Source organism: Centropristis striata, chromosome 18 (assembly GCF_030273125.1).
Source record: "Centropristis striata isolate RG_2023a ecotype Rhode Island chromosome 18, C.striata_1.0, whole genome shotgun sequence".
Classification (NCBI taxonomy): Eukaryota; Metazoa; Chordata; class Actinopteri; order Perciformes; family Serranidae; genus Centropristis; species Centropristis striata.
Window position 1 is genome coordinate 14,557,376 of NC_081534.1, and position 144,179 is coordinate 14,701,554.

Here is a 144,179-nt window from a genome sequence, read left to right on the forward strand (position 1 = left end):
GGTCACAATCAGCATGGAGGGGGGAGATGAGACGCTGTATCTACACTGTAACAAATTGCTGTAAAAATACGGGCTATTTTGCACAGTAGTGTACCGTTTTCCATTAATACAGTTGAATAATGTAAATTCTGATGTTTTTGAGGAACAAAATATTAACGGCAAGCTCCTGTAAAATCTTACGGTAAAGAGCAGTATTATTTTATTTTTTTTTACAGCAAGCTACCTTTAATCTTACGGTATAATACAGTATTTTCTTTCTTTTTCAGTTAACTTTAAATCAGACTTGATCTTCGGTCTGTTTAATAGTTCATCTGAGCAAAATAAAAAAATTAATGAAATTAAAAATAGGCCTACACATCAGTGTTTTTATTTGAGATTGAGGGCACAATAACAAGAAGATGAAGAATTAGTTTTCATCCCGACTCTTAAACTGAAAGCACCGAACTGGATCGAGCACTTGAGGCATCACCTGCTGCTATCCTCACCATTCTCCCCTCAACTGCGCAGTGGACCCTCATCCATCCTGTCCCCGTGGCTTTCTTAAGAAGGTAAATATAATCTTGCAAAAGTCAGCATAATGCTAATGTGATTTTGTGTTTGATTAACATTTTATTGACTGTTTTTTGCCGTAAAGATTGAGTCAAAAGTACGTGCCGCACGCTAGCATACGTTACTCTCATTTAGCAACTATGTGGACAAAAGTTTAGCTTTCTGTTGAAGCACATTACTTAAGTTAGCATAAGTTGGCTTGGGCATTTGAGTTGTTGTCAGATCTAATTAAGGTGGGCTACAAGATTCTATTTTACCATTTATTGTTTTACTTTTTCAAGTAAAACGGTTTATGGGAGTTTATAGGGAGAAGCTTGTTATGCAGGTTGATGCAAAAAGCTAAAAAGTAGCTTCAAATATGCACTAATGTAATATACAGTAGCTAAAAGTTAGTTGACTAGTTGTTGATGAAATTATTTTTTTTCTTGAGAGAGTATTTCAAAGATTGTTTTGCTGTGAAGGCCTGCAGTGAAAACATGATAACTTGCAACATATGTGGTAAAACCTGCAGGAATACGTTTGGACATGTCAGGCACATGCAAACTCATAGTTGTCTGCCTAATGCATCTTTCAAGTGTGGTTTCCATGAATGCTGATGTAAGTTTTGTTTAGCCATATTTCTTGTGTCTACAATGATTGTACATGCAATTCCATTCTTAATTTGGATACTGTTGTCCATGTTCTACAGAATGTAACCCTAACCCTGACCTTCCCAACCAGTCCACGACTGATTCTACTGGGTAAGTGTCATAAAAGCATGACATGGAGTATAGAACAAAGTCAGTCTGTCTTTCTGTGTCTCCATCTGTCTAATTTCTCTTTCTGTATCTGTCTCCTAAACTTCATCACAGGGCTTGCTGCAGTTTTTGCCACGTTCTATGTGTTCAACCTGCAATACCAAGAAGAAGCTGCAAGGACAATGGAGTTTGTTCAAAGGTAAATTTCTGACAGAAATGTTGTTTGAGTATGTTACCTCTCTTCCCAGCTCTGTTCAGAAATATTGAATTGTCATTTATTATAAGCCATGCTGGTATATTAACTTTTACAGTTGTTGCACGTATCTCCTGCACATCAAAGCATAGCCTGCTTCCTTTTGGCACCCATCTTAATTAAGGAATGGGGCTGTTCAGACTGGCCATGTCACTCTCTGTGGTGCTCTCATTGAGCAATGTGTCCTTCGCTAACTGCTCTTCTTAAGTTGACAATAGACACCATGGTAGAGGAACCTGAAATACAGTCTTCAAAAAGTATCTAACTGTTAAACTTTGCCAAAGATAAAATTTCCCAAAGATAGCAATGTTTCCTAATGCCACCCTCAAATCAAGTGATCTTTACTTACCATACCTAATATCTTATATACTTATTCTATTATTACATTTTAGGCGCCTCATTGGGATTAATCCCGAGAAGGGAAGAAAGACCAGCCAGGGGAAGGTGGTGTCAAAGAAGACGGGGAAGCTGGTCCACAAAAAGGCAACAACGGTGAATCCTCATGTGGCCACGCTGCTTTATGGATTTTGTACTGATACTGAAAATGTTCAGCTTTAATAAATGCCTAATGTTGTAAGGCCATCTCTTGTCTGAGCCATTTCTGTCATAGCTATTTTCATGTGTTATTATTATTATTATTATTATTATTATTATTATTATTATTATTATTTCAGGGGTTTTCATTTTTAAATGTAAAACTTTTAAATCAGTTTATATCACTGTGAAGATCACATTCTACAGTTTTACAGTAATAAGCTGTTAATTGAGAATACAGTAGGAACTGTAAAATAACAGTATAATTGACAGTATAATACTGTAATGTTTATTTTCCATACAGCACAGTACTGTAATATTTTTACAGTACTAAACTGTTGTTGTAGATCACAGTAGGTACACTGTAGAATAACAGTTTCAAGCTGGCAACTTTAGCTGCCAGTATTTTACTGTAATTTAACAGGAAATTTTGTTACAGTGTAGGTCTGCCCTGATGTCCAGTCATAACAGGTGGAGGCAACAGAGCATAACTGTTGTCAGCCCTGGTTCTTTGTCTGGTTTCATGAGCAGTAAGCAAACACTGAAGACATCCATACAAGGACTCTAATGTATTGACTGCAACTCTATTTCTTGAATCTTCAACAAATCTTGAGATTGACAGAAATCCAGATAAGGTTTGAATGTGATCACGAAGTTGTCCATACAGCCTTTCATGACCAAAATAATCTGTAGTTTCTCCTTGCAGTCGTTCAATACATTGTAAGACATTGTTAAAAAAAATGTCTAATGTCATCTTCATTGCTACTTACTCCAAAAATTAAAAACTGCAACAAATAAGAAAACAGGAAAACTTTGAATAGCTTCATTGTAAAGTTCTGCTATTTAATATCAAGTTAGGATAAGCTGAGTAAGTCTTGCATATGCATTTCCTGGTTTGAGAGTGACTTCCTGCTCCAGGAGGAGGAGCTATATATGTGAGAAGTATATATGTGTATGTGAAAGGAGAATGTATCTGTGTGAGAGTGAAAATATATGTATGTGAAAGGAGAATGTATGTATGTGTGTGAGAGTGAAAATATATGTATGTGAAAGGAGAATGTATGTATGTGAGAGTGAAATATATACGTATGTGTAAGGAGAATGTATGTATGTGTGTGAGAGTGAAAATATATGTATGTGTGAGGAGAATGTATGTATGTGAGAGTGAAATATATACGTATGTGTGTGAGAGTGAAAATATATGTATGTGAAAGGAGAATGTTTGTATATGAGAGTGAAATATATACGTATGTGTAAGGAGAATGTATGTATGTGTGTGAGGGTGAAAATATATGTATGTGTAAGGAGAATGTATGTGTGTGAGAGGAGAATGTATGTGTGTGAGAGTGAAAATATATGTATGTGAAAGGAGAATGTATGTGTGTGAGAGTGAAAATATATGTATGTGAAAGGAGAATGTATGTGTGTGAGAGTGAAAATATATGTATGTGTAAGGAGAATGTATGTGTGTGAGAGGACCAGAATGAATTATGGCTTGTACGGCCCCTCATACACTACTGCTTATTAACGTTCACCATATCAACGTGCATCACATAACCAAAGAAAAAAAAACCTGAAGCTCGATGTTGACACATTGACTTGTCCCTTATCCTATTATCTGTGAAATGTGAGCCCATTAGTCTCACAACATCCATGTTTCTGGTAGAAGCATGCACACACAAAAAAAATCTATCAAATGACGATCACTATCAGTTTTGCCATTTTGGACCAGTTCCTTGTACTGTACAAGTATTTTCCACCAGCACTGAGCCATAATGAGAGCTAAATCATAGTTCTCTGCATCAACATGGAATCTGATATATAGAGATGGACGACAGTGTTTGACCCTGACTAAAGCCATGCCATCAGCTTGTTTTGTAACTAAGCACAGTAATGTGAGAGGAGCAAGACAGCATTGTCCTGAACTGAGCCCTTGACCCTGAACAGTACACACAGGCAGAGGGGCTGTTGACCATACTGTTTAGGAAATGTGTTGTATAACTGCCATCAATGGACAAGGGTGCTAAGGAGAAATGCAGTTCAAAAGGATAACACAGGGGAGGGAAGTCCTTGATTATGGGAAACACATTGTAAGACAGCTTCTTTTGACCCACAGGGCTTTGTGCAGAATGACAACCACAAAGAAAAATATCCAAGCAGTGAGTGAAGTCAAGAGTTAACAGTTTTCACCCTTTGAATTAAAAACGTCTTTGTGCATATTGATTAGATATTAATGGATGTATAACACTTTATTTCGCCAACGTGATGTTCAAGAATTCACAAGACTTCCAGGGAATAAATCAACCATGACAAGACCGGCCTGTAAAGTTTGTCATTGTTGTTTACTTCTCGTAGCACACGGCGTGGCTTTCCAGTGTGACCGTATATCATGTGTTCAATTAGGCGTATGGCTGAGGTGCCTCAACTTAATAATCACACATACCATAAAATGTGTCCAGTCTTTGGAGATGGTTTTACAGCAGGCCGAAGGGAGGCCGTTAACCTTGGGAGGAAGACCGACGATGATTCAACAAGGCGGTTTCAAAGCAAACACTGCTTCTGTGTGGTTGGGAGCCTCAGCTTACAGTTCATATAACAGCAAAACATGAATACATGAAAAGAAGAAACATTTGTATTTATACTTTAGTAGTTCTTAGTAGTAGATGTAATGAATAATATTGGATTCACATTTTGCATATGACAATAGGTCTGCAAGTAAATTTGGGGGAAATCTTGATTAATTGTTGAGGAAAATTATGAAAATGGGGAAAAATGTTGATCAGTGTTTCCCAAAGCTGGAGATGACGTCATCAAATGTCTTGTTTTGTCAACAATTCAAAGATGATCAATTTACTGTCATATAGGAGTAAAGAAACCAGAAAAGAATCAAATTTAATAAGATGTTAAGATAAGAATTTACCTTTTTTTTAATTCAACTATCAAAATAGTTGCTAATTGATTAATCAATACATTTTTACAGTGAACTTTGCAATGGGTTCTCACTGATGGCTTTAATAGTTGATTTACTGCAGCATTGACAAATAAATAAACACTTAGCATGTTTGACAGCTATACAAGCCAATACAACAGTCAAGGACAAACAACACAGCCATGCTGAGCTGGAATGTTCACTCTTGACCTTGGTAACAACAGTTTGACAAAATAAAAATAACGAAAATAATTTTCTTCTTTGTATAAATTATAATTGTGTCAGTGTTGCGACTAAAATAAAATTTGTCCTGAAAGTTGGCTACAGAACTTTATTGGCTTCATTGAACCATGACTTTAGCACTTACTGGAGCAGTTTGCAGCAGAGTGTGAAACAGTTGGGATAAGAGTCAGCACCTCTACGACTGAAGCCATAGTTCTCTGGCTGAAAACGGTGGATTGCTCCCTCTGGGTTTGAAGTGAGTTACTGCCCCAAGTGAAGGAGCTCAAGTATCTCTGGGTCTTGTTCAAGAGTGAGGGGAAAATGAAGCGTGAGATGGACAGGCAGTTTGGTGCAGCGTCAGCAGCCATGCAGTTGCTGTACAGGATAGTTGTAGTGAAGAGGGAGCTGAGCTGGAAGCTTCTCAATCTGACAGTCCGTCTACATTTTGGCCCTCATGGATGTTCATGAACTTTGGAAACTAGCTGATGAATGACATCATGAATACAATTGGCTGAAATGGGTTTCCTCTGTAGGTTGACTGAGCTCAATCTTATAGGTTTGGTGAGGAGCTTGGACATCCAAAGGAGGCCATAGTAGAGCCCCATGTCGAAAGTGGCCAGTTGAGTGGCGTTGGGCATCTGATCAGAGAGCCTCCTTGGCACTCTCCATTAAAGGATCCATCCAAATGGTAAGAGGCCCCAAGGTAATGGTAAATGGAATGCACTTGTATAGCACTTCTAATTGTAGCAACAACTTGAAGCGATTTAACACCACAGACACTCATCATTCACTCGTTCACAGACAGGTGGCTGAGGCTACCCTACATGGTGCCACCAACCACCATCACTTTGTTCAGTACCTTGCCCAAAGATACTTCGACATGTAGACTGCCATAGCCAGGGATCCAACTTCTGGCCTTTCCGATCAGTGGGTGACCACTCTACCATATGATACACCAAGGTAGACCCACAACACACCGGAGAGATTATATATCTCGCCTGGCTTGGGAATGACTCCGACATCTGCAGTACCCTCATTAGCCTGCTGCCCAGATTACCTGGCCCCAGATAAGCATGGATGAATGAATGAATGGCAAATGTATTGCAATCCTTCTTATGACATCTTGTGTGCAAATGGAAGTTTTTACTGGACAATGGCACTAAAGTGAAGGTCAGGTGGTAGCAGAATCATCCTTCTGGGACCATGACTATCCCACATAATGTCCTGCCAAATTTTATGACCAGTGCTGTTTCATGGTTTACATTGTTGTTTATACCACAAAAACACATTCACAATGTTTAATACTTATTAAAGCATCAAAGCTATAACATTGCCATTCAAGGCAATTTCCCAAGATGAAAATTACACTATTTGTTACAAAAAGTCTAACTGATACTACATCTGTGTCAAATATTTTGCAGTGAGTTGTGATTGACTCTCCTGCTACAAACTTTACTTCAGCACGGTCTCGATAGATGCTTATGAAATGTCATTTCATTGTTGTGCTAATGTTAAAGTGCCTATTTACAATAAAATGTACTGATGTGGAAAAAAACATGTACAGTTACTTTTAGCGGAGTCAAAACTATTACCGGCAGTGACGGTGTCTCATCATCCAGTAATGGGTTGCAGAGTGATCACTCAGCAGTTCAGGATACACACACAGAAAAGTACTTACATCATCAATATTAAGTGTCTCTCTGTGTAGCCTATAAAACGTTTTTTAGTTGACAAACTAGGTGTCTGTTTGTCTCCTGTTTCCTCCTCTTCTCTTCTCTCCTTTGCCTTTTGAATTTGGAAGGCAAGTGCCTAATAAACAGCTAAATCACCTCAGTGGGGTTTTCTCCCCAAACAAAGAGCAGGTGGAGGTGTCTGGACACAGCACCACCGGCCCATCTGCTCATGCATACAACAGCATTTAGGATTCTAGGTGGAAAGCTGCACCAGAATCCACAAGTAAGGCATGAAACATGCATGAGTGACACTGTCCATAATCATAAAACAAAACAATACACATAAAAATCCGCATCGAGAAATTGCTCACGGATATTTGTTTAGACAATGCTTTATCTGCAATTTGAATCAAGCAATATCTATGCTGATTCATTTCACAATCGACAATCCTGGGAATAGTTCCTTCCACCTTGAGAGATCTAACATTTCATTAAAATGCAACAGATGAATGTGGTGCAATACATTTGTGTGATGCTTCAGACAGAGCTTTGTAGACAGGTAATGTCCATGTGTTAATGCGATCACTGAGCAAATTCAGCTGTTGTCAAATTTCATGAAATATTGTGTCACTAATGATTGTACTGGTGTGTGTGTGTGTGTGTGTGTGTGTGTGTGTGTGTGTGTGTGTGTGTGTGTGTCTGCGCATTTGTGCAAAGGTGAAGGAGCAGGAAACACAAAGGAAATGAGGAGCAAGAAGCCAAAACACAAGAAATACCAGACCCAGTGTGTTCTTGGAAAACAGCTCTACAAGTGTTTAACTACAACATATTTACAGTAAGCTAAAATCAGTGTTAATGTTTGAACTGTCCCAGTGTGTGGCAAATCCAGAGCAGCTCCACCATTTAATCCTCTGCCTGGCGCTTGCCTGCTCAGTGGAGCAGACTATTATTTCCCGGGAATTACACGTGCCACAGCCCCTTTTTAAAGTCAATGTAACGTTGTAAATTCAATTTGGGCCTCGAGTGCACCTTCTCCTGAAAATATTATTCTCCTACATTAGCACCCAGCAAGTTTGTATGTAATGTTTGGAAATCCCATTATTAAGGCAGACTGACGAGAGCCTGAAGGACAGCCTGAATCCCTCAGAGCTATCTAGAGTGCATTTGGCACCGCTGTGATCTGAATGCCAATAGCAGGTAGCAGGGCAGCGTGTCTGTTTGAAAAACCAACATCAAAAAAGAATAAATGAAGAGTTGAATTGAGTGTGATTATTATGTCTGCTCTTTCCAATCAAATTTCACTCTTGAAGAGACAAACCAAATGCGGCGGCAGAGAGAAAAAGTTCTTTGATAACTTCTTTCTGCTGAAATTTGAAGCCAAATCCTATTGAGCTATAGGGGAGAAATAGAATAGATTCTTTCTATTCTTTGTCTTCATTCAGATGGATCAGCACCCAAAGACCCTCTGCGCCCCTGGAATCCCAGTGTTCAATTTAGCACACAACACTGGCTTGATATTTGTGACCCTGACCCTCACTATTTCTCGACGTGCCTCTTTTGGCTGCCTGGTATTGATTAAGAGTCCCTGCTTGGATGAGAACACAGCTGGGGTCTTGATTCTCACTTTCCTCCTGCTGACCTCCCTCCATTACCAACCAGAGAGGCAGAGAGAGAGAAAGAGAGAGAGAGAGGATGCAGTGGATACAAGTGGAAGTCACCTCAGCTGACTTGTGTACACAGTTTCCTGTCATCCGTCTTGTTGTGGTTTTAGAAATATCCACCTCACATAGATTACAAACTACTTTTTTCTTCTCATGTAAACCAATTATATTAATATATTTATTAGTACTTGAGTAATTAATACAATTGATCTAGGAGGTTTCATTGAAACAAATGTCTATAAAAGCGTAACAAATTACCATTTACTATGGTCGAACAAACAAATATAAAATGATGAATACAGAAACACACCTGAAACTACCACTTATTGCCATAGGTGCCCCAAAGAGAACGAACTGGAGATCCTCAAAATTTAAAAAAAAGAAACATTTCACTTTTCATCTAGCAGCAAACAGCAGTCTTATTCTCTTGTTAAGTAACAAATTAAAAAAAAAAAAAATCTACAAACCAGTCTGCCGAAAACAGCTTGAAAGTTTCACTGTAGCTGTACAATTTTCCCTTTGTTATAAGGCAATTAGGTTTTTATGAATGAATTATAGACAGATTTTTTTTTAGGTTTTTAGCAATGATGATCAAAGGAATATGAAAGAAAACATGAAATTATGTTAATTTCTCTTTTTCTTGTCAAATACTGTATATTGATGTTTTCAAATAAGCTAATAATGTCTGTTATATTTTATGACATCATCACCCTAAATCTATCTCTTTGTTTAATACATTTAGACTTCTGGACTTCCCAACACTCTGCAGTTATAGGAAATATTTGGATACAGGAGTTGGAAACAGTCCTACGCAGCCACCACTGGGATCTTATTCTACAAATAGTATAATACTTATAATATTAGTGAAGCCTAAACTTTATCTGCAGCTGTTCAGAACTGCAGGATTTAAACAGAATGAGTAGACATGAAAAAAAGAAAAAAAAACTCAGCAGCATTTAAATGTTGATTTAGAATTCAAAAGTCAGTGTTATCAATGATGCTTCAAACATTCAGTACAGCTCTAAATACTAGATGTTCTCACCTTTTCAGGCCTCTAAAATACTTCACATAAATCAATCTGAGAGGGAAAACTGCTCATAATGCACATCATGGTGCACTGAGCTGCCTTTTTTTTTTAACAATTACTCTTTCAAGCACAGTTGAGAAACATTCTCCTTCACTTCAACAGACTTTTATTCCTGGAAGGAATCAAACATGTCCGTGCCCTCGTCTCTGATACAGTACAGCTCCTCAAATTCTATTCATGTACAGTAGATGTATGGAAAAGATCAAACGTAACATAATCGTAAAAATCAATGTGTCCAATCTTAATCAAACAACCTCAGCAAGTGAATCTCCAACTGTGACTTACATGGTATAACAGACTTAGTTCTTTGCTTGCTATATTGAGCAAATTGTTGCCTAAAGGTCCCTTATCGCTTTTCTAACAATATTCTTAACTTCATGGATATTTGCAAGGAAAGAGGGGGACAGGGGGGAAAAAAAGAACCAAAAATAGGGATTAGCATGTAGGAGACTGCAGAAGTCTTAAAAAAGCAAGAAAGAAGAAAAAACACTGGAGGAGGAAAAGAAAAAACTGAAGAGTCTTACTTTGCTATTTGAAACTTGATAGGCTTGACCGTGGCGAATGAACACCAAGAGTTCTTAAATGTTGTTTTCTTTAGAGTTATTTCCTGTCGGGCTTTGATTTCTCTTATTTACTTCAAGGACTACAGCAAGCTAAGTGGCCAGAGGCCTGTATTACTGACACGATCACATCAAACAAACAAGGTGAAGAGGTCAGACAGGGAATCTGTGCACTAAACCTCTGGCAGTGGGTGCACATTAAAAGACAGTTAAAAAGCTCATCTTTCACTGTTTAACTAGTGGAAGCTACTTGTAATAAAAATCAGGCCCAGAGCATGCATACAACATATGTTAACTCTTTGTTGTCTGATTGGCATTTTGCCGACATGGTGTTCATAATGTGGCTACTAAAAGTATTGCTTGCAATTTTGCTTGATAATGGTTTACAGGGCTCTCTGTTCTGAATAGTGGATTTTATGTATCATCAATGTTTTGTTTCTTGAGGGTGCTTTGCATGATTTCTGCATGTCTGTCTTCATTTAATTGCTTTTGCTGTCATTTTGGCATATTATTTACCTCCGCCAAGGTGGTTATTTTTTTTGGCTTGGTTTGCTTGTTACTCTGATTGTTGTCAGGATTACAGATAAACTATTGGCTCGATTGTCATAAAACTTGGTGGAAAGGTGTAACAGGGGCCAAGGAAGAACCCATTAAAAACTGATCAAAACCTGAGGCAGATACTTTGAATCAGATTTGAATCACAGGGCAGATAGACACATTTATTTTCACTTCTAATAACATTGCAAGATTGGGCATTTGTGCTGCATTCATATGGTGTCGTAATAAAAGAAAAAATTCCCAACAGGAAACTTGCCCTTTCAAGTCTAACTGTTAACATCTCAGAGTGCCCTTCTAATTTGATCATGCATTCTTCAATGGATTCTACATTGTGCACTGTTAAGGAGACTTACAAATATATTTTTTAAAACTTTTGTTAGCATTGCTAGATAGTTCTGCATTAATGGGGTGTCGGAAAAATTAGAAAAAAAGTGTTCCAGACTGGTAAAATTCAAATGAACGTCCCCTCAACTTTCAAAAAAAAAAAAATGTTGTTACATGTCATGGTTGACCTGATCTGTTTCCTTTGCTCTGCGTTGTGATGCAAATACTGGAAACTGCTATTAATGTGCTAAACGCTCTGAGTGATAAAATATAACACATCTTCTTTGTAGTGTCAAGTGTTTTTTCTTCATTACGGTCTAAAACTCATGAACACACCGAAGTTAGAAGAACAACTTTCAAACCTGGGAAATGTGACCATCCATGAAGCATGTGACTGCACCACTGGCTTTGGCAGAGATCTGTGCTCTCTGAGTGCCACTATAGTTGTCCTGTGTTTTGTCATATCATTTGTTTTTGAACATTTTCGCAAATCACTGTAGTTTAAAATAATCGTACTGGTTTACAGGCAGTTACAGACATGTTGATTATTGTGCATTGTCCTTATAAATAAATTAATTAAATGTAGGAGGCATAGCTTCACAGCAAGAAGTTGATATGAATGACTGCTCAAACAAAGTTATAGGTATGTGAATGAGTCACATCCATAGCAACACCATCGGATGCCAGCTTTCAATACTTTCATTTCCAGACAAATAAATATTCCATCGGAAAAATCCCTTTCATCACCCTCCTATAATCATTGCTGTCACAGCTACTTTAAACTGGCAAAAACATGCAAGGTATGCATTTATATGCACAGCTACTGGCTCATAACAAAACAGGAAGTGCAACTGAAACCACCAGAAACGAGCACATAGTCATCACGTGGAATGAACAACTGTATATATACGAGCAATTCAACATATTGCTGCCTTTCTTTTGATTAATATTAGTTGAAATTGTGTGAGAGTGCTCTTCATACAACTATATACTATATTCCATGCCATATTTCCATACTGCATTCATGGATATTGTAACTCTGTCAATCTCCTGTGATAACATTTGTTATTGTCCTTGGTTTATTCATTGCGCTTCAGGCTACAGCGGAGGGAATGCCGTTACTGAACATCAAAACATTAATATTAGCTAACTGGACCTCCCTCCCCTGCATTTCTCCTCAGCAGCAGTACAGTTTGATGGTGAATATAATCAAAATGCAAGCTGAATCAAAAATCCCCCTAGCATTCTCCACTTTCTCTGAGGAGTTATTTTTTCAATCCTGAAAGGTTAATGAATACTCATTTATATTTGTGTTTCCAAATCACTCCTATACAGTACATGCATGTTTTACTTATGGGGAAATATATTTGTTTAGAATGTAAATGCATTATCTTTCTGGGTTTAGCAAATTATGTAACGTTACTTTTTCAAGCAAATTAGTCATGAAGGAATCCAACATCATATAAACTGTGCAGCAGGTCTGTTTCCATTTAAACTACTTTAATACTGCCAAAATCTGATTCTCTAATCTCTAATTCTTTTTAGAGATTCTAAGCATCTCTATATATAAACACCAAATCATTCTGGTCCAAAACTGTCTCACCTAATTTGAAAAACAGGTGAGTGAAACCACAGGCGAGACCATGACGGAGACCACAATAATGTGGACTAGACACTAAACACTAAACCAATCCATATACTCAGTAATAGACCCACTTAAGGTTTACTGACATGAAAAACTAGTCCTTTTGAAATTAGTAATCTGTAACATCCGACACCCCATTTACTTTACACCCCTCAGTCTTGTGAAGGTGATCAAAGCTCCTTCTGCTACAACATCTCTCCTAAGCCACATGAATCAATAAAAGAACCACAGGAAAACTGTGAGCAAGCAGTCAACAGTCCGTTATCTCTCTTGAATTTAATGATCAGTGAGCGACACCGTGGAAGACGTCCAAGCTTTTAATTATATTGCAGTTAAATAGTCAACAGCACTTCAAATGTGTTCAAAGTTGTCTGAATTAAAGGGACAGCTCAGCTTTTTTGAAGAGGGGTTATATGCTGTACTTACCCATAGTCATTGTATTATCTTTAGAAAATAATCAAATCAGTTTAAGTGTACGTTATATTTCTCATATTTTTACAGCTTTACCTTGCTGTGAGACAGTTCTGTTTCAGTTTAAGTCGGGGAAACTAAAGCCAATCTCTATGCACTCATCAAAGCCACCAGACTCCATTGACAAAAAACGGTAAATTTACCACTAAGAAAACAGGAGTTGTTGGTCTACCACTGCTTCCATCTGTTAGATGGAATTTGCGTTATTGTGTCAATTTAGTGAATCCAAAACACCAAAGTCACACAACAAGACTAACAAACTAAACAATCAAGGTAGCAGTAAATCAGCAACTACCATGTGCTGTGAGGTAAAAGTACTGTTTTGTCAATGGAGTCTGGTGGTTTTAACAGGATCATAGATACTGGCTTAACTTCCCACGGTGTGAGCTTTAACAGATCTGACGGCAGGTTAAAGCATTGAAAATATTCTAAATTTAGCGTACACTTAAACCGCTTGCAACATCTACTGTGGGTATTACACTGACTATGGGTGAGTATCTCATGCAGTCCGAATTCAATAAATCCAAACTGTCCCTTTAAGAGCAAAATTTCACAGTCTGAAGTTACATTAGTTGCAAATATATGCATACGTTCCATATAGTACGCAGGACGTCAACAGATTTAAAAAGAAATAAATTCCTTCTATATACTAACATCTTACAAGCTTAATATGTTCCAGTAGCACTGTGATGTAGTACTTTATAATACAATATTCATATCCATCATTGAATTTATTTGCAATATTGCTTTGTAGCCTTACGGGTAAGTGGTGACATAACTGTAAGATGACGGAGTCGAGTACTTACTTCCATTATGTAGTCATCTATTCTGTCCTCATGGTCTCCAGGAAGCATACAAACTGGCTAATTATGTTTGCTTGATTAAATTTTGACTTGCCTTCCAACCATTTATCTTATATTTATCAAGGGATATTTAATCACATTTAACCTAAGCTAAGAGAACTGGGATGTACAAGAACAATGCCTTTGAAATGTGCACACACTTGTATTTCCATTGGTCCAAATCAGTGTCATTCTGATTGATCAGTGTTCACAATATCCTCAGGCTGTCTCATTTCCTGCTGCTTGACTTATATAATGAGGTCTGGATGGAGGTCTGTGTTTTCTTTTTCTAGGGTGGCATCTGTTGTGAAACATTTAGAGTCCAGACAGCGTGTGCAGAACCAAGTGCCCTTTGGCTGCACCAGGGATGCAACTTATAGCCTTTCAGTTTCCACTTAAACGCCACTGAGGGTTTAGGGTCCTGTTTTTGAACAAGATGTGCAGCATTTAGTGCGGTCAAGTGTGCAGTTTGCAGAGGGCGTGATGGCACTTTTGGTATCTTCGTGACCTGTGGCCCTCTTGGTAATGGGGTGGGATTAGAAGGGACCAGTATCACACAGCAGCAGTGGCTGTGCTTGAGGCTTACATCAATCATAGCCAATCACAGCTCATCTAGCTCATTTTAAAGCACTGCTCTTGCTACCATAACATACTGACAATTTGGTAATGCAGCATCAGCAGAGTCCTGGCCAACTTTTCTAAAGAGCAAACTCATATTTTTATTCAGGATGTGCAATGTAATCATATTGCAGTTAATATATATATATATATATATATATATATATATATATATATATAGATAGATAGATAGATAGATAGATAGATAGATAGATAGATAGAAAAGAGAAAAAAAACACACCACGTGTCAAATTCTCTATCTGAAGACGTAGTCACAAATGTGCGTAATATGAATGCATGATTTTATTTGTGATCACAACAATGCACAATCTGTAGCCAATTTAGGTACATCTCGAAGGGATCACCAGTGAAGCTGTGAAAAATATAAAAGCACAAAAGTATGATTGGTTGACTAACAACATCCTGAAGCTGCCTGCAGATTCGCGGGCTCCAGATTTAATCACTGCAAGGTGGTGAAACTGTGAGCGACTTCAGGGAGTTAATCTACTGACGGCCTTCATAAAGCCTACAAGCTGTTATAGACAAATGCCTGTAAGAATTACAAAGCAATCCACAGTGCAGTCTGATTGACTTGCGTTATTGAAATTGTTGGAGTAAAATTGTATTTTGCTGGCTGTATATCTAGATAAAATGATGTGAACAACTATTGTTTACTTATGGTACAGTGCGCCTGGCTTGTGCTTCTCTCTTACAACATGTTTTTCTAGCATTCCTAGACATGGCAGGCATGACCCAGTCAGCCAATCAAATCAAGTGAAAGGTGGGCTGAAATGCTGATAGCACAATGACACTAAATAGTTCACCCCAATATTCAAATACAAATCAGCAAACACATGCATGGAGTTGCATGAGCAGCCAGGTGCATCTCTCTAGTGAGTATGATACAATTTACAATGCCAATAAATAAGATAGCTAGCTTGTTAGCTGTTGGACTGCGAAAGAGTTACAGGATTTGGATGCATGCTCCAAAAGCACCACGTTGTTCTGCACACAAGATATTTTTTAAGAGGCCACACCTGCCGGAACGTGTCCCAGATCTGGGCTATATAATTACATTTTTTAACCACACACACTGACATTGTGATGACAATAGAAAAACGATTTTGTGCAGCCCTAGTTGTACAGTACAGTGTTTTATTTTTATTTTTAGGGTTCAAATTGGGCTTAGTTATATTGTATATCCTCTCATTTGGAGTGTTCATGACTTCAGAATGAAGTGTCATGTACATTCATGTCAGAATGTACATGAATGTCAGCTGGCCGTCGGCTGCTTTGTGGTGCGTCCGAGTGCAACGCCATTAGTGAGCCTTTGTTGGTGCTTGGTATTTGAGGTCAGTGTTGTGTGTCAAGGCCTGAAGAAAGATAATATGTCACTGTTACAGAACATCCACTGGCTACAGCCCTACATTTCACACAACATTTCTAGTGACAGACTTTATTAATTGTTGCACTCCATTTGACATGTTATAGATTTAAAAAGCGAACGTTATCACAAATCCCTGCCTGTAACTCCCAAAGCTCCCCAATCTGAGCTCTAAAAGGGAACATGGACAAAGTGGCAGAGCACTAAGAGAAGTCTGAACCGTGGTGGGCTCTCAGAGTGGATTAGCAGAGTTTATCAGCACCAGCACACTGTGGCACTCATTGCTTGCACACAGCTGTGGATAAGTGGCTGCAGAGAGCACGGAGTCCTTGGCTTTGGTCAATAACAGCCCTCGGGGTACACAAGGTGCTGGTCAATTAGAAAACGCTGAAACAGTTTCTTGGTCAATATATTCATGGTCACAATCTAATCTACTATGTATTTTGTAAACACTCCAGTGTAATGCTATGTGAATCCTCATTTTTTGTTTTAAATTAAAGAAAGTATTTTCTATGTATTCTATTGAAATATATAACCTTATAATTAAATCATAACAATGTGTCACATAAATGATCCTCTATTTCTCCAAAAAGCAAATCACTTTGAGGTTTTAAAGGACATTTAAGTCAATAATCAATTTCCCCTCAAAACATCCTTGAGAATGACTGGACTTTCTACCTGTGGCAGGATTCAAAGAGCTATCTCTAAAATATTTCTTCCTACCCACGTAATTGAATTCCATGTAACATTCAAGGCAGAAGTCAAGGATTGTGAATTCATCGTGGAAGTCAAGGATTTTGCGGTCAGTAATGTGGCATGGTTTATATTGAGAATGAAAAACAGCTCCCATATGGTGCCTTCCTTCCTTCCTGAGTAAAATGGAGCATCGTGGACATGCTACATGAATGTCTAAACATGGCTGAGGGCTTTCAACACTGTGATGTTTGACAAGACCATCTGGCCTGCTGCAATATGAGGGCAACATGTGTGACTCCACAGTGTTGTTGTCAAGTCATTTTTTCAAGATTCTTTAAAATGTAAGGGTGAGAAATATGCCAATAATACAATAAAAAGTCAAAAAGTGGATGGAATACCAACACCAGCTGTGGTTTAGTCAACCAAACTTGAACCCTTACAATAGTATTTAAATCGTTATATTGATTTAGATAATTAAGCAAGTTTTCATACCCAATGTGTTTGTTTTGTTTTAACCAAAATCTGGCAGTTTATTCAGACTCGAGTGAAAACTCTGGTGCAAAGAAAAAAAAGGCAGGGACACATTTTTCCGTGTGGTCTTGGTCTTTTTTTTATTCTTGCTTTGAGTTGGACACCGGTGCAGTTTGTTTGTTTGTCAGATGGGTGTATGGACGGACAGATGGATGGATTTGCTGTCATCGGAGTTTGCCACACATGTGATACCCATGATAGTATCGCGATAATCATAAAATGACATTATACTGGAATCAATTTAGCTATTTAATTAACTTTTTTTTTTTAATTGAAAGGTGGTCATGGAGGTAGGGATTCAAATGTATATTACAGTACTGATCAGCAGGTCTAATGGCTTTCTCTCCAGCAGATTTTGCAGGTGGAAACCTCATCTGTCATTCTTTAGTTAGAACTATTTTATGGTCGGGGATACAATGGCCAATGGCTGTGGGGACAGGCTCGGGATTTTAGAATGATTGAAAAGATACATTTCAAATTAAATCACAAAATCAAACAAGGTATGTTACTGAGCTAGACAGCTTTTTCAAGTCACGATATTCAACATTATCCCAATAATGGAAATTCCCCGCAATCAACTTATGATGCTTTTTATTTCGATCCGACATGAAATACAATATTGTCCAATCCTTAGTCTTAACAGTATTAATTAGGGCTGGGTGATGTGGCTAAAATTGCAATCTGAGATCATATCATCCAGCCCTAATGCTGATAATGAAAAACGGCTAAAAGGCAACAACGCAACATTTGATCTGAAACAAATGAACTAAAGATGTGAAAAACGAAGGTGAAGTGATTATAAAATGATCAAAACCATGGTTAATATCATATACTAATTTAAAGTTGCATTACATTCTGTTAATATATCATCCTCCAACTCCAAAAAGTAAATGTCCTTTCAACACAACTGCCTGACTCTGTGATGACACATGCCTCTATCAGGTTATCTATGAATTAAAATGTGCTTAATCCTCTTCTTAGATCAGTTAAATATGCCAAATACGTGTCAGTGCTGTTATGTCTTGGTTGCAGATAAGAGGTGGATAAAAATCATAGATTTCTTCCATGCTCTTTTAAAATCCAGCCTCTGGTGAAACATTGTTCTGCAGTAGGTTTTTATAAATCATTGAAATCATCACAGATCTGGATTACTGGTTGCCATCAGCAGCTGTCATGGATTTGTACCTCCAAGATTTAGAATTTTATTTTGTTTTCTTGTCAGCAAACCCACCTGCCTTTGGCGCTATCTCAGAAACATGTGCATTATCTTTTCTAGCATTTTTTGCTCTCTATTATTCTGCATTGAAGAGACAAGAACATCTGTGCAGGGAGGGGGAGAGGAAATGAAAAAGATCCCATTTATACCTGGTGTTAAAAAGCACTCCATGGATGCAGCATTGTCAACAAAACAAACACGGCTTGGTCATTAGATGAGAAACCATCCCATCTCTATTTTATTCTAGGTGGTAAGCACTGTCTTTTATGGCTTTCCTGAAATCACGCTCCTTTTATCCAGCTGTGTTGCACAGCTGCTGTGAACTGTGTGTCTCTCACTGTGGATGTAGGGAACAATGACTGGCGGAGGCAGACTTGATCAATTTTTACAAACACAAGATTAGTAACCATATTTTGCAGGACCTTTTGGTATGGTTACAGACAGGGACTCTGGTCTCCTGTGTGAAGGTCACATGTTAAAGCCGTACTTTTCATCTCACTACATAAAGGGCACGCTAGTTCCTACTTTGGATGTAAATCATGCGCTACAAAATCATCTTAAGCAGGCATAGTTCATAGGAATTGGAATAGTTAGCTAGGCTATATCCGTGTTGCTTTTTAAGGAAATACCTGATTCCCCATATCACATTACCCATTTCCTACAATCCATGGCCTGAAGCTTTAGTGGTTTCAGAATCAGAATCAGAAACACTTTGGAAGAATAAAAGTAAATAGCTGTACAGTAAATTGCAGAAATCCACACAATATTACCCTTTAATACCAGGTGTAAATGCATGAAAGCTCCTTGGCTTTGCTTCATCCCTCAAACTCTGATAACATGTGGTGTAACTTATAATTAGCCACCTGGATACCTTGGCATATGGTCGTTTATAGTGGACAGATTGGTTTAGGAATTCAAATGCAAAACTAGGAAGTTTAAAGAATCAGTTTAGAACCACTCAAAAAAAAGAGTTGGAGCTAGATATGAGGGCAGAACTCAAACCCCCTTTAAAGTATTTTGTTTTTTTAATAAATTATTTCATAAAAGCAAATACAGTTTATCAACCCTGCCAACTCAGCTAAATAGGGTATTATTAACCCATCACTACACTTTCATAAGAGAAAGAGCTTGGTGTTGTTTTTCACATTTTAAAGTGCATACTTAAGACTTTTTAATGGGACCATTCCTAGAGTAAATACTAAATGTATATCCAGCGTAGCCATAAAGACATTTCCCCCTGTACTAAAGAGCCCTCATGCTTCCTCTGTCCCCCACCAGAGCCCACATATGTGAAGTAGATTACTCCCCCTCTCTACCCCTCCTTTTACCAGCCCCTCTTTCCACTGCAAAGAAAGAAATCATTGACTTTCAGGCTTTTCTACAAACATCCCCCTCCCCTACCTCCCCTCTCCCGGCAGCCGACAGGGGCACACAGACGACCACACTCTCCAGCCAAACCCTAATTGTGTGTGCGTGTGTCTGCATTTTTTTTCCCCTGACATGAAGAAGGAAACCAAGTGAGTATTCGCTCTCTGCGCTTGTGAATGGTAGCGCCGAGCCTTTTGAATTGTCTTGCCTTACTGAGAAAGTGGAGGTGGCAGAATTTGGCTGTGAAAAATTACTTGGAGTTTGGTAAGTTTGTTTTTTTGTTTATAAAAACTTTAGTTATGGAGTATAATTGGACGCTGGGGATTTCTCACCTGGCACTCCAAGGGTAAAAAGAGAGAAATATAAACTTACAAAGAGACTGCTGTTAGATTTTTATAGCATTTATGCATATTATATACAGACCAATAAACTGTTTGGTCGTAGAATACTGTTATTGATGTGGACAGTTACTTTAGTGTTGAATATAAATGTAGGTAAGAAAAATAGAGAGGCGACCTTTTCTGTGTTGGATGGTGTTTATGCACAGTACGTGTTAATATATACATGCATGGTTGTGTGTGTGTGTGTGTGTGTGTGTGTGTGTGTGTGTGGGTTCAAACATATCTCTTTGATTATTATTCTGTCAACTATGTGTCCACTTTACATCGTAACATGTCATTGAACTGTCTATAAACACTGAAGCTGCTTAGCCTCACTATGCTGTACTGGCTCAGTGCCAAAGACCTTGTTCTCATGACAACACTGACGCGTTTGAGTATTGTAGCACCTGTGAAACACACCTGTTCAGGCTTTGACAAGAGGGGCCACAGGGCTGAGCTGCAGCTAGATTAGCTCTGACCTGCAGCTAAGCATGTTTCCAGTGAGTATCACATTCAAGGTGCACTTTGACAACTGAAAGAGGAGATTTAACTGGTAAATAAATGTATAAACTGAATAAATAATAAAATGGTATTCTGCGAAAGACATAATTCATCATCTCATCCTGTTCATTTTAAGCTAAAACAATAGTCAGTTTATTGATTAATATTGAAGAACATTGAAATGGCGATGAAATTTAATTTTCAGGCGAATATGCCAAACATCTCCTTGTGCCCGACAAAAACTGAATTGCTGCTTTTCTGATCATAAATTGAATAGCTTTTTGTTTTGAAGATGTCAACTTGAACTCAAATTATTTCTGATAAGCATTTTTTGTAGTTTGGGTCAAAACACTTGAGAAAGGAATCATTAGCTGTAGCAGGGTTCAACAATAGTTTTTTTTCACTTGCCTGGTCGGACAGTGGGTCAGAAATCTACTTGCCCAAAGTACATTTTTACTTTACTTTACCCCTATATATTTATTTATTTATTTATTTATTATTATTAACCAACACGTGTCTTACTGGTACCCAGGTCAGTCTCATCTTTTGAACAATCACAATGTTGTACGTACTGAACAGCAAGACAGTTGCTAGATTTAAAAGCCCAAAGTGGCATTTTACTTGCATTGTTGTACTATGTGTAGTTCTAATGAATTTCTTCAGTCAAGGTGGAAAACTAATCCTGATTTCTTCACCTTTGCATATTTTAATGTCATTGTGCAGCCTATGCTACAGCATCACTAGTGTGCAAACTGGCAGTCAAAGTATTAATAAAAAAGTTGTTTTTCGATGTCCATTAACAGCAAGAATGGAGGAATTCAAACTATAATTTAGTTGGATAGTAAATCAGTCAATCAATAATCACACTGCTTTTCTTCAAATATTACAAACAAGAGCTGAAATATCTTAATGGTGTTCTAAGCTTTTGGCTGTGAACTTCTTTCCCTCTGCAGGCGAGCTCCTGCTATTTTAAGCCAAAAGAAAAGTCAGCCTATAAAAGCCACTTCACAATGACAGATCCTTCACAGCGAAGCCAAAAAAGGCCACTACAGGCCACAGAGAGTTGAACACAAACAGTGTTTCAACTAAACCATAAGACGCCAGTGTGGAAATTGTGCAGACATTTTCCAAAGACAAAGGCAACTGCTCCTGCCAATCAGTGATACAGAGGAGCATGTGTGCTTCTAGTTAGCAGGCTTGAATTAATGTCACTAAATGTCCTTTTGACTTGAGCCTTTTACTGCTGCAATGGTAATTGAACACAGAGACAATAAAGTTATATTTAAAGATGAATTATAATTCCATTTGGCTACATTGTGTCATTAGGCTGTAAGTGCTGCCACTCTATGCCATAAGGTTTTGATTTATATCCATCCAAACAAGTGCAGTAAAAGTTCAGAGGGATAAAAAAGTTTTGGACAAGCTGTCCTGCAGCTCTCCAATTAGGAGATGGAACTGCCACTCAGCATTCAAGTGTTTTCTGCTCTCACTTCATGATAAGTTTAATAGACTTTTAAAAATGTTTTTCTAAAGATTAGCACACTGGAGGGTTCACACCGTGTGAGGGTAGTGTTTCAGGACAAAGAATGACGAGTCACAGTGAAGCAGCAGATCTGTTATGGTACGAAGATTATTTTAAACATCCAAATGTCCAAATGACAAACCTCATTTATTCATCATGATGTGTCACCTCTGGAAATCTCATTAAACTCATTAAATCTAATTTATTCCAGTTGGTGATATCAGCCTGTCATTTATAATGCACATTTCAATAAACAGAAATGAACAAATTTATTACACTAACGTCATACAAAGCTCCTGGATTGTGTCTCTGCCTGCAGTCTGGAAGGTTTCTGTTTACTACTTTTCTTACAGCTGCTGTAACATATGTGAGGTCACCTTTTAAAGTACGAGGGAGGGAGGGAGGGAGGGAGGGAGGGAGGGAGGGAGAGGGAGAGAGAGAGAGCAGCCAACAGTTGGTTGTTTTATAGGTTTGGGCCACACCACAGCTCATCTTAAAATAAATAGACAATTTTACGGTGTCCGTTCTAACAAGCATGACTGGGCTTTCATTCTGTGTTTCTTGACGTAACATGGCAATACAGTAGGTGCAGGTCAACCGACTCGAATGTCCACTCCAGCAATAAGGAGGTGAAATAGTTTCATGGCTGCTGTAAAAGTAAACTGCAGCTGAAACCAAATGTGCTCTGACAGCAGAAAGAGCTCTGAAATGCCTCTAGCTCACTGGTTTTGGGTTTTTGAATACATTTCCAGATGTACAGCAGAGAAATATGAATGGCAATCTGCAACATTATAAAAGTGACACTGTTGCTGTTTGACTGTAACACTTTGAGGATTCAACTCCCATTTGTTATAAAGTCACATCTGATGTTAGACATTTAAAAAAGCAGCTCCCTCACTGTACTCTTGTGAGTTGTTAAGATTTACGAGGTGAATAGATGTCATGAAAGATCCCCAGACTGCCGCTTGTTACCAAAAACAACACAAACACTGCTACAAAGGGGCTCTGCCAGATTTTACAACCGGAGCGTAACACAACTCACGCATATGGCCCAGCCCAGAGTGTGAAGTCATCTCCAGTTTATAAACACAAAACAAGCAGTAAAAACCTAAAACACTTTTAAAGCACTCATCTTAGAAATGGGAAAAGCATGAATAGGTCAAACTTTATTTTCAAATGAAAAGACATATTTTCTCTTGAAAAGCACATTTAGAAATCTTGTCGTGGATTTCCATGGAAAGTTAATTGCTATAATAACTTGAATCTTATGAGATGCTGAATATTTGATTGTAAATTTAACGATTACTCAATACTTCATGTTAAAATACATAATTTAAACCAGTTTCAAAAACTTTACTTTAAGTGTCTATTATATAAAAAATAATACTCAAGTACTCAGATTTTGTCAAACTCAGATCTAAACATTCAGGACAAAAACTCAAGTTGCTCAGATTGGATTTGTGGAACTCGCTGCAGGAGATTCTTCTTCATAAACATGATTTAACCTGATCAATATTTGGTGGTCTGAATTTTTCAACTGGTTTCTAAATTAGACCCACTGGATCTGAGATACTTGTTTTTAGATCTGTTAACTGGCTTACAAAGAATATATATATATATATATATATATATATATATATATATATATATATATATATATATATATATATAGACACACACACACATACATTATAGTGTACATTTCAACATTAATTATTCAATTAAAACTCCAAAATACCATATAATACTTTTTATATCATTAGTTCAGTTACATTTTACAAAAGTTTAATTAAAAAGAGATAAAAAAAGATATATAAAAGATATATATTGCTATAACAATATCCCTGCTGAAATGAGCAATGTGATATTCAGTGTCACACTCTTGAGCCAATACAATATTAAAGATTAGGTAGAAGCCGTTTCTGTATATTACTGAGAGTACAGTGTGACAGAACAAGGAAATGCAAACAGTAAATGTCTTAAGGTCATGAGACAAATCTCCTTAATGCAGTTCAACCTTTGAGGCCACCAGTGTGATTTAAATAAAGCCGTTTGAAATAGGTAGAAGCACAGAGTAAAAAACGGGACTGTAACCAGTGCTAATGTTTTCCTAGCTGAACAGCCTGTGGTTGTTTGGATTCACGGATCCATCACATAAAAATGTAAGTGTGTATCCTTGATTCCTGAGAGCAGAGTGCAGGAGCTTTGATTTGATAAAGGTGATAGTGAACAAATGAGGGTGCACACTTAATATTCCCTCAATGCTCCAAAGTTCTGCAGAGATATTGACCTTTTTTAAGATGTCTTTAAACATTAATTTACATTTATTTACCTCAGCGTCGTGACTTATTTTGGAATTACCACTGGAGACATGGACTGAATGAGTTCACATGTATAAAAAACAAACGGGTTACAGACTAGCATACTAAAAGTCTAACTTGTACACTGTTTGGGCTAAACCAGGACCCTAAAATGTGCATTTCACTTAGAGCAATAATTTAACCTTTTAGAATCTACGCTCAGTCACTTTTTGCTGAGATTTAGATTGATAACCCCTTCATGTACACCTGCTCAGCTGCTTGATAACGCAAATATCTAATTCAATCACATGGCAGTAACTCAATGAATTAAGGCATCAGAATGAGGAAGGTGATTTAAGTGACTTTGAACGTGGCATGGTCGTTGGACTGAGTATTTCACAAACTGCTCATCTACTGGGATTTTCACACAACCATCTCTAGGGTTTACAGAGAATGGTGCGAAAAAGGGAAAATATCCAGTAAACCAAAATGCCTTGTTGATGCCAGAGGTCAGAGGAGAATGGCCAGACTGGTTGGAGATGATAGAAAGGCTACAGTAACTCAAATAACCACTCATTACAACCAAGGTCTGCAGAAGACCATCTCTCACCACACAACATGTCCAACCTTGAAGCAGATAGGCTACAGCAGCAGAACACCACACCACCACATTAGCCAGCAAGGTGTACTTAAGTGAGTGTATAGCAGCCTGTTAAGCTTAGCCTAGCATAAAGACAAGTAATAGCCAGTCTGGTTCTGCTCAGAGATTAGAGAATCTGCCTACCTGCACCTATAAAGCAGACTTACTAACACTTTACATGTTGTTCATTTAATCTTTACAAAAAACAATGTATAAAAATGACGAATTTGCTTTGCCACCAGCAGTAAATATACAGCAGAAGTGAACAGGAGGCAAATATTTGTCAGTGTTAAATTTGCAGATGTGTGACCATAGCGTAAATGTGTATTCTGGATGTTTTCTTTCCACTTGTCTGAAAGAAGACGTGTTATTAAAGAAAAAGACCTCAAAATCTCCCCCGAAAAAAGTGTTTGCCTGTAGTGTCTTGCCTAAAGGTGCCTTTTTTTTAACCTGTTGATCAAGTTCACAAAAGTTATTCAGTCATCCACCTCCTCCTTTCAGGTTACCATGTGGCGTTGTTGGATGGCCTTCATCTTGGCCTCGGTATCTATGGCAACCCCAATATTGTGCCAAAGTGGAGACTGGGGTTCAGGCTTCGACATCGACTCTGCGATAATGGCCACCAATGACACATCTCAGGCAGTTGGTGATGAGCCTGTGAAGATCAGAACCAATCAGGACTGGATCGTATCAGCAGCTTTCTCACCATCAGCCTCACCGATGCTGCAGTTTGAGCCGCAACCCGACAAGTGCTCCGTTTTCTTCAACACTAACACTGCTGCGGCTCGAAGGCTCAAGGCCCAGAAAGAGGAGCTGGCCTTTCTGCAGGCCATCCAGCATGGGAACAAGGCAGTGGTGGAGAACCTGGAGCAGTTTGTGGGGGCAGAGCTGGGAGATCTAAGCTATGAGGATGTGATTAAGGAAAATGTCATTGGAATCCAAGCGGACCACAAGAGCTGCCATGAGGTGGTGGAGAAAGCTGAAGAAGATATGGAGAAGCAGCTGGAGGGGGAGGTGTTGAGCACTGGGATGCAGAAGTGAGTGAGATTACCTCTTTGTGTTGAGCTTCATTAGTTCTCTTTTGTTGGTGTACTGAAGACATAAACACGAAATGTGTTTAGATGACAGCAGAGACATGCATTGGTTTCCCTTTTTACAACAGAGCATCTGTCTTTCATAATGCACATGTCAATCACAGGAAATAAGCAAGTATTAATATCAATGTAAGGCTCTTGCATTGTGTCTCTACTTGTCTAGATGGGTATCCAGGCTTCTGTTTCTTCTAACAACTGCTGTAACATACAGTATGTGTGGTCACAGTTCAAAGTGTTCAAACACAAAAAAACTGATTGTATTTTAAGAACGTTTATTATGCAAAAATGCCACACATTCGCAATTTCCCTGCTCTCAAATGTCAAGATTTGCTGCTTGTCTCTGTTTTATTCAATCATTATCCTTAACCGCTGGTCCAAACTCAGGTCATGGGTGGCTGGAGACTATCCCCGCTGTCTTTGCAAATTGAATATATTTGGATTTTAAAGTGTTTGTTGGACAAAACAAGCTAATTGAAGAATTCACCTTGGGCTCTGGGATTTTGTGATGGGCATGTTCTACTATTCTCTGACATTTTAAAAACAAACAATTAACTGAGAAGCAATTAACAAATAAATGAAAATAATCTCTGGAGATGAATAAATCTAAATCCAATAATTCACCTGATATGCAGCAGCAGGTTCTTTAAAAGGGGCAGTTCACCCCAAAATATAAAATACATGTCTTTTCTGTATCAACGGTAGAGATGTCGGCCTTCTCTTGAATATAATGGAACTAGGTGGCACTTTGTGACGAGTGCCACAAAACTATACTAACTATCTCTTTCCAGAAGTCATGACCCCGTTACTCAAGATAATCCACAGACCTTGTCGTCAGCAGTTTTATGTCGGAACTACACTCGAAAGAAAAAAGTTGCTCCATGAAACTGCTCACAACAAGCGTTGTGCTTTAAATCACATACTTTCCCTGTTTACTTTCACTTCATGCTGCAGCTGTCTTTGCAGTAGTACAGTTACACTTGCTCATAGAAATGCTGTGCAAAAGATTGTGGGTCAGTAATGGGTAAGTCGCAATAGCCAAAACCATGCTGGCTTGCAAACTGCAAAATGCGTTGTCTAAATTGATAACAAGCAAATTTCTCTAAAAACCTGTTGTGAAATATTTTCTTAGTCAGGTTTTTCAACCGCAATGTGCAAGATTTTCTTATTTTTCAATTAATTTATAGTTTATTATTACTTTATTGACTTCTGCATGCCAGCACTCAAGAAATCTGCTTATGGGAATACCCCGGTGTAGTTAAATCAAACTATTGTCTCCCTCTAATTACTCTCTATTTATATGCAGTGTATAGATGAAAATATTTTGTTCCGAATATTTTGACTTGAAAGTGTTTATTTGGCCCTAAAGTGCTCAATCAAATGAGAAATAGTGAGTATATAATCCACAAGTTTGATATAAATATATATAATCCACACAGAGGAATACAAAGGGTTTACCATGTGGTTAAATCATTTAGACTATTTATTTTAGAATTACCAAAAAACATGCTTTATTGTGATTATATGTATGTATTTTATTGTTAACGACGTTTCACATGACCTACATTGGGATGGAAGATTTTGGCCGTATCGCCCAGTGTTTGCAAAATGACCCTCTCGTTGTCTCTGTCATACTTTGTATCATATATATGTTATATATTTTCCTCTTTAGACAATCTTTCCTATTACGTAACCAGCTGTAACAGCAACCACATGCATCACCCTCCCTATAATGTATTTAATATCCTCAGCTCCTCTTTCACTTACTCTGTCTCTCTCTCCACATCTGCCCGTTTCTTCCCTCCCGTCCCTCCACTTGGTGACCTGGATTGTACGTCTTTCCGGAGCAGAATCAGAGAAGAGTCCTTGGCCTTTGAAGACATGCTCCGTGCTGCAGCGGACATAGCCAACAGGCTGGAGATCTCATCGCAGGCCCTGCATGCTTCATTCACCAGGCAGCTGAAAGACATTGCCAAAATTCATCGTTAAGGAAAGGATGAAGAGACTCTCATGTCATCCTCCAACTTGGTGAGGATGTTTGGTATCCTGTGTGAGACCGAAAATAAGGGAAATAAACCTTCCTGCAAGTCTATATTTGAATTAATTTATCTATTTGTGCTTTGGAGCTCTGAGATACAACAATGTGACAGAGTCAGTAATTATCTTCTGTAGGAATCAACATGGTTAAAGCAACAGGACAACAAGATTTTAACTGGTTATGAAATAGTCTCAATTTAATACCTCTGTAATACCTCTTTAATGCCTCTATATGACCTACCCCACAAAGTCAGATTAAACAGTTTATAGCACGCCTGGAATAGGATATGTTTACAATTTTCCCAGGTAAAGTTTGTAGAAAGAAGTAAGAAAGCGAGTTTTCTTCAGAGATTTTATTTTTTAAATTATATTTTGTGGTTATGGATGATATTGGGGCAGGATCAGCAAAGAGAAAAGAAAAGAACTGACTAAAAGGGACAATGATAAAGGCAGACTGTGTGCTGCCCAGTTTGGGAACCACTGCTTAAAAAAAAGAAAAACTGACAGGAAATTTGAGAGAAAGATGAGAACACAGCAAAAAATAATTGTTGGGTATATAAAAAAAAGGTTTCCCTTTCAACAAAGTCAAAGTCTCGAATATTGTCTCCAGCCAGACATTATTTGTGGAATTGGCTAAGGTCAAATGTGGTAACAGTATGTGGGGCAGGTTTAAAGCCAGTTGAGTGATATGGATCAAACGAGATTGGCCTTCAGAGACCAAACATAATGGCTCTGTTAGTTTTCTTCAGAGGGAGCTATGGATCGGCCATCTGGTTCCAGGGTGAGAATGGAAGCCGAGATGCGCTTAAGATGAGTAGTGTGTTCCTGTGGACATTTTGTTTTTGCAACAAAATAAGGAGGAAGACTGTGATGCATTGTTATAAAGTATTGTTCTCTGCTGTTTGGAGAAAACTATGCAGCAATATGTGGAAGACAATCTATTGTAAACAATTAGACAATTCAAGACACCATACATAAGAAAACTTGATAAAGCTTTTAACCCATTGAAGCCTGGAAAGCGGATACATCGTTTTGTAGTATTTGTATAAGCTCTCAAATACTTTTTGAATTTCATTACTATCTGCTACAGAGGCTGAAAAATCTATTATTTAGTAGAAGCGTTGACACTTCTGTTGAATTTCCAGAAAAACTGCAGGTTTTAGGGGGTTATTTTAAAATCGCCCAGAGTTTTTACAGGCGTTTCAGACGTCAATGGGTTAAGGGCTTTATCAAGTTTTCTTGTGTATGGTTGCTTATGTACACAGCACTTTTGAACCTGCACATTGTTTAAAGGAATGTGAGATTTTACACAAAATATAAACTTTTAGATCAGAAAAGAAAAAATAGCTGGATATACTTGTTCAAATGTGAGAAACACACTTTTGTTGTGTATCCAGCTCTATTCTGCTATTCTCTCTTAAACCCTAGCTGGAATCGTGTGAGGAAATGCTCTTCTATTAACTAAAATGTGTAATATTATGAATTTGTTCAATGACGTATGCTTTATCTTGTACACAGCAACAAACAATAAATATTTTGTTTTCTGAATTGAATGCCATGCTTTCAAATTTTCTTCATACATCAAAATTTTAGGGGGACTAGAACTTCACAAGGAATATTTATTCACCTAGTCTGCCCTCTAGCTGTCTCCCACAGAAATATCCTATGGGTGATTCAGCTGCATGTGTCACTTATTTACACTACTTATTTACCCTTTAATGTCTCACAGAACAAATACACAATTAGTATTTACTCTTCTGGAGCAAACTAGGTGAAATTGGAGATTGCTTGATTATTTCCCATGCATGCAAGTTCCTACTTTTACTGTGAACTCTGTGTGTGCATGTGCGCGTGTGTGAAAGAGTGAGCGAGAGAGAGAAAGGAGGAGGAGGAGGGACCGTTATAGGCACCGGATGAAAGACGTGAAGTACTCAGATGTGTCCTGTCTTCTCACAGTGGATGATGCGGTTGTGCGGACCTGATAGACCAGAGTGATTACTCACAAAGCTTCATGCTTCAATCATGGAAAATGAGATTATTTAAGCATTTTTAAATGGATATTGAAGTCTTAAATTAGGTCACCAAGGACGCGTAAATTCTTGGCACCGTGCGTAAAAACGTGGAATTGTTTGGATAATGAATACAAAGCAACAAACAGGACTATTTTCCGGAAAATCATTTCTTGATTTCTATAGGCAGTATTAAGAAGTGATAGTTAAATCTGCAAGCACATTTAGGTAAGCTACAGTGTGCCGCTCCCTGATTCAGCACCGGATGGCTCACCGACTTAATGCGCGGACAGGCTGTGGGAGCGCGGAAACAAGAGGTTCATTGCAGGGTGAGAGCGAGTAAGCAGAGCTAAAGTGTAAAGAGTGATACATGCAGAGCTTTAGGAGAAAATCAGTAAAGTTATTCAGCCAGAGTACCGTCATACTCACACCCCGCCCACAGATGTAAACGCAACTATACGGACAGTAGTGGTGAAGTTGTCCTGATATGCCTCCCAGCTGCGAAGATGACAGATTTTGCTCACAAATCACGGTTTCAAGGTAACGTTTTGACAGCGGACGGAAACACCTCGGTGCTCTCCAGTGAAGTTGGACTGTTTACCAGCAGAGTGCAAAATGGGACACAACCACCTGTTCTCTGTGAGGACCGCTTTCCTCTGCTCACTACTCTTGTGTCAGTCAGGTAAGTACTTTTTAAAATATTTTATCGTGCTTCCGTAAACGGAGGACTACATAAACACGTCGCCGTTGTCGTTACGGCAGGTAACTTGAAAATGTCACGTTTAAACCGACATTTTCCCACATTAAAAGACTAACTCTACGACAGGCAGGGTGCTACTTAACATTTAGGCAACATTGAGTGATAACGTCGAATTAATAAAAAGTTACTCGACTTAAAAGGAGTAAAATGTTAACTTACCTTTCAGTCTCAATACCCGCGCACTTTCACGCAAAACTCCCATAATGCCTTTCTCAAATTTTAGTTAAATCCTCCCTCGCGCCTATCCAAAGTTACCTTATCTCTTGTGTAAAGTCCTTATACATTTATTTTTATACTGTGACAAGTAGAAATTATTTTTTTAATGAAACCAGTTTTACCACTGTATACAGCAAGACCTCCATCCTCCACTTTAGTTTTAATTAAACATATTACAAGGCTAGTGTGGTAAATATACATAAAATAAATGGACTAGCTAGCTTCTCTCTGTTACCACCAGAGAGTTTGGTACCCATAATAGAACCCAACCCACCGAAATTACTCTGCAAAGGGTTAGGATCTTCTTGATTTAAATCGCTTTATTAAAAAATATTTTACATTATTATACATCATTATAATTTAAACACACAATATATATAATTACCAACTAATTGCATTTCTACAAATGAAAATTTAGAAAATAGAAAGCAAAATAAACAGTGCAGGATGTTAGGTATCAGGCATTTGCTGACCATTAAAAAAAAAAGCTTTTAAAATGAACACCATTTTAACTAACCAAGGCATTGTTTTCTATGTCAAATGTTCTGTTGAAAAAAGTTTTCATATCGGCGCATATCGGACAACATACATGCTGATACTGATGGATATCAATATATCTGTGAAAGGCCAATATAAGCCAATAAACTCTGGCTGTAATCCTTAACCATGCAAATTTATAAATTCTAAGAGAGATGCAGCTGCTCTTCACTAAAAATCACAAATCCTCAAAACAGTGTGAGAAAATATTCCACACATTATGCTATAATAGCTTAGTCACCATAGTTATAATTTCAGTGGGTGTTAACGGTCACAGATTTCTAAAAAACAGAAATGGACAAGACAAAGATGCACATTTGCAGTCAGAGTTTGGAGCAGGTTTTAGACTTCAACCAAAGAGTAAAAGGTCAAGCCAAATTGTTTAATTTTCCTTATTATACTGCATCCCTTGTGCACATCAAGAGGACAGGGTTAAACCCTAAATAATATTTTGTGGACATCACAGTGTCATTAGATGGACAAGTTAATTTTAGTTTGACTTTAAGTCCATCAAGCTTGACAGGGGAACTCAGGACGACTCTATTTATCAATTCAGGAGCTTCTACATGGATATTTATGAGTTCTTCCCCCAAATGCAAGTAAGAGTGGTAGGCATAAACTAGTGCTCACTAAGAGGTCTGAGATAACATGTCTTCTTGTGGTGTACGTGAGAGAGAGTTTAAACATGAATGCACTCTAGATTGTATGTCCCCCTCCCTCCATGTTGACATGCAACAGTAATCAGGTGTGCAGGTGCTTGATCTCGTGCCAATATCAACTCATTATGTCACTGATAGAGATCACCTTTCTGGCTCAAATCCCGCAATTTTAGTCACGGAAAATTGTTGCATGATGTTTTTAAGTGAACTTTTTTTATTTTACTCTTAAATATTTGACAGCCCAATTTCACGAGAGCGCCTCTGGCTTGAGAAGCTGCTGACTCGATCATCTAAACTGGTCAGTGTTCCATACACCTCGCCAAGGGGCTTGGCCACAATCCAACATGAGCAGCAGCAGTGTGCTGGATGTTGGAGGTGTCATCTCATTTCAAGTCTCCGCTGGCAGGAGTCTTTGATCTATGGCACCCAGGAGCCATTTTTTTTGTAAGCCCCGCATCTGGTCTTTCCCAGGTGCACGGACAGATGAAGGTGCGCCGCCCTGACAGCAGATAAGAAGTCTCTGGTGCCTGCTTGTTTGCAGAATGAAATTAGTTCACGATGGCAGGAGATGGGCCCATGTGCACCATTTGCAAATTAACCCTGATTTCAGAGTATTTACTATTTTTTTCCCCCAAACTATTGCTAAAACGACTGCCTAAATTGTGACTTGACATGGAATCCACACACATTACACCACATTAGAAAGGCAGCTGTGTTCTATAGAGGATTCATCTGTATATTTGTCCAGGCTTTCCCTGTTAAAGACCCTCAAGCCAAAGAATTAGCATAGGCAATAAATCATTTAAACAGATTTGCATGCATCCCTCAGGTTAACTCCATGAAACATTTAAGCCCCTCGGCTGGTTATCCTCCACTGGACTGTCAGTTAGGGGTTGTCATCACAGCTTCAGCTCAGCCGTGGTCAGATAATGACGTGGCCCCAGCTAAGCAGCCATGACGGCTGTCAGATGGAGGTGGTCCAGGGTCTTGTTTTAGGATTTTGATGGAAGCTCATGTCATTGGTTAGCATTATACCTTTACACAACAGAGATCCTGAGGCAGTGGGTGTTAATGGCATGTAAACCCACTATTGATTTTTTAATTGATTCTTGAGGTTTGGCCTCGGTGTGATACTGTACTTTAACATTTCCTCGTATAAATCTCTAGAGAGAAGCTGCAATAAGATGTTTGCTTATAAGATAAATTATCTTTATGTACTTTAAAGGGATAGTTTGGATTTATTGAAGTGGGGTTGTGTGAGGTACCTATCCACAGTCAGTGTATTATCCACAGCAGATGGTGGTCGTTAGGCCCCGAGTTTGGAGAAGCAGACAGGAGTATCAACACAGAAGCTACGTGATGCCTTGGACAGGGGCAGAAGCTAAATGTATTTAAGCCACTTGGAAAAAAGGCCCACTTCAGTTTAAGTGAACAATGTATTCAGAATATTTTCACAGCTTTACCTTACCACCAGACCACCTTGTTTAAGTTTTCGTGGGAAAACTGAAGCTGTTATATGCTCTAGTCAAAGCCACCAGACCAGCCTCCATTGGGGGGGGGGGGGGGGGGGGGGGGGGGGGGGGGGAGGGGGAGATATCTTGCAGAACACATCTAAAACACCATAAGTCACAAAATTACACAAACTAAATGATTGAGGAAGCATTTTACATTTTATTGCTACCAGTCACCCCTTCCTTTTCAAGCATGTCAGAGAACTTTGGTGGCCTTCAGGCAACATGAAAACGTGAAAGAGAAAGTGTTTGAATTGTCCATTCTAGGCTGCTGTAGAAACATGGTGGTGCAACATGGCCGACTCTGTAAAGGAGGACCCGCTTCCTACGTAGATATGAAGACTCATTCTCAGCTAACAAAAACCTAATGATTCAACGTTTCAGGTGAATATTCACTAATGGAAACATAATTATGGATATTAGACTCCATTTCTGCCAATTGATCGCCCTAAAATGTCAAATACTGGTTTCAGAAGTCCAGAATCACTCAGGTTATAGTATACACAAATGTAAACACGCTGCCATCAGTCTCTGCTTTAAGTGAAAACTGAGTTAATTGTTTCATGCATCGGCTGTAACACAGAGTGACAGACAGCTCGACAATAAACACCCTTCACTGGTGAGAAATTAGCTCACCTCCACTTAACACAAGCAAGCAATGATGTGTGTAATTGACTCTGACTACATTGATGAAGGTGGGATCTGTAATCCCAGAGGGGCGGGATTTACTGTCTATGTCAATGCTATTCATTCTGCAGAAAAATAATACAGTGACTCAGTCTGAGCTTGTACGCAAATGTGTCTAGACTGCGTATTCAGAATCAATTTGATTAAGCCACCTCTCGTTGCGAAGCCACACATCCATAATAATAACGTTTGAGAGATAAAGAGAGGTTGCAGCTGAAATGTTGCTGCAGAGGGAGATATTTCTCCACCTGCTCACCTCCAGAGGGTTTAGCAGACAACCCACAGGGGGAGTTCAAATCAAGAGATCAAAAGATTTGCTATGATGCGGAAAAGTTGATAAGGATTAGGACGTATATGTTTAGAGTAGAGGTCTGTGCTGAAACACGAGCTGTGCAAAACACCCAAAAGCCACAATATAATGCCAGTGTGATTTACTCGTGGTTAAGTCATAGACTGTAGATTTAGGTGAGGATTAGAGCCGACACAAGTGACACAACATTAATATGATGCCTATAAACTGAGCAACTTACACCTGTCCTCTTCCACAGTGCTTATTTTACATATATTTGTGATTAACTGCTAAATGCCAAAAGGACAAGCCACAAGTTAAAACCGAAATGTCAAAAGGGCATTTGTACTGACACTGACACTGAAATGTTCAATGGCAAACTCCAATAAAAAGTTACAAGAACTTTTAATGGATCTATTAAATACATATTTAAATTGTGAAAAAAAGACAATGGTAGTGAAATTTAATAGAATCTGGAGTTTTCATTTGTACAGTGTTAAATAAATGTGACCAATTTATCTATTCCATTACTCTCTCTATTGCATCTGTCCTCTATAAATGTTTAAAAAAGAGAATATACCTTTAATGAAAAGTCTGTTTCCGCAGTTCTTTGTCACGAGAAGACCCACTCTCACGCTGAGGATGAGCTCTTCAAGACGCTGTTCGCAGGTTACAACAAGTGGTCGAGGCCCGTGCCGAACATCTCCGATGTGGTCATCGTCAAGTTCGGACTGTCCATAGCACAGCTCATTGATGTGGTGAGTCATCATCGCCCGGTTCATACAGAACATAAAGACATTATTAAACACACAAGCTGTCACTGGAGATGTGACAGCTGCTGATTTAGATGTGAACCAAGGACCTCACAATGGATGATATAATCTCTGTTCCCTCATCTTTCAAAAGAAGCCATTTGTTTTACTGAAGATGTGGATTTTATACTTTGATGGACTTTCAAAGTTTCAGGGTCAGACTGAAGACATTTTAGTTTACTTTAAAGTAGAGCCAGAAAGATACTGATTTTAGAGGGGGAAATTAATTGTTAACCGATATAGTGGTCGATATAGTAATTCTTTGAGCTGTAATGCAAATAGGCCTTTTTTTTCTTGAATTTCCCTCGGGATAAATAAAGTATCTATCTATCTATCTATCTATCTATCTATCTATCTATCTATCTATCTATCTATCTATCTATCTATCTATCCATCCATCCATCCATCCATCCATCCATCCATCCATCCATCCATCCATCCATCCATCCATCCATCCATCCATCCATCCATCCATCCATCCATCCATCCATCCATCCATCCATCCATCCATCCATGTGGATTGTGCACCAATTTTTCACCACTCTGTAAATGTACCCAGAGAGCTACTTTCTCAAACATAAAACTTTATTAAATAGTATTTAATATACATTGTTTTAATTAATATATACATTATACAAACAATGCATTCCATTGTCAGTCAATTATATGAATGGTAACTGAGAAAATGGGAATAAAATAAATCGCTAAATAAACATCATTACTGTTCAGTTTAAGTCAATTGTTGATGATTAAAAAAAATGAATAGCTAACACCGTTTTTATATCACGTTATGCAACATTTTCTGCATTATATATTGTGAAAAAAGTTTTCATAACGGCACATATCAGACAGCATGTACACTGATACCGATATGCCTTTAATAGGCCAATATCGGCCGATAATATCTGTCAACTGATATATCTGTCTGGTTCTACTTTAATGTGCAATAACCACAGATGCCAGATTTTTTTTTTTCTATATTTGTCAAGCTAATATTTTCCAACTAGTTTTGGTCAATTGCAGATGCCGATACTGCTATATATGCAGTTATTTTCTCAACATCAAGCTTCTCTTGCAGTGGAATTAACATAGTTTTCTGCTTAATGTTATCATAATGGCCCAGACATAAAAAAAAATACAATAATTTTCTAAATTATACATATTCATATGGCAAAATAAGAAAACTACTTAACCCATACAAAACATACGAAAACAATATTTTGAGAAAAAGTTTACGAGATTAAAGTGTCAAATCTACGAGAAAAAAATGTGCAGATTTATGAGATTTAAAGTGGCGAATCTTTTCTCGTAAATCTGCAATTTTTTCACGCAGATTTGCCACTTTAATCTAGTAAATTTGCAACTTTCTTCTAGAAATATTACCTGAAGTTACCAAATGTAGTTCTTTGCCTGATAAAGGGTTAAACTTTACTTACATGTAAAACAATCATTGCAATTGAGTGGGCTGCTTCCCTCTTACCTGTGTGCATACATGTGTCGAAACAAAACTAAACATGGTCTAAGCTCGCAAATCATTGTACAGATGCTGGTGCCAAGAGTGAGAACTGAATTAGGTAAAAAAAGCTTTTAGTTACGCCGCCCCTTTATCATGGAACAATTTGCAAAAGGAATTGAAATTGTCTGAGTTGATCACAATCAGTGAATTTAAATCGATTCTAAAGGATAAAGAAATAATTTCCCTTGGTCTGTGTGACTGCTCCTTTCAGTCTCTACTGAGGCTCCTTCAGTGTTGTTGTGATGGCTGTAATTGTATGTAATTGTTATGATAACTGTGTTTACATTTTGTAACTTGTCTTTTTTTGTGCTGCTTTCTTGGCCAGGTCTCTCTTGGAAAAGAGATTTTTTTCTGGTTAAATCAAGTATATATATAATTAGTGACTTAATTGTTGCACCCTTATAATACTCTCTATGCTAACTTAAACATAAGGAACTGCAACTTTATCCTCTCAGTTTTACTCTACAAGTGCTTATCCAACAGTATGTTTTGTAATTTTGTATATAATAGCAAAAACAAACTTAGGAAAACTAGATTATGTATCCTCTGCCCCGTCACAGAGGGAAAAAATTGTTACAGAACACTTCACATCCATCAAGTTATTGAAGTAAAGTTGCTGCAAGCTATATTTGGCTCTGCTTTGACAAACCTCCAAGAACCTCTCTCACATATTCCTCTGGCCTGAGTTGACAGCCTTAACTCTGTGTCTCTCCGTCTGTCTGCTAGGATGAGAAGAACCAAATGATGACAACCAACGTGTGGCTTAAACAGGTCAGAAGAATGTGTGTCAGATTTGATTTATTATTAAGATTTTTTTGTTCTCAGTGGGGATCTGGTAATATATAATGTTCAGGATACGACGACGTATTATTAATTAGGGATTACAGCGCCTCAACACGTTGTTTGTGTCTCTCAGGAGTGGAATGACTACAAACTTCGCTGGAAACCGTCTGAATACGACAATGTGACGTCAATAAGAGTGCCGTCAGAGCTGATATGGGTGCCAGACATCGTCCTCTACAACAAGTGAGTACATATTTCATTGTTTATTCTGTCGTCTTCTATTGATTGATTGTTTAATTGTTAAAGTCCGTCTATAGAATTTCTTGAAAATTAGAAAAACCTCCACACACTGTACACATACTGCTAAAATATGTATTCACACAAAGAGCAGCAACATCAGTCTTCCATAAATAAGACACATCAGAGCTGCCTCAATCAACCAGTCATCCAATGAGTGTGCTGCAAAGATTGGTTAGACTGATGTTCACCTTGAACTCAATCAAATCGTGTCAGTAAGTCAAAAAATAATTAAAAAGATACAAAGTAACTCAATTAATGATTATAATACATCTTAGTACTCATATAACTCTATAGAGAAGAAGTTTATTTAGGACAAAACATACTGATGAATCTTAGTGTTATTAAAATTAAATGGGAAAATGCCTTAAGAATGTAAAAAAAAATAGTGAATGATTGCATTTATAGTCTCCCAGAGTTGCTCAAATTACTTTTATTGTCCAAAAACCAAAGTTTATGGTAAAGAATAAAGAAAAACATCAAATATTGTCTGAGAAGCTTTAAGAAGATATTTGATTGCATTTATTTTGCTTGAATAGATACATTGATTACTAAACTTACTGATTAATATTCTGTTTGTCCAGGGAACCAATTAATTGACAAATCTTTTCAGCTCTACTCAACATAAGCAAGTTCTCTAATCCATTTCATGATCAGGTCAAACCCACTATTTCTGTCTACTGCACAGAAAAGGTAATAAAAATAAATGACTTCTTCTTTCAGCATACTACAGTTGGTGCTTGTAACAAAGTAGCAGCCGAGCTTAAGACAAGAGTAACAGCTTCACTCAGGATGATAAATTGGTTCAAACTGATGCCTCTTTAGTGGATGGTGTCTGGTATGAAAGCAGCGCCATCTAGTGATGATAAAACATCCTGCACCTCAAAGTCAAACAGTTCTTCCTGTCTCAAATTGTAACATTTTTATATTCTATCTTGTTATGATGATGTTATTTATGAAAATGAAGACAACCTTCATACGTGTGTTGCTTCAGTGTTAATCTATTGTGAAATAGGCTTTAAGGAACTTCTCCCTTAGCCTAAATCCACCTCATGGAGATTAAACCGAGAGAGCTGGTGATGGAGTTCTGCTCCATGGAGTCAGTGTAATCACAATCTCTAAGTGCAATTTAAAAAAGGTGTGAAACTGATGGAATGATAACGCCTTAGCAAAAGCTATTATCGCCATTAAAGGGATGAATGGAGGAGAAATGATGGAGAAGATTAATATTGAGACATCACAATGCCCTTTTGCTGCGTAGTTTTTAAAAGTAAGAAAAGATAATTTTCTCGGCAGGAGGGGTCAGAGAAGCAGGATTTGATTGTTTATCTGCTGTTTTAGCCTTTATTCCTAGATATTAAAACTGATGTGTCATACACCAACACTCATGTCACATCTTCTGCTTTTCTCAGCGCTGACGGAGAGTTTGCCGTGACCCACATGACGAAGGCTCACCTATTCTACAACGGGAAAGTGCGCTGGGTCCCTCCTGCCATTTACAAGAGCTCCTGCAGCATCGACGTCACCTTCTTCCCCTTCGATCAGCAGAACTGTAAGATGAAATTTGGCTCCTGGACGTACGACAAGGCCAAGATTGACCTGGAGAGAACTGAAAACACTGTGGACTTGAACAACTACTGGGAGAGCGGCGAATGGGCCATCATCAACGCCGTGGGGACATACAATACAAAGAAATATGACTGCTGCCATGAGATCTACCCAGACATCACCTACTTCTTCATCATTCGGAGGCTTCCCTTGTTTTACACCATCAACCTCATCATCCCCTGTTTGCTCATCTCTTGTCTCACTGTTCTGGTTTTCTATCTGCCCTCAGACTGTGGCGAGAAGATCACGCTTTGCATCTCCGTGCTGCTGTCCCTCACTGTCTTCCTCCTCCTTATAACTGAGATCATACCGTCCACATCCCTCGTCATCCCGCTTATCGGCGAGTACCTCCTTTTCACTATGATTTTCGTCACCCTGTCCATTGTCATCACCGTCTTTGTGCTCAACGTGCACCACCGCTCTCCCAGCACTCACAAGATGCCCCGCTGGGTCCACTCCGTGTTCCTGGACCTGATCCCACGCTGGCTGTTCATGCGACGGCCCGCGCCAGATGGCCGGCGACGGAGGCTGCTGCTGCTGCAGCAGGAAGCGGCGCTGGAGCGGCGGCAGGGCCGGATAGCCGGGTACAAATCTGGCAACTGCATCAGCACCTCGGCGAACTGGTTAAGAGACGGGACCACGACAGAAGACCCAGAGAGAAGCTCTTATGAGGATTTAGAGCTGGGAACACTGACGTCATATTTTTCCTTCCGCCCTCCTTCGCCAAGACCTCCAGGGTCGACCCCCCCGCCGCAGCAGAAAACCAGCCAGAGCCGGCAGGAGGGGGCTGCAGGGACAAACAGACATTTAGCAGGGGTCAGGGTCAATCCCACTCAGAGGCCGGCTAAAGTTGATAACACAGACTCAACATTCCTGCTTTCACCAAGTGTTATACGCGCTCTGGAAGGGGTGCACTACATCGCAGACCATCTGAGGGCTGAGGATGCCGACTTCAGCGTAAGTATCAATAAAATATCACATCTGTAGTTATCAAAATGGCACTTAAAAGGTACCTGTCAATGGCGTCATTTTTGGCCTTTAAAAACTTTCTCACAATACATGGATTATGTGCCCATGTGAATTTCCTGTTTGCCAATTTTTATTTTTTTTATGGCTAATACAAATGTCAAGTCAAAGATTTTCCTTCAGCCCAGTGAATGTGAGAATCTCTTTAAGATTTCTTTGATCTTAAAGTACAGTATACTCCCCAGCAATTGAAACCACAACTGAAAAAGCCAGAAACAGCAGAGACCTTTGACGCTGGTGAACATTGCGGAGCATTTAGCGCCAAAAGAACCAGAAATATTCCTCAGGAGGTGGTAGAGACCAAACACAAAGCTAGACAGTGAATATTTGACTTATTTTTTCCATCTGACTTTGTCCATTCCAAATGAATGATAATGTTGCTCCCTTACTACTAGATGTTTTTATGAACAAATATATATGAAATGTATGCGTTACTTTTTCTCAATTTGTTTTCTCTCTGTTGCTCTTAATTATGCACAGGTGAAAGAGGATTGGAAATATGTGGCCATGGTGATTGACCGCATCTTCCTGTGGATGTTCATTATCGTGTGCCTGCTCGGGACCATTGGACTCTTCCTACCCCCTTGGCTAGCCGGCATGATCTAGCTTGTGTGAAAAGAATCCATAACCACCACTAGTTAGTGATGTTTGACCTTCAAAATGTAGCTGAACTCTACTGCAACACCTGGAATGTGACAAGTATTACTGCAGACCAACACACACCAACAAACCAAAAGTCTATGATTTTAGATTCTTATAACTGGGGCAGGGAAAGGGTTTATCCTCTGTTCAGTGGCTATTTTAGGCTATCTCAGACTCAGTTTGTCGCCTCGCTCAACTTTGATCCGACTAAGTTGCACTGTTGGCCTCAGGTGTACTTACTCAGCATAACTGTTATTTCAGTTAGGTTTGACCTTAAAGCCAACGTTAGCATGCTAACATGTTCAGAGCAGTAAATGCTAATGTTTAGCGCAATGTGAGATTTAGCATGTTAGTATGTTAATGTGCCAATGTTTTATAATGGCTGTGAAACTGCATACTAACATACTATTCAGTCTAAATATGATGTTAAAATTCAGTGTGTAGTGCGTACCAACTGCTATGTCAATTTGGTGTTTGCCCAGATGTAAACTTGTGTGTTGTGGCTGATGAAGCAGCACAGACAGAAAGAACCATAACACAGACTCTGATGCTGATTTAATAAAGAAGATAACAGTCTCACAGGCAGCCGGCAGATGAACCAGAACACCACGCAACAACGAAGATGGTGAAGCTAACGGGGAAGTTGTGCTTATGAGGTAAAGGTGAAACTAATCAGGGCGGGGCACACAATCCAATCTAGAGGGAAAACCACACAGGGATGGCCTTTACCTTTTTAGAAGTGTCTCAACTTTTTTTTTGATTTGGAACATCAGTGGCATGCTGCACTGGGAGTCGATAATATACTTAAACTGGGGCCATTTGTGCTATTTGGGGGGGAATCCATTTTATTTATTTAATTTTTTACCAGGTTTTTATTTCTGGCCATGCTGCCATGATTACAATTTTTTGAATGACTATACTATGTAATAAATACCCTCATGAAACCTTTAAAAACTCATATATATAGCAGTTATTGAGTTGTGTGGAAAGTCCCTAAGAGCAGCAATAGTTTGTGTCATTCTTGCTTCCTAAACACAGAACATCTAAATTAAATGCAACATGTTTCAATGAACAGTCATGTACAGTAGTATACATCATGATATTTATTGTTATATCACTTGATTTACATACTGAATTTCACGTTTTATAATAATGATAAAGGACATGATATAAAAACACATCTGAGAATCATTGTCCATGCCACTGAGGTTACTGTTGACAGGTTTAAAAGAGCGAACAATTGACTTATTTAATTTGTGTTATCTTTTTTTCTCTGCTGTGAAAACCAATCGTACTTGTCATAAGACACATTTTATATTTACAAGGATAATTCAATGTCTGAGCAGATAATTTGGTCAGTGACTCACAAATTACAAATGAGAACAGTTTACATTAAAAGACGTTTGTCTGAAATGAAGGACCATTATCAAGTTCAGTATACATACTACCGTGGTAAGTCGTCCATATCCACTGCAACATATTTAACCTTCACAGACATTTACAAGAATGATGAAGAACTGCTACAGCCTTAATTTAAGCTGTTTGATCATCAGCTCAACTGTGTGCAGATGTCATTTCTGACTCGTTTGCTTGACGTGTAAACTGAATAAGAGCGCTTTCAGTCCACTACTGGGGCCACGGGCTTAGCTAAGTTAGCCCTGACTCTGGCTTGGTCCACAGCGTCCAGCATGTTCTTGCTGTCCATGGCCAGAGTGTGTGCTGCGGCCAGCATCTGTTTCTTACACTCCTCCTTTAAAGAGGTGATGGCGTTCTGCTGGGCGAGCCGCATTTTGCTGATCAGCTCGGCCATGTCGTTGTTCAGCAGCTTCTGGGTGCCTTCGATCTGTGGGGACGGTAAGCAAACATGATTCCACATGCACTGTGGGTATTATTTAGAGCCTGACAGATATATCGGTTGACCAATATAATCTGCCGATATTGGCCTATTGATATCGGTGAATATGCATACACTGTAAAAAATTATTCTGTAGTAATTTAATTTTACTTAATATATTTGATAACATTTATTAAATATAAATGCGTCCTTGATTTTGAGGCAGTTGTTTAAGTAACTTTAATATAAAAATGTTTGAGATAGAATCTACTTATTTTGATCACATTAAATAACCTTGTGTACAATCTATTGCCTCAATTTTATTGAGTAGCTATTGTTTATCTTTTTTTACAGTGTATATAAGCAGAAAATGATTTAGGAATGGTGCTAGCTATTCATTTTTTAATTCCTTTATTAAAAAAATAGTCAGCAATTTACTGAAACTGAACAATAATTATGTTTATTTAGCTCTATATTTTAATCCTATTTATTCTTTATTTTGTCATTTCATTATAGAATTGGCTGATTGAATACATAATGTATAATGTTAAATATTAACTTTTTAATGTTTGAGAAAGTAGCTCTCTGGGTTTGCAGAGTGGTGAAAAATTGGTGCACAATCCACATAAAAATTTCCTTTTTCATTCCATCTTAAAGAGATTACTATATCGGCCACCATATCTGTTATCGATCAATTTCCCCTCTCTAAAATCAGTATAGGCATCTGTCTCAAAAATCCCATATTGGTCGGGCTCTCATGTTATTCATGGAAAACATTAACAGACATACAATGACAGATGTAGATATGTTAGTTTGTCCATACATTCTGCACAAACAGCACACATACAGTAGTGTTCAAAATAATAGCAGTCCAATGTGACTAACCAGATTAATCCAGGTTTTTAGTATATTTTTTATTGCTACATGGCAAACAAGGTACCAGTAGGTGCAGTAGATTCTCAGAAAACCAATAAGACCCAGCATTCGTGATATGCAGCTCTTAAGGCTGTGCAATTGGGCAATTAGTTGAAAGGGGTGTGTTCAAAAATATAGCAGTGTGGCATTCAATCAGTGATTTCATCAATTTTGTGAAAAAACAGGTGTGAATCAGGTTGGCCTATATTTAAGGATGAAGCCAGCACTTATTGAACATGCATTTCTCTTTGAAAGCCTGAGGAAAATGGGTCGTTCAAGACATTGTTCAGAAGAACAGCGTACTTTGATTAAAAAGTTGGTTGGAGAGGGGAAAACTTATAAAGAGGTGCAAACAACTATAGGCTGTTCAGCTAAAATTATCTCCAATGCTTTAAAATGGAGAGCAAAACCAGAGACATGTGGCAGAAAACGGAAGACAACCATCAAAATGGATGGAAGAATAACCGGAATGGCAAAGGCTCAGCCAATGATCAGCTCCAGGATGATCAAAGACAGTCTGGAGTTACCTGGAAGTGCTGTGACAGTTAGAAGACGTCTGTGTGAAGCTAATCTATTTACAAGAATCCCCCGCAAAGTCCCTCTGTTAAAAAAAAAAGGCATGTGCGGAAGAGGTTACAATTTGCCAAAGAACACGTCAACTGGCCTAAAGAGAAATGAAGGAACAATTTGTGGACTGATGACAGTAAAATTGTTCTTTTTGGGTCCAAGGGCCGCAGACAGTTTGTGAGACGAGCCCCAAACTCTGAATTCAAGCCACAGTACACAGTGAAGACAGTGAAGCATCATGATATGGGCATGTTTCTCCTACTATGGTGTTGGGCCTATTTATCACATACCAGGGATCATGGATCAGTTTGCATTTGTCAGAATACTTGAAGAGGTCATGTTGCCTTATGCTGAAGAGGACAACAAGACAATGAGCCCAAACACACTAGTAAACCAGCAAAATCTTGGTTCCAAACCAACAACATTGATGTTATGGAGTGGCCAGCCCAATCCCCAAACCTTAATCCAATTGAGAACTTGTGGGATGACATCAAAAATGCTGTTTCTGAAGCAAAACCAAGAAATGTAAATTAATTGTGGAATGTTGTTAGAGAATCTTGGAGTGGAATAACAGCTGAAAGGTGCCACAAGCTGGTTGACTCCATGCCACACAGATGTGAAGCAGTTATAAAAAACTGTGGTCATACAACTAAATATTAGTTTAGTGATTCACAGGATTGCTAAATCCTAGAAACAAAAAGTTTGTACAAAATAGTTTTGCGTTTGTAAAGTCAACGGCAGACACTGCTATATTTTTGAACACACCCCTTTCAACTTATTGCCCAATTGCACAGCCTTAAGAGCGTGCATATCACGAATGCTGGGTCTTGTTGGTTTTCTGAGAATCTGCTGCACCTACTAGTACCTTGTTTGCCATGTAGCAATAAAAAATATACTAAAAACCTGGATTAATCTGGCTAGTCACATTGGACTGCTTTTATTTTGAACACTACTGTATATGGTTTAAATAAAAAAATATGGCTCTAGGCTGCTCTTATTTTGAAGCCCTGGATTCTGGGTTCCCTGAACCAGAATTTTAAACATTAAATGGTTATTTCCTCTTTGTTTCTTTATATTTGAAGAGTCCTCTCACTTTTTGTTTCAGGGTCAAACAGCAGGCACCGCTTTGGAGAGAAAAAAATCAATAAAGAAAGGGAGCAAGAAGATGAGAAAAGACAGCAAACAGGCTGCAGACAATATACTGTACCTCTGTCCTGACAGACTCGTGTAAGGTTGGCAGTATGTCATCCACACTGCGAATGAGATCTCGTAAAGCCATCCCAACAGACTGTGGGCAGAGGATTAAATCAGCTGTATGACTCAGGAGGTTTGTTTTCCATTACAACTCATACACATTGCTGCAGCAATCTGTAAACTATAAGTTATAAACAGACATCTGTCTCGTTGTACCTTGACAATGGTGATATATTTTTCCGGTGGCGAATTTGTGATGTCATTCTTGAGTTGGACGACAACTTTGACCAGGTCCATGACATACTGGTACACCTTGTCATCAGATCGGTCCAGCTCAGCAGTGGGAGCAGGCTAAGGAAAAATGAATAATGTGTTTCAATAATTAAAATACTCATCCTCATTATTTTACACAAAGGATCACTGGGGACTCTTTTAAATGCTTGGTGGCATGAATTCCCTTTCAATTGAAGGGTAATTTTACTTTCTGGGATGACTGAGTTCATTATAAATTCTCTTTATCTAAAGATCAAAGCTAATAAAATTAAATGGTCTTTTCAGCGGGTTAAAAAGATATTACAATCTAAAAAACGAATCGAGGTAATTACCTGCGCTGTGAGCCGTGGGGGCTTCTCCGGAGGTGCTGCAGAGTGGAGAGAGGAACAATAGGAGAGAAAAGGAAAAAAGACAGGAGGGTTTAGAAAGAGATGATAGTTCTTAAGAGTGACTCGAAATAAACTCGGAATTCATGAATTTCTTTAGAGCGCTTACCATTCCCATCAGCTTCAGGGGACTAAAAGGAAGAGAAAAAGATGAATTTCATGAGGAATAGATAATAAAACTGTTCTCTATACTGTCACTGTCAGGGTGCTATAGATAACACTGCACAAAGGAACTCTTTGCAGACAAATAAATATAAAGCTATAACTGAAAATTCCCACAGACTAAATCTCACTTCCCATTTTTAGTCTATCCCTTATCCTTAAAAAATGAATCCAGTTGGTAGTTTCCTACATTACCTATAATGCCTTTATTAATGTCCATATCCTATGAAACAATGACTGCTCTGCAACTAGCTTATGGTCATATATGAGCAGAGTGAAGGTTTTGCATATTGTTGTGTTTGTTGATATTTTTTACTGTTACCTTATTTTTGCATTGTTTTCTTTTGTATGTAGCCAACGTTTGGAGGCCCAATTTCTTCTCGAGGACTTTATTGCTGTGTGCTTATTTGATGATACATTGCCATGTATAATAAGCCACCAGACGCTGTGGTTAACAGTCATTTTAGAACAGCTCAGGGACATTGTTAGGCATGAAGCCTCTAGCTGTTTTTTAATGACTGTAAACCAGTCTCTCATGGCTTATTGCTTAATTTTATTTTATTTTAAGGATTTTTTAATTTTATTTTTTGTTTTTCATCCAGTGATCAAAAATTGACCTAACTGCACTTTAAGTTTTTGTTTGATATTTTACTGTTACCAGTGGTGAAAGAAGTGATTAGATCCCTTACTTAAGTAAAATACTAATACCACACTGAAAATTACAGTGAAATTACTCCACTACAAGTAAAAGCCCTGCATTCAAAACTTACTTAAGTAAAAGTACAAAAGTATCAGCATCGAAATGTACTTAAAGCATCAAAAGTCAGAGTACTCGTTATGCAGAATGGCCCGCACTCAGATTGTTTATATATATATATATATATATATATATTATTATTATTATTATATTAATGTTGCATTTAAGTAAGGCCTCATTTCAACTTATACTACTTAATATACTGTTATGAGTTTTAATTAAAAGAAAAAAAGTCAAATCACTTTAAATTAATCACGTTTTTCGTGTAAGATCGACCTGAAAAGTGAAATGTAGTGCAATATGTAGTGCAATGTCGTACAATATTTGCATCAAAAAGTAGTGAAATAGAAGTATAAAGTTACCAGTACCAACAGTACCTCAAATATGTATTTAAGTACAGCATTTGAGTAAATGTACTTAGTTACATTCCACCGCTGACTGTTACTATAGAAGTTTTGGTAGCTAAAAAACGTTTTTTTACACAAGTTTTGTGTGACATCCTGCTGACTCTATTTCCTCACTTCCACTGGGAATAGTCCAGAGCTCAGAAATGTAAGCTACGTCCCCAAAAGGTTTTTGGTTAATATTTTAAGTATATTCCCCCTTTACCCTGCTTCTGGTGTAGTCAACACTTACCACTGGGCTGGCGGCATCCTCAGGTCCCATGGGGTCCTGCAAAAGAACAGGCAGGTTCATTTTATACAATATGGACATGGAGCCCCTCTTTGGAACTGTTATCAGGGGAACATTCAAATTAAGACTAGCGGGGCGTCGAGAGTGAACGAGTGGGTTGATATTGTTTAACAAAGCCTCGTCCCACTGAGCCTCCAGGGCCACAGTGTACTGAGTGGGGGGACACCGAGACACAGAGAGGGGGTTGACAAAAGTGAATGATGCTCTGTTTCCCACCAGGAGTCTCTCCTCCTTCTCCAGCCACTTTTCATCCGCCGCCATCTGCTCTTTCTGCCGGCGGAGCGTGCTCTGCATTTGGTGTCTCTCTTTCTGCCACATGAGCGCGGCGTCCTCCCTGGTGTTCGGCTCCGGTCGGAAAAACTCGCCCTCCTAGAATCAGTGTAACAGAAGAATGACAGGTTAACAACACACAAAACTTCTTTTGTCCTCTTAATGCATAAGAAACACTGGTAACGCTTTATAATAAGGTCCTTAATAACCATTAATTAACAAGTAATAAGTCATTGTTCTCGCTTTAGATCCGGTAGTTGCAAAAAGCATAGTTAACTTATAATAGATGAGCAATAAAGTATATTTTAATATCAATAAGCAAACAAAATAAGATTAATAAAGGCATGGCAAAGACATAATGGGTGGGTCATGGGTGTTTGTAATGCCATTATTAACACTTATATAAGCTTATAAACACACAATAATGTTAATTAGCATCTTGTAAGGACTTACAAGGGCCTTATTACTTGTTAATTAATGGTTATTACAAGGACCTTAATATAAAGCGTTACCGAAATACTTTATTGAGCCCCATGGGAAATGTTTTTGTTACAGTAACTGCTGAATAACAATAGGAAAGGAAATAAGTAAGTCTGTAAATAAAATAAAGATTTAAAAAAGTGAACTACACTAAATATACAACAATATAAAATACAAAAGCAAGTCTTAAGATATAGATAAACATGTACAAATAAAAAAAAACTATTGTATGCAGTCTATGAAAAAACCCAAAGAAATACAGATAGAATACAGATATAGAATAAATTGGAGATATGTGTAGATAGAAAAAAAATAGAAATAGAAAATATAGAATAAATTTGAAGTAAATAGATATTTGTACAATAGAAAAAAATTTAAATATGAAATATAAAATACATTTGAAGTAAATAAAGATATGTACAATAAAAATAAAATAGAAATAGGAACTATAGAATACATCTGAAGAAAATAGAGATATTTACAATAGGAAAAAAAATAGAAATACGAAATAGTAAATAAAGAGATATGTACAAACATAAATATGTATATGTATGTTACAACAGTGTGACAAATAAACTCCAGTATTTTATCAACATTTAAACATGTGACTACAAATTAAGTCTTTCTTACCGCCATGCTTCGACGCCGTGGCGACCTGGCGGGCAGTGCAAGTGCGCTCATGGAGTCGACAGGAGACTGGTATTCACTCGGGCTGGCCAGGTCAGGTGAACTGGCACACAAAGCCTCATTCAGCTGCACAGATGCACACACATTTCTTCCATAAATATATTTTTGAAGTGAAGCATTTATCATGAAGGAAACTAGAGGTTACGTTACTGCACCTGAATGTGTAGACCAATGCTGAGCATGTTCCCAAAACGGCCCGGTTTCATTCTTGATGGCTATAGTAAATATTGAAAAGATTAAATAAAACATGCACTTAATTAAACATATAATGTTAAATTTGCATAATGTGCTGTTATGTAACATATATTAGTGGATGCATTTGATCCGGCGATCCGTACCTTCGGAGGAGGCTCGTTGAAGTTGAATTTGGTGTCGAACAATTTCGTGGAGCGCGCTCTGTCCCTCTCTCTCTCCACTTCCTGCTCCTTCTCCATCTTGTGGACATCACTGACAGATATTAAACAACAAGTTACTGTATGTCATATCTTAAGAGATAATAACAATAACACTTCTTGGCTGTTAGTGCAGGTAGGGCTGTCTTTCGTAGAACAACACTCATGTGATTTTGTTGAACCCACAGATCTGTAAAATTAGTTTCTCTACAAAGAATCGTGCAAAAGCGTCACTTTAAATCTTGTGTTTTCCTGAACTATGCTCAGAAGTTTAATGGAAAAATTCAGCATGAAAAAGTATAAAAACACGACCAATTTGTTGGTGGTGGTGGTGGTGTCTAATAAATAATCTAACAATAATTTCAAATGGACAGGTCGAATTAAGTGGACCGCTGAGCTTCAATTTATTTTTGTCTCAGCACAATCTTAAAACTAACCAGCGATCAATGGATTGAACTTATGATAATAATAATAATAATAATAATAATAATAATAATAATAATAATAATAATAGTAATGGCTTCGTCATAGATGAATGCTGAACAGAAATCATTACAGAAAAATCATAAGCGCACATCCAACCTTAATTAAAGGGTCTCAATTTATTCTCACTCATTAGAGCTCTTTTCATACTGAATGAATAAGTACCTGATCTTGACCACCAGCTCGGTGAAGTTGGGTCTCTCTCTGGGGTCGTAGGACCAGCAGCGGGTCATCAGTGAGTAGAGGGCAGGGGGACAGTTGTCTGGCTTGGGCAGCCTGATTCCCTGCTCCAGTTGGTTGATCACGTCTCTGTTCTCAAGCCAGAAAAACGGCTGCTGTCCAACACTCATTATCTCCCACATGCATACGGCTATCGAGCAATGCAGACAAGAGAAACAAATAATGAGATGTCTTATTTGTCTTACTCTTGTTTGTTCATCACATGGATTGGTTACTGGTGACTAAAACTGCATGTTTTTTCAGTTCTCCTTTTCTCATAAAAAGGAGAAATGAGGAAGCACTTCAGTCAGTGTCAATGTAACTGTCTTCGTGCTTTTTGTAGTGAAGCTATAAATAAACGAAGGGTGAGGAGAACACAATTTTTTATATTAACCTTTTATTCAAACAGCATTTTGCTGAATCAAAGTCCAGATAATCCACTTAATAAATCAATCTAAACCTGCATTGAACCTAATTGAACATATAGAAAACACCTGGGGTTTAGTTGAATCCATATGGAAACAATGTGTTTAATTGATGTTTACAATATGTTTCCTGGTTCAAAAGCAATACATTCATATTTCAACATTGTTTATAGTTTGTTCTCTGTCTCAAAAACATAAAGAATACATACGTAGTTTGGTTATGTTCCAAAAAATGCTTTGCTTTAGGGGAGGAAATCCATTGGAAAATCTAATCCATGCATTTCCTGCATATAAGCCAGTATGTATGAATACATGTTGAAGTAAATACACATGAAGAACTCAATCAAAAGTGTTTATTGACAACTGTTTGATTGTGTGTTGCTTTGGTGGACCACAAGATGGTGCTGATTTGAGCGAAGCCAGGTATAGATAAAGGTGATAACAGATGATAAAGTTATTGAATCAAGTTATTAGGAGACCACATATATATGCTCTATACATATTTATCTAAAAGTGCTTTCTAATGCTTCATCCCGGTTTTTGTCTGAGGAAAGAGAAGTCTGTATGTCTACAGCACTGTGAAAACTCCAAGTTGTGATATCAGTTCAAGTCATTTTAGTGGCTGCTCTGATTGCTCAGGTCACTAAGTAGTACACACGCTCATGCACAGATTGCATGCGCACACACGCATACACACACATACATTTCTACACTTTTGTATTCATCTTACTTTTAATATTGTTTTGCTTCATTTTTATTTTTATTTTATTTTATTTTTTGTGTGATAGTTACTTGTTTTAATTTAACTTGGGAAGTTTAATATAGGTAGAGGCCCTGTATAAGCCCTTTTGGGTTTCTTGCCGCTACCTTGCACCTTCATTTTGTTGTTTTCTCTTTATCCTTGTCTTTTGTCTTATTTGTGCAAAATAAAAAAACTTCAAACTTCATTTTTACAATCTCAAATCTGACAGTGCTTGTTTGGGTTTTTTGGATTAACTAGTCAGCTTCCTCTTTCTGTGTGTGTGACTGTGTCACAGTTTGTGATTCAACCCCTCTGATGTCTTTGCACTGAGCTGAATGTGAGTGTATCACAAACTCACCGAACATCCACACGTCACTGGCTGAGGTGAAACGTCTGAAGTTGATGGATTCTGGGGCCATCCACTTGATTGGCAGACGAGTAACTGACGCTGCAAAGGAATGGTACTTTGTGGTCAACATGACATGAATATAACATTTTTCAAATGTGTTGGTCTGTACAAAACAGTTCAAAACTTTGTTCTGGTGACTAATAATTGTGACTATATTCAAACCCCATTACTTCTGCACAGCTGCAGATAAGATTATGTAACCATTAATATTAAAGTGTTTGTACAATTAGATTCCAGTGATGGTCACAGGATTGTCTTTGACTTGTGTGATCCAAACTTTTCTAATAACTCCAGAGTGTTGAAAAAGTCAAAAAGTCAAAATTTATTGAAAAACAATAGATATATTCTCATTTTCCAAATTCCTAACAATGTTTTTATCAAACAAAATATTATGCTTTAATCCACAAAAACATAAATTTCACTGTGTTTAAATAACTGTTTGCTCTCCTACTTGCTGCACACAAAGGGAGGAAAGTACCTGTCCAGTGGTATAACCTATATTTATATAACCACAATGACAAAAAATCTATTATTTTTATTTATCAGGCTACTGTAGGTTTTGACAATGTTACAGAGGTCACAACCCCCATCCTGTGAGAGTGTCCTGTGAAGTGTCCTGTGAAGAGATGTTTTTTGATTGCCATATCTGTCTAAGCATAATGCTATAAGCATAAGAGCATGACTATGATTTCATCATTATTTTAAGCCCTTATTGGATTAGCCCGATGCCTAAATACATTTATGTTGACAAAACTGAGGACTTATATTCATTAAAGAAAGTTGATTTAATAAAAAAGACACTTCATTTCATTCAAGACACAGATGAATCACTTTTTTCATATTGAGGGTTTAGTTGGAGACGTCAAACTTTTGAAGCTTCATTCAAAAACCTCAATAAAAGCTTCAAATGTGGCAACTATATTATTTTACATTTCCTCTTCGCACAAGGATATACACGGTCGCCCATAACGTTGGAATAATTTTATTTTCAGACACAATCCTCTGTTAATTGTGGTTTCATTTTCATTGTGATATGTTTAGAAAAGATTTATTAATAAAGTTTTGAAAAGATACACACTTTATCTGTCAATAATAAATCATATTGTCACAATCATTTCAGTGGGAAGAGTTAAAAAATATTTTATTCCAACTTTATGGGCGATCATCTGTGTGTGTATGCATAACAATTTAGACAATTAGATGGCTGAAAATAAAAAGTGAAGTCTAAGTCAGTCAAGTCTAAATTTTGCTTTCTTAAGTGTCTCTCTTACCTTTGTAGTATTCTTCATCCTCAATATATCTCGACAGACCGAAGTCTCCGAGCTTCACACAGTCTGGACTGGCAACTAAGACGTTTCGAACCGCAATATCTCTGTGACAAAACACCAATAAGACAGAAAGAAAAGTTTATGATGGTACAGATAGAGATGATAAAAATTAAGTTTCTTAAAAGGCCCTCAGTTCTCTCTAATTGACCTACATCTTCCCCTTGATCTCTGTAGTGCTGCAGGATAGCAGCAGAAAATAATACAAAAGGAATCTTTGCATTTTCCACACAGGCAGAAAGTCATTTCCTTTGTCTGGGTTTTTTCTTCACAGGAGATTGAATCCATATTGGCTGCTTTACTGCCTGAAACCTGTTGATAAGATTCTGCAGAAACAACTGAGCGGGCATGTTTTCTCTCCTCTCACATTCACTTTCTATAATGGTGTGTCGTTGTATAAATATTTCAGGTTTAAACTTTTCATATAAGACTCCACATTACATTCAGATGTTGTTGTTTTTTTCTAGCTATCTTATTTGATTCAAAAAGACTGTCAACTAGCCTTTTCCCTCACCATCCCTGTGAATTAACACTCACACTCTGATTTGTCAAATTATTTCAAGAACATACTGTGACTTGGCCCAGAACATTACTGGTTGTGCCTCTTTTCTTATGACGGTAACAAAGAACCTAATTTATTATTCACTCCTACCTGAGGAAATTATGAGTTTCTGCAGAGACACACTGTGCAAACATTATCACTTCACACAAAATCAGTGTGGGTTAGCTGGTCACCGTGACTCAGTGCTGTCGAAGTGAAAACAAAAAGTTTCAGAAAAAGATCAGAAGGCTTCTGTCATAATGTTTTAGGGAAGTACAACCTTTTAGTGGCAGTCCTCTTTCTATCATTGAGTAAGCCTCGACCCCTGACTAAGCATACTGTAATTTATGGATATTTCATATTATATTTAACAATTGCATTACAGCAATAGCGCATAACAAACTGTCCAATTAACCCAAATGGTGAACACAATGAAAATGAGCAATTTTGATCGGATTATGTTGCATCAGAAAAACATTTTTGTAGTGTATATTATGTATATACTACCGCTCCAATGTTTGGGGTCACTTAGAAATGTCCTTATTATTGAAGGAAAAGCACATTTTTAAAAAAAAATTAGACATTGTTAATGTGGTAAATGAGTATTAAAGCTAGAAATGGCTGATTTTCTTATGAAATATCTATTATATATTGTCAGCAACCATCACTCATGTGTTCCAGTGGCACATTGTATTATTCCACGTTTATAGTGTTGAAAGGCTCATTAATCATTAAAACACCTGAGCATTATTTTAGGACAGCTGACAACTGTTTTTTGCTGATTTGAGGGGCAATAAAATGATCCTTCCTCAGGCTGGTTGAGTGTCTAGAGGTAAAGTTGGAGATTTGTACAGGTTAGAATGATTATTTCTACCCTTGTCAATGTTTTAACTATATTTTCAATTCATTTTGTAACTCCATCATCAATAAAACAGTTTGTTTCCATGGAAAACAACACAGACATTTTCTGGGTGACCCCAAACTTTTGAGTACTAGAGCACATTTTTTTCTTCTCCCTGACACTTGGCCACTGTTCTATTAGCGCCTTGCTAATTTAACTGTGGACATTTCTAATGTCTAATTTCTAATGTGTATAGATATTTTCAATAAAAAAATGTGTCACTTACACTGTTGTAACATATATACATATTTGTACATATCTTATTTATAACAAATGCCAAATAGAAGAAATGTGTGTTTATAATTTGTATAGAATGTGTGTCTTTTTTTTATATTCTTAATCTGCCTTATATATCTATCTATGTGTCTGTATCTTTTGCTGCTGTGACAACTAAATTTCCCCACTGAGGGATAAATAAAGTCATTTCACATCTTATCTTATCTTTTATCTCTATTTACCTCAAATTATGTCTTTATTTCTATTTTATTTATATTTGTACATATCTCTATTTACTGAAGACCTGCATTTGTATTTTATTTACATTGTGGTATATTTAGTGAATAAAATTATACAAACTTTAAAAATAACAACTGAATTAAATTTACTTCAGTTTATTTACAAGAAGTTGTCTTATACCACTTTAAATCAAGAAGGCCTTGTGACTCCTGTGTGAAGCTTTGGTGACCCCTAGTGGGGGCCAGTACCCCAGGTTGGGAAACACTGATTTAGGGGACTTGATAGATAATTACATACATTTGATTACACTACGGTTACATCAATTTACAGAAGATTTGTCAGTGGTATGGGATATTCATTGTGAGTCATGATTATTATTTGATCCTGTTTTTTCATATTTAAACGTACATACTGTCCGATTTGTGTTAGCAGTGTTCAACAGCAGAATCTCCACTTCCTGACCAGAAAAAAAGAAAAGAAAAAGAGCCTCTCACCTGTGCACCATGTTGACCCCTTCAAGGTAGACGAGAGCTTTGCAGATCTGCAGGCTGAACAGCACCAGATCTATCTTTGTCAGAGTTTTCTGGTTCTCAGTTAGGTAGTTCCCAAGCTGCAACAATGTAAAAAAGGAACTTATTCCACATCTGCACTCAAATGCAAAACAAGTCACACTTTTTCTTTCTGTCATGCTGAGATGCATGAGTCTACCTGCAGCAGTTTTTCAGTCCACAGTGATTACATTCGAAGTGAAATCATAATGATTGGCACTAACCTCTCCGTACTGATAAAGCTCCATGACGATCCACACGGGATCGTCCTCTATGATTCCGATCAGTTTGACAATGTGCTGATGATCCAGGTTCTTCATAATAACTGGCAAAGTTCACAAGGTTATTGTTACAGTAATTGTTATCACATTTATTTCATTAAACTACGGTGGCCTGGAAGTGCAAAACACTTTTACAAAATGTGAAACACTTTTACAAAGCTTGAGACAAATTTACATTTGAGAAAACAGTTTTACATATCAATAAAAAAAATACATTACACTTTTACAAACACTGAAAACAAATTTACAAGTGCACTTGTAAATTTGTTTTCAGTGTTTGTAAAAGTGTTGTGTTAATGGGTTTTTTTTTTAATGATATGTAAAACTGTTTTCTCAAATGTAAATTTGTCTCAAGCTTTGTAAAAGAGTTTCACATTTTGTAAAAGTGTTTTGCACTTCCAGGCCACCGTATTAAACTCATTAAACTTGATTAAACTTACCTGCTTCACTCATGAACTTCTCCATCACGTCAGGTGAACAGTCTTTGCAGGTCTTCACTGCCACATTAATCCTCTCGCCATTCTGTTTAATCAACAACCAATAAAAGACCAAATTATGGCCCGAACTGTTGTTTTGTAAGTATATTTTTGTCAGTTTGTTTTTCTGTATTAGCTCTAGCTTAACTAGGGAGCTATAAAGTATAGTATATTGTACCTGTGTAACTTGGAAGTATCATACTCAATTCCATGTTTTTGTTTTTTCCCCACAATTGTATTCTACATTGGAGTACCTATTTATTGCTGTGGTACTGTCTGTATTCTGTTTGCACAAAATTTGGAGAAATAAAAAAGTAAAATATATGTATATATTATGCCCCGAACATTCAGATTAGAGAATAACGCAAACAGATTAAAATTATTCTGCAACTAACAATAAATACTTTAAGTCATTTTCTAGGCAATAACACCAAAAATCCTCTGGTTACATCTTTTCAGTTGAGACGATTTGCAGCTTTTCTTGTCTTATGTGACACTAAACTGGTATTTTTCTGATATTAGAGTGTCAGTCAGACAACATTTGTAATCTGGAGATCTTTATTTGGTTATTAGAATAATGACAATAATTGTTAGTTGCAGCCCTCCTGTACATGTAATGCAAATCAACATGCAGTTAATACAGTTTTATGCTCTCTAACTAAATATATTATACAGCACTCGTAACTTCTGGTAAGATAATTATGTTATTAATTATAAATAAAATAGTTTAGTTTTTGCTGTTGTTATACAAGCATTAGTTAACTTCAGCTTAGAAGATTCACTTACGTCTTTTTTGTAAACTCCCTCGAAGACTTCCCCAAAAAAACCCTCACCAAGGATTTGTCCGGGCTCAATGTCACTCCGGTCTATCCCGTATTTCACGACTACACAACAAGATTCATATTCATGAAAGTTCAAAAGTGTATTTACACAATTATTATTCTGCAAAAGACATGAATACAAACTTCCAACAAACCTGATACAGGCCTTTCATCGAGAATCTCACAATAGATTTCTGACCCTGAAAACACAAAAGAAAGAACATTGATCAATATGCTTCTGCTTGACACAAAGGTGAAAAAAAGATGCTTTTTGTCGTATTATACATTGAGGTTATGTAAAACTGTCAGCTCACCCATACTGTGTCTGGTCGAGCTGGAGTTTCTGCTGCTCCGGAGAAAAAAAGACAGAATGAGAGAAAGCCCTGCTCGTGAATTTTCAACTTGTGGCTCCTCAGAGTGCTGACAGAATGAATCAATAAAACAGCCGTTCTCATCTATAACTCTAACTTTTCATTTCATATTACAACCAAAGGGTATTACAGCAGTATGGCCTGGACTCTGCAGCTGTGCTCAGGTTGAAGAAGGGCACAAATCATTCAAAGTTGTAAAAAAAAAAAAAAGCTCAAATCTACTCACGCTGCAGGAATCTCAGGTAGGGCACTCCGATTGACATCTAGAATAAAAATCAGTTATGATTAGCCCAGTGAGGTTAAAATTTCACATTTTAAAAGTCATTAATTCAGCAACCCTTCACACCTTAAAGTCCGGGTAAAGTAAAATCAGAGATCTGTCTGAAAACATATTTTACAAGGTACAAAATAATAGCTGAAAACAAGTAAAAAAGACTTAAAACTGTATACAGTCATAGCCGTCAATAGCCATTTTCCATGGTTTTCTTGATAATGATTTGGGTTATTATCAAGAAAACCATGGAAAATGTCTAGATATCAGCTCTTAGATTAAACTCTTATGAGTTATTTTTGTTGTTATCATTATATTTTCCAAACAATGTACCTTTAGTTGTACCATGCACGAAAATGAAGAAGAAGTTGAAGAAAAAGGGTGGTCTAAAAAAAATGTCCATGACTGTGTGACTGAATATTGAATTTATATCTTTTTTTGCTTTAAAATCACTTCAAATCAGCATATTTGTGCCAAATATTTGAAGCTTTATCCATGGTGATATTGTAGCAGGGGGAGTCACACACACACCTTTATTTGGTCGATAGATAACAGAATCATCTGTGTCGTTTTCCAGGCGGCAGTAGCCATCAATAAGTTCCATCATGTTCTCTGCCATGGGGACCGTGGCCACATTGATCGATAGACGCTATCAGAAAGAAGAAGAACGGACAATGTAAGCACCTGTACCGAGCCAATGCTCTCTATAATAAATGTATTTACTTATTTTAGTTATTCAGATTTTGGTTGAACACTGCACAAAGTGTACAATAGGTAGACAGTGCTGTTGTACTTACTTGTCGTGCCCCCTCTATGCTGAGGTCCATGAGAGCTTTGCCGTCGCTCTGAGATAAGCATTGTATTTTCTTGATCTGTTTGAAGTCGGCTAGAAAAACAGGCTGAGGCACAAAAAGAACAATGCAATGATGATTCAATTATGATGGCACAGATTTCCCGACCATTATAAGGCTTAGGCGCAGCAGCCAAGTGGTTTTGAGCAACACCTAAGCCAAATAAATGTAAAATCACTGTGCTTTTTCTTTGTAAGACATTAAGACATTTTAAAAAAGAAGTTAATTCAGAATAAAAGATGGTACATATAGGATTACTTTAACAGAACAGAAAATTTGGGATGTATGTATAAATATTTAAGAAAAAAATGATACCACTCTCATGTCTGTATGGTGAATATGAAGCAGTCAGTTAGGAATTAGCGTAGACTTGAAGAACTTACTGCTAATTATGGAGCTTTAAATTTGCATTTTGTTACTAGGCTAGTTGTTTCCCCCTGCTTCCAGTCTTTATGCTAAGCTAAGCTAAGCAGCTGGCTTTGGATTCATATTTACCATACAGACATGAGCGTGACATCACTCTTCTTATCTATCTCGCAGCAAGGAAGCAAATTAACTAGATTATCCAACCAAACACAATGTGCTAAATGATGACAGGTCAACACCCTCTCATGTAACACCTAAATCTTCCCTGTGCTTACCGCTGAATCCTTCTGTGTGCGTTGGCGAATCCCCCTCCCACCGATGACCAGCTCCACTGCCAGACTCCAACCTTGCTGTTGACAAATGAGAAGTTAAATGTTTGTAATGTTATAAACCTGCTGACGTTTATAACCCAGACAAATATAGGATTTAGGGGGCTACTCACCACTAGTTCACATGGGAAAGATTCTTCATCGTAGTTGACGAACTCTTTGAGGGTCTCAAAAAACTTGATCATGCAGTCGTCCTCCTTTAGTGTGGCGTACTGTTGAAATGTCTGCTGGATCAACTTCCGTAGCTGCCTTGACTGGATCACAAATATTATGTTATGCACACTGTGAAGAAGCTGCCACCCAGGAGTAGACATGAAAAACGTATTTGGTTTGGATTGTTTACCTTCATGCTGTTAATCAGCTGTTGAGGAAAGAAGAGGTCCAGGCCCACTTCTTTTCTTCATTTGTAAAGAAAATTTCAGGAAAAAACAGCAGAAATTTAAATATTGCTTAAATAATAAAACATGAATTACAAAAATGGTAGTTAAGCTACTTCAAGGTATTTGCAAAAATATCCATTGGGGCTTTTAGTTAGTATTCTTAGTTATGTCAACAGTTCCAAGCTTAATGGAAAATGAAAACTTACTCTAGTAGCTCAAAGTTGGACTTCTTCTCCAGACCTTTTGCATTCATGTCTTTGTAGAACCTCCTGGAAATAGAAAACATCTCAGCACCTGATAAATTCTATTCGACAAAATGTCTTTAATCCTAAGCATAAAGGTTAAAACAGTACCTTCTGTCGAACACACTGACAATTTGCCAATATAACCCTTATCGCTGCACTCAATTAAACAAATTAAATTAAAAGATTGAGAGCAGATAAGTAAGAGGAATGCAGTGACTCACCGGATCTCCAAACAGCCGAGCTGCAGCGCCATCCCATCACTGACCTTAGAGGCGTGATACTGCATGTAATCACTACGCACCTGTCAGAACATGAAACATTAAAAAATAATTTGGATATGTCGGCAAAATAAAGATCTGTTTTTTTCCCCACTTCCCATCATCAACCATTGTTATAGTGACATTACAGGCCATTAGCACAGGTTCATGTACTGCTAAACCCTGTAAAATGCTGATTAGTTAAAAATCTGTGTATTTTTGTCAGAGGCATGACAAAGAGGGATGAGGAAAAATACAACCAAGACAGACTTCAACAAGTTAAAGGTAATTACCACAAGAAAGGCCCATAATAGCCTGTCATTTATTATTCAGCTTTTCTGGAGAATTGAAAGTTTTCTTTGGAGATAGATATGACTAAATATTATTTGTTTGAACTGATTCACAATCTGTGTGTAAATGTGTAATCTGTAAATGCACACTTCAGAATTACAAAAAAAAAAGTAAACACAATATTTTACAAATATAAACCAGATCTGCATATACACAAACAAATTCCAGAAAATAAACAAAATATCTGTGAATACATTAAATTTATCAATCGGGCCTGAAACCGCAGTCCTAAAGGTCTGAAACAAAAAAGTGCAACTGACAGAAAATCAGACTTTATCAACACAAGCCCAGTCAAAAAAACACTGACAGCTGCTCTCTTATGCAGTGTGAAAACAGCACCTCTTATTGCCAAATGTCCATTAACAAAAAAATGTATTCAGCATCAGCCAAAAAAATCAACAACAAAATACACTGAAGCTTGTTACCTGTTGGTAAAAATACACTAATGTCGATCTGTCATCTTTGAACTTTTCCAAGAAATTGACGGGAACATATCTGATACGGAGGTCATACCTGCATTCAAAAACAAAACAATTTACAAAGTTAATCAGATGCCACACTGTACATAAAACACTGTAGATGTCACTCAGCAGATAAAATCTCATTCTACAAGATCAAATCAGACACAACGTCCCAGTACTGGATGTGTACCTCCACTCAGCTTCTACATGATGGCTCTCGTAGCGTTGCTCCACCTCCCCGACAGTCATGTCTGGGTGCAGCCAGTGAAGCTCGTCTGACTTGAGGTGCTTGAGCATGAGACCGTAGCATCCTGCATGTAAGATGTTTGGCCCCAATCGACCACTGATCAGAATCGAACGAATGATAGCCTGAAAGAAACATAATGTGCAGTTTTTAAAAAAATCAATCTCATGATTGTGGTTTTATCTTTACTTGTAAATTAGCTGTAAAACAATGATGAGATAGACACTGAAACTTTTATTTTTTCCCTGTTGCTATACACCAAAAAAGAGAATAAAATTATTTGTGCACTGATACTGGATTTATTAACTTTCCTGCATGTTTAGGGGCCAAATAAAACAGACATCTGGCTCAAATACAAAACACCACTTAAAATCTTGACAGGTCTTCTTCAATTTGTAATCAAAGATAAACACTGTTCATCACAGTGTTCTGACACATCACCTCCCTTCACCATATTTCTTTAGATTATTCTCACCCGTATTTGCCAGGAGCTGTCACATTTAACCAGCTTGAAGTTCTTGCCCAAGGTGTTGTTGGTGCAGAAGCACACTTTGAGGATCTTGACGAGACCTTCGTCCCCGGTGAATTGCGACTCGGGCCCTGAATCTGAGCCGCTAGTTCGTGGACTGGGTACCTTCCAGGACAAGGTGTCCCCGGACATCACCTCATACATTGTCACGGCTGGGTGGGCACCATCATATCCAAATCATCTTTGTGACAGATAAAGGAAAATTCAATTAGGATGTGTAAAATGAGTAGTGAAACACAAGGGGCCCCATCTGGTTGCAGTCTTCAAAAAGAAGAGGAAAAAGTTTTGGTTTTCAACAATGTGGTCCAGGTAAAGAGTTAACAGTCGTGACTGTAACACAAAAGAGAACACACTGTTCTGTGACTTGCTTCATCATAGTACGATAGTCATGCTACGCTTCACATTCATGCTGTGATCTTGTGCCATGTGGTGTCGATGACTCACAAACGTAAATTCTGAGATCCGCTGATCACATTCCTTCCTTACAGTGATTTCAAGTGAGGGCCTGTGTGATTCAAGTGAAATTGTGTCACTTAGGAGACTCGTACCATATTCATCAATGAGAGAAAACTGCTTGAATGATGTCTTCTCCATGGATGCAAACATTCATTGACATTATATGTCATTATATGTGGTGCTGAAGGGGAAACGACCTGTCTACAGACTGTCAGGGACAAGAAAATGTTGCAAACTGAAACAACACTTAAATCTGTCTGAAACTAAACAACAGTGATGACTAATAGACTCGTGTAGTAGTCTCTTCACTGTGGGTCGCCACAGGAATGAGTTCTTAAACCAGGATGTAAGTTAGCATTTTAGCGCTCTGGGGTCCCTCAAACTCAATGAGGTTCTTGGTTAGATGCCTGATATAAGGTCTGTGGTTAACACAAACTTAAGAGATGCTCACGTTTTGTTGTAGGACATAAGTTAGTTCATACCTCCAAAACCCACACTACTTAAAAAGGCGGTTGCTAACAAGTGGCTAAATGAGAGTGGTTGTCCGGGACATTAAACCTCATCACACCGGATGGCAACTCTCTCACTAGTCCACCTTACAGCCTCTTGTCGTGTTTTTCAGTGCTCTTGCAAACTCTTGTAGATTATATTAAAAAACATTTTTTAGGCTGCGGTTTCACTAGCTTGTCAAACCTCTGGTTAGCTTGTCAGAGATCGTCTGAGGCATAATGGTGGTGACGTTGAAGTCATGCGACCACGGTATAGTTAGCTATAGCATAACGTTAGCTATTTACTTCTGTCAGCTGCATTAATGCTTCAAACATAATAAAAGTGGTGTTCATTTGTGAAGATTATCCTGCTGAACAAAACACTTCAGCATCAGAAACGTGTGTTTGACACAGAGCTTATTTTCTGCAGTGATACAAAATTCAATGCAAAAATCCCATAGGTGAATTCTCAATAAACCCCATGGCAATGCTAACTTTCAGGTTGGCCTTCAAAGATACGTCACTTTGTTTCCTCTCTATGCAAGCTGTGTTGATCTGTCCTACATCCAAAAACCTGAGGAGGAAAACCTTAAAATGTAGCAGGAAATCCTCTTCTGTATTTCCTAAAGGAATAATCTGATATTTAAGGAAAACTTCTTGCCTTATTGTTAAGAGTTAAATAAGAAGACTGATACCACTGTAATGTCTGTATGTTTAATATTAAGCTAGAACCAGAAGATGGTTAGCTTAGTTAAGCGTATAGACTGGAATCAGGAGCAACAGCTGGCCTGGCTATTATCAACGTCAATTTCCAGTCTATTGTTGCTATTCAACTATGGCGTGGGGGGAAAGCTCACCACGTTAAGGTTTTCATTTTGAAGAGAAAATACCTAACAGTCACTCCTTCTCATCCTCGGTCACAAGTTACTGGTTGAACTAATAACAAGACCAAAAACAAGTTTTATATCAATGCAAATCATGGCCAGTTTTCTCTAATATTTTGCTGTGCATCACCAGAAAGGACTTCAAAATAGTCAAATGCCATGTTGGTCTCAATATTTTTCAATCAAAATGTAACTCAAGGTTATGAAAATAACTAGAAAGGATGAAAAATGGAAACTTTGCAGTGTACAGACCAGAATACACATCCACTTCTCAAACAAAGATGGCGGCAATCTTCTAAACACACCGGCTGCTGGCTCCAGCTACATATTAACTGAACAGAAATGAGAATGCTATTGATCTTCTTATCTAACCTGTGAATAAGAGCATATCCCAAAATGTTTCACTGTTTCTTTAAGACATGAATACCTCATGAGGAATCTCAGCCACCGCAGATCCTGCTCCAACCACTGCGCTTTAGACAAACAAGGTGACGGTTACTATCATAAAAACCTGAGCTCAGTCACAACTACACACCTGGAAACAGCTGTCAACTGAAATCGTATCACTGGGTGAAAAAAGCTGAAAGCCATTACACACTTTGATTGAACTTTATTCTAACTTTAAAGCCCCAAACATAAGTCGGACTGTCCACTCCTCACATTAATATTTCACCCTGTCAGTCAAACATCTGAGTTGACTCAGCAAACAGTAAGAGTGAGCTAAATACTTCAAAACAACCTTGACAACACACCTAGCTGCGCAGTCATCTGCCAGTTACCCACCTCACAGTAGTGTCCGTCAGGAAAGTGACATAACGTGTTTTCTCATAAATAAAGCTCCGTGCTGTGAGTCTGCTGCCAGGGAGCTGAGCTGTGTTGGTTTCTCTCAGGGCTTTCTGCCGCTGTTGGACAGGGTTGTGTTTTGTTAGCCTGAGGCCATGAATTCCCCAACAGGGCTGAGTGGGTGTGTTTGTGTGTAACAGAGTGTGTGTTTAGTGAGAAAGAGAGAAAGGGTTAGAGAGAGAAGATGAGTGTGCAGCAGCATGGCCGGCATGTTGCACCATCACCTGGGTGTGGGAGGCCTGACAGGGGGATTGAAGAGGCAAGAGGGTGAAGTTTAAGATTACTTCAAGTAAAAAACATCCATGCATGTGGGGCGGTTGATACACAAATACATTCCTTGGCTGGCGTGGAATAAACAATGAGTCATCCTGGTGACATATATACATTATAGGTTGCTACAGAGAGCATTGCAAAATCAACTGTGCCAAAATATTTGTCCTCTACGTAAAATGATGTATAGCACCTTAAATAGCAATGAATGTGGTGAAGCTTTGCACATATTTTCTGTGTTACTGTTGAATCCCTGTGACTTTGAGTCTAGTTCAGTTAACAAGTGTGTGAGACTTGATTCTTTTGAATTTTCACACGTAAACACTAAAACCCTAAAACCCAGAACAATGGGATAAAGAGAAATACTGTTAGACACTTGATAAAAGTTTCCATTTTCTAAAGGTCAGTTTCCCACAAGATTAAATAAGGCAAACAGAGGATACATCATTAGAGTGTTTTGCAGAAGGAGGAGTAAGTTGCTTGAGTGTCTTATTGTTCAAACTCAAGCAAATAATTGTTTTTCTCCTAAGGGGGCTCTTTAATTCAGGGAAACTTTCATAAGTTGTATAAATAGTACAAGCTAACCGCAGATTCAGTCATTCTTGGAGCCTCGCTCTATTTGTATTTTCAGCACTGTGTCCGTCATTATAGCTTCCTCATGGATTCTTGCTTATGATCTGGCACCTGGTCGCTACATTTTTAGAGTCCAGCCCTCATGTCTGCATGCTGTGGCTGGGGGCCACAGACCCAGTACCCAAAGGGTGACACCCCTAACCCCCCATACACAGAACAAAGAACATGAAGGCAGAGGGCAGGGTCTCTGCAGATACAGACATTGCCAAACACTTCTAGCGGGTCATAGGTAGAGCCTGATTGATACTGGATTTCTAGGGCCATTGCCAGAACCAATATTAGGGAGTAAAAAATATCAATATAACAGCTGATATTCACAAATATATAAGACAGCTGTGTTTTACAAAAGTAACCTGTGTTAAATGTAACAGGAATGAGTTCTTAAACCAGGAAGTAAGTTAACATTTTAGTGCCCTGGGGTTTCTTTTATCAAACTCAATGAGGAATTTAAATGGGTTTTTGGTTCAATGCCTGAAATAAAATCTGTGATTAACACCAGCTGAAGAGATGTTTGCGTTTTGTTGTACAACATATAATATGTTAGTAAATACCCCCACTTGTGAATTTTTTTGAGTTTTTACTTGTCCTTAAAAAGGCGGTTGCTAACAAGTGGCTTAATAAGACTACAGCGGTTGTCGTGGATATTAAATGTCATCACGCCAGACACGGACGGGAACTCTCTCACTACTCGCCTTTCAGCCTCTAGTCGTGTTTTTCAGTGCTCTTGTAAACTCTGTAGATTGTTGATTAGGTTAATAAACAATACATTAGGCTACGGTTTTACTAGCTTCTCAAACGACTGGTTAGCTTGTCAGAGATCGTCTGAACGATAACAGTAGTGACGTAGAAGTCATGCGACCATGGAGTAGTTCACTATAGCATAACGTTGGATTTCTACTTCTGTCGGCTGCATTAATGCTTCAAACATCATAAAAGTGGTGTTCATTTATGAAGATTATCCTGCTGAACCAAAGGTGTAAGCTTCAGAAACGTTTGTTTGCCACATAGCTTATTTTCTGCAATGATCCAAAATCCAATGCAAAAATCCCATAGGCGTATTCTCAATAGACCCCATGGTGCTGCTCACTTCCAGGTGTGTCTACAAAGATATGTGATTTCATTTCCTCCTTATAGGGTTGACGTCGTTGAAAGCTTCCACAGTAATGATGGAGCATCCTCTGCTGAAGTGTTATGACACGGAAACATGTTCAACAATACCGATACATCACCAGTATATTTGATACAAGCTAAAATCCAAATGTCGGATTCTCAACATCAGTGATAATTGTCAGTGATTATTTTGGAGTCTAAACATTGTATTGATTTGGGTTTTTTTTTCAGGAAATCCTACTCATTGTGCCTTTAAGAGCATAACAGTCTTGTCAGCAGAGCAGAGCACTGTAAACAAATATTAAAGTGATTTTAATTAGAGGCTTTTATTGTTTGGTGCGTAATAATTTTAAATAAAAGCCCCTAATTAAAATCAGCGATGGCCATGAAGTCTTTTCTTCTACTTGTTTGTAACAAGGCTTTTTTTAAGTGAACAAAAGCGACACTTTTCCAGGCGCTCAGTGTTGTTGCTTCTCTCACACACTGTCATGCTGGCACTTGAGTTGTTATGGTAACGACTGTTCCCGAGGGAGATTTCTATCACAAACTGAAAGAAAGGTGGCGTGAACTAGCTCTTTAAACACTCAGCCACAACAAACACTGCAGCGGGGATATTCAGTACCCAAACATTTCTCCAGATTAGGAGTTATTTCTGCACATTACTGCTGCCATTCTTCCATTTCTGAGCTCGATCTCTTTCTTAGAAATGTACAGTATGTCAGCAGTGAATGACGGGGAATGATTCACAGTGACAGATTGTGACAAATGAGAATGAAATTCCACAGCAGCTGGCGGAGAAGCTATGAACCTTAACAAGGATACACTCGAGAGAGAGAGAAACCAATCAATTATCCAGGATGATCTATCATCTGTTATTAACTTACTGCTGATAACTGGCAATTATTTTCATAGTCAGTTCATCATTTTATTCTTTTTATTTATTTTTTAAGGCAAAAATGGCAAACATCGTATATTCCTGTAGTGAGGATTGGCAGATTTTCCCTGTTTTGTGAACACGGGCTGATAAATTAATCAGAATTTTATCAAAATCAAGATACAGACTAGTGCAATATTCAAGTTGTAGGATGGGCAGTTGTTAAAGGAAAAACATGTGTCCATATATTATTCTGAATGAAATAGCTCAGTGCTGCAGATATGTCCAAGCCTGCAAATCACATTCTACAGACTTTAAAAAATGTATTTTTATGGTAGAAATCCTCACAAAGAAATCACATGATGGTCATTTCAAAATATCTATTAATGAAAATGAAAATAATAATGCAAAAATGACCAAACACAACTGAAATATCAAATAATAATAATAATAATAATCACGATTATATTTATTTTGCCAAATGGTACAGCCCTATTGTAAACTAAATATATTTATGTTGAACCATTGGTCATACAAAACACGATATTCCACAGATGTCCTTAAGGATAGTGTACATTTTTTTACTATTTTCTGACATTTTCAAGATTAAAAATGTAAATGAGAAAATATTGAAACAAGGTTTGAGGTAAATAAATCAGTGTTACCATTACAGAAGTTCATCCAGCAGAGAACAATGACACGTTGACTTTTAAATTGTGAAATTTCCCACTCAGTATGACTGAATCCAAAAGATTATTAATGTTTCTTTCCAAGGCCAGATATAACATTATTGTATTTCTTTAAATATCTGATAAATTCAGCATTAGAAGAGCTATTTAGTTCCTACACAGATTCAACCCTTGGCTGTCTCTGCTGTCTCTAAAATCAAACTGCACAGTGGAGCAATGGGAAGACACAGAATCTGTCATGACATGCAGTCCTGACTCTGTTCATATCCATTCCATCAAGAAGTGTCATCAGATGGTGTATGTGGGCATTATGGGGAAACTGTCAGCAACAAACTCTCAGAAATCACATTACAAACATGTTACCTCTCTAACTGAAGTTGTTTTTTTATCAGACTGTATTTTCTTTTCAACAGTTTTTTTAAAGGATGTTTTTTAGATAAAAATGTCGCCAATCTCTGAATTCAACAGTGAAAACGTGTTGTCTTCTATACAAAAGGAGTGCTGAGCTTACAGTGAGGCCTATTTCCCTGTTAGGTCCTTGTCAACACAGTCAGGTATTCAGCTCTCTAACTATAACAGTGCTGTGCTGCAGAGGGTCTGCACACTGCACCGTCATGACCCCAGGCACTGGAATGTGGCTGGCTGCTTCTTCACCTGCACAGACTTGCTTTGATAATGAACAAACTTCCCTGTCTCTGGGTGAAAATAGCTCCGCTTGTACTTCACATTGTGCCACTGTAACCAATATAACTACCTTGACATAGAAAACACAAGCTTCAAAGCCAAGTTTGACATTTTGCATAGTCCCACCGTGAATGGAAATAATTCCTTCACTTTTTTAAAGGAAAAACATGCTGTTTATGACTAGTTAAGCAAAGAAACTAAACTTTTAAGCTCATGTGCTGGTTTAAATGCAGGTATGTCTGTTTATGTCGTTAACCTCTATAAATGTGGGCCTTTAGCAAACACTTGTCTTAGTAGCAATGACTCACCTCTGCAGAAGTTGGAAATCTCTCAGCTGAAACAAACATAAATAGGTATTATTCTTGTTTCTTACCTGATCCCGGTTGAATTCCTCTCAGAATAACAGCTTGACAGAAAGTGTTATTCCTCCCGGAGAGTCCAGGCCTGACAGCTCGTCTCTGACTGTTAGTGGAGCAGGAGGCGGCAGGAGGCCACTCCCTCACCTGTGCAGCTCTGTGGTAAGGTAAGGTGGGCCCACTTCCTCATTTCATGAATCCTAGGAATATGGCGTCTTGCCTCGTAGTTTTCCAGGGGAAAAAACCCCAAAGCAAACATTATTTTTCTCTCTGTTTCTTGTCCGTGTCTCACAGTAGTTTTGGACTCTGTCAGAGTGATTTTTAAACGTTACAGTACATTTCAAAACTTTGCTAATAGCAAAACGCTCCAAATACGTCGAGTAACTAAAATTTTTAATTATAAATATCGACTTAAATATACAGAATAGTTACTTTACCCTCTCTTTTAGCCATGCGCTTAAAAGATATAGCACTTTGTATGCATTTTATCAGTATTTTTGTCTTTCATGTATACCTTTCTGAACTCAATTTCCCCTTTTTTCTGTCGTCTTCACTAAAAATGTTTAATAGCGTCATAATGGCGTAGTTTCATCGTCTGAACAGCAGATGGCGCTACAAGCTAAAACATAAATAAATAAAAAATATACCTTGGAATTGGAAACTGACTTTTAAAAGGCATAACCTTGTGAAGTAGATAAAAAAGCTTGATTTTTAGTCTGTCTCTTTATGTGTTTTTCTGTCTATAACGAGGCTGTGTGGGTTTATTTTATGTTGTTGTCTGTCTTGGCCTAGTCTCCCTTGAAAATGATTATTATTGTGAATAGGACTCTACTAGTTTTATATATATATATATATATATATATATATATATACATATACATATATATAAAGGTTAAATAAAATGAAATAAATTGATTGAGGGGATGGACAAAAAAAATATATTTTTTTCTCTGTGTGTCACATATATTATATTTTCATAAAACGTTATTAAGAGAAAGGACAGCAAAAATACAGTTAAAGGAAGATATAAGCCATCAAATACAGAAAGTGAAACACATAATAATAAATTAGTAGAGAGAACAAAGTAGAAAACAAAATACTCTATTATGAACTTATAGATGTACAGTCTTTTACATACATAAACATTTTTGGCCAAGCTATTCTGACAAAGAAAGGGATGTTGGATGAGTGATGTTTTGGTCTAAAAATATTATTTTCTAAACATTTTTTAAAAAACAGAATAACAATGAATAAAATATATATTGTAGCAGTTTTTGAAGTCATCCTTCACAGTCAATAATTAAACTTACTTTAAACTAGAAACTTTTATATTTTTTTGTTAATAAGCAAGAATATTTACAATAACAAACATTACTGATGCAATAACACAACTTTGACAGCATCCCAAGACAATACATTTGATGTAGTTATCATTAAATAATTTACCTAAATAAAAGTAGCAATATGATAGTGTACAAGTGTTACATTATTCACAGGTTAAAGTCAATTTCATTACCAAAATGCAAAAGTAACTCATAATGCAACTAAATGGCTCCTGTGAGTTTCATGTTATTATATGTGGGGTTTTATGCATGTGCACTGTGTGAAAAGCAATTATGTTATACACTTCTGGGAAATTTAACCTAAAGCAATTAAATGCATCATGTTTTATTTACTAATCTTATGTTTTGTTAGTAAAATTATAATCTGCACAGTAAAAAAGTGCAATATTTCCTTCTTGAATATTTCATCCGATTGTATAAACAGACCAAAAAAGTTACTTGTGGCTGAGACAGAACATATTTTTAATAAACATGCAGCCTGTGTGTTCTCAACAGCATATAGGGGGAAAAATATTTCAAAATAAGACTTGTCTCATGTAAAATGCATAGATTTTTAGAGAGTGGCATCTTTTATTCACTTGGTCGTCTCTTTCCCTCGTTATAGCATCCAGTCCTGCTTTCTATGCCAGAGGAGTTTGGAATAACTGTGTGGAGCAGTGACAGCTGGGAGGGAGTTCAAGTCTGGGTCAGAAGGAGACCAAACAACGCCCACCACCACCCAGCAGCAGACCGGAGCAGTGTCAAGGGCAAGAATCCGCAACAGGTGCCCGTCAAGCTCCGATTTGTATGCACTCAGACAGTAGCAGGCATGGGCTCTGCAGCGGTAAGCTTTAGTAGTTACAATGATTTCACTGTTCACTGGGCTCTATCAGATCATTAACACTGACTTTTTGAGACTCCTACTGCCCTAAAACTCCTGAATTCTTCCTCGCTGGGTGCCACCTCCCTGCGTCAGGCTGTGCCAGTATTTAGGAACATAAACTGGGGGACACAGGTGTCCTTGTGGCATGCAGAATGTCTTCTTCTCCAGGGAGACTGAGGTGTTGAAGGAGAAGTATCAGATATGTTATGGCAGCAAAGGAGCTAATAATATGATTCACTGTTATTCTAGTCATCCTGTCACTGTGGCTGTACAACGTGATGAGTGAATGAAAAACATTCAGACAATATCAGACGGCACAGTCTTGTTTTGTCTGATGTCTTGTTGATTTCATATGCAGGTCCTGAGAGAACATTTATTTCAGCTTTTTTTAAGCTGCAATGAAAAGTAAACAAAAACTCAAAGTGAAAATATGCAGTGGTGGAATGTGACAATTTATATTTCCATTTTCTTCCACTTTATGCTTCTGCTTCACTTCATTTCAGAGTGAAATGTTAATCCACTACACTTATTTTAAAGTTTTTGTTGATAGTTACCACTGGTAGAAGAAGTATTAATCTTTTACTTTAATAAAATTATTAATATCCCAAAGTAAAAATACTCTGTTACAAGTAAAAGCCCTATATCGGCATCAAAATATTCTAAAAATACAAAAAGTAAAAGTACTTATATACAAAATTAGAAATAAATACATATTATATCATGTTATTTGTATTCAACTGTAAGCACCTTTCAGTGGCTGCTGTCATATTTTATTTCATATATCAACGTTTGATGACAATAAAGGCATCTTCTCTTATCTTAATGTGTTTACTTTAATGGAGCCTCTAATAAATCTGGAGATAATTTTATAATATTTTTTTGGTTATTTTAATTTATGTGTGCTTTGTAGTTTACATATTATTATGTTATTTGTTTTACTCTAAAATATAAAAACTATGTAGGAATGCTATAAGTATGAGCAAAAATCTTCTCCTGCAACAGCGCTTATAGCAGGACTTTTACTTGTAACAGAGTTATTTTCTGGGGTTAAATGTAACTAAGTACATTTACTCAAGAACTGCATTTAAGTTTAGTTGCACTTTACTTACCATTTTGTGCTACCTTATACTTGTACTCCACTACATTTAATTGTAGTGTGTGTTTTTTAATCAACAATCTACATTTACAAATAGTTATGATATTTTATTATAGGTTGTGCCACCCAGCAGTATATAAAGTATTTACAATGAGCTCCACCTTTACCATCTGGTGCATTAAAAAATTCACACGTCAATACGTTAATTATTTAAATAATAATAATATAAAATAAAAAATAATGAATAATATAATTCATTCTGCATAATGGATATTTTTGCTTTTAAATATATTTTAATGCTTATTCTTTTGTACTTTTACTTAAGTCAGCTTTTTAGCTTATTATGGTCCTGGATAAAGTGAAGTTAATCTTATTCTTTTTATATTTATAATTTAAATCAACAGTTTAAATTTGCAAATAGGTTATAATATATGTATATATGTTTTGCCACCCAGCAGTATACAAGGTAAATAAAATGAGTTCCACCCTTACCATCAACAACATTAAAAAAATGTACATATGAATACATCAATAATTATAATTATTTCTGCATATTGACTGCTTTTTACTTTTGGTATTTAAAGTATTTAAGTAGTAGTTTCAATGCTAATACTTTTATATTTTTATTTTAGTGAACTTCTCAATGCAGGATGTATTTTTTGTTTTTACACTATAATATTGCAGCTTTTGCTGAAGTACTGAAGAGTATTACAACTAAAAGTCTTGGCTTAAAAAAAAGTAAAAGTGGATAAATTATTAATAACTTCAACATAACTTGAGCAGCATTTTTATGGTGCCGCTGGTTGCAGTTCTGTCTCCGTCCACAAGAGGATTCATAACACAAATTATCTGATGAGGCATAAAATATGGCTTGTCAAGTCTAAAAACCTCAATGAATGTTTATATTCTACCACTGAGGCACTTTTGCTTGAAAGAGCATTTTGGGGTCAAATGAACCTGACTTATTTATAGAGGCTGCCCTTTTATGAGGGATGAAGTGTTATAAAAGCTCTGATGACGCTCCCACTCCTGTCCAAGCATCCCACCCTAATGACCAAAGTCCCCACCCTGAGAGCTTGCTGTGCAAATGGTTGCCACGGTATGCTTTGATCTTATAGGTCCGCACCCCCACCTCTTACTAACTCATTATAGAAATCTTTGCCCCACCTTGTGTCTGTTTAATGACGTCTGGAATATTTATCTTTCCCCTGATGGTCATTAAGTCCACATTCCTCCAGCGGTGACCTCTGAGGTCAAAACTTTGTTGACATCACTTCTGAGTAATGGTTGGCTATGACTTGTCCCCGCTTCTCTATTTGCTCACCTTTTGACTCGTAGAACGGACACCTGCAAGACAAAGAGATGGGACACCGGAACGCTGGAGGAGCTATTTGGTTTGGGTAGCAGGTGTGTTTTTAGGACTCTAGTGTTTATACGTGTGTGTCCTGTAAAGAGGTGGTCATTGAATCTCATCCAAACTCAGCGGGAGTCCTCAGTGTTCACCGAGGTGTGAAGTGGCCCGGGCCAGGAGTGGATTATAAACCTGGCCTGCATTACAATAGAGGTGAGAAGCAGCAGGGGCCCCACATTACAGCTCAGCAAACAAGACAAAATGCACAAGAATATCCCACGTGTCCTTAAAGAGCTAGTCTGAATAGAGAGCTGTTGTTTGAAATGATATGCAATTAAGCCTCCTGGAGGAAAGGATAAAGATCTCAGTGGTGGTTAAATGGTAGTAAAAGCGGAAAAAAACACCAGGTCATTAAAGACAGGTTAGACTGGTAACAAGCACAGGTTAGACCAAGTTTATAACATCAGAAAAGGCAATTTAAATGTTCACACAGTCAATCTAATGTTGTGGAAATGTAGTGTTAATGATAAGCCCCCATCTTTTTAAGTGCCCCAGGTGTTTTTGTTTTTACTTCAAAATGACACTATGCAACAGAAAAGCACTGATCTTAGGTCAGATTTTCAGTTGAATATAAACCTTGATTAAAGGGACAACTCACCCATAATGCATATTTCTCCTCTTACCTGTAGTGCTATTACTCAATCTAGACTGTGAGTTGCTGAATTTCCAAAATAATAGAACACTATATGTACACTTTAATTGACACAATTAAGCATCAAAATCACTAATTATATACATAAACATATATTGAGACAAAAAAAGTCATATACGGTGAGGAATATGCAATAAAAATGACTTAATTGTTTCTGGTTTTACTGTAACTTAGGGTGGTAGATGAAAACAAGTTTAAAAAGTAGCATGTCATTAAGTTGTTATAGATATTGTAGTAAAAATACACAGCAATGGAAGAAATACTTAGATCTTTTATTTGAGTAGTATTACAACAATTTAAAGGTGCCTGCTTTTGAAACTTTGTGTAAAAGTATTATCAGCTAAATGTGCTTTAAGTGTAAAAGTACTCATTTAACGCCAAAATGGGCTCTGTTAACGTTGCATTATTTTGTTCTTATATTGAATAGTCATATTTGTGATGCTATTGGAATATTATTTTTGATGCATTGACATGTAGCAGCATTTAAATATTGTATCTGATGTAGAGCTTATTTTACTAATTTTATTAAGTATTAATTAATTATTAATTATTTTTTATTATTATTTCAGGTGGTTTCATTTGCATTTTATAACATAAACTTCACATGATAGGATCATTGTAGGTTTTTTTTATATCCTAATCTGAAAAGTAACTTATAACTAAAACTGTCTGACAAATGCAGCAATGTTAAATGAACAATATTTTGCTTTGAAATGCAGTGGAGTAAAATAAATACTGAAGTACGAGTACCTTAGAACTGTCCTTAAGAACTATGTTTGTCCCTAACTCTACTGAGTTACTTAACATCATGTGGCAGTGAGAGTGAAAAACCAAAACAGTAAAGAAAAACAAAGAGAGAAAATGAGCCAAAAGCTGTTAAAATGTTCCGTAGAGCTGAGGGGACCTGCAGAGCTGTGTGATAATTCTCTTGTCACTTCAAGCAACACCTTTTACATTACACACAGTCATTTGATCTGTTATTAATCTAAAAAATATTGATTATAGCAGTTTTAATTAAGAAACCGTACACTTTGTCTTCAGTGCAATATGAACTCTGTGGCACTGCTCCACTGACATGACGTGAATGGGGCGTTGATTTTGTTGACACAAGATTTTTGTGGCATGGCTCGCACTTAAATGAGGTTTAAATTCCAGGTCATACACCTGTTATAAATGCCTGAATATGAAGTTATTTTTGGTGTGGTAACTAAAACCTTTTTGGTTATACAAAGTCACCGCCCTTTTCTGATCTTTATTTTACTTTCCAGTGGCACTACAAGGTCAGCGGTTTGATGCACGGGCTGTAACAGAATTACACTGAGACCCAGAAAGAACCTATTTGCCTCCAATTAGATCTGAGATGTTTTAAGAGGAGATGACACATTTACCTGTCACCCTCATTCTCCTTTGACACGACCAAGACGAGGCATCTGTGGGCAGTTTTCCAGAGCGAGTGCATTCGGGGAGTGTTGGGACACGTACAAAGGGCAGTGATGGCATGGCTGGCATGCTTCGGTGGATTTCATGAGCGTCAGCTGCCGATGGCATCAGATGGTGTAATAACATGACAGAGGACAGTCCTCGCAGTGGTCTGCTGAGAACACATGATGAAGATGGGGGCAGTGGCCTAATGAGTGGGGGTGAAGTTGTTAGATTATCTGTGTGCATCTGTGAACTGTAAATAATGTTTGTGAGACATTTTTATAAGGCACTTGTATTATTAAGGTCTTTTAACATACCACAGAGATTGAAAAGTACACTTCAGGGGACACATAATGCCTTTATTAGATGGCCAGCAGTCGAGAGATGACAGGAAACGAGGGAAGAGAGAAATGGGGGATGACATGCAACAAAGGTCTGTGGCTGGACGCAGCAGCTCATAGTCAGCACCCTAATCTCTACAACAGCAGGGAGCCACAGAAAAGTACATCTATACTGGGATTTTTTTCAGGAGTTTATTTGTGATCCTCTCATTTTAGCAAATGTGTTCCTTCTGTATAAAGGAACATGGGCAGGTTTCATGTACAAAGAGTGGAAGATTCAAAAGAGATATTAAAGTGTCTGGTAACCCAAGTTATAAAATCTATTATAGTTTACTAAGGACTACAAAGAAATAGTCTCTGTAATAACTTTTCACAGTGAGTAGAGTATTCAGCCTGTTCTCATTTCCAGGTTGTCTAATACTGACACCTCCCTGGTAAAGGTTAATTTGAGTGTTTCCTTGTCGGGCTAAGGGTCCAAAGTTGGAGAGTGTCGCGTGTCGTATTGTAAAGGCCCCTGAGGCAAATTTGTGATTCGTACAACTGGGCTGTATAAAAAAACTGACTTGACTTGACTTTTCCCGGCCCTGAGCATCTGATACCAATGCACACGGCACCATTTAGCATCTTTACACACACCAGGCTTTCAACTAACTCCAATGTAAACACATCAATGGCAATAGTCAGGTGATATGGTATCAAGAGCGAGAAAGTCCGTGTAGGGAGGACGGGCAGATGGGTTAAACATACATGATTGTGACCCAGGAGACAGCTGTTAGTTTTCTGTGTGAAACCAATACTCAACGTTGACTTATTTATGTTGATCAGAAGTAAGTTATGTCACAAATGCAGTATATTTATTTTAACCCAGACCACGATTTTTTTCCTAAACCTAACCAAGTTAACCAAGTCTTTAAAACTGTAACCTTAAGGAGCACCATAGTTTGAAGCATAGAGCTACGCAGTGTGTTTAAAAAGTGGCATCAAGGGGTCCTAAAACAGCGTCCACATTCACTATACAATATTTTTAACATAAAAACTAGTTACTAAGTTATGGCTCAAGTCTACTCAGATGTACTGCACTCATAATTGACTTGGCTTTTATTGACTGACTCTGACCCCTTTATATATGTATTTCACTGTTTTGTTTAGGATTGTTAAGAAAAAGCATTACTCAAGGTTTTCTTTTGTCGGTTATTAGCCACAGAGCTAACCCTGGTTACGTTTACATAAAGGTGATTAAAATTCCAATATGTGATGTCTCCTCTCCAATGAAGAAAGAAAGAAACAATACACCAGAGGCAATAGAGAAAATATGTTTTTCCTAATTTAATTGAACTGACTCACTCTCTGACTCAGCTTGGCGTTTCGCCTCGCTATATTTGTGTTTTTTATCCTGCACTGTGGCCGTCATTTTCGTAGCTTCTGGTCCAAGGGAGACGCCCAGAAATGTCCCAAGCACAGTAAAATGAAAAGAAAGAGGAAAAACATGCAGAGGGCAGAGATACAGACACCACCACACACTGACTGATGACTATCGAGGGATTACTTTTGTATCAGTCTATACATTGTTTTTCAGGAAAATCCTGCATAGTATACCTTTAACATTCTGCTTAAATTTGTATTACTGACATAGTAAAACTGTAAGTGCAAATTAAAATGAAAGCAGCATAAAAGTGAATCACATTCCAGTCAGCATAAAACATTCATTACTGTATCCACACTAAATGGGAGCAAATCCCATTTAAGTGTCATTGAAGGAGGCTTTACTTTCTGTCAGTTTAAAGACATGAAGCGCAGACAAACATCCACTCATGCTTCCCTTGAAAACGATTTCCTGCACACACGCCTGCATGCACACGCACACAAACAAACACACTCCCTCACCACATTCAACCCTCGCGGAGAACAGAGGGGGGAGGGGCAAAGAGAGGATGATGTCACCTCTGTAGACAGCTAAGCCGAGGCTTGAGATAATGGTGACATTTCAGGGAAGGTGATGTCATTCTTCCACTGCTACCTCCCCCCTCCTCCCTTTCTTTCCCCTACTGTCCTCCCCCTCCCTCCCTCCCTCCCTCCTCTCCTCTCCTCATCATCCGTGCAGGTGGCTGCACTCTTTGAATCACAGCGCAGAAGAATTAGCTTTTGAATAGGCACCGAGCATGCAGGCAATGTGAACCCAGCCCCCCGTGCTGTGCTCATAGCTGTGATGTGTGAGACTCTTAATGTGTGTGGGTGTCATGTGGGTGTCATGTGTTTGAATGTGGGTGTTATGTGTTTTAATACGTGGGTGTGTGTGTGCGTGTGTGTGTGTGTGCTGGGATATGGCTGTGCTTTCTTTCGCCGCTGTTTAACAGTCATTTTTTATGTTGCGTTCCTCACTCTATGCATGCTCATGTGCATGCATGTGTATGTAGATGGGGTTTCTGCCCTCCGTCCCTGTTGCCCACTGAGACCAATCAAGCAGAGAGCTGCCAGGCTGCAGGGCTGGCTGGCACTGAGTCCCTCGCTGAGCTCCTTGCCCCGAGGATCTGCTCATTTAAGGTTTCCCTGACTTCACACAAACCCGTTTCTTTCCAGAAATTATGTATTATAGTCAGTGGGAAAGGCTTAAGTGTTTTTATCCGCTCCTCTGCTGTATGCTGGTTGTGAAAATGTGCATGCTGTGGGGTAGTTTTATCCAAAGACGATACAAGACACAAAAACATATAATGTACCTTCAACAAAAACACATTGCTTCTATGTAAAGGCAACTTCACTTCCCAGGAAGTTTAATCCGAAGATTTACCGGGCATTTGCATATTATGGAGATTTGGTTTTAACCTACTTCAGCACACTGGGCTGATTGCCACAGATAGTGATGCTTCAAAGCCCAAAGGCTGTTGTACCTCTAGTCTCACCGCTGAGCTCGAGGCTGCTCACCGGCAGTATTTTTATCCCTTAAAACTCACCGCTAGTGCGCTGCACTTTCACTCTGCCAAGTTCTGGTACGCTGTCTTTCTTCCCCTGTCGAGAGGACTCAAAGCAGCGTGTGTGAGCTGTAAACAAGTTCCCACCCCCCACCCACACCGCCACACACACACACACACACACACGCACACACGTACACACATACACTCAGGCTGTATCTGGGCAAAAAGAGCTTTCTGAAACCATAAGCATCTGTCTTATCATATGATTGCTTTTTTCGTATGTCACACACTTGAATCACGGGGCACAGAAGGCTTCCCTTCACACCTAGAGGAAGTCGACCAGAAACCAGAGCACATGTTACAACCGTAGAAAGAACAACTGTCCGCGAATGTGTGCAGAGAATATGAACATGAGCAATAACAAGGCAGCATGGCAGATGAACACTGCGGAAATATAACACATGGCACTCTGTTATTCACTCCTTAAAAAACACAAACTGTGGCTGTGAAAATTCAGGATGCATTTTTTTGTTATTATTTTGTAGTCATTATTCTTTTTAGGCACCAATTTAAGTCAAGTGAAGTGTATTTAAATAGCACATTTAAAAATGACGGAAGTTGACCCAAAGTGCTTTCCAGTAAAAGCAGATGGGTTAGGTATGTTTCAATGCAGGCATACATGATCAAAGAAATAAAAGGTGCATAAAAGGCATAAGTGCATAATTTAATACAATGCAACAATGATAGAAAGAAAGCAAGGCTACTAATGAGAAGAGGCTTACATGATAAAAGCAAAGTCAAAGTAATGAAAGGAAAAATAAATCTAACCAATAATGGATTAAAAGCTGTAATAGAACGTTAAAAATAAGTTGAGGGGACTTGACGAAAGCTATGGGGCAGTAAAAAAAAGTTGTTGTTTTTTTGGTTCAAGTTTTCAATGGTGGAACAACCTTGAGGATCTGAGACTTGATTTTAGACTGAATACAGCATTCAGCATCATCCAGTTTTTAATTAAAGTTACATTTAACATTTGAAGGTAATCAGAAGATCTTTTGTGTGTAGCTTTAGAATTTTTTTTTTTAAAGAAAAGTTAAAAAAAAACTGTAGTGCTATTTAGTATTGGAGATATCAACCGTAGAGATGTCCGTCTTGTCTAAAATATAATGGAACTATATTACACTTTGCTTGTGGGGTTCAAAGCAACAAGTACTCCAAACCATAGGACCACATATTTTAGGTTGTTTGTTCCTACCCTCGTATGCAATTTATTTCCGAAATGAACACTCTTACCAGTGGCGGGAGGTCAACATGACCGCATATCTAAATGTAACAGTTGTCATTTTAAGCATGTTAGCACTGTGAAATGGCCACTGTTTTGGCATCAATATTACTTTCCGAAAATTTTAGCAAAAAAGTTCACAATTAAGCTTTATTAAAGAAAGCTGGTAAAGTAAAATAAATGCACGTAGCTGCCTGAAGTGAGGTACTTATGGTGGTGACGTAAATCGTAATGCGAAGAAGTTAAATTACTTTACTTTAACCCTCTATGGTATGGTGTTGCCCTCAGGCAACATACCCCTTTTTGGCCTGTCAAATTTCTACAATGCATGTTTTTGAATTATGTGACTTTAAAAAAGAGGGAAGAGTATAGGGAACCACGAGCAATGCTTTAATTTGTCACATGTCCTCCATGAGGCCATATTGAGACCCTATTTTGCAGACTTTTCCAAATGAAACAGCTTTGCCATTTTGCGCCACAAATAATCACTGAAAACATAATTTCGTGGCCCTTTTCCATCTGGAAAAAAATATATTCCTACTGATAGTTGAGTAAACCTTCATTTTTGATAGTTTCATACACCTAGACTGTTCAAGACAATCATTTACGGGCAACAAACCCCAAAAACTTCAACAACAAAAAAAAAGAATTTAGTCTATTTTAAGACAAAAAAACAGTTCAAACATTTTTTTACTTACTGGCATCATAATGCGTACCATAGAGGGTAAAATAACATTGTTTACTTTTGGTTTCACACAAACAGCACTCTCCTGGGTGAAAGTCCTGTGTTTGGACCTTGTGGTTCTTTACTCCCTAAGGTCACTTCCACCTTTGTGTCATTCATAATTACAACAGCCACTAGGGGTCGCTGCTAACTACAAACATAAATATGGGTCATAATAAGCTACGGTACAAACCTCACATGGGGTGTCATGAGCTGGTAACGCAAAATAATCCACAGACCTTGTGAGCAGTTTCATATAGGAACTATTTTCTTTCAAGAGAAGACAGACATCTCTACTGCCAATATCTCCAACACTCATCGACTCAAACCAAAACAATCTGTATTGATAAATTGCACTATAGACGAGTAGAGATGATTTTATTTTGGGGTGAACTGTTCCTTTAAATAAGAAGAATGCAGTTATTTGCATACTGTTATTTTTCAAAGACTTTTTAATGAATGTATGCTTATGTGAGGTGTCAAAGAGCTCAAGTGTGCTCAGTTAAATCATGTTTGGCAAATCAAACACACCCACCCTCACACATGCCTTATTTTCTCATCTCATTTGACCTGGTTTTAAGATTCCTCACCACTATAGAGAGCGTTGCACCTGTACAAAGCGGGAGATAAAAGTAAATTACCGAATGATGACATGTCATGTGATGTTTACATGCTAGCTAGTCATGTTGACTGATGAAAAGCTTTCAATATTCAGGCTGAGGAGGATTCCTAGCAAAAACAAAAAGACAGAGAAAATATTTACCACAACCGAGTGAAAGAAAGTTGATTTTTCAGAGTGTTGACAGAATATGAGCATTAAAACCATTCAGATGAAGAGCGATGAGTGCAAAAGAGGTGGCTTATGTGTAGCGTGCAACAGCCTTTTTATATTATGCGAGCACTTCCACTTCACTGTGTCTCCCCGGGGAGCCTTTTTCAATCCTGCAATGCAAAGTTAAGTTGATATACATCATTTTCAGTTTGATTGCTTCACCTGATGTGTGAAAATTGTGTTGGGCAGCCAGTGGGACGTAGCATCAATTATTGAAACTTTAATATACTGCATGTGCTCTTGAGGTATGGATAGTAAATCATTCATATCTTGGTGGCTTTTGACATATACAGACTTTTACAGATTCTATGGGTCCACACGCATGGACACATTTGACTTGTGGAGGATCTGGAGGAAATGAAAGAGCTGCGACATGTGATGGGAAGTTGTTTTAATTTACCAAAACAACAAACAGGTGCACTTGCACATGAATTACCACACACCCCAGTTTGGTAAACATACACTCAGATGTAATGACAGATGGCATTCTCAATCCAGGAACATTCATCTGTGATACAGTGGTAATCATGAGCGTAGGGTCCCCCAGGACGCCGTGCTGTCAGGCTGATGGACTCATTAGACACGCATCAATGTCTGTACAGGAGTGGGCCTGTTTCGATCACCCCTGGGCTGTTTGCGACACAGTTTCCCCTCTCAGGATGGATAGTAGAAACACTAATTAAGATGTAGAAACATTCTCCGGCACCTGAGGTGTCACTGAGGTACCTGTAGTAATGCTAAATGCTCTCAGGGTTCTTGTACTTAGTTCCTCATTAATAACTTGCAACGCAGGTACAGAGCTGCTGGGGAAACTTTCTAATCAATTCAAGCCAGTGGACAGAAACAAAATAGTACTGCTCTTTAATAACTTCTGGCTTTATTTATGATTACGTGATTAAATCATCTTCTCATGTTTTTTTACATCAGTAGTCAGACATTCATAACAGCTTTGGAAAATACCTTTGAATAGATTGTCCTCCCCCTCCTCTGTTTTATTGCCCCTTTAATTCACCTTGATGGCTTATTAGAGAGTCAGAAAGCCAAGACCTTTTCTTTAACGACTTGATATTATTATTAACTGCTGACTTGATGGCTTATGAGCAAGCGAGGTGGTCGTTAACGAAAGGGTTGTGAGTTTCTCACCGCGTAATAAGCCACCAGGCCTGCAGATGTAGATTTTTACGCTGTCAATAAATAAATAAAATGTTAATAAAAAGGTTTTGGTTGAGTTGCAGCTCTGCAAGTGGTCAAACACTCAGTTTATTGCTGCAATCTGCAGATCCAAATAAATTAAAGAGCTAAGAGTGAAAAGCTGGTTGTGCAAGAGGAGGCCCTGCCAAAAATAGATTTCTTACAACCTGGCATCCCAAACACTTATTTTCAAGTATTTTTTTTGGCATTTGTGCCCTTTTTGACACTTGAATGAATTGCAACAAAGTTCTATGGTCTGCATTTAAAACATAAGCTGCCACCTGACAACACTGATTATTGTTTTTTGAATTGGTGGCTTATGTGCTAACTTGAGCTAATTTTGGCTAGATATTGATGTGTAACTGACTTTACAAGGGGAAAAACCCAGTGAGATTAAATTTTCAAACTGACCTGTAAATCATGCCATCTTTAACAGTCCTTATGGCCCAATTCATGTTGCTGGATATTAATTGCTATTTCACATCCTCACCTACTCACCTGATGTTTTAAGGCTACTTTTCCTCCCTAGTAATGAAGCGCAGGTCAGGGACCTGTAATCTTCCAGCATTATAGTAATTTATTTATCAGTACTGAGATGGGGGGATGTTATATCACAATGCTAGGGCTAAGTGGTCAACGACTGTCAGCCAAACCCTACTCTAGTGCTTCAAAGCCTTTATGCTAAGCTAACCAGTTGCTGTACATATTTTTTGTACAGACATGAGAGTGGTATCAATTTTCTTATCTGAGTCCCGGCAAGAAAACATTTAAGCTTCTTTCCCAGAATGTCAAACTTTTCATTTAACTCAGCATTTCCCAAACCACTCCCAGAGCACCACTCAATGTTTCCCTGCTACAACACAGCTGATTCACAAGATTCACATGATTAACTCGTTATGAACTCCTGAAGCTGCTTGATAACAAGGTGGTCATTTAAAACAGCTGTGTTGGAGCAGCAAGAGATCTAAAACATGCAAGACTAGTGGTACTGCTTTAACCCAAGATATACTTATTTTTCCAAATCTTCTCGGATCTTCCCAGTCTTCAGTCACCAAACCTGTTAAGTGGACTTTATGTTAAGCTTATTTTGTCTACTTTTCATTCCATGTTTACTCAATTTAAGTAACAGTTTTATTGAGCATTTTTGGTATTTATTACCAATATTTATTCAACCTTTGGTTGATAAGACATTAATGACTTAGTTTTAGTAGTTAGTTCAATTTATTTACTCCAATAAAGTTTAAAACCAACATGGTTGCACAGCCAGCATGTTACCAGGCTGTCATCATATTCATTCCTGAGGTGGATTTCCCCTGGCCAGGCCCTTTGAATCTCTGACGCTCATTGTTTGCCATCTGGGCTGTGGCCTTTCCTGTGAACCCCCCTGATACGTGCACACGGGTGATGTTTTTGAACTGCAGGTGGCTCCTGAGGGGTCAAAGAGGCCCCAGAGGGAGACCACATAAGAGCTGCTTAGTGGATGACATCACTTAATCCTGATGCTTCGACGCCTCAATCGTGACAGGAGTGGAGTCTGTGTTCTGAAATGTGTGTGTGTATGCATGTATGTGCGTGGGAGGTGATCCTGATGTCATTGTTTGCCTCTGCTGCTGACCCAAAGCCCTGTCCGCCCACCTAAAAGAGGGGCGAAAGTTTTTGCAGCTATTTCTGTTCTGACCCGCATGCTTCTCCCTTGACTTTCTACTGAGCAAACATCACTTCCCCTGCTTAATCACTTCAAAGCAATTCCTCAAAAAAAATCCCAGTCTAACAACCTGTAGGGCATTTCAGGAAAATGAGGTCAACTTGTGGATGTTTTAGTGGTCTTTCATGTCCAGTTTGGTCCGATGAGGTTCACTTCTGGGAATGTAGCTGCCCTGTCAGAGCCATAGGGCTAAAAATATAAAACCAACTACTAAAAATAACACCACAAGATCACTTTGAAAGTATGTTCATTAAAGGAGAAGGAAGATGAATGAAAGACCAACTATTTGGGGGATTTTATGATGAACACATCTGTTTTTAATCAAGCTGCAACCTCTAGGACTGAAAAATGACACCAACGAGTGCAAAAACTGTCGTTCCTTGAATGGCCACTTGAGGCTGGCTCAAAAAGTGAGTCAATCCCCATAGACCCCCATGTTAAAATGGCCTACTGTATGGCAGAAATTAACATATTTATAGTCTGGTACCAGTTTCGGTCCCTGTAACTTATTTCACCCTTCATGGAGTATAGAGTATAGGCGTAGCCGTAGCTGTCACTATTCCAGTGTGGTTTCAGTTCATGAAAGTTAATTGTAACATTTTGGTTGCCTGAATATATCGTGTTTAGCATGTGATTGTACTGAAAGACCCTCTGAGGAGTGGAAAGTACATTGTGTTTTGTACTGGTTTTAAGCCTGTTTGTCGTTAGCATTTGCATTATCACAGTTAACTATGCACTGTAGACTGTAAATACACAGCGCCAACCAAGCTAGCAGCTAGCATTAAGGGTTACCGCTACCCTCTCTTCCAAATATGGTTACTTCTTATCACTTCTGGTGCCCAAAATCCAAAATGACGACAGAGAGGCCAAACTTGAGGCTTCAAAACAGTAGTCCACAAACCAGTGGGTGACTTCATGGTGGCAACACCCATTATATTTATACAGTCTATGGTTTTGATGAGGTATTTAAAGCAGATAGTGTAATTAACCTCTGAATAGCTTTTCATTTACTCATTTGCTCTGCTGCATGATGATGACTTGCTGTAGATAGAAAAATGGTGTTGTACACTTTTGGTTGCATTTGGTCAATATGAGTCAATAAGACCCAGCTCAGGAAATAAAAAGTTGTTTGGTTTGCCCTTTTTTTTTTTTAGCAGATTAGTGAAAAACTAGACAGGGTCCAGGGTTTCTGATCTCACTCTGTGCCAGGAGGGAGTGTCACACAAACAAGGTCAAAGGTCATATAATGCATGTGACCTCAGGGCTCCAAATCCTCCTTCAGCATTTAAACCATACTTGTGACTTAAGTCGTGGACTTACAGCATCAAAGGAGGCTAAATGTAAGGCAGGATCAGATATTGAGTCAGAGGTTTTCCGATGAGCTACTTACGACAATGTTGACCCATGTTTGTTTAATTCTCTATGAAATTTTTTATTGGTTTTACCATTAAAAAAAGCATCATCTGGATCCGTGTCCGTAATTCCCTTTGTGACAACAAGCAAGACTCGGCTTTGTGTAAAAGACACTGTAATTAAGTGATGGTGTCATCCGTAACATAACCCTTTTCATGGGTTGTTTACACGAGTTCTTTTGATCCCGCACCAGTTGTGCTACCAGACGTGGCGGTGGCGCTTGTGGGGAGGGGTGGGGCACATGCTTATTCAGAGAGACTCAGCAGACAAACAATGAACAAAATCATTCAAGGGACTGTATGCAAAATGAGCCGTGAAGGTTGCCATGTGAGTGCAACTGAAACCAAGCGAGTGTCTTTTTTTTTTAGTCCTACCATCTATACCTTGTGTTGCTACTTCACTTGATGTGGATAATGACTTAAAAAAACCCTTACTTATGAGATAAGATGGCCTTTGGGCTTTATTTTTTTATGACATGCATAAAATGTATTCATGACATCCAATCTAATGATGTTATGGTCTGTAGGCTACAGCTCTGAAATATGCATAAATGCCATTTTGCACACGCTTTTCTTTAGATACAGACAGTCAAGTGCCTTACAGGGAAATACTGTACAAATAATCTTTAACATTTAGATTTTAGTTGTTAAAAAAATAAAAAATAAAAGCTTATTTTTTTCTCTTGCTTGCCAGTAGTCTAGTGCCATTTATCAGTCTAGACTGTTTTTAAGTGTAAGTGTTGAAGATTTCAGCTACAGAGATATCTGTCATCTCTACACATACATACAGTATATATATATGTGTGTGTGTGTGTGTGTATATATATGTATATATATGTATGTATATATATATATATATATATATATATAAAATATTTCCTATATGAAACTGCTCATAACTCACAACAAAACAATCCGACTGAAAAACAGACGTTAAGGTGAGAGGAAAAATGTCTTTTTGATCTTGAGGTGAACTCTTCCTTTATGAGTTCTTTATGTTTGCACAATTCCTCAGTGTCATGCATCGTGTTGTTTTTTGTGTAAATTATATCTTAACAACAAATTGGAGGGAAACAGAAAGTCCCTAAAACTCCTTTTTTTTATTAATAATGGAAACCACGCAGGAAATGAGGTCATCTCCTCTGCCGAGTCACTTTGCCCGGCTACTGAACACATGACATCATTGTGGTTTTTGGTTACGCTTGGCTTCACTGCAATGTGTGTTTGAGATAATAAGGTCTTTGGGATGTCAGTAAGGTCATGGTCAAACTGAGATATGGGATTAAATATTATGCTACTTCAATATATTCTAAATTATGGTATGATGTTTTTTTGATGCTCCTGTTACTGCTATATAATTGCACAGTTTATTTACAGCTACATGTCTGTGTTCAATTGAAAATGTCTGTAAAACAATCACAGGTACCTATGTGACTCATAATGTTCTTGTTATCTTTTGTCTGCGGAAAAAAACTTTAAATTCTCCATCACAGTTTTGCTTCAGAGACAGCTCTACCAATCTCCCGTTCGTTTTAGCACACAAGACACAGTGAAATATATCTCCAAAGCTGTTCGCTGTGTCCTCAATGCACCCAGATCTGTACTTCCATTCCTTCACTGCTAAAAAGCGGAGGCAGTCATGCTGACAGTTGCCTCTCTTCAAAGCCTCTTTAATGGCACGTCAATTCCTGCTTCCCCTGGGACGGTGACTGAGGGAAGATGAGGAGACTGACTGTGACTGCTGGCTATGGAGGACCAGCCAGCTGCAGCTCGTATCCACTATGCCAGAATCTACTCATCCTCTCTCAAGTAGGCAGAGACATATTCGCCTTGCCGAACTCCTGGAGTTAAGGCATAGCTGTCACCATGCTGTCTGAGTGTGTGAGCGCTCCCGGATGATGATCGTTTGATCCGCACAAAAATGCTCTGGGCACAGACAATGTCTCCAGCCATTACTGCTAGTTAGCTGCCTACCTGGTATATTCTATTATTAACCAGGCCGCGGAGAGATCTCTTACAATTAAAACATATCTGCCATGGAAACATCTTCATAAATATTTCATGCCATTTCTTGAAAATCCTAAGACAGGTCTTGAGCATATCTCATGAAAGCATCGTATTTTATGCTCTGAACACATGTGGCATCCTCTCTTGACTTGACTGCAGTCATCTGTAGCTTTTATTAATGTGTATCCCTCCACTCTCAGATACAGCATGGCCCGAGGTGAAGTAACTAGCACTGTGGACCACTTCGGTCCAGGCTGACACGTCTTAACAACATTGTGAGGTGCAGTCATACATTCTCCCCTCAGGATAAATTCTAGTGACTTTGGTGATCCTTCAAAAGCCAAATTAAATTAAATGGCATTTTGTGTCTGCTACAGCATGCAGGTATCATAGAAAAGTTTATGTCAGTAATTCAATTCAAAAAGTGGAAATAACACATTATATATATCCATTACACAAAGAATGAAACATTTCATGTCTTAATCTATTTAATTTCTTCTAATTATAATGATTATGGCTTACATTTAATGAAGACCTAAAATTCAGTGTTGAATATTACAAAAGACCAATTTTAAAAAGTATGTTTAATATGGAAATGTTGGCCTCTGAAAAGTATGTCCTTCTATATGCACTTAATACTTGGTTGGGGCTATTTGACTTGAACTGGAACTGGAAATGGACTTTTCCATCATATTCCAATATATCGAGGTGCACCTGCACATATCTGCTCTGTAAATCCAACACATCCTCACTCCCAACTCGTCAATGCATGGTCAGTGATGCTTTAGGTACCCCTCTAGCTTCCGTTTTGGACATGTCAGGGACGGTCTGTCAGTTTCTGCTTGTTACATTCATAGTGGCTTTTCAAAATAAACTTTTGTGTTTACAGGAAACTGTTAAGTTTAGGCAACAAAACTACCTTCCGGACATGTTTGTCCATCCTGGGAGGTTGTTTCTCCTCTGTTGCTCTTACTTCAGGTCCTTCTTTTTTCCCTGTTAAAGGTTTTTTTTAAGGACTTCTGTTAATGACAAAAGGTGTAGTACCCTAAACAGACTGCAAAGTCCTTGGGGGGCAAATTTGTTATTTGTGATTCTTGGCTATTTAATTTAATTTACTGAAATGTGCGCTCCTTATATGAGGTTAGTTGCTCTGGGCTTCTAATAATGACTCAGGTGGGTTTACATGGGAGTAAATAAAAAGCCTCGTGTGTCTCATACAAACTCTAAAGGGGGCCAAAGGGCACTGAACAAGTGTTGGAATTTGACGCATTGGGAGTGAGAGCACGTTGGTAAATCACATATCCTGTGTTTTCCTTTGAGGAAAAAATTAATTTGTATTATTTGACAAGGCACATCCTATTATCACTTTAAATAATTGACAAATACTTGACATAGTACTGTGCAAAAGTTTTAGGCAGATGTGAAAAAATGCTGTAAATAAGAATGCTTTCAAAAAATAGATTTTTTTTTTTAAATCAATTAACAAAATGCAAAGTGAGTGAACAGAAGAAAAAATCTAAATCAAATAAATATTTGGTGTGACCACCCTTTGCCTTCAAACCATCAATTTTTAAGGCACTTTTTCACACATGCCTAAGACTTTTGCACAGTACTGTAAATGAGGAACTTATTTTCAGTAAAGCCAATTAAATTGCTAAATTTGAACAACAACAACCCAGATTACCTGTCCTGTTACATGAACATTTGTCTCAATTGTGTCCTGATCCTACTTTGCTTTGTTGCTCTCTTGAGGCCCTCAGACTTTATTTTAATTACAACTGAACTCAGTTACCTTCAAAAGACTACAGCAATATATTTTTTAAAGTTTCCTATATTTATCTGTTTTTACTCTAGTTATGAGTTATTAAGATGATTTAGTTTTCTGAGTTTATTCGTTCATGTTTCACTGTTTTGTTATTTTAGTTTTTAGAGATTTGTTTTTTTGTTTTTCTGTTGGTGTTTTTCCTCCTGTCTGCCTGTGCTGTCTTTCCCTGCTCTGCCCATCTACACACCTGCTCTGTATCAGCCCAATTAATCCTCCACTGCTCCCTCAGTTTCACCCTGCCAATCAGCTCCCAGCCGGTGCGTAAGCACTGAATGACTTCGTCTTGCACATGTACAGGTCGAGTAGTTATACACTGTAATAAATTATTCTGTAGTCATTTCATTTTACTGAATATATTTGATAAAATGTATTAAATATAAATGCATCCTTGATTTTGAGGCAGTTGTTTAAGTAACTTTAATATATGTTTGAGATAGAATCTACTTATTTTGGTCACATTAAATATATTCTTTATGTGTATGTAATTCTAAATCAAGAGAATTTTGAATGAATCCAACTTAGTACTATCCAACTTAATCCTTCGGACTAGAATTAGTCCGATTTTAATTGACAGGCACTTCCTGTTAAGTTGTTATTAACTCAACTTGTAACGTAGTTAGATTTTATAAATAATATTGCTTGCAATCTGTTGACTCAATTTTATTGAGTAGCTATTGTTTATCTTTTTTTACAGTGTACCAACAAAGTCACCTGTGACCCCCTGATGATCCCCGGATAGGCTTTATCTTCCGGTGTCATCAGAGGATCTGTCCCTTTGTTCTTCTCGCATCGCAGGTATACTACAGCTGTAGTGTCAGCATATGCTAAAAAAAAAAGAAAGAAAAAACGTATTTGAAGCCGCTATAGCCGAAGCTACGTAGACGAAGTCTTTCAGTGCTCATCCAGGATTCATAGAACCGTAGTTACATACGTAACTTTCGTTTTACTGCCTAATCACCTCACTCCCCTCCCCTCACCTGACCTTATCTGTCCTTTTTTCCACCTGCACTTCATCCCCTCGTTACATCACTTTGTATTTAAGTCCTGATTTACAGTTCAGTCTTTGTTGCATCATTGGCTTTGTTTCTGCCTGTTTGGCTCGCCAACATGAACTGAGAATAAAACTTATATTTTTCAAGTTCCTGTTGCCTGTGTTTGGGTCCATCTGCTCCACTCTTCATGACATTTTTAGACCAAATACTTGAAAAGCCATTCCTATGTGCCTCAGCTGCACTTTCTGTTGATTATTAAATGTTGGCATGAAAACGCTCTAAACCAAGATGATGTATGTATTAAGTCATTCACAACTTGTTTTGCTTAAATGTGTTAAAAGAACAAGTAAAATAACAGATTTGCATGGTTTTCTAATTATTCTCATTTGATGAGTAGATTTGATATTGGATCTGGATTTGCCTCCTGGTCTCGTTAAAGGGATAGTTCTGATTTTTTTTCTCAGAGGGGTTGTATTAGGTACTTATCTATCATGTTTCTATCAACACATTTCTATGTGCATTTTGAAGATTTGCATGAGACAAGCTTGATGGAAACACAAAAATTTGTTAAACTTTTGAAATGTACATAAAAGTCTTACGCTCACTTGAGGAGGTTAATGTCTTTTTTGAAAAATGGTTAATGCGCTAAACGGGAGATGGAAACGCCTTTTTTGAATAAGTTCTGATGTAGCTAATATTTAACTCACATGACTGATCAACTGTTTCCGCTCTGACATGAAATAAACAATTATATGTTGCACAATTGAATCCAATTTCTGAAGACTTCTCTCCACTTTCTCTCATGGGTGGCCAAAGTTGTCAGATTAGCAACCTCTTTTTTGTTGTTGTCGCACAATCTCTTCTTCTTCTACTGTTTACTGACAAATTAGCCTACAGCAATAAATTACACTGCCATCTTCTGATGAAAGTATGCTAATGCAGATTTGTTTATTTGCTCTAAACCAGTTGATGTTTTTTTTCTTTTTCTTTAATGAAACATTTCAAAACTCGCTTCGACTTTAATGGAAACACGGATAGTGTGCTACCTACAGTAGATGGTGATCGGCAGCAGCTGATGTATTTATCCACCTATAAAAAAAAATTATGTCAGTTTAAGTCTGAACTATCCTGTGAATATACTAGGTAAATATTTGTCAGTACAGTATTGAGTGTGGTACAGTCATTCCTCTCACACCCACAGTGAATTCAGAACAACCCATTAATTCCACTGACTGCAAGCTGCAGGAATGTGCCGGTCTTTAAAAGCAGGTGGTCCAGGCCACAGGTGTGTTTGTCGAAGTCTCTGCCTGAAATGAAGCCACATCTGTTGAAACGGAACAGGGGTACCAATACCACCCTGGCATACAGACTGCTAACATCTGCTGCCCATGTGCTGCATGCAGCAGTGACAGAAAGCTGTGTAAGGCTCAGTCACCCAAAAAGCAAAGCCCCTGGGAAAAGAGGAAGGACGCCAGAGACAGTAAAGACAGTAAAATTAATTTGCAGCTCGGTCATGCAGCCTCCTTCTCTCTCAAATTGACCAGAAAATAGAATTGTGAAGCATAAAATTCCTCAGTGGTAACTGGATAATTTCTTAAGACAAATTTCAGCAAAGCCTCTGCTGAGGGGTACAAAATTGCATTCGCCGTATTTTAACATTTGAGGTGTGAAGCATGGTGGGTGTTAGTTAAAATGCTTTGCACCACCACTCTAGTGTGCACTGACTAAGATACTGGATAATGGCTGCCTAATTAAGACAACCTTAAAATTATTCAAAACATGCCTGGGACTGACTTGGTTCAGTATAAATATCTGTCTTCTTCTCTGAGATATTCGCCATGCTCTTTATTTTCAGGAAGACGGTGGAAAATAGGGCTCACGCTGTGTGCCTGCTTGGCTCGCTCAAGTGCCACCGCTTTAATGTGAGAAGCGCTTGCGACTGACGAAATGGGCAAAGTCTGTCCTCAGATCTTCAGAGGCGCCGGCAGATCAGAGGGCGGCTGTCACACCTCCAGGCAATCTCCAGCAGCACAGTGGAGATCCTTCAGAGCTGCTGACCCCCCTGAGATACACCGGGGCTGCCCAGGAAGCTGCACAAGTGAGAGATTTCAAAGAAAAGGAGCAGCTGCTCAATTGATTTTGGTTGCTGTATCTCTAAACCATGTCAGAGAGGTGATGTTGTGGAATTCTAGTGGGTCTTTTATGTCTGCTAATCCAAGATGGGCTAATTGATTTGGTTGATGAATGATTTTTGGAAAAGTTTCTATGTAGGTCAGAGCTGAATATAAATGAGAAGCAATTAAAGCGACTAAGTTCCGAGCATTTGTATCATTTAAAATTCTCTTTCCACAAGGAGTACATTCAGTTTTTAATTATACCATAATAACATCTATGCAGCTAGTGTGTCAAAATGATAGGAACAAGGCTAAGCAGTGTTTGGACGATTCATAGCCAAACATTAGAGACTTCTTTTTAATGTGAATGAATATTGCATATGTTAATCCCTTCCTTGGCGTTTCCTGCTAAAGTAATTATTTGCATGATAATACTACATCCTGCAAAATCCAAACTAAGAGGAAGTGTGCATCGGTGTTCAGAGGACGAGAGAGGATTTTGCTGTCTATTCACAAACCTGTCCAACATCTTTCATTTTCTCTGCCAGTCCTTTCCGGTGATGGTGATATGCTTAAAATGCTGAACGCACACTGTTTTCATGGAGACAATACCTCCATGCTTTATTTCCTGGAATTATTCCTCCTGGCTGTGAAGCCTGGCTTGGTGCTCTGCTATATCCAATTAGCTTCACACAGACAGCAGAGGCGATCCTCTACAGGCCAAACAAAAAGCAAAAAAAAAGTTGAATAGGTCATTTCACGGATGAGCACAGCGTACGGCTGATCCCCCCCAGAAACCCAACGATATGTAAATCCCTATAGCTTGGAGGGATGACGTAATGGTAAACATAAAATCCTCAAAATCATGACACATATCTGCTTCTGAGAAGTGGCCAGACTGGTGAAAGATGGAGCCATGTACTGAAAGGGGGGGGATTTACGGTCCCCTAAAACGCAACTTTAAATTAGGTGAGTCATTGGAGGCTCCAGGCCATTTGGAAAGGCCCACAGGGGTTGTTTGTCTGGAAGTCATCCCCTCTGACATTAATGAGGCAAAGAGAGGAAATAAGATCGCCGACCTTTAACAAGTTAGATAAAGGTCTGGGCAGAAAATCAAAGACTTTACTGCTGACCCTGTTTACAGCAAGGTCTGCAAAATTTCTTCGGGTGCTGATAGTTCACATTTCAACTTTGAAGAACAAACTGTCTGATGTCGGATTTGTTTTATGATTTGGGGCTTACTAAGTTTCCTTTTATCTCAACTGTACACGCCATGCAGACGGTGCTTACTTCCCATGAGCTAATATTCATATTGACAATAAGTATATGGTAGAAACTCACGTCTAAGATCCCACAAAAGTACATTTCCCTATGAGAAATCCTCCTGTGATGACTGCTTAATGCAGTGTGATCTTTATCTCATAATTCCTCAGGCTACCAAGGACCCAGGGGACTAATACCACTTCATTTGGGGAACAAAGTCAGCTTCCTTCATATATAAAAGACATGCATGCTGATGAGCTCAAATGCAAACCCACACACACACACACACACACACACACACACAAAATGAGGAAGGTCAGGACCAACAACAAAGAGGAAAAATCCTTTTTTTATATGGGGACTGTTAAAACGCTTCACTGAATGAGTATAGGAAATATTTCAAAATTTTTTAAAGATCCATACCATTCTTATGTTTGTCTGTTGAAGCAACAGACAACAGCTGTTAAGCTTAGCTTAGCACAAAGACTGGAATCAGGGGAAAACAGCTAACCTAGCTCGGCCTAAAGTAGCTAAAAAGGCAACCTGCAGAAACTCTACTAAACAAACAGGATATAACTTGTTGATTTGTGATCTCAGGGGTTTATTTCTGCTGCAAAGTTGGTCATTTTAACATTGGGGTCTATGGGGATTGATTGCTTTTGGAGCCAGCCTCAAGTGGCAATATGCGGAACTGCAGTTTTCTGCGTTTCAGCCCTCGTGGCTGCCTTAGGTCAGCATGTTTTTGTGTCATTTATTGTCCAAATTGCCAATGGACCATTTCTGTTTCTGCACCCCAAACTGACAATGTACCGACTGTACAGATTGTAGACTGTAAGCTAGCTAACAAACCATCAAACCAGTGGTGTCTGTGGGAGTGTGTGTGTGTTTGTGTTCAGCTCAGCCTCTGACTGATCACACCAGGAACTCCAGTCCTTTCCGTTTTTCCCTCCAGTGTCAAGGCAGGTTTCATTGCAAAGCTTTCGTGTTACACTGTAGTTTTAGTGAGATGTACCCAAAAACACTGTCATGTGTCATCACCTCTAAGTGGAGAAACATTTTTTGACAGCAGTTTTGTTTGACTCATGAATATCGTATGCATCACATATGGTGAGTGATCCTTTATGTTATGATGAAAAACATGCTTTCTGGTGAGCTAGATACAGTACACAGTATTTTACCACTGGCAAAGAGCTGAGTGAAAACACTTATTAGCTCCAAATCACAATTTAAAATGAAACATTCAGAGCAGAATAAATAACACAGTACAGTGTTTATTGTTGAAAGCAAAAACAAATTCTCTAATATAGATTCAGTTTATCATCCGACCCGAGTAAACTAATTTGTTAGGGAGCTATGAGCAATCTCTGTGTTGGATGGTAATGTTGTTTTTACTAATCATAGCAGTATAATGTTCCTGCCTGAGTGAGTTTTTGCCTGCAGTTATGTTAAATTAGGCAATATGCATGGCATGCTCGATTCGCAGAATTATTTGAGTCCTTCTCTCCCCCAACTCATTAACTATTCAATGTGAACTCCTGATCCTGCAGGGTATTGACATTAATTCCCCACACTACTGGAGCAAGCAGTTTGGAATGTTTAAAAAGACTCTGCAAACCGCGCCCGGGCTGCCTTCAAAAGCCAAGTTTTCTAAAACAAACTAACCATTTGCTAATTTGTGTCTTGCAACCTGCCCGGAGAACAGCCCTGTCAAACGCTGCATTATTAAGTGAAAAGCTAATTACGCCTTTCACTGGCCCGTGTCCATTACAAGCAAGACAATAACAAGCTCATCAACAGCGGCAACAACAAGAAGAGCACTTGTGTTGTTTAACAAGTTGTTGATCACATGCTTTAATCCCGCACAGACATGATGAGGTAGACTTGTTACTAGGATCTTGTTCTGCTCCTGCCTGTCTAAACCAATCCCTTTTCAGCAGTGCAGTCTTTGCCTTGACCTTGGGCAGTGGATTTCCTTGAGGGCAGGGTGGCCACTGTGGAAGTTGAACGACCTGGCTGAGGGTGGAAGAAACCGAGGAGCTAGTGCTGAGGCAGGCAGAGAAATGTATGAATGACTGCAAAGAAGAGAGCATCAAGCCAATCAGAACAAAGAGGAAATCTGTGAGCCAATCACAGAAAGCTTTCCTTCTCTCCCTCCAGCGTCTCCCTGACTTCTTCTCCTGACTGTTACCAGGTCACAGCGCCTGCCCGCGCCTCTGAATAATCTGTTTCATTGGGTCAGTGTGCCTCTCACAGCGCGCCTGACTGGCTGGTTGGGCATACGCGGTTGCTAGGGAGCTAAGCCAATCAGAGCAAGGCGGAAGTTTCCCCTCGGTTTCTAGGCAGGTTTCACGTGCTGTAGATGTTTTGGCGGGAGAGTGAGGGAGCAGGAACGGGAGGGGCGGCTGCAGGGTGAAGTGGAGCATGTGATTGTGTGTGCGTGTGTGAGAGCGGAGCGGGTGTGTGTATGTGGAAGTGCAAGTTGAGTGTGCATGTTTGCAGGCGCGTGTTCATTTTGCCCTGCCTCTTGCTTTCTGATGCAACATCGAACTGTGTCTCCTGGGCTACTAGGGGACCTTGTTATGTTTTTTTTTTCTTCCTGTCCTCGCAGGAAACGAGAACCAATTGCTGTGCTGTTGCCATCGGAGCGGGGAGGTTTGTTTTCCCTCCACTTTCATCCCTGGTACCTCCCCATCGACAGTTACCGTAGAAACAAGAGCAACTCCAACTCTATTTCCATCCATGTCTCCTTCCTTCGATGAGTTATCGTTGCTTTCTTTTTTTAATCCATTGCACAGCACCTACCTACCAACACTTTAGCAGCCAATGAAGTATTTAGAAAATTGTGTGACATCTCAGAAGAGGAACTGTATATAAGCAGAGATGAAGGACTGCAGAAGCACATGCTGAGGTACATCTTTTACAGTGCCACCTGAACTTTTGAGCTCAGTCAGAGCTCAAGACATGTCAAGACTGCGAGGTAACAAGATTAAGTGCCTGTGTTTCGCAGAATAGCATGGTCTCCCCCACCCTAAAAAACAAACTCAGACATATCTTTTGCCAGCATGTTATCTCCCTCACCCCCCTTAAACTCTCTGTTAACAGGGGGAGGCAGTTCATCACATCTGACATGGACTTCCTAAAATCCTATTATTGCCACTTGAGTGCACACTGAAATACAAAAATTAAACTTGAGAGCAGAGTGGACAGAAGACCACTGTGCATCTCCTTCATTCTACTTTCAAACACAACAACAAGGAAGGGTTGAGCGTCCTCAAACTGACACAATCACTTAAATCTCAAAGGCACAAACTCCAGTAAAATATTTGAGAGCTAATTCTTCCATTCAAGATGGACACAAACCTGAATTTGTGTTTCTATGTCATCCCGTTAGCGGATTATAAATTGTTGTTTTTTTTACAAATTGTTTCTTATTTTCATAGTTTTGGCCGTTATTCCATCATTGGTATGGATAATATTGCACTCAACAAGTTAATTGACAGATCCTGATGTTATCAGTAGAGAGATGTTATCTTGAAAGCAATATACCTTCGAGAAGCCAGCTACGGTAGACATTATGTGCTGCACATCCAAATAAATATGACCAAAACTTACTTTGAGGCTGCATGTAGCCTGACAGAGATAATATAAACAAAGGAATGTCAGCCCTGATAATTTCTAGCTAACAATTATAATGTAATCTTCAAAATATGTCAACTTATCTGTCCTTTTTTTAACTTAACCACAGAAAAAAGGAGAAAACCTAGCTGATGCAGCTATCTGACATTAGCCAACTCCCCTTGATGTAGCTATACATAAGCTAGCTAGTTAGCTTGGGTTTAGCTGGCATTAGCTAACTCATGATGTAAATATATACAACGCAATATGTCCTTGAAGATTGTGACATGGTAAGGATATTGACTGTGGCTTTCACAGGTCTCCTAGTTTTAAAGCTATTTTTTTAAACCATAATTTCAACATAGACAAGCCTAGCACAGAGCAAACAAGTATATGCGGCTACCAAGCTTGTTCAATTGATTTTGGACCATGAAGTAAAAAGGTTGAAATCTGAAAAGACTGTAATATTGCATTGAAAGTCAGACTTACTACATGCCTATACACAACCTCCACCTTCATTTTGAACCTGTATTAACACTGAATGCAAATTGTGTGATGTGGAATCATCCAATATGGACTTAATTACTTATTTAAAAGTATAAATTATAACCCAGCCCATAAACATCCATCACAGTTTACAAAACTTCATACACATAGTTTTTCTGTCCAATGAAAGATCTTTACAGACACAAGTTTTTTTTACTTTTAGTTTTTCCTCCAAAATTTGGCAAATCAGTTAGTTGGCTTCCAACCTGTCTGGTTGCTTGTGATTTGTGCCTCTTAAGACAAAAGTTGATGGGTTTTTAATCTCAGCATTTACACCAGTGAGTAAAGTGATACTATAATGTCATAAAAACTGCAACCAAACTGTCTAAAACTATATATATATAAATAAGATACAAGTAGAGCTGAGCCTAAAAGTATGATTTAAATTAAAATAGTTATGTGCTTTTACATGTCTGCAAAGAGGTCATTGCACAGGTGCTTCTGGAATAGTTTGTGGTTTATTCGAGAGCAGTTTATAACTGGTCATTCAAAAAGCTGTCTCTTCAAGAGTTCTGGTCACTATTTTTATGAACTGCAAGGCAAACCTAAAGGCTTTTTTAAAGCAGTTTTGATGAGCAGAAATGATGACCATGTCTATGAAGAATCTTAGTCATCGACTTCATAAGACTTCTAGCACTAGTGAGTCAATCAGTTTGGACTGTGTTGCAGCCTGTTGGATGGGTGCTAAATTGTCTTCGACACCCAACAAGTTTGTTGTTGCTTGTTTTTGACTCACAACTCCCAAATAAAGGATTTGGAAGAGTCTGTTATGTGTATGCAATCTATCTATTAATTCATGAGTACAATCACAATGCATTTCAAGTAATAAAAGGTAAAGTCTGGTGATATAAAACTGTAACAATGTCACAACAATGATCTATGGCTATACACCAGCCAAGGACACCTGCAAATTGGATCCAGGAAGTGTTTTGGATCTTGCACAGGTGTCATCAGGCTGCCAGTCTGCCTGACAAATGGTTTGTTTACCACCCGAGCTGCCACTGCTGCTGCTCAGTAATCATTATGCGTTCATTTACTTCGACTTGCCATCGCAGCTGGAAACATGTGAAGACAAACTGAAAGACACAGTGCAACAAATTTATTTCCATACAGTGCTTCCATCCAAAACATGCCCAGTATTACTTCTGTGTTGGATTACATTTAATTCATGGCTTTAAAGTGGTGTCAGAATACGCATAATGGTAAGGAAGGGTTTCCCTCGGGTGGTTCTGGGCTTCAAATGTGTTACCTTTGGATGAACTCTGTTGGAGCCACGTTCATTGGCTGAGCCCCTGCTGTACCTGTGGTTAAAATCAAGAGGTGTTGACAGAATAGACAGGAGGAGGAGGGGTGGAGGCGGACAGAGGTTTCCAATAACCTGTGAAAACTTGGCATCATTGTCACGTAATTTCACAATCAATTTTGTGAAAAACAGCCTCCTAAAACAGGGATTTAGGGAGATAATTAAATGGCTAGGGGATTGAAACTGTGAAATTGCGATGTGAAAAGTGCATTGAGGACAAGCACAAACACTGATGGAGTTGTTTGGGTGCGGAACCGATTGAAGATTGAAGACAAAGCGTCTGGACGTCAGGCACCATTAGGGAAACAGCCACAAAACAAATTGTATCATTATGCAGTGAACTTTGAAAAATTTCAACATCCAGAGCCTTATCACCTCGGCTGGCAGCACGTAGTCAGAAATAACTCACTGAGGATAATTTTTGACTGTCTCGCTGGGGAAAATTGCTGGAATAAAAATGGGCTGGGACACATTGTCTGCCACTGCACTTGACACATTAGAGGTACTGGAAGTTTCAGTTTAGATGACAAGTTCTGAGTTCAGCGCCAACACAAAGGCTGTTTTCCCTCTTCAAAGGGGTTGAAGCAGCATGCTTGAAAGTAAAAGAATGCAAATGACTTAAAACAGTGGATGAGATTGCACAATGCATGACGTTTGTGTTTCTGGATCGCTTGCATTGACAGCGCATCATGTTATGTTCTCTGCCAAAACAGAGAAGAAAAAATGTGATTTGCAACACAAATGTGGTTAACAGCTCTGTGTTCAAAGAGACAACAAGACTTCACCAAACTGCAGTTTAACTGATGAAAAACTACTGTATACCCCAGAGCCCATTGACAGTGGGATAACTGACTGTGATTGAAACACACTATTCTTGGAGCTATTGTTTGGGAACATTAATTAGTTATTGATAAAGGGAACTCGGGGGACAAAAAGCGATGAAATACTTATGGGCGATTGGATTTTTTTTTTCTGTGCTGTTTTTCACATGCAGCACACGGTGGACTAATTAATTTTTGAAATCTTTCAGCTTTGAAAAGTATGTCTGAATACCACATCAAGCTGTTGCAAAACTGATGTTTTAAACTTTTAATTCCAGTAGTTTTTTTTCATTCAGCTTCAGATTCCGCCTTTTATTCTTTGACATGTGCTTTAATAATGAAGTATTTGTTAGTAATTATTCTCATAACAAGACTGTGTCCTTCAAATTATAGACATATAAAGAGAAAAAATAGTACAATTTGCAGTCAATGGGTTCATCTGAATTACTTGCTATATATTTTATAATGACACCTCACTGACATTTAACCGCTATAAAATGTGAACACGTCAGTTTGAATACTAGTACCATTGGGTTCAAAAATGCAGTAGTAGGAATATGTATAGAAGCAACGAGTCAGATGGTCTACTTTTCCATTTTTACTCTATATTTTTAATGCATCCTAATGGGATTTTACACTTCTTAAGTTGTGAAGATTTAACAAAAATGTGCTATTTTTCTTTATTACTATGCATGCTATGCTCAAATGTTTAACAGGAAGAACCACCATCTGATCTCTCCTTCCGAAATTTTGGGTGGGGTCCCTCTCGCTGCAGGATTGGAGTTGGAGGGGGTTGGTGTGGATGGGGGGTTGGGAGCCGTCAAGCGGCAGCTTAAACAAGGCTGAGCAGGGGTTGTTTGCTGGTCTGCCAGTAAACTGTGCATGGGAATGTTGTCAAAAGTTGAGAAAATCACACTTCACACGTTACCAGCTGTACAATAGAGAAGCGGGACAGTGTGAAAACATAACATCCTGCAAGGGCTGACCAACGCGCCACGCAAAAGCAACAGCATCTGCTTTCATCCAGAAATTGTCTCCTGGGAAAGATCTGACTCACACGATGGATCAAATAGTCTCACTCGTTTTGCACTCACTAACCCCTTTTTGCAGATAAGGCTTGATTTCACTGTACTTTTTTTCCTTCCTCTTTTGAGTGATGCCATGGGTAGTAGGCGTGCCCCCACCCTGCAGTGAGGGTCACCAGCCACGGCTGCTGTTTATTCCACTGTCACTGTGCATCTATCACACATCATGTTTAACAATGGATGCCCTCAGGGGCTGGACTGAAATTGGCTCGATGCTTATATCAATACATTTTTGTCAAGCCAGCATACATTTAATGACATTTGACGCCTACTATATTGTGCTCAGTATGTAATATTGTGTTATTTTATGCTATGCTATGTTGTGTTAGCACATCATAACACCATAGCAACAGCCTATGATGTGTTGTTGTGTTGTGCTATGTTTTGCTATGCTATTCCATGTGATGCTATGTTATGCTGTGGTATGTGATGTTATGTTGTTTTAGGACATGTTATGTTATGTTTTTTCCAGTGCTGGAATAAGTATTCAGATTTTTTAATTGAGTTAAAAAAAAAATGTTTTGCAGAATATATTCAAAGAATTATGCTGTAAAATGCATTATGCAGACATTATCCAGATTTTTATTTCATCGTAATACAGCAGTAATACAGGGGTTTTTTTTTTCATAGTTGATCTAAGTGGAAATATTTTTTATGTTAATATATATTTATTATAGCCTATATGTCATGTGTAGATGTTGGGTGATATCATTGTGGAAATACAATGCATAGTATTTTATAATTACAGAATAATTGTATTGTTTGTACATACTACTAGAAATGGCTGTAATATAAATCTAGTGGGGTAAAAAGTACATTTGTCAACATTCAACATTTGTCTCTAAAATGCATAACATGGTAACAAGTAACCTTAAAATTGCACCTAAATACAGTACTTGAATAAATGTACTTAGTTCCATTTAACACGCATGTGTGACTGAGAGGGAAATTTGTGAATCTATGTGTTGCCTTGACAGTACACAACTCATCCTCACACCGACCCCAGTAATTGGGTGGGTACAATCACTCTATCTAGCAGCAGCTCCCAATCAGCTGAGCAGAGCGCTGAAAGCAGTCACATGTCTTATCTGGGTTTGTGTTTTTTCCCCTCCACGTGTCAAGATACACGAAGCAGAAGGCGGGACCAAAACAAACCATCTGATTGGTCCACCGCGTGTCACCAGCTTATGGTCGCAAGGAGGACTGTTCTCTTAAAGGGCCAGGCTCAATATTTTTTTCCTCTTCTCAACAACAATACAGCATGAGCTCAACATGTTATGCAGAGAAAATCTGAGGCTGATTTGAATATGTTTTTATTTTAAAAAGCTGCAGTTATTCGGGCATAATCACCCAAACAGAAATAATAGATGCATTTGCCAAAACATGACACAACCCATTTGCAGTGTTGGGTTTGTAGCTTAATATTAACTACAGTACAAATATGAGATATTTGTGTTTTACTCCTACGTAATGCATTTATTTGACAGGTATACTTAGATTCTGCATACAAAACACAAGATCTGTTTAAATATGCAACACTAACATTAACAGTAAAATGCTTCTTACATATTATAAGAAAAACAAATGATATGAGACTCACAGGAGTCATATTCTGCATTGACTGCTTTTACTTTGGTAATAACAATGCAGTGGGTATTTTACAGTGTGGTATTACTAGCCTGCTTTCACTTAAGCAAATTAACAGAATACTTCCTCCACCAGTGACCATTTGCCAAAATACAAATGTAAATGCATTTTCAAAGCTATAAGTGCATTTAATATCCTTTAGTGTGTTGTATTTGCATAACACTGTGTAGCTGACTCTGTTCCTTTCACATTATGAAGAAGGGGCGGTTCCCAGTCACCGGGGCGGACCGCTTCTTACACAGGGAAAAAAAACAACCCCGCTCTAGTCAGCAAACATGTATGAGTGGATGTAATGCAAAGAGGGATACAAGTCGCATCAACACAGTCCGTAGGAAACAAGGTGACGGCAAGTTGTCAAGATACCACCGATCACAACGGAAAGCGCGTTTGCTGGCGGTGAGTGTATCAGTCGTTTATACAAAAATGTAAAGGGATGTAGCACCATCGCGTGCTTCGCTGTTTGTGGGAGTTTGTCAACAAATGCGGGGCAGCTTGGGCATGCCCGGGCAGAGACGGGGGTGAGCGGACTTACCGGAGCGTTGGCATATGGCAGAAAGCATTTTTTATGTATTCCTTGCCCTGTTCTTCGCATCGGCGTGGCTTTATTTGCTTGTTTTCACCGGACGAAGTGAATAAATGACGACGTAACTGGTTGTATCCATCAGCTCAACGTCCCGGCTGATGCTGCCCGGTCTTTGAGACACAACCATTGGTTTGTAGTTTTTGCCTTTTATCATTATTTGCCTGCGGTGTATTATCTTAATTTAACCACACAGATGTTACACGCGATTAAAATGACCTGTGCTGGTTTTATTTCACGTATTAGTGACTGATATCTGTTGTGAGTGAGGCTCTGTTATTATTAAAGCTGTTTGTTTTGAGGAAGAGTTGTCAGGCGAAGTGGAAGAGAAAGTGTCAACGGAGGATAATGGGAGCCATGCGAATAACATTGTTATAACACATGTGCTGCTGATATCCTACTCGTCAGTTAGTCACTTATTAGCCAAGACCCAGGCTCAACTTGTACCTGTTTGGTTTTTTTTATAAGGAAGGGAAAAAAGTTTAAATCCAAATTCCGGCTGTGGTTGGCAGCATGTGTCAGCATCCTGTTTCGACAGGTCTCTTCACGAGATGTTGCGGCTGGCAGTTTGTGGAGTTTATGTGTGTAGTGATGAGCGGTCGGTCTCCGCGTGTATCCGCGGCGAGCTGCCCCGAGCAATGGGCTCCTTACGCGGGTGGAGATGCAGCACATTCCCGGTGGTCCTCCGGAGCCCACTTATTAACGATTTGAAACACATTATTGAAAATTGCTCATTAGTAACTTTTTCTTACTGTGCATAGTATGTTTTTGCATCTTAGTAGTAACTTATATTGCCAACAAAAATATAAATCACAGTACAAATACAAAAGCTGGATTTTATTGATTATTATTTATTTAACTGTCTCTTTCCAGTGATAGGTAAAGTAGTGTTCATGACTTTATTGGCGCCTGCCACTTACAGCACAGTGATAACCACAGGATATGTTTCCTTGTTACATGAATACAGTAGGATATATAACAGCAGAGCTCACCTTGAGTGCACCCCCACCCAGAGTGATGCATGGAGGAGAGCCCGGTGCACAGATGGTGCAGCAGAGGGAGCCACTTTCTGCTGCAGCTTTGAGCCTCTGACCAGCACTGTGGTGGCTGCCAGGCCTCCCTGCTGCCCCAGGCAGTGTGTGTATGTGTGTGATGTCTTTCTGTGTGTCTCCCTGTCTATGTTTGTTTTTTATGTGTCTGACACTATGGTAATCTTGCCAGTCCTCTGTTGACTGCCAGTAGAAATTCAAGACAGGGCTCGCATTGCCATTGACACGCAACACAAGTGCACAATTGATCTCAGTGAAACTTGTGGTAGAGTTGCAAAGAAGCCCTTCCTTGTATATCGTTAATTAATTTAATGCTTAACTTGCCCGAAGGAGAAGTTAATGGAGATTAGGGCTGTTTTAAATTCCTTTAATGCACAACTAATTAGACAAAATGGACTGATTTCACAATTAAATGCCCTGAGGGAAATGGAGGCCAGGGGGTGTGTGGGTCAATAATATATTATTTGCTTACCAAAACAACTGACAACCCTGATTCAGAGTCTTAGACCCTACACTATGATAGTGAGACCTGGATCATCAGACAGTGTTTTTCCAAAGTTGTTCAAAATACAGTTCCGTCTCTTGACACCAAATGATATGACATCATGCACATGGACACCTTCACAAAGAGATACACGACCTGGGCCTCCTCGCTCAGTAAACACAATTCCAGTATATCCAGTTTCAACTTTTACATATGCCCGTCAACCCAGCCCATTTGTCTCCACTCACCCAACAAAAGGAAAAAGACAAGCGCCCTTGACAAAAAGATGAAACACTAGTTCAGATTGTGGCATGTGGCCAAGGAGGAAGAGAGTGTGAGTGTTTGTGTGTTCAGCAGACACCGTTTAGAATGGAGTGAAACTCGTTATCTCCCTCATGAAACGACTGCTGTACGCAACACATGACAGTCTAGCCAGGACTTTGGTTTCACTGAGGTTTCACTCACACACCACCCGCTGCTGTGCATGTGTGCGTTTATAGTGTAGACAGGCAGCTATCCAGTGATTGTGTGGTTAAGAGAGAGAGAGAGAGAGATAGAATGACAACAAGTATAGGTATTAATGTTGAGCTTTGTTGAGAATTGTGCAGGAGGCGGCTATAATCTGTGACTCTGCTCTGTGGCACACTGTTCCAGATTAAGGTACCTCTGAGGGGGGAAAAAGCCTCTCCAATGAATCTTTTGGCACTCAATTACAATTTGGCAGGAACAGCTTGGCTAAATCTGCTGCAGGAGGGTGGCAGATTTGGCACAACATTTTTAGCTGCCCACTGGGTCGACCTACACGGGGTGTTTCCATACATTTGGCGCCTGTTGCTACTCATCACTATATTATGAGATGATCGCTCTAGCTACATCTTGTATGTTTACATTGGCAAAACCATCTGTGCCTCTCTGAGACTATCCATCTTTGCTTGTTTGTTTTCAGTATTGCCTCTCACAATATTAGCCTCTTACTGGGTATTATAATGACTAATGATTTATTTGCATTTAATGAAAACAGTGAGATCACTTTCTATGTGCCAGGGGGCAAAGTTTCCACTGATAACAGGATGATATCTCGCACTTCTTGTTTGGTCTTGAAACAAATCACACCCAAATTACCTTTGAGCTAAAGATCATAAACACATAGGTATGCGTCAAACACAGTCACACAAACACATTTTGTGAATATGCTGCTAAACAGTTTCAAACAAACTTGTCCTCTCATTCTAAAGTTTCCATCTCATGTCCCCCTCTTCTCTCCAGGGGTTTTACCGCTGAGGCGTCGGATGGATGATGAGGAGGAGGACATGTCACGGCCCATCTCGCAGCTCTGGGGAACGCCCTTTAGGGACGTCAAATACGAAGACCGCACCACACAGATCGCGGCCGGACAGGCCCTCGCTGCTGTCACTGCTGCTGTGCCCACGTCACAGAGCCACAACAACAACAGCATCGACATCAACACGCTGCCTTGTCGCTTGCAGCGGCAGCCTCGCATACCCTTTCACGGTAAGGAGGGGGCCAGATCATGTGAGCCTGATGAAAGTGATGTGGGCTTATGGCTTCAGAAAGTGTTGAACATCTAATGCAACCTCACTGTTAGTCACTCCTTTAATCTGGCAGATTACTCATTGGAAACTGTCCTCAAAGACCCAAGTGATTAAAACTGTCAATCAGATTTGAGGAATGTCAGATAGGATGAGAGCGGGAGTGGTGCTTTCTTTGTTCTTGGGCTATTACATGAACTAAATTCCATTTTCAATTATTAGTGGAAAACAGGCAAGCTTAGAAATTAATTCCCCATGTAGCTTGGAGATCCCCTTGTCCATTTTTAAAAACAGTTTGTTTACTGTGTAGATTAGCATTTCTCTTTATTAAAACTATATAACAATACTAGTACGATTAACGTAAACCCAAATGATGATCACATTGCAGGCAGTTTCTTTTTTTGGAATGTGCATTTCTTGAAAAAAAAAAAAAAGAAATAGACAACACTATGTTCATACATACATAAAGGCACATACCCACACTAATATGCCCACCACTTTTAATCCAATATTGTTTTCCCATCTCTAATCAAATCAGTGTGACATCACCCTAATTGAATTAAATGAAAGTAGAATGTTGTTTGTTTGTTGACTCAGTGTCAGTGTGTGAGAGGTGCATATTGTCCTGGGTTTAAAGTCATCAATACATAAACACCACTGACTGTTATTACCTTGTCGTTGTAATCTAGCTAGTAATGGATGTCATGCACTTGGATCTGCGCCAAGCAAAGTCCAGGGCGCTCCGTTTCTTTAGAGGTATTATGGTCCTCTGTGAGGCAGAAAAGGAGGGCATTCTGCACACATGATAACATAAAAAAAATGTTTTCCCTCCAAGTGGCATGACTGCAGAAGCACATGCTAGAGACAATGAGTAAACTCAGTGACACAACAGAGGAGTTCACTGAGGCTGTTGCTGATTTAATAATGTGTTGAGTATTCCACCAAGCATCACTCTCCTTCTTTCTTGTTTGTGGACTCTTCAGTTGTTCCTTGGAGTGCCTACCTTGTAATTTGTTCATTTGAGAAGATCTGATAAACCTGTTTGTGCTTCAGAAAGCAATATAGCAGCAGTGTAAAGTAGATACTGTTATTTGACTCAGCTGGTCAAACACAGCTGTGTTTGAGGCCATTAATAGTAATCAAGAATACTTGGGCTTATCTTAAGACTCTCTGCAGAGTGTTTTCTGAGGTTATTCACTGTCTAGCCTAAAATCCAAATGAAAACATAAGTGGGTTCTACTGAACTAATATCAGTAATGTCTCTAAGCCTTATACTCATCTTGGCACTGACACTGACAACAGCCTCTTGGCATTTCAGAGATCCAACAGCAACACAAGTTTTAAGAAGCTTGATGTTTTCCTTTTAGGAAACGCTGGATTACGCTCACATTTCCCCGCTCAGTTTGAGCCCATGGAGGACCGGGGAGAGAGGCAGATTGAAGAGGAGGAGGAAGAGGGCAGAGAGGAGGATGATGACAGGATGGCAGAGAGGCCCGAGGAGCAGGCAGGGGTGAGCGTCGAGGCGCAAATCGGTCGTAAACTTCGGGAGATCGGAGACAAGTTCCAGCAGGATCACGTTGAACTGGTAAGCCTCACTCCCAAGCAGTGAAGTGGATCCTGAAACAGCCTTCCACTTTAAACAATCAGCTGCACAGCCTGTATGCACTTTTAACCACAGAGTGTCAAACTGTAAACAATATGAGTGGATGAACATTGCCTCAAAGAAGAAATGGATATTACTGACTAAATGCTGGGGTTGCCTGTCTATCAAGCTCATACATCCCAGGCACAAGTCTGGGTGCTTTATTAATACTGTGAAAGTATCAAAACACTCAACCCACAGAGAAATGCAGAATATAAATATTCAGAAACTGTACCTTTAAGCGAGCCGCCATGACTTCCATAAGGTGTGATGTCACAACATTTTTAATATATAGTAAGAAAGTGCAGATACAGTGCTGTTACAGTCATTCCCTGGCTGCAATGATGGCGCAAAGAATGCGGATGACCAGGAAATCCTGACCAATCAGAGCAGACTGGGCTTTTTCAGGAGTGGGGCTTAAAGAGACAGGCGTTTAAATAGACCGTTTTCAGACAGAGAGTGAATACAGATATATGCAGACAGACGGACAGTATGCGAAAAATATAATGTTTTTTGGTTTGTCTTGCATGTGAACTATTTATGCGCGTCAGCTTTTACTTGATTAAAGACACAAGTCAAAGCTACCTTGTGCCAATTTCTGGCTCACTCTTGAGAAGAAAGGGGCAGAACATTTTGCCAGCTGGATTGGCCACAACCCACACTGGACAAAAATAGCATGTGCAGTGATTCAACCACTTTCTTGGCCACATTGTAGGAAAAATCCTAAATCACTAATAAGGCACAATTTGGTAACTCCATACTGGATACTAAACCTACAAAACTAATATGTATTTAGTAAGTGTCACTGGAAACACACTTTCTCCCTGTCAATATCTAAATATTGACTCCTGCTTGGGCCTTTGGTCAAGGTTATGTTTGTGTAAGCCTGAGCAGATGTTTATAGACTACACTGCCAGTACTGTGTCATTAGATAGGGATACAATACATAGAGAATTACAGTTTCCTGGTCTACTAAGAGAGAAGAAAAATAATATCAGAAATTGGTGACATACATCTGCTTAGAAAGAGCATATTAAATGACTCCCTCCCACTTCTGACATATTTCCTTTATCCCTTTGTCAGCCATCTGTTTGTTAGTTGTGTCCTTTACCTGAAAGCAGACTTCTTTATACTGAACATACCTCGTGAAGCATGAAACAATTTGGGACTTGTGAGGAGCTGATGAAGGTAATTGAGCGTGGAGGCTCACTGTTTGCGAAGCTCCTGAGGGAATAGCTCAGCAAACATAACACATGTAGTTCGTGATATGTAGCTAATTGTGCATATCAAGAAATAAAATTCACATGGAAACATGGCAGGAATTGTGTCACAATCTTATAGAAGACAGCATGTCCCATCTCCAATCTATACTACTATACTATTTTTTTGTTCTCCTTTTGGCAAGATTTGGTATCTCAAAGTGTTTGATAACAGGTCCAGGGGGTTACTTGTTCCAGTGTTTGTTCAGCGGTTACAGGTCTGACTAAGAGTCCACATAAGTCACATGACTTAGTTAATAAGTACAAGTATACTGGGAGTGGTATCGCTTTTCTTATCTGCTGCTGTGACTGTTTTGCCATGGGGGCCTGTGTTGACAACAAGGTGTGGTTGATAAGTTTTGAAAAGCACTTAACTGTGCCGTTTAAAGAAAGTAGAGTAAATAAAAAGAAAGAAATTGAAAAAAAAAACAGGAAGACAAAGAGAAAGAGAGCGAGAGGAAGAAGTGATAGAAAGTGACAAAGATTGAGAAAGATCAGGTGAGATCGATGTGACTGTCATGAACAGGAGTGAGCAGCATGTCTGTGTCTGGGTAGACTTGGCCGACTGTTTATATGGAGTCTAAAAATAGAGTCTGACTCACAGCTACCCACAATACCTCAGTTGTCCCGCTGACTGCCTCAGTGTGTGCGCCTCAGTGTGTGTTTTGGTTTTCGTGTGTAACTCTGTGACAGAGAGATAAGAGAGAAAATTTTCTTTTTTGTCTGCACTCGGGTTGGTTTTATCCTGCAGAATCTGATACGGCGGTTGTAGGAATATTCCAAAGGGAGAATAATCACAAATGATCCTTTATGATATCCAATCACTTCTCCTGTATTGTGTCTGCTGCTATTGTTAGACTTTTTCACTTGCCTATCCAAGCAGAAGTTGCCGGTGTGGGCTAATGCGTGGGTTTTTGTTGATGTGAAGTAGACTGTATTGTGGTTTGAGTCTTACATATTAGTTTTGACCACTTTTATAGCCCAAAAATGCTAATACTACCGGGCAAATTTCAGGGGAGACAGTTCATACATTTTAACATCGAGTGAAGGAGCAAACAGGCATTTTGTTAGTTTTCATAATCGTTTTGGGGGCATTAACCTATAAAGGGCAAACAAAGTACACGCCATTCTTCACTACCCACCCACGCAAATGACAGCAGAAAGAGGAGCCTCATGTGGAACAAACCAGGGTACTGTTTAAACAAGCTCAGCAGTGTAGAATTAAGGCAATTAAGGACAATTAGGGTTACATTTAGCGGTGCTGGTTCAATTCAGTTCAGTCTTCTAGTTTCGCATCAAATAGCCTGTGGCGGACTCTGATTGCTAGGCTGGTAGAGACCTTGATGGAGAGAGCAGAGAGAGGGATCGTAACAAGAATGCTTATGCAACAGGCTGCAATATCTGGAGCACCTCTGTTCAGAGAGCCAGTGGGAGCTGTGCAGGATCAGAGATGAGGAGCGGGGAGAGGAGAGGAGAGGAGATAGCAGGCTGCAGCAGGAACCCCTTCATCTGTCTGTAGTCCGTGCGGGCTGCACAGCCCCGATAGAAAATGACAGAGCGGGGAGAAGGCAGCTTCATACGAGGGAGCAGTTTCATTTTCCTTTTGTTTTGATAATTATTCAGCTGACTTCGCTATTACAAGAGACACTGTGATGAAATAGGCAGCGCGTTCTCTGAAAGCACTTTGAGGTGCTTGTTTGGAAGTCAACAGTGCGACATTTAATCAGAGGGACTGTCTCGAACCTGAGGGAGCAGGAGAGAGTGATACTATGATGTTGAGTGGCAGCTCCTCTGGGTTGTTTTACAGCTCTCAGCCTGGTCATTTTCATCGCTTCATCAAACAGCTAAATCACAACTTCTGTCTGAGAATGAGAGTCCCTAAGAAACCAGAGGGTCGTTTCACCTGAAACTGTATATCCTGCAGCATGTGCGTGTGACAGACATGTTTGCTAGACACAAGCCAGTGTTGTGGAAACATCCCGTCTACTCGGTCATATGCTTTGAGCTCACATGGGTTTACCACAGTTCACAAGGCTTTCCCTCAAAAGGTTGTTATGATGAAATCTGAGGCTGTGAAGTAATTTTATTAGTGAAATTATAAAAGTCCAGTGAGCATAGTGGTTGTTATCTAACATTCCCTCCCCTATTTTCCCTCTAGAGCCTGACAGATATATCGGTTGACAGATATTATCAGTTGATATTGGCCTATCAAAGGCATATCAGTATGTATGGGTATATGATGTTATGAAAACTTTTTTAACACAATATATATTGCAGAAAACGTTGCATGGCGCGATTTTAAATGCTTTTAGCTATTAATTCCTGTTTTTAAACAGTCAGCAATTGACTAAAACTGAACAGTAATTATGTGTATTGAGCTATTTATTTTATTCCTATTTATTCTTTATTTTCTCAGTTCTCATTTGTTTGTACAATAATGTATGACAATGTTAGATATTAGTTAATAAAGTTTTTGTTGATGAATCAGCTCCCTGGATTCATTTGCAGAGTGGTGAAAAATTGGTGCACAATCCACATAAAAAAGCTCAATTTTCATTCCAGCTCAAAAATAATTACTATATTGGCCACCATATTGGTTATCACTTGATTGACCCCATCTAAAATCAGTATCGGCATTGGACTCAAAAATCCCATATCGGTCGCTCTAGTTCCCTCAGCATCAGAGCCAAGGATAGGGTTAGAGAGATATATTTAAGGAAACACTGACTGATCCTAATAACCTAATGTATGTTGGTTTTCTGTCTCCTTGCAGTTCATGCGGCATCAGAGACAAAACCTGCCGGCCTGGATGCGCCTTACGATGGCCCTGTTTGGTTTTCTGTTTCCAAGAGAGCCTCTCTTCCCCCGCCTGAGAGGAGAGCAGAGATGAAGGGGCCTCCTGCTGGCCCTCGCCTCAGCCCTTGTCCCCCACCCACACACAGGGACAAGGGACCAGACTTTTAAAGAGATGGCACTGTAAGATGGAACACGGGTTTGGATTTTGTTTTCTAATTGAATACGAAGATGAGATGAAGAAAACACTGGTCACCGCTGGACGGGGACTGATTACAATTTTTTTTTTGCAATTTTTGTTTCTTTTTTTCCGCCTCTCCAAGAAGAAGCCATTGCGTTTGAAGAGATATTTTCGAAATATTTGTAAGATTACCTATTTTGTACAGTAAACTGCTCTTTTTATTTGGTATTTCAAGTCTTGAAGGACCTCCATCAGTCCAGGGAATGCCTTATTCTCTCCTGCCACAGTTCAACTTTTTTGCATCGAGGAAATCATTAAAAAAAAGAGATTAATTTCAACATTAGGCCACTTTTTTTGGCGACAAACTGTGGACGTGGACATTTCTGTGCTGAAGTTACTGACTTAAAACCTAGAGGACTCGAGGCACATTTCTAATTTATTCTCAGAATAACAATAAGCCCTGAACTTATCCTTTAATGTTCCACACTGGCTAATTTCAAAATGGTTGTCATGACGCTGTGGCGGTGCTACACGCTGGTGTTGAACCGTCGGCCAGTTTAGATGTGTGTTTTTTACCAGCTTCCACTGTAGAGACATTAAATCAACCTGTGTCATCCATCAGCCTCTCCATCTCCAGTACCACTCATGTTGTTAGAAGTGGCCTAAAGACCCACTGTGTAGATCCAGATCCTGTTGATTTAAAGGATGTATACTTGAATGTAGGTGTACTGAAGATACTTCAATCGAGTAACTTCAATACCTGACATAATCGTGATTATGAATTTGTGATCATGTGTACGTAGGAGTGCGTGCTTACTGTTTCCAAAATCTGCAGTCATTTTGAAACCAAATAAGCACAAACAAATCTCCTTTGTGGGATCAGGGAACTGGAAAACAATCACACAGCTGAAAATCTTTGGATAAATTTCATCCTTTTCTAAAGATTTTCAGCGTTTCTTTCTCTGGCTGGATTGACAATCGCAATTTTTGCCCTTTGCTGCATTGTGTGGGTCGCCTGTGGGAGAGATGACATTTCTCAGCTTCTTTAGGGGCGAGCAATATTCAAGCCAGTGGAAGGACGTAAAATCTTAGGGATCTGTTGCATTTGCAATCAAACTGACACACATAGACGGACGTTTCCCAAAAATACAGCTGAGTTCTCAATGAAATCCACCTCTTTACCAATATATTTGTTACAGAAACGTTTTGGGTCAAAGTTACAGAGATGCATTTTTATTTTATTTCACTCCAGGTGTTGATACATGTGCGTATCAGCGTTTCATTCAAGTGCTTTCTTTCACCAAACTGCCAGTGGTACATTCAGCTTCACTGAGAACTTAGTAAGAACAGCTTCTGTACAGTTAAAAAAAAACATTTTTACTCACACACACAGACACATTTGGGTGGAGGAGAAGGTTTATGCACCCTTTTGTGACAACTGCTACGTTAGCATTTTGCAACGACACAGCCACTGTTTCTCAATGTAAGGTTTATCAAGGAACAAGTCTTTAAGGACTTTAAATAAGATGTTAAAAATTCCTCATTTGATGTTTTATTTCAGTTTGTTGTAGATTCATAATATGAACTTTTGAAGACACTGATGGTTTTTTTTTTCCTCCTTTATGTTTTCTTCAGGGAGTAGTTACCATGTTAATTACCTAATGTTTGCAAATGATCTGCCTTTATGTGAGGACTCCATGCAGCGAAGACGACGCCGCACAAGCAAAATATGTGTTTTTATGTTTATCCAGAGCACATTTACTCACCACGGAAGTGTGTTACAGATTGTTAGTTTCCTTCTGTAACGACGCGAGTAGCTGAACCAAAAGTTTGTTTCCTGCAAACACTGAACGCTGAGCCAATTCAGATAGTTGTGACGCACTCTCTGGTCTCCAGTCCAAAGCTTCACCCTCTGTCAGTAAAAAAAAAAAAAGTCATGTTTAACTACTCCCTGTCCTTATCGAGAACAAGTTTCATTTTGTTTTTGGTTCCTTTTTGGATAATTTATTCTAATTTATTTTGTGTATATTTGCTCAGTGCTACTGTATAGATGCTATCTCAGTGTGTACAGTCCTTTTCTTCTCATTGTTGATGCGCATTCAGTTGTGTGTTTGATGCCTGTGTGTGGGGAGGTTGGACTAAAGCCATGTGCCTCGTGCGTTCTCACACGGAATGGTGTGAGTCTTTTACAAATCACGTGAACAACAGACAATCAAATGTACAAAATGTGCCTTGTGAGTAACAGACCTGCCACATCATCATCAACACTTGGCATAATTATTACCCAAAGTCACTGGTCACAGCTCTTGTTCCACTCTGCCAGATCAACACGCTCTGATACAATAGAGTCGGCACAAACAGTACGGCGTGCTCGTTGTGCCTTGATACAAAAAAAATCTGTTTCACGAGGCACAGGCTCAACCTTTGACATCTCTCAGCACGAACGGCGAGTTTCACCACGCTTCTTAATATCAGAAACGACTGTTTGCAATCAATGTGCACTGTAAAAAAACAACAATTTTTTACCTGTATGCTGTATTTTTTGCGCCTCTCTCTTTCTACTCCTGTGCTGAACTTCCCCTCTAGATATAGAGATAGATCTGTGATATGCTGGATCGGCCCGGCTCGTCTGGGTTTTTGTGCTTTATTATCTACAATCTAGTAGGGCTGTGGGTTTACATTTGAAGAAGGAATGAGCCACCATGGTGCCCAGTATTATTTCTATGTGAGATGGGTTGAACAGCCACTCTGAGCCTGTCGTTACCAACCACTGTTGCAACCCTGACTCAAGTGAAACATTTGTTATTCGTTCAACCTTCAGTGTCTTTAATATCAAATTTTTTCGATCAGTTTTTTGAATATCCGAGAAAGAGTGCATCTTTACTGTCAAGTGCTGTGATTTGGTGTTTTTTATACATTTGACATGAATTTGACACAGCTATTGTTGCTATCTTTATAAAAACATTTTTAGCGAAAAATTTTCCACATCTTTTTGTAAGACAAAGACAGAACTACAACAACACAAGGATTTTTTTTTTGGCTTTTCTATGATTGCTTTTTTTCAATGTTGTGGCATTTTTTTAAATTTTGGATATTGCCAAGTCTGCTGTGTCACTCTCAGTTCAAGGGCTTTTTTCGATATATGTAAATGGAGTAAAAATGCATGTCCAACATTCCTGAAAAAAATCTGTATCTTAAGGGTTTGAATGTAATTTAATGGAGTGAAAACCACGATATCTCTTTTAATACATGAACTGAACAGTGGAACTTATTTCAGACCCCTGCGGTGTGTGCGCGGGGAGTTTGTATTGTCTTCACATTTCTTTCTTTACGTTCAGAGTGGTCTCAAGGATTTCACATTCATGTGTCCTAATGAAGTGAGACCCAGTCCAGATGTAGCAGTTTTTGTTAAAGCATTGGCTGTGTAATCTTTGGGACTGCTCTGTGTCGACTGCACAGTTTTCAAACAGCGCAGGACATGATGCGATGGAGGGAACGGAGGAGGACGGGGGATGTTTGTTCTTTTTCTAGTGCAATATGCTGTACATAAGAGCTTGGCTCTCGAAATCTTACAATTTCTCTTAATTTCTTCTGTTGTTAAATGGGTACATTGCTGTTTTTTTTTTCATTAAAACTTTATGGACAATTGAAATGGCTTGTGCTTCAATTCTTTAACAAATTACAAACATTAAAACCCTGAAAGAGTATTTGTGTTTCAGCACACACACAGTTAAACAGAAAACTGCAGAAAACAACATTGGTAATCTTCTCTTAATATAGTTCACACAAACTGCCTAAACTATATTATATTGTGTTGGTCGGACTGGTTATCAATGATAACCATTGCCTGCAATGGACATGGCCTTTTAGTTTCTTGTTCAATTTATATTATTGTTATTATTATTATTATTATTATTAACAATAATAATAATAATGTACTTTACTTATGTAGAACTTTCCTAAACAAGGTTGCAAAGGGCTTTATAACAGTGGTGGAATGTAACTAGCTACATTTACTCAAGTACTGTACTTAAGTACAGTTTTGAGGTACCTGTACTTTACTTGAGTATTTCCATTATATATAACTTTATACTTCAGATATTTCAGTCTGGACTAAAGTTTTGGACCAACCAGCAGACCATCATACTGCTAGTATAGCTAAAAATCACATGTGATGTGTTTTTATTTAAAATCACGTGTACGTCACCTCACAATCTTCTGCTGCCACAATCAGTAACAATCCCAAAGACCCACAGTTTCTGAATAAAAACCTCTTCAACACCAGGGATTTAAAACCACTGAGAGTCCAGAAAAAAACTTAATTTAGCATGAACAATAGAGGCATTTCATAAGCCTTCGAGGCAGTGTTGGAGCTCGGCGCATGCTCTTCCCTCTGGGGCTAAAGGTGCAACGTTACATAAACTGTGATTCACTTTTCTGTCACCATGTCTCTGAAGCGATCTCCCTCAGGCAGCTGCTTTGACTATACGGGCAGTGAGGAAGGTTAAAGGAGTTTGTCAGAATCACATGGCCTCAGGAAAATAGAAAATTCATGTTTTAAAGCCTGACATGAACCTCATAAAGATTAACACACTGCAGTGTGTTGTGCTGTGGGGCGAGCTGATATAAATAAATAATATTTCCTAAGCAGCACAGAGACAGAACATACTTGTTTCTGCTTTAGCAAACAGTGTGTTAAGGTAAGTGAGAGTCACTGTGTTTAAACACAAATCACTCGCAGACAGGCTGCCTGCCCTTTATTTGCACAGAACAAGTTGTCTTAAGAACACAGTGAGGAAAAATGACTTAATTTGGATTGTCAAGTTGCTTCAAAGAATAATGCCACATTCTTTGTATTCCCAGAAGTGCTCAGCGTACCCACCAACCTAATGGGATGCTGACATGTTTTCATTCTCATTCCGAATTTCAGAATAATTTGACGTCCTGATTTATGCGAAACATTTTCCCGAGCAGTAAGTAAACCATTCAAAAAGACATGTCAGGGTTTGTTCTGTGTTTTTCTCTGTGCTCTTGGCAAAATTTCACTGTGAAAATTGCAAGCAGACCAGTAAACACAGAGTTTGTTGTGCACAAAACACAAGTTATTTTAGTCTTTATAATGATTCAGAGATGAAGACCAGACATTTTGCTGGTGCAGGAGGACATTTGCCGCAAAGTGGATGAGACTGCAAACACAGACAGTGAGAAACTCCTTGCAGCAGGTTATGTTAAAGCTTTGAGATGCGTCCCACAATTCAATGCTAACATATCCAGGCTTTAACCACAAACAGACTCTGTGTTCGCCTTCTTAACCTCGCACCAGCTGAAGTGAAAGCCTCGTCCCCTGGGACCGCTGGTAAATACAGACAAGTGTGTGTGTGTGTGAGCATTTGTGTGTGTCTTCAGGGAGAAAGAGAGAGAAAAAAACTTGTGGGGAGGGGTGAGGAGGGGGTGGGAGGGTGAGGAGAGGGTGGGAGGGTGAGGGCCTGCTTGGCTCAGCACTTTTTCGCACAAACCCCTGACAAAGGCCTCTCTGTTCTCCTGGCCAGTCACTCAGGGAGACGCCCTCATGATAGCCCGGTGCCTATCTCGAGGGTCACGCCTCGACTTCAGCAGCCAGAGAAGCTCCAAGTCTCTGGCTCTTTTTGTTTACTTCTGCCTCTCTGTCTGGGAGCAAATTAACCCTTTGGTGTCTGAGTGGTGCAATGCTGCCAAGAAGGAAAAACTCAAATAGGTATTAGGTGGGATTTTCTCTACAATAATGTAACTTATTTTACCTCAAAATACCACTGAGGAGGTATCCTCATTAATATCGGTGTCAAGATGTAAAACACTTGCAAACAAAACAGCTAACAATTAAACTAATGCATGATAGCTAACAGCCATAATACAGGATGACAAACATGCTATGAAGTAGATAGTAAAATCATAAGAAATAAATGATGAAATTCAATTACACAAATCAATAAACCAGTTAAAATCAATCAAACCAAGATCCTATATAATGCATTTTATGGTGTGAGAGAGTCCAAGTTTCAGGCCTTTTGCAGTTTATTCCATGTATAAGCTGCACTGTAAATAATTGAATTTTTCCTATTTCAATTCATATCTCCCTATATGTGGCATCCAGCAGTCACATGCAAGCTTTTCATGTCCCTGTGTCAAATTTGCAGCGATATACAGTATATAGTCTGGTTTTATCATAATATCGTTCCTTTGTTCTGTTTTGTGCTGCTACTGTAGACAAAGTAAGGTAAAAAAATGAGCTCACAATATTCGACTGGCTTATGACGCCACAGAGCAATCTCATGAGATATATATATAGAGTGATGACATTTCAATTATCACCTTTTAAAAGCTTTCTGTATCTCACAGTTGGTGTCACAGAAAGAAGTCACGGGAGGTGCATCTTCTTGCACAGTGAGTGTCAACAGCATCCATTTTTACTGTGAAAAATAATCGATCTCCAATTTAGTCAACACCTACTCAGTTTCTATTGATGCATATATGCCCTGAGATATACTAAACTTTCAACTACACTGTACAGAAAAAAACAGTTGTTCTGTTAGTGTAAAAGGCAGATTTTTCAGTGATGCAAAGCAAAGCAAACAGAACAGAAATAGGCTACATATGAGGGGGGAAATAATAATATGGCATTATAAAATTCAATAGGTGTGGCTCCATCCTCTGAGGAAATGAACTTCCCGTCCACAGAGAATAGGTCCTGCCGCTCTGAAAGGGCACACATGTCAGGTGTCGCACTTTAGCGGGGTGTTAGGTCAAAACACGTTGGTGCAGCTGCAGCTGAGCGGTGGCTCTGGGGAATAGCATGACTTCCCTTCATAGATGAGTCTCTGCTCTGTGGACCATGTTATAATAACTGACTCGTGCCAAAACACCTACCTGTGTTTTGGAGGTGACAATTTATTTGCATGTGTAAAAACATCCTGCAGAATAGTGCTGAATGTGGCTAAAACTCGTATCAAATAACAGGATTAAAGGCCAGTAAAACAACGCCAGAACGCACTACATGTTAGGACAAAATTACTCTGTGGCTTTATAGTAAACACCCACAGCCACACTTGCTGCACTTTGTCATAGAGAAACAGTCAACTATTTCTAAAACAAGAGAGCTATATCAAGCTAGTTGGTGAGAGGTCATCCCGATGTCCACAGGGTCCTCATTATAAGGGCTGTCTTCACAGTTCAAACTGCAAAAGAATGAAGAGAGATGGAAGTTGCAGATGCAGTTTGAATTGTAAAAACCCATTGTGGAGACTGTGGAGAGACACTAGAGATACTAGCAATGTCAAAAGCCAAGAAAATTGTCTTGCCAGCAAATTGTAGGACGTAGGTTTCAAGGAGTGCAACATCAGTAGGCTGTAACTGTCAACAGAACTGACCCCAAACACACATTAAACAGTCATATTAATATTGATCCAGGGCTCATAGGACCCTGAGGACAGGGTAGATGCACTTTTGGATGGAATTCAACATTTGTTTGACTAATTGGGTCTATTTGGGTTTATTTGGGTTTCAGGATAATGGGCAATAGGAACAAAAGGCATTTCTTGGTAGGGATTATCTAAAGGCAATAATTATATTTTTTTAATTTGACTGTTTCTTAACTGCTCTGTTGCTTAAAATAAATGGCTGAAATCAAGAAACTGGGGAGCAAAATTTCACAGAAAAATGTGATGATGGCCAATGATTCAAATGTCTAAACAGGAAAAGTATTGCAGGTAAAAGTAAATAAAAACCACCTCATTACAACTTAGCAGATGCTTACACTGGATCTGGGTTCCTCTAACCTCTCTCACTGCTCCGTCAGAGATGCAGCTATCACATTTTTCCAAAACCAAGACCCTGCAGGACCACAAGCTACAGGACCATGACAAAACTCATCTAAAAAAAACAAAAACAGAAATTAGCCATGAGTCACGCTTTGGTGGCAGGACTCCTCAGTTACCTGGCTCCGCTCAGGCTGAGCTGGCTGCCTTCACTTTACAACCGCAGCCCCTCGTATACACACACCGCACCACCAAATAAGGGTGGGGAGCAGCCAATCCATCTCCTTGGGTAATAAAAGTTAAATGCAGCCCATGAGTCGAGACATGCCTCCAGGGGGACTCGGTGCAATGGGCGTCCGCTATTGTCTCTGTCATCTCAGGCCTGTATCAGGGGAGGATAAACTACTGAGATGATAAGTGGGTATTTATATTGTGGTGACTGCTGTCTAATTCGAGACAGATGAGTAGTAAAGGGCTGCAGCAGATGGCCAAACAGTCTCTGGAGACTGAAAAACAAAAGAACAACCTCTTTCTCTCTTGTTAGCTCTGTCTTTATAGGTATAAAGAGAAGATAACATAATATGTAATAAAATGATAATGTATTTTGTGCAACACAATGCCATCAGACTGTGTATTCACGTTCCAAATCACAAGATATTTGTTCCAGACTTTGAGATACCAAGCTACCATATAATAAAAAAACCTAATATTGATGCAGGATTTTTTTAGATCTAAAAACAACATAAACAATACAGATACAGATAATGTAACACTGTTCATGAGCTGTAAAATTATATTGAGTTATTCCTGTTAGAGTTTTGAAGCACAAAAACTTTAGTATCTGACTCAACAAATTTTGTGGATATTTTTTATGAGATTTTTTTAATGAGTTTGTCAGTTCCTGGAAAACAATTTTAAAAAATCTTGATGACTCATCCTGCACTCAGGGGCATACTAATTTTGTGTCCAGTGACATGATAAAAGACACATAGTGCACAAGCTCCATTGCAAAGATTAGCTTAACTTTAAATTTAGCGCAGGACAGCCTGGATTACAACTTTATTAGGAAATAAATTGGAATAAAATACACATTTAATTAAAAATAATCTGTTTTTTTCTGATTTTAAAGATTTCTGTTTGACATGTAAACTATTTAACAGTCTTGTCATGCTAGCAGCTCAAGGATGCTATATTTATTTTGAGCTAAATGCTAACACCAATATGCTAATGTGCTCACAATGACCATGCTAACATGCATATTTTGTTATAGTATAATGGTTACCAGGTCCAAATGCTTTCGTGTTAGCATGCTAACATTTGCCTTTTAGCATTAACCACTAGCTTTATCACGTTAAACTGACATGCCATTGTTCTGACGACCCATTAGTCCAAAACCCTGATATTCAAAAAAACGCTTCATTGTAGTGACCGGTACTGTCCGGCAGTTTGTTATGAGTCCTGATTTGAATTTTGAATATTGTTTACTATGATTGACTGGGAAACACCAAACCGTACTGTGACAGTAAATATTCTATTGCCCTGTAAGTATTTAAATACCCTCTTTCTATAATGAATATACACAATTATGCACTTGTTTCTAGTGTCCAAATAGGTTTGTCTCAGTCTGATACATACTTTGCATCTCTGACGTTATCTGAAAGAGGCTGTCTTTTTCCCCCTTATGTTTTTGGCGGATCTCTGGAGCGTCCCTTCCTGGAACGATTTGTTTATAGCACTTTGCATGTTGGATGAGGGTCAAACTGTGATGATTGTGCTTGTTGACTCTGCAAACAATCATGAATACTTCCAGAAACCTGAATTGGTGGCAGTATCAGTTTACACAGTGACATAATGACTTGGTTACACGACGCCCTGCGTGTGAGGCACAAATGTGATATGTAACTAGTTGTGTGAGAACAGTGGAGGAACAATATCCACCCTGCAGTTGGCCCCTTGAATCCTCGGTGTGATGAATTAGCTTTGTAAAACAATTATGTGTGTGTGTTCACAGAGATGAATTACATGAAAGCACAACATAGGTTTTGCGGCGCTTTCAAGCAGAGCATGTAGACAGACAAGATATTTATAGAAAGCATAAGCCTCATGGAAATGATGGAGTGTTGGATGGGAACAAAGACACTGACTAGCTGACTTATTGCAGGGTAAACAATGATCCTCTGATTTTTTGTTGTTGTTGAATATGATAATGTTTTTTTTCACCAAAAGAACACTGTATGTGCATATAAGAAGGTCATGACCGTTCTGTCTTTTGTTGTTATTCGGTGTAGCTGAGTGTATGAATGTACACAGCGTTTATAAAATGTAAAAACATAAGCTTTGAGCCTGTTTGGGTTTTGTTTTGTAGTATTTTATTTGGAGCACTTGACACAAAAACTTAAAATGCATCTAGAGGACAGCCCAATGCAAGCTGTTAATCATGAAATTATACCTGTGTTTTAGAGCATCAATAACTAATTACATTTCAAATAACCTAAAATGACAGAAACCATCTGACAGTCACTACCCTTACCATATCACAATATTCACGGACACGTTGTGTTGTATATAGTGACATCTTAAATCAGCTCATGGTAGTGAAATGCAAGCTAATGTATAGCTACATCAAGGGGAGTAAGCTCAATCTGGGGGTCACCAACATTAGCCAGGTTTGCTTCCTCTTTATTTCTGTGTTTACATTAGAGATTTGGAAAGGAAATATAGGTTGGTTGCTCACATTAAAAAACAACAACAAACAAACTTAAATTCTAAAAGATCAAGGCCTGTGCTTATATTATTTCTCTAAGGCTACGTGCTGCCCCGAAGTAACTTTAGTGTTATTTATTTGAATATACACGACATGTAGCATCCCTTGCTTTCTTGCTTTTGGCTTCTTGAAGCTATATTGCCTGAGGCCCAGAAACGTAGACACACTGTGGCGTCCAACAAAACAGAACCGGTGTTGCACTGTATATTGTATTATTTTATTTCCATTTTCTGAATGTGTTCAGTATTCTTTTGATTACAGAGTACCAGAATGTTTACCTTACACATACACCACATAAGCTGATAATTACTCTTACTCAACCTCAGCCCTAATGTGACCTTGATGTTCAGGGTTGAGGTTAAACGGGATGAAGTCAATATGAGGTCATATAGTCAACAGGAGATACACCCATTGTGCTAGGTAAACATCCTTTTGATACTCACCTATCAAGGGCCTTTTTATTAACACTATCAAATCTCATCAGGTGCTGAACCACACTCAACGAGTGAAGCAATCCTACTTAGTTAACACCAAATATGTCAACTTATGTTGACCTTTTTGCAACCATGTTGGGTCTGTGCCATGTCTCAGGCCTCATATGGATAAATCCAAAGAAATGAGCTCAATCCTCCTGCAACATTAATTTAGAAAAATCACAACCAAAAATATGAAGGCATAAAAAAAAGAAAGTCATTGAAATATATAATTTTCATATATACATACTTGCTGCATGTGTGATGATGAATATCTTAATGTTTGTTATTTTAAGAAAAATGATTGACTTGATTGTTATTTCTTACTGTACAGCTCTACTCCGCTGCCACCTGGAACAGAAGAGGTCTATTAATACTGTAATTTGATGTGGAGTGAAAACAACATGAGTAGTCATTATGTCTTTCCTTAAAACACATATCCTTTCCCTTCCAGTGTTTTTGTTTCAATTACCCAGCCAGAGTATAATTTCCTCTGAGTGCCCTGAAAATATAAGATCCTCGTATTAACTGTGGCCTTAAGAAGTCCATTGCAAACTTAGAAAAAATGAATTGGACTCTCTCCTCCTTTAGCTCAATATACGGATATGAAAAGTGACTTTGGGTCTCGTGGGACTGTAAAAGTGAGAGCTGGGAGGAGTAAGTGGAACTCTTCTGAAGCCAAGTTATTGTGCTTTATCAGTGTTTATATAGCAGGGTGGTTGAATGTCGCAATGAGTGATGAAAAGTACTTTAATAGTAGAGCAGTTCCATTTATTACATATTTATTTATCCAACATTTTGGTAACTCTAGGTGTAATTTTAAAAGGAAGGCCCGTATTTTTTTGTTTTCAAATTTTCATATCATTTGTAGCTTCCCGGTAGTATCCCTTATGTATTCAAACCCAAAACATTCACATTTTTTATGAAAGTTCATATGGTTTAGTGTGAAAACGTTATCTTCCCAAGCCCTTCAAAAAATCCTTTCCCCACATGACCTGATGGAGGTTTCTGAATGAGGACATTGCTACATGTATCCTTATCCGCAACCAGTGTGTATTACCAGTGCCAGTTAGTATGCTCCTAGTTTTGAGAAGCAGAGTACCGGCACAGAAGCTAATCCACTGAAAAGAACAATTTCACACAATAACACAAATAAACAGATTGCGGCAGCAGTAGACCAGCAACACTGTGTTCTTCAAGCTAAAATGACTGTTTTTGTCAATAGAGGCTGGTGACTATGAGAAAAACAATATGTACTGCTGTGGACGGAGGTTACAGCAACAAGAAAAACACCAAAAAAATAACATTATATTAAGAATACACTGCTTTACCTCACTTTACCTTACCCTCAGACAGCCCTCTCCAACAGGGAACCAAAATTTTTATATTGCTCTCTTCAAAACCACCAGGCGAATATTAAATCTAAACTAACCTTTTAAAACACAGAAGTCAAACACCAACTAACTAACCAATGAAGGCAGCACAAGACCAGCAAGTCCCCTGTTCTGTGAGGTAAAATAATTGTTTTGTCAAAGGAGTCTGGAGGCTTTGAAGAGTTGCTGTGACTGTCAGCTCCGGAATAATGTGGCGTCCACAGCAGAAGATAGCTTCTGTGCCACAGCTAACGTTTACCTAGCTAGTGCTAGCATTCACATTAGTCATTATTCCACATTCCCTTGGTAATCCATGCCACTGCTTTTTGCTAAAGCTCAATGAGTGTGAAGTACTCACTAGAGTGACATATTTTAGCATCAACATCATGCTGTCCAAATGGAACATTACATACATCATCTTTTACTTTCATTTACAAAGAAACTTTGCCGGAAAGAGCTGAGTCAAACCAGAGAGAGCATCAAAGAGGTTGAAAGGTCACACATACTGTTATTACCACCAGTTCGCCCCCTTGAACACCAGCAGCTAGCTCGGGTGTTTTGTGTGTTCACGCTGTCCAGCAGTTGCTGCCCTTCTCTGCAGCTGGAAGGCCGGGGGATAGAGGCATTGTTTTGTATGTTAACACAGTCTATCCCGCTGAGGTAAAAATAGTTCCCAGCTCTATTCTCCCGCAGCAGAGCCAGCAATGGCTCAGCCAAAAACAATATTTGGACATGGCAGCAGATGTCCCCAAACAAGCCCAGTAGGACAGGCCTGCGAGGGGAACTTTTGGCATTGCACGACTCTAGGGAGAGGGGAGAATAATCTGGAAACAATGTGGTTTATGAGGACACTTGAGGGAGAGCATAAGTGCCTGCTTGTATCTCAACTCGAGACACTCAATGGGAGGCTCAGATTTATAGATGATGAAGAACCTGCCTCTTTAAATGAAATGGGGGGTAGTTCATAGAGTTCACCAACTTATTCCTGGCTGTATGTTTCTGCACTCAGTCAGGGAACTTTATGTTGATTTGGGAGCTGAGAAAGAGGTCTCTCCCTCTTTTCTTTTGCTTTTGTGATAGCTTTGGTTTAATGTGGTGTGATATCTGTGCACTGAAACAGAAAATTACAGGAAATGAGCACTAATGTTTGCCTTTTAGTCAAACAGACAGTCAGATCACTGCCAGATTTCCCAGGCAATGAAATCCTTCAATGCGCCTTTATGTTGCTCATTTGTCTGTCTTCTTAAGAGCTGCGTTTGCAATGATGTTTCTCTACCAGAGGATCATAGAATAGTGTAGCTTTACTTACAAAAAAACATTCACATATTTCATGGGGAAAACAATATAAAGCCAAGTAAGACTCCCAAACCTTGAGGATCTGACAAGTAAATCATTGACACATCATAAAATAAACTAAATTACACAAATGTTTGTCCTTGCTGTATCTCCCTGAATACAGTGAAATGTCTCTGTGGCATTCTCATTTATTTATTCCCCTTTGCCACCAAGGCAGTGCGATGGCAAAAGAACCGGCTCACGGTCAGGAAACTGGTTCCAGAGCGGCACCAACTCTTTGCTGGTCTCAAAGCAAGAACCATTTACATCAGGAGCTTATTGAGACCAACAAGCGATCAACTAAAACGTGTATAATTAATTTGATTTTATTTGTTTAACCTCAATGTGATCAATACGGGCTAGTGTTAGCGGGCTAGTGTTAGCTTACAACAAAGGCTAACGTTCACGTTTAGTGTTAACAAGAATGTAATCGCCGTCCATAGCAATCAAGATGAGCAGAACAAATGTGATGTACCAGTCGTGTTTGGATGCTATTGTAGCCTTGCAAAGCCAGGAGCAACATTTGTAAAGAGACTATATAGTCTACCATCGTTGCCACGTAAGGCTGACAATCTATAGTGCAAAGTCAATTTGTGCTAATTTATCAAGGCCAAAATCTTTCCCTCGTCTTAAACAAGTGCTGTGAGTACCTAAACTTAACAATTAATACATCTGATTAATGCTTAACTTGCTACAAGCATAATGTAGTTTTACATGAACGGATATTGTAGATGAACACATGAAACATGATAGTAACTTTGCAGACTTATTAACATCTTCTCAATATGCGTCATGTTTCTGAACTCTATTTGCTACTGCTGATGCTATTCGAGGACACAGGGTTGGTTTGTTTACCTGGATTTTTGATGTTGATCTTAGCTGATTTTCCTTTTTCCACAGGAGACAAAACTATAACCTTGGAGGAGTTAAAGTGTGGTTAGAAAAGCAAACTCATACTGTATCTGATCTGATAATGATCCATTTTATCCTGAGAGCTTTTCTAATCAGTTAATCAGTACTAATTCTGTGGGAAAAAATAATAGAGGCCCTGCTTTGTGTAAACGAAACCAACTCAGTAGTGACTTAGAATTAATATTAACACAACTGTTTTGGTTGCACATTCAGCTACTGCACATAAAGGAAAGTAATATCCATTGGATGGATTCAAGTTATGCAGCCGGGTCCTTCTTTTTGCATAACTTCATCCACCATTTGTCACGTCTTTTCTCCCGAATTCAGGAGACCCTTCAACACCCCTGCAAGAGCTGCAATGCTGATTTTCCATCTCAATCAGCAGAATCAGCGAGAAAGAAACCTACACCACCTCCAGAGACCAGCAGACAATGGCCTTCACATCAGCTTCGACTCCCCCTCCTCAAGCAGGCTAACAAACTGTGACCTGGACCTGGCACTATGACATGGCAGCGATTCAAATCGACAAGCTGAGAGACACGAGTGCTACATGATCCTGTTTTATTCTGGCAAGCTTATAATGCCTGGGACACCACTGCCAAAATGCACAGACAACAGGGACTCTCGGTTTCCTTCAATTGAGCTATTAAAGATATATAATATCTGATCTTTCTTTCACGTTCAATAAGGAATTTTTTTTTCAAAGAATAAAAAACTTAAACACTCCACTTTGCTTATATCACATGCTAATAATACACTATTTCACAAGTGTGTGATCAACAATTTAGTCATATTAGTCTGTGTTGTTAGAGATGCAATAAAAAACACCCTCTGGGCCACTTTTGTTACACAACTTTGCGTGACATTAACAAGTCCGCAGACTTGTTTTTTAGACATAAACACATCTAACCAGCTCAACCAGATACATATGAGGGTATATTTGAGGTTTAAAAGTGATATTACACAACCCTGCTTAATGATCTTGTCGAGCAAGATCCTGACAAGTGCAACAACGCAGGCCCACCTTTTTCTCTTGGCTTCACTTCACGGTAGTTGCTTTTAATTATACGGCTTAAAACAGACAGCACAAGTGGAAACACAATCTCATTCCACAGCTGTGTCCGACACTGTCGTCAGGAGAAAGGGAGAGAGCGGAGGGAAGGGAAAAAGCGACGGAGCGCCTCTCATTGTCACCGTGCCTGGTTATTGTTCACACTCCCTGACATGCAACCCTCTGCCTCGGGCTCTTTATCATGCTGCGGCACGTGAGCCACAGCTGAGAGGTCCTTTCTCTATCTGAGGAAAAGGCCACTTGGCTGCCGCTGAGTGAAGGTGAGGAAGGAAGTGGTGACAGAATGGTCATGCGTTGCACTTCCTTAAAAAAGTTGGCTGTGTGTCAAGACATTTAAAGGGCTGTAAAATGGATTATTTTAAAAAGTTGTATAGTTTTACGTAGACAGCTGCATTGTGATGTCAGGGAGTGTATTTAGTATTTAAAAGCTTTTATTGTGGAAATTATTATGAAAAAATACAAAAGAAGTGGCGATTAAAGGCTCAATGCCATTTTCCATCCATCCACCAGGCGCCCTGGTACTTTCCCTCCTTTCCCCATCACAGCAGCCCCGCCCCTCTACACACCTGTTCCCACTTCCCTCACCTGCCTGACCTCTCCACTCCACCTATTCACCTGCACATCATTCCCTCCAGTCTCTCAGTTTATATACCAGCCCAGTTCAATTCATTCCCGACAGTTTGTCAGAGTTGCTGTGTTGTTACTTGCCTTTTTCGGAACTTCTGATCCCTGTATCCTGTCATCTTGTAATCCTGTTTCGTGGAACCTGTACCTGCATCTACCTGCCTGACTTTCAGCCTTCAGCTTTCATCTCTACCTGTCAGTAAGCCTATATACCTTTTCTGCTTTGGTGTTACAGCAGTAAACTCGATCAGTCTGCTTGCTCTGTCAGTGTTTGGTTCAATCCTGCAGTTCCCCAGGACGCTGTGAAGCTAAATGCTAACATCAGCATGCTAACTAAGGGTGTCACTTGTGATTTCAATTCAACTCTTTTTCAGGACTGACATTTATGCCACAGTTATTCTATGGATATATCATTTTGAATGCACTTATTGTAAGTCGCTTTGGACAAAAGCGTCTGCTAAATGACATGTAATGTAATGTAATGTAATTTTGGGGCTATGTGGTGGTGTAATGGTTAGCAATCTTGTGGGGTTCAAATCCAGCCTGCAGCTCTTCTGTGTGGAGTTTGCATGTTCTCCCTGTGTCAGCGTATCCTCTCTCCAGGTCCTCCTTCTTCCCACAGTCCAAAGACATGCAGCCTAGGTTTAATTGGTAGCTCTAAATGGCCCTTAGGTGTCAATGAGAGTATGAATGGTTGTCTGTCTGCCCTGCAATAAACTGTCCAGGGTGTTATTTACATTCTCAAGCTCTTTAAAAAGAGAGGGAACATGAAATCAGTTTAGTTGTGATATAACTACTACCTTTTTCTAGAATGTGCCAAACTAGGGTCAAAAAGGTAATTTAGTCAAGTTTATGATTGATATTTGATTTAAGAATTGAACTTGTGCCACTAATGCAAACATACTCACAGTCACAACATGCAGAAGTTTAGCAGGAATACTGTGTTTAAATAACCATATCACCACACTTAAGTATTTTTGTTTGTCCCAATACATGGTATGTCAAATGCCAAAAGTACCAGGATGTCCTACATCCGGTTGCATTTCAAAGTATGTAAGCATGCTTTTCTGGTTATTCTGACCTGCAATCTGCATGCAGTATTTTTGAGCAAGAGGGTCAAAGTTCAATGTGCAGTGTTATGATGCAGTAGTAGCTCCAATACTATAAATACTGCATGCAACAATGTGTACTTTGTAAGGGCAGCTGCAGTCCGTACGTAATGTAAAAAACATAACAAACATGTGATCTTTGTTTTAGCGGATAAGCATGCTAACCTAATTAGCCACAGGAAAAAAGTACAAGTGATGATGGTGGTGTATTACTAAAGTATTTATTAATATTTCTATCTGATGATGGCACTTTTATCTTTTTAGATTGTTGAATTTTACAGATCTGAGGGGTGTGAGAGGACTTAACTGTATCAAGGTTTTTTCTATCTTTCTTTGATGTGATTTTCCTGAGCAACCCGTCAAGTCAAATTGCATGTGTCTGACTCGAGTCAGTGACAACATCATGGAACTAAAACAAAGTATGTTAATAATACCAGTAGTCAAGAAATGTCTGAGTTTTAGACAGCCCAACTGCAGGCTTTAACCTGACACATTAGTATTAGATTCATTCTTTTTCAACGGGCCGCAGCTGAAATGTCGCTCCATGTGAGACTTTCTGAAAGACACCACATTTCTGAGAATATAATTACGATATCCACAAGTCAGAACCACTTACTGTGAGCTACAAGATGAATCCAAAATGGTCCAACCACTGGCCCTGACAGTCATTCAGCACATCCCGAGCTCTGGTTTATTTCAGAGGAAGCTTGGCATGGGTCCAGAGGAAACAACATCTGGATTTTTGCACTTAACAAGCTTTACTTAATGGTAAAAGCACCGAGCGTGATGGACTGTGTCTCTCTGAAAACCTAGGTCTCAGTCAAGTGGACATCAGCTGTGACGACAGTGTACTGTTAGAGATTTTAGATATTATATGCTGATATAAAACATTCTGAAATTGTTTTTAAAAAATATTCAGTTTGTTTGATTTATGAGTGATACAAGTGTTGCCAGAGATTTGGTTATTTTTTTCAGCCTTTTGATATGTTACCAATTCTGTAAACAACACTTCTTTGAAACACTTGGGGTTTTCTGTGTAACCACATGGCTTCTCTAAGTGGTTTGTGTCTCTCAGAGGGCTGAAAAGATACCATTAAAACTCATGTGTCTCTTTATTCACACTGTTGTTTCAATTTGGGATTAAACTGCCGTTTAACAGCCAAACTGAACAGAAACCCATTGCAACGCAGGCGAAAAAGTGGCAGAAAAAGTGTAGAAAATCTTGTTTAATGAAAAAAGCTAATGGCAAAATTTGCCTTCATGGTAAATACAAAGTCCATAAATGGGCAGCAATTTACTTGTATATAATTCCTGTGTGATGCAGCATGAAATATTTGCCCTACATAATGAAATGCCCTTAGCTCCGTATAAATAACCATAAAAATGTATTTCTAGTTACAACAATATTTATGAAAGCACAGCAGCTGCAGAGGCTAATCGCTCTATTATAGTTTAGTTACTCTAATCAATATTTTTATATATTAACAATGAATCAAATGACTGTGTGAAATGTTAAAGTGATGAGCCTACAAAGAATTATATTCTGACTGCAGCTCCCCTCAACTCAAGTCTTTAACGTCTTTCAGCTCATTGTTTTGGCTTCATGGCCTTCAACTTTACTATGCAGAAAAAGTGAATCATTGCCAACAAGTACCTTAACTTCAAAGCAACCCAAAAATGGTGGGCAGACTTGTCAATTTTTTTTAAAAGAAAGTCTGACACGCCAACAGATAACATGGTCTCTCAGTTTTACAGTTTTATGCAAATTGAACCCGCATGGTCTGAAAAAGACAAAAAAACAAGTAAGAACTTCTGCAGCCACATTGGCAATGAATGTGAAATGACACATTTTGTTGGATCAAAGAAAAGAAAGAAAGGAACACAGACTAGTTAATTTGTATGAACTGAACTTAAGCATGACTGTACTGTTCTCCCTGTGCGTTGAGTACTTCTTGTACGTTATCACAGTTCAACAGTCAGCCAAACTCAGGTATGACACTGCACTTGAGCCAGGATTGGAGCGTCTTGCTCCCTTTATTTCCTTTCTAATATGGTGAAATACCACGAGTGAAACTGCAAAAGAAAATAATACAAAACTCAGTTTCCTTTACAGCATGTTCCCAATAAACAATGTTGAATTATACTATAAAAATATAACACAAGAACTGCGCACCAAAAATAGCCATTCACGTTAACAATAGGCTAATACACTATCATTGCTAGCGTACAATGTGGATACACACTTACATTAGCTCATTAAATTAACTTCTTGCATGACTTATCAGTCAACAAACATATGTTGTCACACTAAACGTAATGTCATGTACTCATAATCATTCATATAAACTGCTGCTTTATGAACATACAGCCATTGCTTTCGTGAGCATGAGAAGAGAAGAGAAGATTCAGAGAGTGACTGTCCATCTTTCTTACTGCTGGCTGCTAACGTCACCACTAATGTAAACACTACGGAGCCTCTGATCACGCTTCAAAATAAAAGTTGCACTTTCAAAATAAAGGTCCAGTTTTCTTTAGAACTATAACAACTGAGTGAGTGTCTTTCATGTACATTCCTACCACAATATTAATGTAATTCAAATAATGCAAAAATCCAAACATTATGCAAAAGTATCTTAAACTATGAAAACAACTCTGAGGGCAGAACAATGACCATGCACAACATTGCCTGCTGGTCAGTAGAAAGAATGCAGGTTAAAGGCACCAGAGTATTGGCTTCACTTTTTAGACTGACAGGTTGGAAGTTTGGAGCTGGAAATGAGAAGCACACTCATGCATCTGGTGGGTGAACATATTGATGGAGTCAGTACTTTGGGCCTTATTGTCTTTGACTGTTATTTTTGGACTGGCCCTCAGGTCGATGGAAGAAAAAGGGAAACTCTTTGTGGACATCCTTACTGCCCTCAAAGAGGCCATTAAACATGTGGTGAGAGGGATAAAAGGCTTCTTGCCAATAGGGGCGTTGTTCATGACTGCAAGCTGTTGTTGAGGTTGGGGACAACTGGGAGACTGTCTTCAAAACCAAGAAAGTTCATGGCAGTGGTTGTTAGTTGGCTCACCATCCATGAGGCAGTAGTGCTACTGCTGAGAGACGGGGGTTTCTCCTGCAGTAGTAAGAGCCACGCTCATCTCGCAGCTATGCTCCCGAATGGATGGAATCCCGATGGAAACATGATTGATAGAAGAAACACTCATTTCATGCAGATTTGGATCAATGTCAACATCGATGGACTCAAGAAGTGGTGGTCCAAATCAAAAGCATCAATCTGAACCAGAGCATGTTAATCACCCTTGATGCTACAGTAGCAGTTTCCACTGTTGCAGGTGCATGGTTTTTGCTACAGAAATGCTCTGGGATACACATCCTTTCAAGACGATTAAATGATAGAAGTGTTGTGTGATTATCAGCACTAACATGCAGATTAACTCCCAGGAAGTGGCTTTTTTTTACCGTTACCAGTAAACCTCAATAGCTGGTTCTCACAGACAGTGTCTAACAGTGATAGGATCTATTAGGCGCAGTCTCTTTCACACTGATGGTGTCTTGTCATGTGTCACAATTAGAATGTGCTCTACTTGCTGTTCCCATCAGAAACTTTCCCACAGCTTGACAGACTTGGTAACCTTGTGTTAGACACTCTGCTGTTGGTGATGTTGTGGTTTTAGATATTTGAAGGGATATACAGACAGGGCTGAGATAAACATGCACTGCACATGTTGCTGCACACAAGCTGATCTGTTTCACACAGTGAGATAACGGACCTACTCACACAGGCATCAGTTGAAGCCCTCCCTTTACAGTAGAGTCTTTGTTTTTGAGCATATTCAAGGAATTGTTTTTGTGTTTTGTATCATTATATTATTAAACCCAACAAGAGCTCATTGTCGCTAATGAAGCAAATTTAGCAAATAGTGTGGCGTAAAATTAAGATTGCTTGTTTAAGAAGTGTGACTGAAGCAGCATCAGATTATAACTGTCACTGTCACAGCCCCAGACCAATTATCTTGTTTTAAAACTATAATAAAAGCCTGAGCCTGGCTCACTACTGTAAATGCAAAGTAAAGAAGCTGTAACAAGCTGCTGAAGTTACTTAAAGAAGTTTAAAGTTGCTGATGAAATGGTCTCAATTTAATGCTGAAGCCTCTATATGACCAACAAAACTAAACAGTTAGTGAGAAGAACGGCCATTATTCTTAATGTCTACCAAGATGCCACAGGTTCCCATACAGACAAAATCATGGCTCATCAGAAACTCCTTAAGCTCAGACCATAGACTGTATATAAATAATGGACGTAGTCACTGTGACGTCACCCATTGGTTTGTGGACTGCCCGTTGGAAGCCTCGAGTTCAGCGTTACACTCGTCGCCATCTTGCGTCTCCATCTTGTTTCCGATACGCGGAGCAGACCATAATTGGACTGTGGCGGAGCGCGAGGGATCTGACGACACTGACTACACGCCTCTCTACACCGGCAACCCGACTGAGAGAAGCCGCTGCTAATTCATGTTAGCATTAATTGGAGCATTAACTGGGATGTTAGTTTTGGCTAGCAAAAAAACAAAAACAAAATGTATCTTTCTTACCTCAGAAAGCTGAGCAGCGACTCCTTGGAGTGTCTGTTAGTCCAACCAAATGCTGAACAAGACATTTTTACTGAACAAAGCGTTCAAATAAACTGTCATTGAGTGAAAATATAGTGTGAAAGGGTTAAAGTTATGAGACCAAATCAGTAAATGTCCTCTTTTCTATCTATATAACGTTATATATAACTTTATTGACACGTTGCCGTGGATACGCATTGCTCTGCTTCTCTCCTGATGACGGCTCGCCTTGTTAGTGACCTGTCAATCAAAGGTAGCCACGCCCCAAATCATACGATTCTTTATCTTCTATTTTCTTCTAAATGGGGCCAATATTAGAACTATTGACATCAAATTGTCTTGAAGATGATTTTTTACTAGCGATTGAGACCATAGTGTTGTCCTGAAAAAATTTTCTGAGGGGCCAGATTTTTTTTTGCAGCCAAACTTAGCACCCCCTGCTGGAATTTTCGGTAGATTGAAGGCTTAAGGCACTTCCTGGTTGGCCTCCATGCTCAGACACAGACTCGAGGTGCATTTCCACTATAGTTGAATATTCGGAATGAGGCGGGTCTCTCTCACCGAAACGCCCCTAGCCGGCCCTACTGGCTGTTTTTTGGCCCTGTCAAAGAACAGGGATGACCATGTGCATGAACATGGCAGCGATCTCTGCATCTTTCTTATTGTTTATGTTTGGCGTGTCTCCCGTGTTAAATTCTGTCACGTATGTGACATCGCGTCTTGAGTCTTGTAAATACCTCTGGGGCCTTTTTTTGTAATGCTGATGAGCCGCCATTTAAGAGGGCCTGGCCTGAAACTTTCCCAGTGGCCACTTTTTACCCTAATGGAAACGTGCCTTCTTGCAACCCCACTGAAAGACCCAGATGCAACATTGCTACCACCTTTAACCTGCAGTCAGAGTACCAACGGGAGGCAGAAAGGTCCACACCAGGCCACAACAGCTCCAGGAGCCCCTGTTGATCGGGAATGGGACCAGCTAAAGACAATGTGGTGGTTGGGAGGATCTTTTATGTGATCCGGGTTGACCTGTATATTGACTAAGGCAGGAAGTTTTACTGTGTGTGCACAGTAAGAAGCCATGTTTGTCTGCAGCCGCGAGACCCAGAGCCCACGACCCACTTCCTGGGAGCCAACACCGACTAGCCGTATTGCTGGGCCTGCTGGAGAGGAGGGAGGCACGGTAGAACCAGAACCAGGACAAAGTGGGGCAAACTGTCAGACACTGCAGCAGTAAAATGGAGAGATTTTCTAAAGGGAGTCTGGTGCTTTTGTCCATGAGAACTTTCAAAATGAACACAAAATGAGTTTCTTGTAACTTGAAGATTTTCCCAGGGTCATAAACAATCCTGTCAAAAACTGAACATCTTCCTCCCATCCACCTTCCTTTTTTTAATAAGCCCTGTGTAAGCTCTCTGACAGCACGAAGCTCCTCAATTGAAGGATTTCATTTCAAATCTAAATTACGCCAACGCCAACTTCTCCCAGCGTGAGTAGGGTTTTTTTTATTTATAAATTGCACCGACTGTCACGACATTGAGTGATGGGGAGCTTGTCCATTTTGGCACCGGCCTAATTTCGTGTGGAGAACATTAAACTTCTGGTTGCTCAGCAGTGCACAGGGAAACAGCCTTTGGCTCCACAGACACTTACAAAAGGCCAAAAGGGGAGCTGAGCAGAGCACACACAAACATGAGTAATGACATCCAGCTGCTGGTGCACACACACACACACACACACACACACATGCACACACGCAAACACACTGTTAGTGAAACAAACCAATTCAGTAGCCTGTAGCTTTAAGAAACAACATTATGATAGATTTAAAGATAAAAAAAAATAGTAAATTTCTCTTGTGCGACTCTGTTTTACCTGTTTTAAATTACGTGACAAGCGTCTCTCACATACCCAACGCACCTTTCTCACCTCTATATTCTCACGCAGACTTTATGCAAAAAAGATATTTGCAAATGCAGCCTGCGCCGTCTGGTTGAAAGTTGTGGGCGATGAGGTTTTCATGTTGAACGCTGTGTTTGGCCTCCGTGTTGTGGTTACTAATGATCACACACATCTCTGCACTGAAAGCACAAAGATATGAGAGACACTATGCCTCTCTGGTGAATCAGGTTTCACTTCTCTTTACACACAGTGGTTTAGAAAGAGGTGGGCTAGTAAAAAGTAATATATAAGCAAATTTTTGTACTCTATTCATGCTGCAAAGAAGTGGGAAGCAGTGTATTTATGTGCATGTGCGTGTTTGCATTAAAAAGATGACCACAAACAGGAGCATGGTGCCTCTTCTTGATAACAGATTTCACTTAACCAGCTTCTTAAATGAGCTCGGACAGTCACGCACAGGGGACTTTCCAAGCTCTTATCTAACACAGGGAGAGGTGACATCACTGTCCATGGAGACTATCATAACACAGAGACGCTCACAGCATGGCATGCCATCTTAAGAGTTGCAGTCCTTGTTATGAGCTCGCCGCAGCCTCCTGAGGACTGTGAATAAAAAAGAGTATATTAAAATGTTTAGTCTTTTCTGGATTTATCAATCTGGGGTTTTTTTTTGTTCTTTATTACTATTGGTCATGATAACCTTTAACTCACCACCTCTAAAGAGATTTGAGAAAGACAGATTTCAGCAACAATGGCATTGATTTGGGCAAGCAGTGTGAGCCTCCCACAGCTTAAAAAAACAGAGTCTTTGAGTCTGAAAGTAAACAGAAATCCTGGAAAACCCTGTGGCTCTTGTGGAGAACTACATCAAATCACTTGCAGGCTGATATAACTGGAGTATTCATGCATGCACACCTGGCCAATTGCTGTGTGAAGTGGGTGCAATTGATGTTCTTGTTGGACGCAGATCGGAGGGGTTTCTACCATCTAAGAAGGACTTTGGTTGGAGCGTAGAGATGCTATTAATGCACAAATTTAACTTGAAATATATTGCAATGATTGCAATGAGAAATTGCATGATTATTGCAATTGCAGACTTCTATTGTAGTTTACTGAGCTAGAACTGCAATGTAGTTCTCTACAACTGCTACAGTGAGGGCACACAGGTTTCTAAAGGAGCTGTTGTGACTGTCACCACCTTGGCAGTCTCTAGCCTCTTTCAGGCTGCCGCTTCAAGCCGCAATATTTACGCCTCTGTGACGTTTCGCCTTCAGTCTGAACGTCTCAGAGGCGTAATAAACTTAATCTGTACCGCCTTCAGACGTAGTAACAGAGGTGTTAAATTGGCAAGACTGTTCGAGGTGGGATCAATGTGAACCAGCCTAGTCGGCAAGATGGAAAATAGGTGACGTGTGATATTTGTTAGACCAATACACAGTGAGTAAAGGAGGTGGACCTATCATCAGAAACCTCTCACTTGAGTCCGACAGTAATGGAATCATGTTTAGCAAAATGCAGAACAAATTTGCTTGAGTATTTAGAATCTCTACAGCGAGAAATGACATGACGGGCAGCTCTTCCACAATCACTGTTATGAATGCACTCGCCGCTGCTGTTGCTCATTGTACACGTACTGCTGCTGCTCTGTCACACACCACTGCTGTGTCCTCCCTCTTCGTTCTGCAATACTGGATTGCCATGTGAATTCAAAAACTGATGACGCCAATGTTGTGACGTTGCGGAATCGATACGTCTCGCTACAGCACTTTTCCAGAAACGCAGGACGAAAAGGGTTTCTGACTCCACCTAACTCTCTGCTAATCCAAATATGGGCATAGAGGTGAAGTGTTGGTGGAGCTGAGTTGAGCCAGATGAAGCCACTACATCCTTATTTATGCATAACTTTTTTGTCAAGTTGTCACAAACAGGGTCATCAGCTATAGAGAAGAAAACCTTTTATTGTACCAGACTGTAAACATGTTTATTTCTGCTGTAAAGTTGGTCATTTTAACATGGGGCTCTATGGGGATTGACTCTCTTTTGGAGTCAGCCTCAAGTGGCATTTCAAGGAAGTGCAGTTTTTGGCACTTCTTCAATGGCTTCATTTTTCAGCCCTGGAGGCTGATACACAAATAATTTCCGCTTTCATTAGCACTGCAAAATAGGGCATGTGAGCTGCATTCATATGGGGAAAAATGATTTCACAACTTTTAAAATAGGACATGTCTGAGATAGGTCTAAGCCCGTCTAGTTTTGTTAAATTAAAGGGTCTTTTCTTTTCTCTGATCTCTACAAAAGAGCTGGTGAAAAAAGTCATAAACTATAAATCATAATAGACAGAAATTACACCCAGATTGAAAATTGTCTGAATTTGGCTTTAAGTGCTGTGCGCAGGAATTTCTCCCAACAGAGAGAAAGGCCCGGCAGTTCATCACAGGACATGTCAACCTCTTAGAGTGTATATCAGCTTTAAGTGCAAGTGACCAGGCTAAAGCCATCATGTATCATAATTTGAGTGCCCTTGTGCTCCGCTTCCTCGAAGTATTTACAGTATTTGCAGAATAAACATATAAAACTAAAGACATTAATTATTACAGAACTGTGTTTTGTTTAGATAAAAACGATCTCCTCAAATAAAATATGAGCAAGCAGCTGTCAAATTCTTCAAAGCTATAGTTCTAAATGTATCAACAAATTACTTCATCAAAACTGTTCATGATTCACATTTAAAGCACATTAACTTTGATCGTGTAGCTCAAATAAAAAGTCTGTGTCAGGTTATAATTTGTGTCTGCTGAGGAGAATGGGGGAAACACTTTGGGGGCACCAGCTGTGTCTCCCCGTCCAGGCCAAAGTCTCAGCTGGGAATTTGTCTTTTTTTACAAAGCTGACAGGAAAACATAGAGTCGCTGTAACCTGAGACCAGAGATGGAGGGAGCGAGATGGAGGGACCGTAGAAAAACAAATCCTTTCAGTGCTGCCAGTGTGTGTTAAAGAGAGAGGGATGGATTAGTGTGGGGCGGGGGGTGGAGCATCCCTCCCCCCTCCCTGTCAGATAACTCCACGCTCGCACAGAGGGAGACAAAGGAGGAGGGAGGAGGCGCAAAAAGAAGGGAAGAAATATGCTGTGATGATAAAAACACATAATAACACGTTGCAGAAACCTCTAAAATGGGCTGAAACTAAATAACCAATGTGATAGTGTGAGATGAGATAATGAGAACTTTTTAATGCCACGACTGTTTGGTCTGTCTGCATTATGAGAAAGTATGTTGAGGACTTCAAGGTTGAATAACCAAACTAATTTTCATGTTTAACTCAACATCATTGGCTTTTAGGGGACACACATGTGTTTAAATGGAAGTAATAATGCATCAGAACCTTGATATAAAGATCAGACAATCAGCAAACAGTTTCGATATTTTTAAATTAAATAAATATGTCTGTATTCAGTTGTCTGGGCAATTTAATTTGAAAACTTACTGCCCAACATTTTGGGAAATGCACTAACATGTTTTCATGCAGAGAGTTAGATGAGAAGATCGAGTCCACTCTGCTTGTGTACGGATTAAACAAATGAGATTCAACATTTGAATAGCTGAACTTTAAATGGTTTAGATAAGATGATCTGCTCTAGCTCCTCACTTCACCTAGTGAGTGGTACAACTTTTCACAAATCTTTTTCATTCTTCACTTAGCAAGAAAGCAGATAAAAATATATTTTTTTAAATGTCAAACTAACTAACAGCAGGCAGATCCACTAAACGAGGGAAATTCTTCCAAACTGGCCAGGATGTCACAGGTCCTAGAAAATTTCCTTGAAGCTAATCAAAAATTACAAGTTTAAACAGTATTTAAAGGCAGAATTACTTGACTTTCTTAAAGCTACAATTTGTGTGTGAAGAGGTAACAGTTTCAGCGTTATGCCAAATATGTCTATGTATTGTTTTGTAGAAATATCTACTGAAATTAGCATGCTAACCACAAAGCCCCGGTCCGTCCTGTCTTGTAATACCACTTGTACCTCAAGAGGAGCCAGTGAGTCGCTGTAGCGTCCAGTCTGCCCTCAGAGAGGAGGAAGAAGTGGACTCGTACAACAGTTAGTTACTTCACACCTAAAAATATTCCCTAACCCTAAAATTAGGACCTAAGCCCAGACTGAGATTCCATGTCTAAGGGCTTTCACAACTCAAGTCCGTTTGGTTAATCTGAATCAGAGTGAAATTCATACTTTTGGTTCAGTTTGTATTTAGTCTGGTTTGCTTTCACAGTGCAGAAATGTAAAAAATAAATAAGCAAAGCAACATGGAGCCAAACGTACCCCGAGTACCTTTGATTATGCTGCCACTAATCGTGCTCTGGTGTTCCTGCCAAACAACGGTCCAGATGTCAAGCAAACATCGGACTACAGCAGAAGTCAATGTCAGTCCTCTCCGAGTCATGTTGGATCTGTCGCTCTGTGTACATCTCACTAAATGCCCACAAAGGTAGCCCACAATATGCTGCATTTTGGTTCAATTCCTCTAATTAATTGATTAGGTTCACAGTGTATCGAACCGCACTAGGGATTGTTTGGAAACGGACCGAGACCCCCTCTCGCAAGTAATCTCGGATTGGTTGTTTTATTCCGCACCAGAGTACGATTGGAGCGATCACAAGCAAACAAAAGGAACCGTAACAATAATTTAACCGCACCAGGGTTCAGTTGAAATGGTCTACACTCTAAAAAAAAATCTAGCTCTAGCCCGGTGGAGATTATTCACTTAGCGGAGGCGATGCTAGAGGAAGCAGAAGCGAGGCAAAGCTACGAGCAGCCCTGCATAAACCTGCTTTATGCAGCATCATTCTCCCCAACGCCCGCTCTCTTGTCAACATGCTGTGCAACATGAGACTGCAGATAGCTGAGTTATGCTTATAACAGAGACCTGGCTGAACGAAAACATAAGAGACTTACTGGAAAATTATATGTTTTTAAGCCAAGGAGGCTAACTTTGAATGTTGTGTTTGCAGCAGATAAATTCTCCTCATTGTGCCTTTAAACAAATAACTGCATTTTGCATGTTGCTTAAAACATCTCCCAAAGCTGATTCTGCAGTCTTAAAGCTATATATGGTGGTCCCATAATTGTTATGAGGTCGTCAAGAGATGATCACTGTGTGGACATCGAGAGCGCCAGCTGTAACCCCATACCTGACCCCAATGACCTTCTGACCCACATCCCAATCTGCAGACAAGACAGGGTAAAAGAAATGTGACTGTATGACACAGTCCATCACTATCACTAAGAAAGCCTGCACGCACACAACAACTAACACCAACCAAAACAAAGGGGGATATCCTGTTTTTCCAGAGCCCACTCCTCCCAGAATAGCACAGCATGGCAGGGAGGCTGTTATCGCTCTTATCACAGCCTGCATTATAATGGGCTGTGTGGCAAGGAAGCATCCCTTATTGTTTGCTCGCAGGCTTCCTTTCAGACTCAGGGCTGAAGTGGCTGAGAGGGCCACGTACTGCTGCTGTCGCTCACTGTCGCTCTCCTGCGCCGCCCGCCTCATTAGACCCCATATCTCCATCAGCAACTAATGTTACACCACCCCCACCTCCAACCTTATCTTAAGTTGCCGGAGCACGTGGAGGAGGGTGAATTGTGCAAACATGTACAGACACACTTATAACACAATCACATTTTTACTGGTGCAGTGGCATGTACGATAAAATCGTAACCTCTAAACACTTGACAACCAGTGTGCTTCACACTCAAGTCACTTCACATTTTCCAGAAATTGACTGTATTATTTTACAGTTTGTCTTGTTTTGGGTTTTTTTTACATTAAGTGCAAATTCCATTAATTATTATACGAAAAAAATATAAACCATGAAATCAAATCTGTAAATTAATATAGTGGGATATTACAGATTTTTTTTCTTACAGTATTATTCAATTGCTTAATGGATAGTGAATTCTATGTAAAAATAAATAAATAAATAAATACCAAAAATACACATCATATTGCTGAATGTAAAATTTTCAGTTTTTCTTTACAATAAAACTTTAATGTAAAAAAAAAAGGTTTTAAAAAAAAAGACGTTCGACACTTACACTCATAAAGTAAAAAAACGGACTGGTGTTATTTTATATATATATATATATATATATATATATATATATATATACAGAGAAGAGATGAGAAGTTTTGTTTTGAAACAAAATACAGATATTTATTGTATTTATCCATATTTTAAAGGACATAATCTGAAAAATAAAGTATGGTTGTTTACTGTTATTTGACAGTAACTGTTTGGAAACTTTTGTTCCCAGACTTTTAATTATTTTTTAAAGATTTTTTTTTTTTTTTTACAGTGCAGTGTTGTCAGCAATGTTTCACAAGCTATTAGAGAAGAGAGTGGTGA

General features: G+C 38.9%; 2 protein-coding genes across 2 annotated transcripts; one reads left to right on the forward strand and one right to left on the reverse strand.

The window, feature by feature from the left end:
- The first annotated feature begins 30,278 nt into the window (after positions 1-30,278).
- On the forward strand, positions 30,279-41,667 carry chrna2b (cholinergic receptor, nicotinic, alpha 2b (neuronal)). Its single transcript, XM_059355717.1, has 6 exons — positions 30,279-31,020; positions 35,604-35,755; positions 38,052-38,096; positions 38,242-38,351; positions 39,818-40,970; positions 41,520-41,667. Exons 1-6 carry the CDS (start codon positions 30,954-30,956, stop codon positions 41,643-41,645), a joined length of 1,653 nt encoding a protein of 550 aa, XP_059211700.1. The 5' UTR covers positions 30,279-30,953; the 3' UTR covers positions 41,646-41,667.
- A 1,258-nt stretch (positions 41,668-42,925) lies between these two features.
- Positions 42,926-65,250, reverse strand: ptk2bb (protein tyrosine kinase 2 beta, b). The gene is made up of 31 exons (XM_059355716.1): positions 65,185-65,250; positions 62,520-62,754; positions 61,991-62,169; positions 61,765-61,852; positions 60,953-61,032; positions 60,693-60,755; positions 60,450-60,504; positions 60,220-60,360; positions 60,053-60,127; positions 59,358-59,459; positions 59,092-59,209; positions 58,516-58,552; positions 58,233-58,264; positions 58,074-58,118; positions 57,884-57,981; positions 57,062-57,143; positions 56,565-56,665; positions 56,287-56,402; positions 53,841-53,941; positions 52,519-52,608; positions 50,940-51,144; positions 50,238-50,346; positions 50,055-50,114; positions 49,843-49,965; positions 48,679-48,831; positions 48,406-48,441; positions 46,960-46,981; positions 46,797-46,831; positions 46,408-46,542; positions 46,205-46,285; positions 42,926-43,524 (listed from the first exon to the last, which is right to left on the reverse strand). The coding sequence occupies exons 2-31, from the start codon at positions 62,715-62,717 to the stop codon at positions 43,300-43,302; spliced, it is 2,985 nt and encodes a 994-aa protein (XP_059211699.1). The 5' UTR covers positions 62,718-62,754; positions 65,185-65,250; the 3' UTR covers positions 42,926-43,299.
- Positions 65,251-144,179: the final 78,929 nt, after the last annotated feature.

Bases quoted from the DNA above. Each gene is read 5' to 3' on its own strand.
- chrna2b (XM_059355717.1), top strand. From the start codon at position 30,954: ATGGGACACAACCACCTGTTCTCTGTGAGGACCGCTTTCCTCTGCTCA. The intron at 35,756-38,051 runs GTGAGTCATCAT...TCTGTCTGCTAG, and splicing joins TAGCACAGCTCATTGATGTG to GATGAGAAGAACCAAATGAT. The intron at 38,352-39,817 runs GTGAGTACATAT...TGCTTTTCTCAG, and splicing joins GACATCGTCCTCTACAACAA to CGCTGACGGAGAGTTTGCCG.
- ptk2bb (XM_059355716.1), bottom strand. From the start codon at position 62,717: ATGTATGAGGTGATGTCCGGGGACACCTTGTCCTGGAAGGTACCCAGT. The intron at 61,033-61,764 runs GTAACAAGCTTC...ATGTTCTGACAG, and splicing joins TAGTGTATTTTTACCAACAG to GTGCGTAGTGATTACATGCA. The intron at 46,832-46,959 runs GTAAGCGCTCTA...TCCACTCTGCAG, and splicing joins CCCTGAAGCTGATGGGAATG to CACCTCCGGAGAAGCCCCCA.